The sequence below is a fragment of the Protomyctophum parallelum genome (assembly GCF_964188405.1).
Source record: "Protomyctophum parallelum genome assembly, chromosome: 7".
NCBI classification, from domain to species: domain Eukaryota; kingdom Metazoa; phylum Chordata; class Actinopteri; order Myctophiformes; family Myctophidae; genus Protomyctophum; species Protomyctophum parallelum.
Genome location: NC_139705.1, coordinates 21,169,217 through 21,313,395, shown reverse-complemented (window position 1 = coordinate 21,313,395; position 144,179 = coordinate 21,169,217). Strand labels below are relative to the sequence as shown.

The 144,179-nt window shown below is 39.7% G+C and overlaps 4 protein-coding genes across 13 annotated transcripts; 1 reads left to right on the top strand and 3 right to left on the bottom strand.

Moving 5' to 3' along the window:
* Positions 1–49,624: 49,624 nt before the first annotated feature.
* Positions 49,625–66,426, bottom strand: LOC310861098 (inner centromere protein-like). 3 transcript variants are annotated; one of them, XM_083768402.1, is made up of 22 exons: positions 66,312–66,426; positions 65,055–65,196; positions 64,437–64,547; positions 63,609–63,844; positions 62,273–62,635; positions 61,400–61,445; positions 60,651–60,699; positions 60,313–60,394; positions 60,081–60,105; positions 59,803–59,863; positions 59,250–59,384; positions 58,138–58,155; positions 57,317–57,426; positions 56,783–56,906; positions 55,795–55,917; positions 54,613–54,743; positions 54,083–54,206; positions 52,934–53,008; positions 52,606–52,656; positions 51,934–52,002; positions 50,821–50,974; positions 49,625–50,019 (listed from the first exon to the last, which is right to left on the bottom strand). In XM_083768402.1, exons 2-22 carry the CDS (start codon positions 65,186–65,188, stop codon positions 49,847–49,849), a joined length of 2,394 nt encoding a protein of 797 aa, XP_083624528.1. In that variant the 5' UTR covers positions 65,189–65,196; positions 66,312–66,426; the 3' UTR covers positions 49,625–49,846. The 3 variants fall into 3 exon arrangements, with proteins under 3 accessions (XP_083624528.1, XP_083624529.1, XP_083624530.1); XM_083768403.1 differs by having other exon boundaries at positions 59,803–59,854; XM_083768404.1 differs by lacking the exon at positions 58,138–58,155.
* A 1,387-nt stretch (positions 66,427–67,813) lies between these two features.
* On the bottom strand, positions 67,814–88,577 carry smc1a (structural maintenance of chromosomes 1A). The gene is made up of 26 exons (XM_083768803.1): positions 88,212–88,577; positions 87,392–87,580; positions 86,618–86,730; positions 85,653–85,856; positions 84,808–85,046; positions 78,714–78,972; positions 78,264–78,404; positions 77,619–77,701; positions 77,176–77,275; positions 76,926–77,033; positions 76,525–76,710; positions 76,203–76,382; positions 75,787–75,933; positions 75,521–75,658; positions 75,311–75,427; positions 74,668–74,774; positions 74,374–74,515; positions 73,968–74,113; positions 73,510–73,663; positions 73,018–73,146; positions 72,478–72,634; positions 70,404–70,558; positions 70,008–70,159; positions 69,717–69,786; positions 69,158–69,268; positions 67,814–68,592 (listed from the first exon to the last, which is right to left on the bottom strand). The coding sequence occupies exons 1-26, from the start codon at positions 88,318–88,320 to the stop codon at positions 68,512–68,514; spliced, it is 3,717 nt and encodes a 1,238-aa protein (XP_083624929.1). The 5' UTR covers positions 88,321–88,577; the 3' UTR covers positions 67,814–68,511.
* Positions 88,578–91,866: 3,289 nt separating this feature from the next.
* On the top strand, positions 91,867–95,889 carry ribc1 (RIB43A domain with coiled-coils 1; the record flags this gene model as incomplete). The annotated part of the gene is made up of 7 exons (XM_083769717.1): positions 91,867–92,065; positions 92,168–92,385; positions 93,188–93,316; positions 93,836–93,952; positions 94,763–95,002; positions 95,398–95,564; positions 95,808–95,889. The coding sequence occupies 7 exons, from the start codon at positions 91,867–91,869 to the stop codon at positions 95,887–95,889; spliced, it is 1,152 nt and encodes a 383-aa protein (XP_083625843.1).
* Positions 95,890–96,008: 119 nt separating this feature from the next.
* On the bottom strand, positions 96,009–142,686 carry l1cama (L1 cell adhesion molecule, paralog a). Of its 8 annotated transcripts, none has more exons than XM_083769145.1 (29): positions 142,462–142,686; positions 124,643–125,057; positions 122,987–123,001; positions 119,582–119,684; positions 118,248–118,456; positions 116,214–116,339; positions 115,644–115,814; positions 113,445–113,559; positions 112,854–113,038; positions 112,535–112,666; positions 112,169–112,315; positions 111,569–111,680; positions 111,060–111,220; positions 110,728–110,887; positions 109,617–109,741; positions 108,357–108,458; positions 107,401–107,598; positions 107,071–107,141; positions 106,733–106,958; positions 106,085–106,200; positions 104,905–105,121; positions 104,395–104,514; positions 103,904–104,080; positions 103,676–103,789; positions 103,133–103,282; positions 102,566–102,694; positions 100,154–100,226; positions 99,425–99,490; positions 96,009–99,176 (listed from the first exon to the last, which is right to left on the bottom strand). In XM_083769145.1, the coding sequence occupies exons 2-29, from the start codon at positions 124,782–124,784 to the stop codon at positions 98,933–98,935; spliced, it is 3,906 nt and encodes a 1,301-aa protein (XP_083625271.1). In that variant the 5' UTR covers positions 124,785–125,057; positions 142,462–142,686; the 3' UTR covers positions 96,009–98,932. The 8 variants fall into 8 exon arrangements, with proteins under 8 accessions (XP_083625271.1, XP_083625273.1, XP_083625274.1 ...); XM_083769147.1 differs by having other exon boundaries at positions 99,479–99,490; XM_083769148.1 differs by lacking the exon at positions 99,425–99,490.
* Positions 142,687–144,179: the final 1,493 nt, after the last annotated feature.

The window sequence follows — 144,179 nt, the reverse complement described above, 5'->3', positions numbered from 1 at the left end:
TAGTTATTGAGCTTAATTTACTGCTATTCTAGCAGTGGCTCACAGCCTCAGCCTCAGCCTCAGCCTGATTACCTCAAAACTCTAATTGTCGTAGTGGTTAAGATGTTGGCTTTCCACGTGGGAGACCAGGGTTCGATTCCCGGCTGTTACACTATCATATAAAAGAAGACCTCAACAGCGCTAAGAAACATCTGATTAATATGATTCTGTGTTATTTAAACTTTACTAACTGAAGGCTAACGAACAAAAGATCACTTCAAAATGACCAGGAGACTTTGCCTGAGAGTGTCTGACTGATGGTGCAATGGTCTAATCATCAGGCTTTCAGTACAGACATTCCATGTTCAAGTCCTGTTCCTCCTACAGCTCAATGCTGCAGTAATTTGAACTTTTCAAGGCTTGAATGAAAAAGAAAAACTCAAAAGCACCAGGAGACATCTGCTGAATGCCCAAAGGTGCCTTGGCGTAATGGTGTGGAGCGCTTGACCCGTTGCCTCTGCTACAGGCAGTTGGCAGGTTCAAGTCCCATGTCATGACATCAAGGTGCTGGAGGACCATCGGGAGAGGGTGCTCTCTCCCCCTGTTTCCTGAGATGTAACGTTTGGGGCTTATGTCTGAAAGAACCCTGTCCAGCTAACCTTTTACCATGAAAATGTCCAATTTAACATACTCTTACCACCTCTCAGTTTGCCCTTTTCCAACTGGCCTGGAAGCCAGACATAAAAGAGGGACTTTCCAACCAAGTTTTGGCCCAGTATGCAAATACACAGACTATTCTTTCTGTCAGATGATGGGCCAAATTGCTATTTTATTTTTAAATGTTTGACCTAATTCTTATCTGTAAAATTTTAGGTGGACAGGGTTCTTTCAAACATAACCCCCAACTGCTACTTTTCAGGAAACAGGGGGAGAGAGCACCGTCTCCCGATGGTCCTCACTAGTACCTTGCATGGGACTTGAACCTGCAGGCAGGTGGTAGCAGAGGCTACCGATCAAGCACACCACACCATTGAGCTAAGGCACCTTGGGGCAATCAGCAGATGTCTCCTGGTGCTTATGAGTTTTTATTTTTTATTCTAGCCTTGAAAAGTTCAAATTACTGCAGCATTGGTTGAGTATTAGTTTTGAACCAGTAACCTTTGGATTATGAACCTCAGATTTATCTTTTGAGCCACATCGGCATGTAAGGTACAATCGGGAACTTATATTTAACCAGCCGTTTAGAATTTAGATGGACAGTGAAAATGTTCTTCAGGAGAATTGAACCCGGAATGTTCTGCTTATAAACCCCAGGTTTATCTACGGTGCCACACTGGCATGTGAGGTACAATCGGGAACTTATATTTAACCATCCGTTTAGAATTTAGATGGACAGTTCTGTTTATAAACGTCTAAAACAAGTCTAAAAATAGACGTGTTTTAGACGTCTGTTTTGAGGATATGAAAAAAAAAAAAAAAAAAACATGGGTTATAGCCCATCGTTTTTTGAAACTTTGAAAAAAGAAAAAAAAACTCGTTTTTCATCATTTTTGAACATGGGCTATAGCCCATACGGTACGGCATACTATAGCGCGCCGTTTTTCATCATTTTTGAGGATTTGAAAAAAATGAAAAAAAATGAAAAAAACATGGGTTATAGCCCATCGTTTTTTGAAACTTTGAAAAAAAAATTAACCTTGTTTTTCATCATTTTTGAACATGGGCTATAGCCCATATCGTACGGCATACTATAGCACGCCGTTTTTCATCGTTTTTGAGGATTTGAAAAAAAACAAAAAAACAAAAAACATGGGTTATAGCCCATCGTTTTTTGAAATTTTGAAAAAAAAAAAAAACTCGTTTTTCATCATTTTTGAACATGGGCTATAGCCCATACCATACGGCATACTATAGCACGCCGTTTTTCATCGTTTTTGAGGATTTGAAAAAAAACAAAAAAAAAACAAACATGGGTTATAGCCCATCGTTTTTTGAAATTTTGAAAAAAAAATTAACCTTGTTTTTCTTCATTTTTGAACATGGGCTATAGCCCATACCGTATGGCATACTATAGCACGCCGTTTTTCATCATTTTTGAGGATTTGAAAAAAATGAAAAAAAAAAAAAAACATGGGTTATAGCCCATCGTTTTTTGAAACTTTGAAAAAAAAAATTAACCTTGTTTTTCTTCATTTTTGAACATGGGCTATAGCCCATACCGTATGGCATACTATAGCATGCCGTTTTTCATCATTTTTGAGGATTTGAAAAAAATTGAAAAAAAAACAAAACATGGGTTATAGCCCATCGTTTTTTGAAATTTTGAAAAAAAAAAAAAAAATCGTTTTTCATCATTTTTGAACATGGGCTATAGCCCATACCATACGGCATACTATAGCACGCCGTTTTTCATCGTTTTTGAGGATTTGAAAAAAAACAAAAAAAAAACAAACATGGGTTATAGCCCATCGTTTTTTGAAATTTTGAAAAATAAAAAAAACTCGTTTTTCATCATTTTTGAACATGGGCTATAGCCCATACCGTACGGCATACTATAGCACGCCGTTTTTCATCATTTTTGAGGATTTGAAAAAAATGAAAAAAAAAAAAAAACATGGGTTATAGCCCATCGTTTTTTGAAACTTTGAAAAAAAAATTAACCTTGTTTTTCTTCATTTTTGAACATGGGCTATAGCCCATACCGTATGGCATACTATAGCACGCCGTTTTTCATCATTTTTGAGGATTTGAAAAAAATGAAAAAAAAAAAAAACATGGGTTATAGCCCATCGTTTTTTTTAATTTTGAAAAAAAAAAATAACCTTGTTTTTCATCATTTTTGAACATGGGCTATAGCCCATATCGTACGGCATACTATAGCACGCCGTTTTTCATAATTTTTGAGGATTTGAAAAAAATGAAAAAAAAAAAAACATGGGTTATAGCCCATCGTTTTTTGAAATTTTGAAAAAAAAAATTAACCTTGTTTTTCTTCATTTTTGAACATGGGCTATAGCCCATACCGTATGGCATACTATAGCACGCCGTTTTTCATCGTTTTTGAGGATTTGAAAAAAAACAAAAAAAAAACAAACATGGGTTATAGCCCATCGTTTTTTGAAATTTTGAAAAAAAAAAAAAACTCGTTTTTCATCATTTTTGAACATGGGCTATAGCCCATACCATACGGCATACTATAGCACGCCGTTTTTCATCGTTTTTGAGGATTTGAAAAAAACAAAACAAAAAACAAACATGGGTTATAGCCCATCGTTTTTTGAAATTTTGAAAAAAAAAAAAAACTCGTTTTTCATCATTTTTGAACATGGGCTATAGCCCATACCGTACGGCATACTATAGCACGCCGTTTTTCATCATTTTTGAGGATTTGAAAAAAATGAAAAAAAAAAAAAAAACATGGGTTATAGCCCATCGTTTTTTGAAATTTTGAAAAAAAAAAAAAATCGTTTTTCATCATTTTTGAACATGGGCTATAGCCCATACCATACGGCATACTATAGCACGCCGTTTTTCATCGTTTTTGAGGATTTGAAAAAAACAAAACAAAAAACAAACATGGGTTATAGCCCATCGTTTTTTGAAATTTTGAAAACAAAAATAACCTTGTTTTTCATCATTTTTGAACATGGGCTATAGCCCATACCGTATGGCATACTATAGCACGCCGTTTTTCATCATTTTTGAGGATTTGAAAAAAATGAAAAAAAAAAAAAAACATGGGTTATAGCCCATCGTTTTTTGAAATTTTGAAAAAAAAAATAACCTTGTTTTTCATCATTTTTGAACATGGGCTATAGCCCATATCGTACGGCATACTATAGCACGCCGTTTTTCATAATTTTTGAGGATTTGAAAAAAACGAAAAAAAAAAAAACATGGGTTATAGCCCATCGTTTTTTGAAATTTTGAAAAAAAAATTAACCTTGTTTTTCTTCATTTTTGAACATGGGCTATAGCCCATACCGTATGGCATACTATAGCACGCCGTTTTTCATCATTTTTGAGGATTTGAAAAAAATGAAAAAAAAAAAAAAACATGGGTTATAGCCCATCGTTTTTTGAAACTTTGAAAAAAAAAATTAACCTTGTTTTTCTTCATTTTTGAACATGGGCTATAGCCCATACAGTATGGCATACTATAGCATGCCGTTTTTCATCATTTTTGAGGATTTGAAAAAAATTGAAAAAAAAAAAAAAAACATGGGTTATAGCCCATCGTTTTTTGAAATTTTGAAAAAAAAAAGAAAAACGTTTTTCATCATTTTTGAACATGGGCTATAGCCCATACCATACGGCATACTATAGCACGCCGTTTTTCATCGTTTTTGAGGATTTGAAAGAAAAAAAAACAAAAAACAAACATGGGTTATAGCCCATCGTTTTTTGAAACTTTGAAAAAAAAATTAACCTTGTTTTTCATCATTTTTGAACATGGGCTATAGCCCATATCGTACGGCATACTATAGCACGCCGTTTTTCATCGTTTTTGAGGATTTGAAAAAAAACAAAAAAACAAAAAACATGGGTTATAGCCCATCGTTTTTTGAAATTTTGAAAAAAAAAAAAAACTCGTTTTTCATCATTTTTGAACATGGGCTATAGCCCATACCATACGGCATACTATAGCACGCCGTTTTTCATCGTTTTTGAGGATTTGAAAAAAAACAAAAAAAAAACAAACATGGGTTATAGCCCATCGTTTTTTGAAATTTTGAAAAAAAAATTAACCTTGTTTTTCTTCATTTTTGAACATGGGCTATAGCCCATACCGTATGGCATACTATAGCACGCCGTTTTTCATCATTTTTGAGGATTTGAAAAAAATGAAAAAAAAAAAAAAACATGGGTTATAGCCCATCGTTTTTTGAAACTTTGAAAAAAAAAATTAACCTTGTTTTTCTTCATTTTTGAACATGGGCTATAGCCCATACCGTATGGCATACTATAGCATGCCGTTTTTCATCATTTTTGAGGATTTGAAAAAAATTGAAAAAAAAACAAAACATGGGTTATAGCCCATCGTTTTTTGAAATTTTGAAAAAAAAAAAAAAAATCGTTTTTCATCATTTTTGAACATGGGCTATAGCCCATACCATACGGCATACTATAGCACGCCGTTTTTCATCGTTTTTGAGGATTTGAAAAAAAACAAAAAAAAAACAAACATGGGTTATAGCCCATCGTTTTTTGAAATTTTGAAAAATAAAAAAAACTCGTTTTTCATCATTTTTGAACATGGGCTATAGCCCATACCGTACGGCATACTATAGCACGCCGTTTTTCATCATTTTTGAGGATTTGAAAAAAATGAAAAAAAAAAAAAAACATGGGTTATAGCCCATCGTTTTTTGAAACTTTGAAAAAAAAATTAACCTTGTTTTTCTTCATTTTTGAACATGGGCTATAGCCCATACCGTATGGCATACTATAGCACGCCGTTTTTCATCATTTTTGAGGATTTGAAAAAAATGAAAAAAAAAAAAAACATGGGTTATAGCCCATCGTTTTTTTTAATTTTGAAAAAAAAAAATAACCTTGTTTTTCATCATTTTTGAACATGGGCTATAGCCCATATCGTACGGCATACTATAGCACGCCGTTTTTCATAATTTTTGAGGATTTGAAAAAAATGAAAAAAAAAAAAACATGGGTTATAGCCCATCGTTTTTTGAAATTTTGAAAAAAAAAATTAACCTTGTTTTTCTTCATTTTTGAACATGGGCTATAGCCCATACCGTATGGCATACTATAGCACGCCGTTTTTCATCGTTTTTGAGGATTTGAAAAAAAACAAAAAAAAAACAAACATGGGTTATAGCCCATCGTTTTTTGAAATTTTGAAAAAAAAAAAAAACTCGTTTTTCATCATTTTTGAACATGGGCTATAGCCCATACCATACGGCATACTATAGCACGCCGTTTTTCATCGTTTTTGAGGATTTGAAAAAAACAAAACAAAAAACAAACATGGGTTATAGCCCATCGTTTTTTGAAATTTTGAAAAAAAAAAAAAACTCGTTTTTCATCATTTTTGAACATGGGCTATAGCCCATACCGTACGGCATACTATAGCACGCCGTTTTTCATCATTTTTGAGGATTTGAAAAAAATGAAAAAAAAAAAAAAAACATGGGTTATAGCCCATCGTTTTTTGAAATTTTGAAAAAAAAAAAAAATCGTTTTTCATCATTTTTGAACATGGGCTATAGCCCATACCATACGGCATACTATAGCACGCCGTTTTTCATCGTTTTTGAGGATTTGAAAAAAACAAAACAAAAAACAAACATGGGTTATAGCCCATCGTTTTTTGAAATTTTGAAAACAAAAATAACCTTGTTTTTCATCATTTTTGAACATGGGCTATAGCCCATACCGTATGGCATACTATAGCACGCCGTTTTTCATCATTTTTGAGGATTTGAAAAAAATGAAAAAAAAAAAAAAACATGGGTTATAGCCCATCGTTTTTTGAAATTTTGAAAAAAAAAATAACCTTGTTTTTCATCATTTTTGAACATGGGCTATAGCCCATATCGTACGGCATACTATAGCACGCCGTTTTTCATAATTTTTGAGGATTTGAAAAAAACGAAAAAAAAAAAAACATGGGTTATAGCCCATCGTTTTTTGAAATTTTGAAAAAAAAATTAACCTTGTTTTTCTTCATTTTTGAACATGGGCTATAGCCCATACCGTATGGCATACTATAGCACGCCGTTTTTCATCATTTTTGAGGATTTGAAAAAAATGAAAAAAAAAAAAAAACATGGGTTATAGCCCATCGTTTTTTGAAACTTTGAAAAAAAAAATTAACCTTGTTTTTCTTCATTTTTGAACATGGGCTATAGCCCATACAGTATGGCATACTATAGCATGCCGTTTTTCATCATTTTTGAGGATTTGAAAAAAATTGAAAAAAAAAAAAAAAACATGGGTTATAGCCCATCGTTTTTTGAAATTTTGAAAAAAAAAAGAAAAACGTTTTTCATCATTTTTGAACATGGGCTATAGCCCATACCATACGGCATACTATAGCACGCCGTTTTTCATCGTTTTTGAGGATTTGAAAGAAAAAAAAACAAAAAACAAACATGGGTTATAGCCCATCGTTTTTTGAAATTTTGAAAAAAAAAAAAAACTCGTTTTTCATCATTTTTGAACATGGGCTATAGCCCATACCGTACGGCATACTATAGCACGCCGTTTTTCATCATTTTTGAGGATTTGAAAAAAATGAAAAAAAAAAAAAAACATGGGTTATAGCCCATCGTTTTTTGAAATTTTGAAAAAAAAAAGAAAAACGTTTTTCATCATTTTTGAACATGGGCTATAGCCCATACCATACGGCATACTATAGCACGCCGTTTTTCATCGTTTTTGAGGATTTGAAAGAAAAAAAAACAAAAAACAAACATGGGTTATAGCCCATCGTTTTTTGAAATTTTGAAAAAAGAAAAAAACTCGTTTTTCATCATTTTTGAACATGGGCTATAGCCCATACCGTACGGCATACTATAGCACGCCGTTTTTCATCATTTTTGAGGATTTGAAAAAAATAAAAAAAAAAAAAAAACATGGGTTATAGCCCATCGTTTTTTGAAACTTTGAAAAAAAAATTAACCTTGTTTTTCTTCATTTTTGAACATGGGCTATAGCCCATACCGTATGGCATACTATAGCACGCCGTTTTTCATCATTTTTGAGGATTTGAAAAAAATGAAAAAAAAAAAAAAACATGGGTTATAGCCCATCGTTTTTTGAAATTTTGAAAAAAAAAATAACCTTGTTTTTCATCATTTTTGAACATGGGCTATAGCCCATATCGTACGGCATACTATAGCACGCCGTTTTTCATAATTTTTGAGGATTTGAAAAAAACGAAAAAAAAAAAAACATGGGTTATAGCCCATCGTTTTTTGAAATTTTGAAAAAAAAAATTAACCTTGTTTTTCTTCATTTTTGAACATGGGCTATAGCCCATACCGTATGGCATACTATAGCACGCCGTTTTTCATCATTTTTGAGGATTTGAAAAAAATGAAAAAAAAAAAAAAACATGGGTTATAGCCCATCGTTTTTTGAAACTTTGAAAAAATAAATTAACCTTGTTTTTCTTCATTTTTGAACATGGGCTATAGCCCATACCGTATGGCATACTATAGCACACCGTTTTTCATCATTTTTGAGGATTTGAAAAAAATGGAAAAAAAAAAAAAAACATCGTTTTTTGAAATTTTGAAAAAAAAGAAAAATCGTTTTTCATCATTTTTGAACATGGGCTATAGCCCATACCATACGGCATACTATAGCACGCCGTTTTTCATCGTTTTTGAGGATTTGAAAAAAACAAAACAAAAAACAAACATGGGTTATAGCCCATCGTTTTTTGAAATTTTGAAAAAAAAAAAAAACTCGTTTTTCATCATTTTTGAACATGGGCTATAGCCCATACCGTACGGCATACTATAGCACGCCGTTTTTCATCATTTTTGAGGATTTGAAAAAAATGAAAAAAAAAAAAAAAACATGGGTTATAGCCCATCGTTTTTTAAAATTTTGAAAAAAAAAAAAAAACGTTTTTCATCATTTTTGAACATGGGCTATAGCCCATACCATACGGCATACTATAGCACGCCGTTTTTCATCGTTTTTGAGGATTTGAAAAAAACAAAACAAAAAACAAACATGGGTTATAGCCCATCGTTTTTTGAAATTTTGAAAAAAGAAAAAAACTCGTTTTTCATCATTTTTGAACATGGGCTATAGCCCATACCGTACGGCATACTATAGCACGCCGTTTTTCATCATTTTTGAGGATTTGAAAAAAATGAAAAAAAAAAAAAACATGGGTTATAGCCCATCGTTTTTTGAAACTTTGAAAAAAAAATTAACCTTGTTTTTCTTCATTTTTGAACATGGGCTATAGCCCATACCGTATGGCATACTATAGCACGCCGTTTTTCATCATTTTTGAGGATTTGAAAAAAATGAAAAAAAAAAAAAAACATGGGTTATAGCCCATCGTTTTTTGAAATTTTGAAAAAAAAAAAAAACTCGTTTTTCATCATTTTTGAACATGGGCTATAGCCCATATCGTACGGCATACTATAGCACGCCGTTTTTCATCATTTTTGAGGATTTGAAAAAAATGAAAAAAAAAAAAAAAACATGGGTTATAGCCCATCGTTTTTTAAAATTTTGAAAAAAAAAAAAAAACGTTTTTCATCATTTTTGAACATGGGCTATAGCCCATACCATACGGCATACTATAGCACGCCGTTTTTCATCGTTTTTGAGGATTTGAAAAAAACAAAACAAAAAACAAACATGGGTTATAGCCCATCGTTTTTTGAAATTTTGAAAAAAAAAAGAAAAACGTTTTTCATCATTTTTGAACATGGGCTATAGCCCATACCATACGGCATACTATAGCACGCCGTTTTTCATCGTTTTTGAGGATTTGAAAGAAAAAAAAACAAAAAACAAACATGGGTTATAGCCCATCGTTTTTTGAAATTTTGAAAAAAGAAAAAAACTCGTTTTTCATCATTTTTGAACATGGGCTATAGCCCATACCGTACGGCATACTATAGCACGCCGTTTTTCATCATTTTTGAGGATTTGAAAAAAATGAAAAAAAAAAAAAACATGGGTTATAGCCCATCGTTTTTTGAAACTTTGAAAAAAAAATTAACCTTGTTTTTCTTCATTTTTGAACATGGGCTATAGCCCATACCGTATGGCATACTATAGCACGCCGTTTTTCATCATTTTTGAGGATTTGAAAAAAATGAAAAAAAAAAAAAAACATGGGTTATAGCCCATCGTTTTTTGAAATTTTGAAAAAAAAAATAACCTTGTTTTTCATCATTTTTGAACATGGGCTATAGCCCATATCGTACGGCATACTATAGCACGCCGTTTTTCATAATTTTTGAGGATTTGAAAAAAACGAAAAAAAAAAAAACATGGGTTATAGCCCATCGTTTTTTGAAATTTTGAAAAAAAAAATTAACCTTGTTTTTCTTCATTTTTGAACATGGGCTATAGCCCATACAGTATGGCATACTATAGCACGCCGTTTTTCATCATTTTTGAGGATTTGAAAAAAATGAAAAAAAAAAAAAAACATGGGTTATAGCCCATCGTTTTTTGAAACTTTGAAAAAATAAATTAACCTTGTTTTTCTTCATTTTTGAACATGGGCTATAGCCCATACCGTATGGCATACTATAGCACACCGTTTTTCATCATTTTTGAGGATTTGAAAAAAATGGAAAAAAAAAAAAAAACATCGTTTTTTGAAATTTTGAAAAAAAAAAAAATCGTTTTTCATCATTTTTGAACATGGGCTATAGCCCATACCATACGGCATACTATAGCACGCCGTTTTTCATCGTTTTTGAGGATTTGAAAAAAACAAAACAAAAAACAAACATGGGTTATAGCCCATCGTTTTTTGAAATTTTGAAAAAAAAAAAACTCGTTTTTCATCATTTTTGAACATGGGCTATAGCCCATACCGTACGGCATACTATAGCACGCCGTTTTTCATCATTTTTGAGGATTTGAAAAAAATGAAAAAAAAAAAAAAAACATGGGTTATAGCCCATCGTTTTTTTAAATTTTGAAAAAAAAAAAAAATCGTTTTTCATCATTTTTGAACATGGGCTATAGCCCATACCATACGGCATACTATAGCACGCCGTTTTTCATCGTTTTTGAGGATTTGAAAAAAACAAAACAAAAAACAAACATGGGTTATAGCCCATCGTTTTTTGAAATTTTGAAAACAAAAATAACCTTGTTTTTCATCATTTTTGAACATGGGCTATAGCCCATATCGTACGGCATACTATAGCACGCCGTTTTTCATAATTTTTGAGGATTTGAAAAAAACGAAAAAAAAAAAAAACATGGGTTATAGCCCATCGTTTTTTGAAATTTTGAAAAAAAAATTAACCTTGTTTTTCTTCATTTTTGAACATGGGCTATAGCCCATACCGTATGGCATACTATAGCACGCCGTTTTTCATCATTTTTGAGGATTTGAAAAAAATGAAAAAAAAAACAAAACATGGGTTATAGCCCATCGTTTTTTGAAACTTTGAAAAAAAAAATTAACCTTGTTTTTCTTCATTTTTGAACATGGGCTATAGCCCATACCGTATGGCATACTATAGCATGCCGTTTTTCATCATTTTTGAGGATTTGAAAAAAATGAAAAAAAAAAAAAAAACATGGGTTATAGCCCATCGTTTTTTGAAATTTTGAAAAAGAAAAAAAAATAGTTTTTCATCATTTTTGAACATGGGCTATAGCCCATACCATACGGCATACTATAGCACGCCGTTTTTCATCGTTTTTGAGGATTTGAAAAAAACAAAACAAAAAACAAACATGGGTTATAGCCCATCGTTTTTTGAAATTTTGAAAACAAAAATAACCTTGTTTTTCATCATTTTTGAACATGGGCTATAGCCCATATCGTACGGCATACTATAGCACGCCGTTTTTCATAATTTTTGAGGATTTGAAAAAAATGAAAAAAAAAAAAAAAAACATGGGTTATAGCCCATCGTTTTTTGAAATTTTGAAAAAAAAATTAACCTTGTTTTTCTTCATTTTTGAACATGGGCTATAGCCCATACCGTATGGCATACTATAGCACGCCGTTTTTCATCATTTTTGAGGATTTGAAAAAAATGAAAAAAAAAAAAAAACATGGGTTATAGCCCATCGTTTTTTGAAACTTTGAAAAAAAAAATTAACCTTGTTTTTCTTCATTTTTGAACATGGGCTATAGCCCATACCGTATGGCATACTATAGCATGCCGTTTTTCATCATTTTTGAGGATTTGAAAAAAATTAAAAAAAAAAAAAAAAAAACATGGGTTATAGCCCATCGTTTTTTGAAATTTTGAAAAAAAAAAAAAAATCGTTTTTCATCATTTTTGAACATGGGCTATAGCCCATACCTTACGGCATACTATAGCACGCCGTTTTTCATCGTTTTTGAGGATTTGAAAAAAAACAAAAAAAAAACAAACATGGGTTATAGCCCATCGTTTTTTGAAATTTTGAAAAAAAAAAAAAACTCGTTTTTCATCATTTTTGAACATGGGCTATAGCCCATACCGTACGGCATACTATAGCACGCCGTTTTTCATCATTTTTGAGGATTTGAAAAAAATGAAAAAAAAAAAAAAACATGGGTTATAGCCCATCGTTTTTTGAAACTTTGAAAAAAAAATTAACCTTGTTTTTCTTCATTTTTGAACATGGGCTATAGCCCATATCGTACGGCATACTATAGCACGCCGTTTTTCATAATTTTTGAGGATTTGAAAAAAACGAAAAAAAAAAAAACATGGGTTATAGCCCATCGTTTTTTGAAATTTTGAAAAAAAAAATTAACCTTGTTTTTCTTCATTTTTGAACATGGGCTATAGCCCATACCGTATGGCATACTATAGCACGCCGTTTTTCATCATTTTTGAGGATTTGAAAAAAATGAAAAAAAAAACAAAACATGGGTTATAGCCCATCGTTTTTTGAAACTTTGAAAAAAAAAATTAACCTTGTTTTTCTTCATTTTTTAACATGGGCTATAGCCCATACCGTATGGCATACTATAGCATGCCGTTTTTCATCATTTTTGAGGATTTGAAAAAAATTAAAAAAAAAAAAAAAAAAACATGGGTTATAGCCCATCGTTTTTTGAAATTTTTAAAAAAAAAAAAAAATCGTTTTTCATCATTTTTGAACATGGGCTATAGCCCATACCATACGGCATACTATAGCACGCCGTTTTTCATCGTTTTTGAGGATTTGAAAAAAAACAAAAAAAAAACAAACATGGGTTATAGCCCATCGTTTTTTGAAATTTTGAAAAAAAAAAAAAACTCGTTTTTCATCATTTTTGAACATGGGCTATAGCCCATACCGTACGGCATACTATAGCACGCCGTTTTTCATCATTTTTGAGGATTTGAAAAAAATGAAAAAAAAAAAAAAACATGGGTTATAGCCCATCGTTTTTTGAAACTTTGAAAAAAAAATTAACCTTGTTTTTCTTCATTTTTGAACATGGGCTATAGCCCATATCGTACGGCATACTATAGCACGCCGTTTTTCATAATTTTTGAGGATTTGAAAAAAACGAAAAAAAAAAAAACATGGGTTATAGCCCATCGTTTTTTGAAATTTTGAAAAAAAAAATTAACCTTGTTTTTCTTCATTTTTGAACATGGGCTATAGCCCATACCGTATGGCATACTATAGCACGCCGTTTTTCATCATTTTTGAGGATTTGAAAAAAATGAAAAAAAAAAAAAAACATGGGTTATAGCCCATCGTTTTTTGAAACTTTGAAAAAATAAATTAACCTTGTTTTTCTTCATTTTTGAACATGGGCTATAGCCCATACCGTATGGCATACTATAGCACGCCGTTTTTCATCATTTTTGAGGATTTGAAAAAAATGAAAAAAAAAAAAAAAAACATGGGTTATAGCCCATCGTTTTTTGAAATTTTGAAAAAAAAAAAAAAATCGTTTTTCATCATTTTTGAACATGGGCTATAGCCCATACCGTACGGCATACTATAGCACGCCGTTTTTCATCATTTTTGAGGATTTGAAAAAAATGAAAAAAAAAAAAAAACATGGGTTATAGCCCATCGTTTTTTGAAACTTTGAAAAAAAAATTAACCTTGTTTTTCTTCATTTTTGAACATGGGCTATAGCCCATATCGTACGGCATACTATAGCACGCCGTTTTTCATAATTTTTGAGGATTTGAAAAAAACGAAAAAAAAAAAACATGGGTTATAGCCCATCGTTTTTTGAAATTTTGAAAAAAAAAATTAACCTTGTTTTTCTTCATTTTTGAACATGGGCTATAGCCCATATCGTACGGCATACTATAGCACGCCGTTTTTCATCGTTTTTGAGGATTTGAAAAAAAACAAAAAAAACAAACATGGGTTATAGCCCATCGTTTTTTGAAATTTTGAAAAAGAAAAAAAAACTCGTTTTTCATCATTTTTGAACATGGGCTATAGCCCATACCGTACGGCATACTATAGCACGCCGTTTTTCATCATTTTTGAGGATTTGAAAAAAATGAAAAAAAAAAAAAAACATGGGTTATAGCCCATCGTTTTTTGAAACTTTGAAAAAATAAATTAACCTTGTTTTTCTTCATTTTTGAACATGGGCTATAGCCCATACCATACGGCATACTATAGCACGCCGTTTTTCATCGTTTTTGAGGATTTGAAAAAAAAACAAAAAAAAACAAACATGGGTTATAGCCCATCGTTTTTTGAAATTTTGAAAAAAAAAAAAAACTCGCTTTTCATCATTTTTGAACATGGGCTATAGCCCATACCGTACGGCATACTATAGCACGCCGTTTTTCATAATTTTTGAGGATTTGAAAAAAATGAAAAAAAAAAAAAAACATGGGTTATAGCCCATCGTTTTTTGAAACTTTGAAAAAAAAAATTAACCTTGTTTTTCTTCATTTTTGAACATGGGCTATAGCCCATACCGTATGGCATACTATAGCACGCCGTTTTTCATCATTTTTGAGGATTTGAAAAAAATGAAAAAAAAAAAAAAACATGGGTTATAGCCCATCGTTTTTTGAAATTTTGAAAAAAAAAAAAAACTCGCTTTTCATCATTTTTGAACATGGGCTATAGCCCATACCGTACGGCATACTATAGCACGCCGTTTTTCATAATTTTTGAGGATTTGAAAAAAATGAAAAAAAAAAAAAAACATGGGTTATAGCCCATCGTTTTTTGAAACTTTGAAAAAAAAATTAACCTTGTTTTTCTTCATTTTTGAACATGGGCTATAGCCCATACCGTATGGCATACTATAGCACGCCGTTTTTCATCATTTTTGAGGATTTGAAAAAAATGAAAAAAAAAAAAAAACATGGGTTATAGCCCATCGTTTTTTGAAATTTTGAAAAAAAGAATAACCTTGTTTTTCATCATTTTTGAACATGGGCTATAGCCCATATCGTACGGCATACTATAGCACGCCGTTTTTCATAATTTTTGAGGATTTGAAAAAAACGAAAAAAAAAAAAACATGGGTTATAGCCCATCGTTTTTTGAAATTTTGGAAAAAAAAATTAACCTTGTTTTTCTTCATTTTTGAACATGGGCTATAGCCCATACCGTATGGCATACTATAGCACGCCGTTTTTCATCATTTTTGAGGATTTGAAAAAAAAAAAAAAAAAAAAACATGGGTTATAGCCCATCGTTTTTTGAAATTTTGAAAAAAAAAATTACCTTGTTTTTCATCATTTTTGAACATGGGCTATAGCCCATATCGTACGGCATACTATAGCACGCCGTTTTTCATCGTTTTTGAGGATTTGAAAAAAAACAAAAAAAACAAACATGGGTTATAGCCCATCGTTTTTTGAAATTTTGAAAAAAAAAAAAAACTCGTTTTTCATCATTTTTGAACATGGGCTATAGCCCATACCGTACGGCATACTATAGCACGCCGTTTTTCATCATTTTTGAGGATTTGAAAAAAATGAAAAAAAAACAAAAACATGGGTTATAGCCCATCGTTTTTTGAAATGTTGAAAAAAAAAAAAAACTCGTTTTTCATCATTTTTGAACATGGGCTATAGCCCATACCATACGGCATACTATAGCACGCCGTTTTTCATCGTTTTTGAGGATTTGAAAAAAAAGAAAAAAAAACAAACATGGGTTATAGCCCATCGTTTTTTGAAATTTTGAAAAAAAAAATAACCTCGTTTTTCATCATTTTTGAACATGGGCTATAGCCCATACCGTACGGCATACTATAGCACGCCGTTTTTCATCATTTTTGAGGATTTGAAAAAAAAAAAAAAAAAAAAACCATGGGTTATAGCCCATCGTTTTTTGAAATTTTGAAAAAAAAAATAACCTTGTTTTTCATCATTTTTGAACATGGGCTATAGCCCATATCGTACGGCATACTATAGCACGCCGTTTTTCATCATTTTTGAGGATTTGAAAAAAAAAAGAAAAAAAAAACCATGGGTTATAGCCCATCGTTTTTTGAAATTTTGAAAAAAAAAATAACCTTGTTTTTCATCATTTTTGAACATGGGCTATAGCCCATATCGTACGGCATACTATAGCACGCCGTTTTTCATCGTTTTTGAGGATTTGAAAAAAAACAAAAAAAACAAACATGGGTTATAGCCCATCGTTTTTTGAAATTTTGAAAAAGAAAAAAAAACTCGTTTTTCATCATTTTTGAACATGGGCTATAGCCCATACCGTACGGCATACTATAGCACGCCGTTTTTCATCATTTTTGAGGATTTGAAAAAAATGAAAAAAAAAAAAAAACATGGGTTATAGCCCATCGTTTTTTGAAAATTTGAAAAAAAAAATAACCTCGTTTTTCATCATTTTTGAACATGGGCTATAGCCCATACCGTACGGCATACTATAGCACGCCGTTTTTCATCATTTTTGAGGATTTGAAAAAAAAACAAAAAAAAAAAAACATGGGTTATAGCCCATCGTTTTTTGAAATTTTGAAAAAAAAAATCCTCCGCAACACTCCGCAATTCCTCCGCATCCTCCGCAACACTCCGCAATTCCTCCGCAACACTGCTTTGAATGCCAGCATCAGAGTTTTGTATTCTGTGACTACCGGCCGTTAGCAAATTGCGGAGTGTTGCGGAGGAATTGCAATTAACCTCGTTTTTCATCATTTTTGAACATGGGCTATATAGCCCATACCGTATGGCATACTATAGCACGCCGTTTTTCATCCTTTTTGAGGATTTGAAAAAAATGAAGAAAAAAAAACAAAACATGGGTTATAGCCCATCGTTTTTAGATTTTTTTTATTGTATAGCAGTGGCTCACAGCCTCAGCCTGATGACCTCAAAAGTCTCATATCTCCCCTGAGCCATAGGCAGTTGCTTTGGCTTAGTGGTTAAGATGTTGTCCTTCAGTGCAGGTGACCTGTGTTCGATTCCTGGGTGTTACACTCTGAAGAACGTGATTCTATGTTCAACTCTTGATTCTTTCAACTTTACTATCTGAAGGCTAACATACAAAAGATCGCTTCAACAGTACAAAGAGGCAGATGTTACTGAGTGATGGTGTAGTAGGGGTTATTCCGCACAGAGAGTTCATTTTCAAATCCCACTCTTCCTAAAGTTTAATGCTAGTTATTGAGCTTAATTTACTGCTATTCTAGCAGTGGCTCACAGCCTCAGCCTCAGCCTCAGCCTGATTACCTCAAAACTCTAATTGTCGTAGTGGTTAAGATGTTGGCTTTCCACGTGGGAGACCAGGGTTCGATTCCCGGCTGTTACACTATCATATAAAAGAAGACCTCAACAGCGCTAAGAAACATCTGATTAATATGATTCTGTGTTATTTAAACTTTACTAACTGAAGGCTAACGAACAAAAGATCACTTCAAAATGACCAGGAGACTTTGCCTGAGAGTGTCTGACTGATGGTGCAATGGTCTAATCATCAGGCTTTCAGTACAGACATTCCATGTTCAAGTCCTGTTCCTCCTACAGCTCAATGCTGCAGTAATTTGAACTTTTCAAGGCTTGAATGAAAAAGAAAAACTCAAAAGCACCAGGAGACATCTGCTGAATGCCCAAAGGTGCCTTGGCGTAATGGTGTGGAGCGCTTGACCCGTTGCCTCTGCTACAGGCAGTTGGCAGGTTCAAGTCCCATGTCATGACATCAAGGTGCTGGAGGACCATCGGGAGAGGGTGCTCTCTCCCCCTGTTTCCTGAGATGTAACGTTTGGGGCTTATGTCTGAAAGAACCCTGTCCAGCTAACCTTTTACCATGAAAATGTCCAATTTAACATACTCTTACCACCTCTCAGTTTGCCCTTTTCCAACTGGCCTGGAAGCCAGACATAAAAGAGGGACTTTCCAACCAAGTTTTGGCCCAGTATGCAAATACACAGACTATTCTTTCTGTCAGATGATGGGCCAAATTGCTATTTTATTTTTAAATGTTTGACCTAATTCTTATCTGTAAAATTTTAGGTGGACAGGGTTCTTTCAAACATAACCCCCAACTGCTACTTTTCAGGAAACAGGGGGAGAGAGCACCGTCTCCCGATGGTCCTCACTAGTACCTTGCATGGGACTTGAACCTGCAGGCAGGTGGTAGCAGAGGCTACCGATCAAGCACACCACACCATTGAGCTAAGGCACCTTGGGGCAATCAGCAGATGTCTCCTGGTGCTTATGAGTTTTTATTTTTTATTCTAGCCTTGAAAAGTTCAAATTACTGCAGCATTGGTTGAGTATTAGTTTTGAACCAGTAACCTTTGGATTATGAACCTCAGATTTATCTTTTGAGCCACATCGGCATGTAAGGTACAATCGGGAACTTATATTTAACCAGCCGTTTAGAATTTAGATGGACAGTGAAAATGTTCTTCAGGAGAATTGAACCCGGAATGTTCTGCTTATAAACCCCAGGTTTATCTACGGTGCCACACTGGCATGTGAGGTACAATCGGGAACTTATATTTAACCATCCGTTTAGAATTTAGATGGACAGTTCTGTTTATAAACGTCTAAAACAAGTCTAAAAATAGACGTGTTTTAGACGTCTGTTTTGAGGATATGAAAAAAAAAAAAAAAAAAACATGGGTTATAGCCCATCGTTTTTTGAAACTTTGAAAAAAGAAAAAAAAACTCGTTTTTCATCATTTTTGAACATGGGCTATAGCCCATACGGTACGGCATACTATAGCGCGCCGTTTTTCATCATTTTTGAGGATTTGAAAAAAATGAAAAAAAATGAAAAAAACATGGGTTATAGCCCATCGTTTTTTGAAACTTTGAAAAAAAAATTAACCTTGTTTTTCATCATTTTTTAACATGGGCTATAGCCCATATCGTACGGCATACTATAGCACGCCGTTTTTCATCGTTTTTGAGGATTTGAAAAAAAACAAAAAAACAAAAAACATGGGTTATAGCCCATCGTTTTTTGAAATTTTGAAAAAAAAAAAAAACTCGTTTTTCATCATTTTTGAACATGGGCTATAGCCCATACCATACGGCATACTATAGCACGCCGTTTTTCATCGTTTTTGAGGATTTGAAAAAAAACAAAAAAAAAACAAACATGGGTTATAGCCCATCGTTTTTTGAAATTTTGAAAAAAAAATTAACCTTGTTTTTCTTCATTTTTGAACATGGGCTATAGCCCATACCGTATGGCATACTATAGCACGCCGTTTTTCATCATTTTTGAGGATTTGAAAAAAATGAAAAAAAAAAAAAAACATGGGTTATAGCCCATCGTTTTTTGAAACTTTGAAAAAAAAAATTAACCTTGTTTTTCTTCATTTTTGAACATGGGCTATAGCCCATACCGTATGGCATACTATAGCATGCCGTTTTTCATCATTTTTGAGGATTTGAAAAAAATTGAAAAAAAAACAAAACATGGGTTATAGCCCATCGTTTTTTGAAATTTTGAAAAAAAAAAAAAAACTCGTTTTTCATCATTTTTGAACATGGGCTATAGCCCATACCATACGGCATACTATAGCACGCCGTTTTTCATCGTTTTTGAGGATTTGAAAAAAAACAAAAAAAAAACAAACATGGGTTATAGCCCATCGTTTTTTGAAATTTTGAAAAAAAAAAAAAACTCGTTTTTCATCATTTTTGAACATGGGCTATAGCCCATACCGTACGGCATACTATAGCACGCCGTTTTTCATCATTTTTGAGGATTTGAAAAAAATGAAAAAAAAAAAAAAACATGGGTTATAGCCCATCGTTTTTTGAAACTTTGAAAAAAAAATTAACCTTGTTTTTCTTCATTTTTGAACATGGGCTATAGCCCATACCGTATGGCATACTATAGCACGCCGTTTTTCATCATTTTTGAGGATTTGAAAAAAATGAAAAAAAAAAAAAACATGGGTTATAGCCCATCGTTTTTTTTAATTTTGAAAAAAAAAAATAACCTTGTTTTTCATCATTTTTGAACATGGGCTATAGCCCATATCGTACGGCATACTATAGCACGCCGTTTTTCATAATTTTTGAGGATTTGAAAAAAATGAAAAAAAAAAAAACATGGGTTATAGCCCATCGTTTTTTGAAATTTTGAAAAAAAAAATTAACCTTGTTTTTCTTCATTTTTGAACATGGGCTATAGCCCATACCGTATGGCATACTATAGCACGCCGTTTTTCATCATTTTTGAGGATTTGAAAAAAAAAAAAAAAAAAAAAAACATGGGTTATAGCCCATCGTTTTTTGAAACTTTGAAAAAATAAATTAACCTTGTTTTTCTTCATTTTTGAACATGGGCTATAGCCCATACCGTACGGCATACTATAGCACGCCGTTTTTCATCATTTTTGAGGATTTGAAAAAAATGAAAAAAAAAAAAAAAACATGGGTTATAGCCCATCGTTTTTTGAAATTTTGAAAAAAAAAAAAAAAAACGTTTTTCATCATTTTTGAACATGGGCTATAGCCCATACCATACGGCATACTATAGCACGCCGTTTTTCATCGTTTTTGAGGATTTGAAAAAAAAAACAAAAAAAACAAACATGGGTTATAGCCCATCGTTTTTTGAAATTTTGAAAAAAAAAAAAAACTCGCTTTGCATCATTTTTGAACATGGGCTATAGCCCATACCGTATGGCATACTATAGCACGCCGTTTTTCATCATTTTTGAGGATTTGAAAAAAATGAAAAAAAAAAAAAAAACATGGGTTATAGCCCATCGTTTTTTGAAATTTTGAAAAAAAAAAAAACGTTTTTCATCATTTTTGAACATTGGCTATAGCCCATACCGTACGGCATACTATAGCACGCCGTTTTTCATCATTTTTGAGGATTTGAAAAAAAAAAAAAAAAAAAAAAACATGGGTTATAGCCCATCGTTTTTTGAAACTTTGAGAAAAAAAAATTAACCTTGTTTTTCTTCATTTTTGAACATGGGCTATAGCCCATACCGTATGGCATACTATAGCACGCCGTTTTTCATCATTTTTGAGGATTTGAAAAAAATGAAAAAAAAAAAAAAACATGGGTTATAGCCCATAGTTTTTTGAAACTTTGAAAAAAAAAATTAACCTTGTTTTTCTTCATTTTTGAACATGGGCTATAGCCCATACCGTATGGCATACTATAGCACGCCGTTTTTCATCATTTTTGAGGATTTGAAAAAAATGAAAAAAAAAAAAAAACATGGGTTATAGCCCATCGTTTTTTGAAATTTTGAAAAAAAAATAACCTTGTTTTTCATCATTTTTGAACATGGGCTATAGCCCATATCGTACGGCATACTATAGCACGCCGTTTTTCATAATTTTTGAGGATTTGAAAAAAACGAAAAAAAAAAAAACATGGGTTATAGCCCATCGTTTTTTGAAATTTTGAAAAAAAAAATTAACCTTGTTTTTCTTCATTTTTGAACATGGGCTATAGCCCATACCGTATGGCATACTATAGCACGCCGTTTTTCATCATTTTTGAGGATTTGAAAAAAAAACAAAAAAAAAAACATGGGTTATAGCCCATCGTTTTTTGAAATTTTGAAAAAAAAAATAACCTTGTTTTTCATAATTTTTGAACATGGGCTATAGCCCATATCGTACGGCATACTATAGCACGCCGTTTTTCATCGTTTTTGAGGATTTGAAAAAAAAAAAAAAAAAAAACATGGGTTATAGCCCATCGTTTTTTGAAATTTTGAAAAAAAAAAAACCCTCGTTTTTCATCATTTTTGAACATGGGCTATAGCCCATACCGTACGGCATACTATAGCACGCCGTTTTTCATCATTTTTGAGGATTTGAAAAAAATGAAAAAAAAAAAAAACATGGGTTATAGCCCATCGTTTTTTGAAATGTTGAAAAAAAAAGAAAAACTCGTTTTTCATCATTTTTGAACATGGGCTATAGCCCATACCATACGGCATACTATAGCACGCCGTTTTTCATCGTTTTTGAGGATTTGAAAAAAAACAAAAAAAAACAAACATGGGTTATAGCCCATCGTTTTTTGAAATTTTGAAAAAAAAAATAACCTCGTTTTTCATCATTTTTGAACATGGGCTATAGCCCATACCGTACGGCATACTATAGCACGCCGTTTTTCATCATTTTTGAGGATTTGAAAAAAAAAAAACAAAAAAAAACATGGGTTATAGCCCATCGTTTTTTGAAATTTTGAAAAAAAAAATAACCATGTTTTTCATCATTTTTGAACATGGGCTATAGCCCATATCGTACGGCATACTATAGCACGCCGTTTTTCATCGTTTTTGAGGATTTGAAAAAAAACAAAAAAAACAAACATGGGTTATAGCCCATCGTTTTTTGAAATTTTGAAAAAAAAAAAAAACTCGTTTTTCATCATTTTTGAACATGGGCTATAGCCCATACCGTACGGCATACTATAGCACGCCGTTTTTCATCATTTTTGAGGATTTGAAAAAAATGAAAAAAAAAAAAAAACATGGGTTATAGCCCATCGTTTTTTGAAATGTTGAAAAAAAAAAAAAAATCGTTTTTCATCATTTTTGAACATGGGCTATAGCCCATACCATACGGCATACTATAGCACGCCGTTTTTCATCGTTTTTGAGGATTTGAAAAAACAAAAAAAAAACAAACATGGGTTATAGCCCATCGTTTTTTGAAATTTTGAAAAAAAAAATAACCTCGTTTTTCATCATTTTTGAACATGGGCTATAGCCCATACCGTACGGCATACTATAGCACGCCGTTTTTCATCGTTTTTGAGGATTTGAAAAAAAACAAAAAAAACAAACATGGGTTATAGCCCATCGTTTTTTGAAATTTTGAAAAAAAAAAAAAACTCGTTTTTCATCATTTTTGAACATGGGCTATAGCCCATACCGTACGGCATACTATAGCACGCCGTTTTTCATCATTTTTGAGGATTTGAAAAAAATGAAAAAAAAAAAAAAACATGGGTTATAGCCCATCGTTTTTTGAAATGTTGAAAAAAAAAAAAAAATCGTTTTTCATCATTTTTGAACATGGGCTATAGCCCATACCATACGGCATACTATAGCACGCCGTTTTTCATCGTTTTTGAGGATTTGAAAAAAAACAAAAAAAAACAAACATGGGTTATAGCCCATCGTTTTTTGAAATTTTGAAAAAAAAAATAACCTCGTTTTTCATCATTTTTGAACATGGGCTATAGCCCATACCGTACGGCATACTATAGCACGCCGTTTTTCATCATTTTTGAGGATTTGAAAAAAAAAAACAAAAAACAAACATGGGTTATAGCCCATCGTTTTTTGAAAATTTGAAAAAAAAAATAACCTCGTTTTTCATCATTTTTGAACATGGGCTATAGCCCATACCGTACGGCATACTATAGCACGCCGTTTTTCATCATTTTTGAGGATTTGAAAAAAAAAAAAAAAAAAAAAACATGGGTTATAGCCCATCGTTTTTTGAAATTTTGAAAAAAAAAAATCCTCCGCAACACTCCGCAATTCCTCCGCATCCTCCGCAACACTCCGCAATTCCTCCGCAACACTGCTTTGAATGCCAGCATCAGAGTTTTGTATTCTGTGACTACCGGCCGTTAGCAAATTGCGGAGTGTTGCGGAGGAATTGCAATTAACCTCGTTTTTCATCATTTTTGAACATGGGCTATATAGCCCATACCGTATGGCATACTATAGCACGCCGTTTTTCATCCTTTTTGAGGATTTGAAAAAAATGAAGAAAAAAAAAAAAACATGGGTTATAGCCCATCGTTTTTAGATTTTTTTTATTGTATAGCAGTGGCTCACAGCCTCAGCCTGATGACCTCAAAAGTCTCATATCTCCCCTGAGCCATAGGCAGTTGCTTTGGCTTAGTGGTTAAGATGTTGTCCTTCAGTGCAGGTGACCTGTGTTCGATTCCTGGGTGTTACACTCTGAAGAACGTGATTCTATGTTCAACTCTTGATTCTTTCAACTTTACTATCTGAAGGCTAACATACAAAAGATCGCTTCAACAGTACAAAGAGGCAGATGTTACTGAGTGATGGTGTAGTAGGGGTTATTCCGCACAGAGAGTTCATTTTCAAATCCCACTCTTCCTAAAGTTTAATGCTAGTTATTGAGCTTAATTTACTGCTATTCTAGCAGTGGCTCACAGCCTCAGCCTCAGCCTCAGCCTGATTACCTCAAAACTCTAATTGTCGTAGTGGTTAAGATGTTGGCTTTCCACGTGGGAGACCAGGGTTCGATTCCCGGCTGTTACACTATCATATAAAAGAAGACCTCAACAGCGCTAAGAAACATCTGATTAATATGATTCTGTGTTATTTAAACTTTACTAACTGAAGGCTAACGAACAAAAGATCACTTCAAAATGACCAGGAGACTTTGCCTGAGAGTGTCTGACTGATGGTGCAATGGTCTAATCATCAGGCTTTCAGTACAGACATTCCATGTTCAAGTCCTGTTCCTCCTACAGCTCAATGCTGCAGTAATTTGAACTTTTCAAGGCTTGAATGAAAAAGAAAAACTCAAAAGCACCAGGAGACATCTGCTGAATGCCCAAAGGTGCCTTGGCGTAATGGTGTGGAGCGCTTGACCCGTTGCCTCTGCTACAGGCAGTTGGCAGGTTCAAGTCCCATGTCATGACATCAAGGTGCTGGAGGACCATCGGGAGAGGGTGCTCTCTCCCCCTGTTTCCTGAGATGTAACGTTTGGGGCTTATGTCTGAAAGAACCCTGTCCAGCTAACCTTTTACCATGAAAATGTCCAATTTAACATACTCTTACCACCTCTCAGTTTGCCCTTTTCCAACTGGCCTGGAAGCCAGACATAAAAGAGGGACTTTCCAACCAAGTTTTGGCCCAGTATGCAAATACACAGACTATTCTTTCTGTCAGATGATGGGCCAAATTGCTATTTTATTTTTAAACGTTTGACCTAATTCTTATCTGTAAAATTTTAGGTGGACAGGGTTCTTTCAAACATAACCCCCAACTGCTACTTTTCAGGAAACAGGGGGAGAGAGCACCGTCTCCCGATGGTCCTCACTAGTACCTTGCATGGGACTTGAACCTGCAGGCAGGTGGTAGCAGAGGCTACCGATCAAGCACACCACACCATTGAGCTAAGGCACCTTGGGGCAATCAGCAGATGTCTCCTGGTGCTTATGAGTTTTTATTTTTTATTCTAGCCTTGAAAAGTTCAAATTACTGCAGCATTGGTTGAGTATTAGTTTTGAACCAGTAACCTTTGGATTATGAACCTCAGATTTATCTTTTGAGCCACATCGGCATGTAAGGTACAATCGGGAACTTATATTTAACCAGCCGTTTAGAATTTAGATGGACAGTGAAAATGTTCTTCAGGAGAATTGAACCCGGAATGTTCTGCTTATAAACCCCAGGTTTATCTACGGTGCCACACTGGCATGTGAGGTACAATCGGGAACTTATATTTAACCATCCGTTTAGAATTTAGATGGACAGTTCTGTTTATAAACGTCTAAAACAAGTCTAAAAATAGACGTGTTTTAGACGTCTGTTTTGAGGATATGAAAAAAAAAAAAAAAAACATGGGTTATAGCCCATCGTTTTTTGAAACTTTGAAAAAAGAAAAAAAAACTCGTTTTTCATCATTTTTGAACATGGGCTATAGCCCATACGGTACGGCATACTATAGCGCGCCGTTTTTCATCATTTTTGAGGATTTGAAAAAAATGAAAAAAAACAAAAAAAACATGGGTTATAGCCCATCGTTTTTTGAAACTTTGGAAAAAAAAATTAACCTTGTTTTTCATCATTTTTGAACATGGGCTATAGCCCATATCGTACGGCATACTATAGCACGCCGTTTTTCATCGTTTTTGAGGATTTGAAAAAAAACAAAAAACATGGGTTATAGCCCATCGTTTTTTGAAATTTTGAAAACAAAAATAACCTTGTTTTTCATCATTTTTGAACATGGGCTATAGCCCATATCGTACGGCATACTATAGCACGCCGTTTTTCATAATTTTTGAGGATTTGAAAAAAAAAAAAAAAAAAAAACATGGGTTATAGCCCATCGTTTTTTGAAATTTTGAAAAAAAAATTAACCTTGTTTTTCTTCATTTTTGAACATGGGCTATAGCCCATACCGTATGGCATACTATAGCACGCCGTTTTTCATCATTTTTGAGGATTTGAAAAAAATGAAAAAAAAAAAAAAACATGGGTTATAGCCCATCGTTTTTTGAAACTTTGAAAAAAAAAATTAACCTTGTTTTTCTTCATTTTTGAACATGGGCTATAGCCCATACCGTATGGCATACTATAGCATGCCGTTTTTCATAATTTTTGAGGATTTGAAAAAAATTGAAAAAAAAACAAAACATGGGTTATAGCCCATCGTTTTTTGAAATTTTGAAAAAAAAAAAAAACTCGTTTTTCATCATTTTTGAACATGGGCTATAGCCCATACCGTACGGCATACTATAGCACGCCGTTTTTCATCATTTTTGAGGATTTAAAAAAAATGAAAAAAAAAAAAAAACATGGGTTATAGCCCATCGTTTTTTGAAACTTTGAAAAAAAAATTAACCTTGTTTTTCTTCATTTTTGAACATGGGCTATAGCCCATACCGTATGGCATACTATAGCACGCCGTTTTTCATCATTTTTGAGGATTTGAAAAAAATGAAAAAAAAAAAAAACATGGGTTATAGCCCATCGTTTTTTGAAATTTTGAAAAAAAAAAATAACCTTGTTTTTCATCATTTTTGAACATGGGCTATAGCCCATATCGTACGGCATACTATAGCACGCCGTTTTTCATAATTTGTGAGGATTTGAAAAAAACGAAAAAAAAAAAAACATAGGTTATAGCCCATCGTTTTTTGAAATTTTGAAAAAAAAAAATTACCTTGTTTTTCTTCATTTTTGAACATGGGCTATAGCCCATACCGTATGGCATACTATAGCACGCCGTTTTTCATCATTTTTGAGGATTTGAAAAAAATGAAAAAAAAAAAAAAACATGGGTTATAGCCCATCGTTTTTTGAAACTTTGAAAAAATAAATTAACCTTGTTTTTCTTCATTTTTGAACATGGGCTATAGCCCATATCGTACGGCATACTATAGCACGCCGTTTTTCATCGTTTTTGAGGATTTGAAAAAAAACAAAAAAAACAAACATGGGTTATAGCCCATCGTTTTTTGAAATTTTGAAAAAAAAGAAAAACTCGTTTTTCATCATTTTTGAACATGGGCTATAGCCCATACCGTACGGCATACTATAGCACGCCGTTTTTCATCATTTTTGAGGATTTGAAAAAAATGAAAAAAAAAAAAAAAACATGGGTTATAGCCCATCGTTTTTTGAAATTTTGAAAAAAAATAAATCGTTTTTCATCATTTTTGAACATGGCTATAGCCCATACCGTACGGCATACTATAGCACGCCGTTTTTCATCGTTTTTGAGGATTTGAAAAAAAACAAAAAAAAAACAAACATGGGTTATAGCCCATCGTTTTTTGAAATTTTGAAAAGAAAAAAAAAACTCGTTTTTCATCATTTTTGAACATGGGCTATAGCCCATACCGTACGGCATACTATAGCACGCCGTTTTTCATCATTTTTGAGGATTTAAAAAAAATGAAAAAAAAAAAAAAACATGGGTTATAGCCCATCGTTTTTTGAAACTTTGAAAACAAAATTAACCTTGTTTTTCTTCATTTTTGAACATGGGCTATAGCCCATACCGTATGGCATACTATAGCACGCCGTTTTTCATCATTTTTGAGGATTTGAAAAAAATGAAAAAAAAAAAAAACATGGGTTATAGCCCATCGTTTTTTGAAATTTTGAAAAAAAAAAATAACCTTGTTTTTCATCATTTTTGAACATGGGCTATAGCCCATATCGTACGGCATACTATAGCACGCCGTTTTTCATAATTTGTGAGGATTTGAAAAAAACGAAAAAAAAAAAAACATAGGTTATAGCCCATCGTTTTTTGAAATTTTGAAAAAAAAAATTTACCTTGTTTTTCTTCATTTTTGAACATGGGCTATAGCCCATACCGTATGGCATACTATAGCACGCCGTTTTTCATCATTTTTGAGGATTTGAAAAAAATGAAAAAAAAAAAAAAACATGGGTTATAGCCCATCGTTTTTTGAAACTTTGAAAAAATAAATTAACCTTGTTTTTCTTCATTTTTGAACATGGGCTATAGCCCATACCGTATGGCATACTATAGCACGCCGTTTTTCATCATTTTTGAGGATTTGAAAAAAATGAAAAAAAAAAAAAAAACATGGGTTATAGCCCATCGTTTTTTGAAATTTTGAAAAAAAATAAATCGTTTTTCATCATTTTTGAACATGGGCTATAGCCCATACCGTACGGCATACTATAGCACGCCGTTTTTCATCATTTTTGAGGATTTGAAAAAAATGAAAAAAAAAAAAAAACATGGGTTATAGCCCATCGTTTTTTGAAACTTTGAAAAAAAAAATTAACCTTGTTTTTCTTCATTTTTGAACATGGGCTATAGCCCATACCGCATGGCATACTATAGCACGCCGTTTTTCATCATTTTTGAGGATTTGAAAAAAAAAAAAAAAAAAAAAAACATGGGTTATAGCCCATCGTTTTTTGAAACTTTGAGAAAAAAAAAAAAAACTCGTTTTTCATCATTTTTGAACATGGGCTATAGCCCATACCGTACGGCATACTATAGCGCGCCGTTTTTCATCATTTTTGAGGATTTGAAAAAAATGAAAAAAAAAAAAAAACATGGGTTATAGCCCATCGTTTTTTGAAACTTTGAAAAAAAAATTAACCTTGTTTTTCTTCATTTTTGAACATGGGCTATAGCCCATACCGTATGGCATACTATAGCACGCCGTTTTTCATCATTTTTGAGGATTTGAAAAAAATGAAAAAAAAAAAAAACATGGGTTATAGCCCATCGTTTTTTGAAATTTTGAAAAAAAAAAAAAACCTTGTTTTTCATCATTTTTGAACATGGGCTATAGCCCATATCGTACGGCATACTATAGCACGCCGTTTTTCATAATTTGTGAGGATTTGAAAAAAACGAAAAAAAAAAAAACATAGGTTATAGCCCATCGTTTTTTGAAATTTTGAAAAAAAAAATTTACCTTGTTTTTCTTCATTTTTGAACATGGGCTATAGCCCATACCGTATGGCATACTATAGCACGCCGTTTTTCATCATTTTTGAGGATTTGAAAAAAATGAAAAAAAAAAAAAAACATGGGTTATAGCCCATCGTTTTTTGAAACTTTGAAAAAATAAATTAACCTTGTTTTTCTTCATTTTTGAACATGGGCTATAGCCCATACCGTATGGCATACTATAGCACGCCGTTTTTCATCATTTTTGAGGATTTGAAAAAAATGAAAAAAAAAAAAAAAACATGGGTTATAGCCCATCGTTTTTTGAAATTTTGAAAAAAAATAAATCGTTTTTCATCATTTTTGAACATGGGCTATAGCCCATACCGTACGGCATACTATAGCACGCCGTTTTTCATCATTTTTGAGGATTTGAAAAAAATGAAAAAAAAAACAAAACATGGGTTATAGCCCATCGTTTTTTGAAACTTTGAAAAAAAAAATTAACCTTGTTTTTCTTCATTTTTGAACATGGGCTATAGCCCATACCGCATGGCATACTATAGCACGCCGTTTTTCATCGTTTTTGAGGATTTGAAAAAAAACAAAAAACATGGGTTATAGCCCATCGTTTTTTGAAATTTTGAAAACAAAAATAACCTTGTTTTTCATCATTTTTGAACATGGGCTATAGCCCATATCGTACGGCATACTATAGCACGCCGTTTTTCATAATTTTTGAGGATTTGAAAAAAAAAAAAAAAAAAAAACATGGGTTATAGCCCATCGTTTTTTGAAATTTTGAAAAAAAAATTAACCTTGTTTTTCTTCATTTTTGAACATGGGCTATAGCCCATACCGTATGGCATACTATAGCACGCCGTTTTTCATCATTTTTGAGGATTTGAAAAAAATGAAAAAAAAAAAAAAACATGGGTTATAGCCCATCGTTTTTTGAAACTTTGAAAAAAAAAATTAACCTTGTTTTTCTTCATTTTTGAACATGGGCTATAGCCCATACCGTATGGCATACTATAGCATGCCGTTTTTCATAATTTTTGAGGATTTGAAAAAAATTGAAAAAAAAACAAAACATGGGTTATAGCCCATCGTTTTTTGAAATTTTGAAAAAAAAAAAAAAACTCGTTTTTCATCATTTTTGAACATGGGCTATAGCCCATACCATACGGCATACTATAGCACGCCGTTTTTCATCGTTTTTGAGGATTTGAAAAAAAACAAAAAAAAAACAAACATGGGTTATAGCCCATCGTTTTTTGAAATTTTGAAAAAAAAAAAAAACTCGTTTTTCATCATTTTTGAACATGGGCTATAGCCCATACCGTACGGCATACTATAGCACGCCGTTTTTCATCATTTTTGAGGATTTAAAAAAAATGAAAAAAAAAAAAAAACATGGGTTATAGCCCATCGTTTTTTGAAACTTTGAAAAAAAAATTAACCTTGTTTTTCTTCATTTTTGAACATGGGCTATAGCCCATACCGTATGGCATACTATAGCACGCCGTTTTTCATCATTTTTGAGGATTTGAAAAAAATGAAAAAAAAAAAAAACATGGGTTATAGCCCATCGTTTTTTGAAATTTTGAAAAAAAAAAATAACCTTGTTTTTCATCATTTTTGAACATGGGCTATAGCCCATGTCGTACGGCATACTATAGCACGCCGTTTTTCATAATTTGTGAGGATTTGAAAAAAACGAAAAAAAAAAAAACATAGGTTATAGCCCATCGTTTTTTGAAATTTTGAAAAAAAAAATTTACCTTGTTTTTCTTCATTTTTGAACATGGGCTATAGCCCATACCGTATGGCATACTATAGCACGCCGTTTTTCATCATTTTTGAGGATTTGAAAAAAATGAAAAAAAAAAAAAAACATGGGTTATAGCCCATCGTTTTTTGAAACTTTGAAAAAATAAATTAACCTTGTTTTTCTTCATTTTTGAACATGGGCTATAGCCCATATCGTACGGCATACTATAGCACGCCGTTTTTCATCGTTTTTGAGGATTTGAAAAAAAACAAAAAAAACAAACATGGGTTATAGCCCATCGTTTTTTGAAATTTTGAAAAAAAAGAAAAACTCGTTTTTCATCATTTTTGAACATGGGCTATAGCCCATACCGTACGGCATACTATAGCACGCCGTTTTTCATCATTTTTGAGGATTTGAAAAAAATGAAAAAAAAAAAAAAAACATGGGTTATAGCCCATCGTTTTTTGAAATTTTGAAAAAAAATAAATCGTTTTTCATCATTTTTGAACATGGCTATAGCCCATACCGTACGGCATACTATAGCACGCCGTTTTTCATCGTTTTTGAGGATTTGAAAAAAAACAAAAAAAAAACAAACATGGGTTATAGCCCATCGTTTTTTGAAATTTTGAAAAAAAAAAAAAACTCGTTTTTCATCATTTTTGAACATGGGCTATAGCCCATACCGTACGGCATACTATAGCACGCCGTTTTTCATCATTTTTGAGGATTTAAAAAAAATGAAAAAAAAAAAAAAACATGGGTTATAGCCCATCGTTTTTTGAAACTTTGAAAACAAAATTAACCTTGTTTTTCTTCATTTTTGAACATGGGCTATAGCCCATACCGTATGGCATACTATAGCACGCCGTTTTTCATCATTTTTGAGGATTTGAAAAAAATGAAAAAAAAAAAAAACATGGGTTATAGCCCATCGTTTTTTGAAATTTTGAAAAAAAAAAATAACCTTGTTTTTCATCATTTTTGAACATGGGCTATAGCCCATATCGTACGGCATACTATAGCACGCCGTTTTTCATAATTTGTGAGGATTTGAAAAAAACGAAAAAAAAAAAAACATAGGTTATAGCCCATCGTTTTTTGAAATTTTGAAAAAAAAAATTTACCTTGTTTTTCTTCATTTTTGAACATGGGCTATAGCCCATACCGTATGGCATACTATAGCACGCCGTTTTTCATCATTTTTGAGGATTTGAAAAAAATGAAAAAAAAAAAAAAACATGGGTTATAGCCCATCGTTTTTTGAAACTTTGAAAAAATAAATTAACCTTGTTTTTCTTCATTTTTGAACATGGGCTATAGCCCATACCGTATGGCATACTATAGCACGCCGTTTTTCATCATTTTTGAGGATTTGAAAAAAATGAAAAAAAAAAAAAAAACATGGGTTATAGCCCATCGTTTTTTGAAATTTTGAAAAAAAATAAATCGTTTTTCATCATTTTTGAACATGGGCTATAGCCCATACCGTACGGCATACTATAGCACGCCGTTTTTCATCATTTTTGAGGATTTGAAAAAAATGAAAAAAAAAAAAAAACATGGGTTATAGCCCATCGTTTTTTGAAACTTTGAAAAAAAAAATTAACCTTGTTTTTCTTCATTTTTGAACATGGGCTATAGCCCATACCGCATGGCATACTATAGCACGCCGTTTTTCATCATTTTTGAGGATTTGAAAAAAAAAAAAAAAAAAAAAAACATGGGTTATAGCCCATCGTTTTTTGAAACTTTGAGAAAAAAAAAAAAAACTCGTTTTTCATCATTTTTGAACATGGGCTATAGCCCATACCGTACGGCATACTATAGCGCGCCGTTTTTCATCATTTTTGAGGATTTGAAAAAAATGAAAAAAAAAAAAAAACATGGGTTATAGCCCATCGTTTTTTGAAACTTTGAAAAAAAAATTAACCTTGTTTTTCTTCATTTTTGAACATGGGCTATAGCCCATACCGTATGGCATACTATAGCACGCCGTTTTTCATCATTTTTGAGGATTTGAAAAAAATGAAAAAAAAAAAAAACATGGGTTATAGCCCATCGTTTTTTGAAATTTTGAAAAAAAAAAAAAAACTTGTTTTTCATCATTTTTGAACATGGGCTATAGCCCATATCGTACGGCATACTATAGCACGCCGTTTTTCATAATTTGTGAGGATTTGAAAAAAACGAAAAAAAAAAAAACATAGGTTATAGCCCATCGTTTTTTGAAATTTTGAAAAAAAAAATTTACCTTGTTTTTCTTCATTTTTGAACATGGGCTATAGCCCATACCGTATGGCATACTATAGCACGCCGTTTTTCATCATTTTTGAGGATTTGAAAAAAATGAAAAAAAAAAAAAAACATGGGTTATAGCCCATCGTTTTTTGAAACTTTGAAAAAATAAATTAACCTTGTTTTTCTTCATTTTTGAACATGGGCTATAGCCCATACCGTATGGCATACTATAGCACGCCGTTTTTCATCATTTTTGAGGATTTGAAAAAAATGAAAAAAAAAAAAAAAACATGGGTTATAGCCCATCGTTTTTTGAAATTTTGAAAAAAAATAAATCGTTTTTCATCATTTTTGAACATGGGCTATAGCCCATACCGTACGGCATACTATAGCACGCCGTTTTTCATCATTTTTGAGGATTTGAAAAAAATGAAAAAAAAAAAAAAACATGGGTTATAGCCCATCGTTTTTTGAAACTTTGAAAAAAAAAATTAACCTTGTTTTTCTTCATTTTTGAACATGGGCTATAGCCCATACCGCATGGCATACTATAGCACGCCGTTTTTCATCATTTTTGAGGATTTGAAAAAAAAAAAAAAAAAAAAAAACATGGGTTATAGCCCATCGTTTTTTGAAATTTTGAAAAAAAAAAATAACCTTGTTTTTCATCATTTTTGAACATGGGCTATAGCCCATATCGTACGGCATACTATAGCACGCCGTTTTTCATAATTTGTGAGGATTTGAAAAAAACGAAAAAAAAAAAAACATAGGTTATAGCCCATCGTTTTTTGAAATTTTGAAAAAAAAATTTTACCTTGTTTTTCTTCATTTTTGAACATGGGCTATAGCCCATACCGTATGGCATACTATAGCACGCCGTTTTTCATCATTTTTGAGGATTTGAAAAAAATGAAAAAAAAAAAAAAACATGGGTTATAGCCCATCGTTTTTTGAAACTTTGAAAAAATAAATTAACCTTGTTTTTCTTCATTTTTGAACATGGGCTATAGCCCATACCGTATGGCATACTATAGCACGCCGTTTTTCATCATTTTTGAGGATTTGAAAAAAATGAAAAAAAAAAAAAAAACATGGGTTATAGCCCATCGTTTTTTGAAATTTTGAAAAAAAATAAATCGTTTTTCATCATTTTTGAACATGGGCTATAGCCCATACCGTACGGCATACTATAGCACGCCGTTTTTCATCATTTTTGAGGATTTGAAAAAAATGAAAAAAAAAAAAAAACATGGGTTATAGCCCATCGTTTTTTGAAACTTTGAAAAAAAAAATTAACCTTGTTTTTCTTCATTTTTGAACATGGGCTATAGCCCATACCGCATGGCATACTATAGCACGCCGTTTTTCATCATTTTTGAGGATTTGAAAAAAAAAAAAAAAAAAAAAAACATGGGTTATAGCCCATCGTTTTTTGAAACTTTGAGAAAAAAAAAAAAAACTCGTTTTTCATCATTTTTGAACATGGGCTATAGCCCATACCGTACGGCATACTATAGCGCGCCGTTTTTCATCATTTTTGAGGATTTGAAAAAAATGAAAAAAAAAAAAAAACATGGGTTATAGCCCATCGTTTTTTGAAATTTTGAAAAAAAAAATTAACCTTGTTTTTCTTCATTTTTGAACATGGGCTATAGCCCATACCGTATGGCATACTATAGCACGCCGTTTTTCATCATTTTTGAGGATTTGGAAAAAAAAAAAAAAACATGGGTTATAGCCCATCGTTTTTTGAAACTTTGAAAAAATAAATTAACCTTGTTTTTCTTCATTTTTGAACATGGGCTATAGCCCATACCGTACGGCATACTATAGCACGCCGTTTTTCATCATTTTTGAGGATTTGAAAAAAATGAAAAAAAAAACAAACATGGGTTATAGCCCATCGTTTTTTGAAATTTTGAAAAAAAAAAAAAACTCGCTTTTCATCATTTTTGAACATGGGCTATAGCCCATACCGCATGGCATACTATAGCACGCCGTTTTTCATCATTTTTGAGGATTTGAAAAAAAAAAAAAAAAAAAAAAACATGGGTTATAGCCCATCGTTTTTTGAAACTTTGAGAAAAAAAAAAAAAACTCGTTTTTCATCATTTTTGAACATGGGCTATAGCCCATACCGTACGGCATACTATAGCGCGCCGTTTTTCATCATTTTTGAGGATTTGAAAAAAATGAAAAAAAAAAAAAAACATGGGTTATAGCCCATCGTTTTTTGAAATTTTGAAAAAAAAAATTAACCTTGTTTTTCTTCATTTTTGAACATGGGCTATAGCCCATACCGTATGGCATACTATAGCACGCCGTTTTTCATCATTTTTGAGGATTTGAAAAAAAAAAAAAAAAAAAAAAACATGGGTTATAGCCCATCGTTTTTTGAAACTTTGAAAAAATAAATTAACCTTGTTTTTCTTCATTTTTGAACATGGGCTATAGCCCATACCGTACGGCATACTATAGCACGCCGTTTTTCATCATTTTTGAGGATTTGAAAAAAATGAAAAAAAAAACAAACATGGGTTATAGCCCATCGTTTTTTGAAATTTTGAAAAAAAAAAAAAAAAACGTTTTTCATCATTTTTGAACATGGGCTATAGCCCATACCATACGGCATACTATAGCACGCCGTTTTTCATCGTTTTTGAGGATTTGAAAAAAAAAACAAAAAAAACATGGGTTATAGCCCATCGTTTTTTGAAACTTTGAGAAATTAACCTTGTTTTTCTTCATTTTTGAACATGGGCTATAGCCCATACCGTATGGCATACTATAGCACGCCGTTTTTCATCATTTTTGAGGATTTGAAAAAAATGAAAAAAAAAAAAAAACATGGGTTATAGCCCATAGTTTTTTGAAACTTTGAAAAAAAAAATTAACCTTGTTTTTCTTCATTTTTGAACATGGGCTATAGCCCATACCGTATGGCATACTATAGCACGCCGTTTTTCATCATTTTTGAGGATTTGAAAAAAATGAAAAAAAAAAAAAAACATGGGTTATAGCCCATCGTTTTTTGAAATTTTGAAAAAAAAATAACCTTGTTTTTCATCATTTTTGAACATGGGCTATAGCCCATATCGTACGGCATACTATAGCACGCCGTTTTTCATAATTTTTGAGGATTTGAAAAAAACGAAAAAAAAAAAAACATGGGTTATAGCCCATCGTTTTTTGAAATTTTGAAAAAAAAAATTAACCTTGTTTTTCTTCATTTTTGAACATGGGCTATAGCCCATACCGTATGGCATACTATAGCACGCCGTTTTTCATCATTTTTGAGGATTTGAAAAAAAAACAAAAAAAAAAACATGGGTTATAGCCCATCGTTTTTTGAAATTTTGAAAAAAAAAATAACCTTGTTTTTCATAATTTTTGAACATGGGCTATAGCCCATATCGTACGGCATACTATAGCACGCCGTTTTTCATCGTTTTTGAGGATTTGAAAAAAAAAAAAAAAAAAAACATGGGTTATAGCCCATCGTTTTTTGAAATTTTGAAAAAAAAAAAACCCTCGTTTTTCATCATTTTTGAACATGGGCTATAGCCCATACCGTACGGCATACTATAGCACGCCGTTTTTCATCATTTTTGAGGATTTGAAAAAAATGAAAAAAAAAAAAAACATGGGTTATAGCCCATCGTTTTTTGAAATGTTGAAAAAAAAAGAAAAACTCGTTTTTCATCATTTTTGAACATGGGCTATAGCCCATACCATACGGCATACTATAGCACGCCGTTTTTCATCGTTTTTGAGGATTTGAAAAAAAACAAAAAAAAACAAACATGGGTTATAGCCCATCGTTTTTTGAAATTTTGAAAAAAAAAATAACCTCGTTTTTCATCATTTTTGAACATGGGCTATAGCCCATACCGTACGGCATACTATAGCACGCCGTTTTTCATCATTTTTGAGGATTTGAAAAAAAAAAAAAAAAAAAAAACATGGGTTATAGCCCATCGTTTTTTGAAATTTTGAAAAAAAAAATAACCATGTTTTTCATCATTTTTGAACATGGGCTATAGCCCATATCGTACGGCATACTATAGCACGCCGTTTTTCATCGTTTTTGAGGATTTGAAAAAAAACAAAAAAAACAAACATGGGTTATAGCCCATCGTTTTTTGAAATTTTGAAAAAAAAAAAAAACTCGTTTTTCATCATTTTTGAACATGGGCTATAGCCCATACCGTACGGCATACTATAGCACGCCGTTTTTCATCATTTTTGAGGATTTGAAAAAAATGAAAAAAAAAAAAAAACATGGGTTATAGCCCATCGTTTTTTGAAATGTTGAAAAAAAAAAAAAAATCGTTTTTCATCATTTTTGAACATGGGCTATAGCCCATACCATACGGCATACTATAGCACGCCGTTTTTCATCGTTTTTGAGGATTTGAAAAAAAACAAAAAAAAACAAACATGGGTTATAGCCCATCGTTTTTTGAAATTTTGAAAAAAAAAATAACCTCGTTTTTCATCATTTTTGAACATGGGCTATAGCCCATACCGTACGGCATACTATAGCACGCCGTTTTTCATCATTTTTGAGGATTTGAAAAAAAAAAAAAAAAAACAAACATGGGTTATAGCCCATCGTTTTTTGAAAATTTGAAAAAAAAAATAACCTCGTTTTTCATCATTTTTGAACATGGGCTATAGCCCATACCGTACGGCATACTATAGCACGCCGTTTTTCATCATTTTTGAGGATTTGGAAAAAAAAAAAAAAAAAAAAACATGGGTTATAGCCCATCGTTTTTTGAAATTTTGAAAAAAAAAAATCCTCCGCAACACTCCGCAATTCCTCCGCATCCTCCGCAACACTCCGCAATTCCTCCGCAACACTGCTTTGAATGCCAGCATCAGAGTTTTGTATTCTGTGACTACCGGCCGTTAGCAAATTGCGGAGTGTTGCGGAGGAATTGCAATTAACCTCGTTTTTCATCATTTTTGAACATGGGCTATATAGCCCATACCGTATGGCATACTATAGCACGCCGTTTTTCATCCTTTTTGAGGATTTGAAAAAAATGAAGAAAAAAAAAAAAAACATGGGTTATAGCCCATCGTTTTTAGATTTTTTTTATTGTATAGCAGTGGCTCACAGCCTCAGCCTGATGACCTCAAAAGTCTCATATCTCCCCTGAGCCATAGGCAGTTGCTTTGGCTTAGTGGTTAAGATGTTGTCCTTCAGTGCAGGTGACCTGTGTTCGATTCCTGGGTGTTACACTCTGAAGAACGTGATTCTATGTTCAACTCTTGATTCTTTCAACTTTACTATCTGAAGGCTAACATACAAAAGATCGCTTCAACAGTACAAAGAGGCAGATGTTACTGAGTGATGGTGTAGTAGGGGTTATTCCGCACAGAGAGTTCATTTTCAAATCCCACTCTTCCTAAAGTTTAATGCTAGTTATTGAGCTTAATTTACTGCTATTCTAGCAGTGGCTCACAGCCTCAGCCTCAGCCTCAGCCTGATTACCTCAAAACTCTAATTGTCGTAGTGGTTAAGATGTTGGCTTTCCACGTGGGAGACCAGGGTTCGATTCCCGGCTGTTACACTATCATATAAAAGAAGACCTCAACAGCGCTAAGAAACATCTGATTAATATGATTCTGTGTTATTTAAACTTTACTAACTGAAGGCTAACGAACAAAAGATCACTTCAAAATGACCAGGAGACTTTGCCTGAGAGTGTCTGACTGATGGTGCAATGGTCTAATCATCAGGCTTTCAGTACAGACATTCCATGTTCAAGTCCTGTTCCTCCTACAGCTCAATGCTGCAGTAATTTGAACTTTTCAAGGCTTGAATGAAAAAGAAAAACTCAAAAGCACCAGGAGACATCTGCTGAATGCCCAAAGGTGCCTTGGCGTAATGGTGTGGAGCGCTTGACCCGTTGCCTCTGCTACAGGCAGTTGGCAGGTTCAAGTCCCATGTCATGACATCAAGGTGCTGGAGGACCATCGGGAGAGGGTGCTCTCTCCCCCTGTTTCCTGAGATGTAACGTTTGGGGCTTATGTCTGAAAGAACCCTGTCCAGCTAACCTTTTACCATGAAAATGTCCAATTTAACATACTCTTACCACCTCTCAGTTTGCCCTTTTCCAACTGGCCTGGAAGCCAGACATAAAAGAGGGACTTTCCAACCAAGTTTTGGCCCAGTATGCAAATACACAGACTATTCTTTCTGTCAGATGATGGGCCAAATTGCTATTTTATTTTTAAACGTTTGACCTAATTCTTATCTGTAAAATTTTAGGTGGACAGGGTTCTTTCAAACATAACCCCCAACTGCTACTTTTCAGGAAACAGGGGGAGAGAGCACCGTCTCCCGATGGTCCTCACTAGTACCTTGCATGGGACTTGAACCTGCAGGCAGGTGGTAGCAGAGGCTACCGATCAAGCACACCACACCATTGAGCTAAGGCACCTTGGGGCAATCAGCAGATGTCTCCTGGTGCTTATGAGTTTTTATTTTTTATTCTAGCCTTGAAAAGTTCAAATTACTGCAGCATTGGTTGAGTATTAGTTTTGAACCAGTAACCTTTGGATTATGAACCTCAGATTTATCTTTTGAGCCACATCGGCATGTAAGGTACAATCGGGAACTTATATTTAACCAGCCGTTTAGAATTTAGATGGACAGTGAAAATGTTCTTCAGGAGAATTGAACCCGGAATGTTCTGCTTATAAACCCCAGGTTTATCTACGGTGCCACACTGGCATGTGAGGTACAATCGGGAACTTATATTTAACCATCCGTTTAGAATTTAGATGGACAGTTCTGTTTATAAACGTCTAAAACAAGTCTAAAAATAGACGTGTTTTAGACGTCTGTTTTGAGGATATGAAAAAAAAAAAAAAAAACATGGGTTATAGCCCATCGTTTTTTGAAACTTTGAAAAAAGAAAAAAAAACTCGTTTTTCATCATTTTTGAACATGGGCTATAGCCCATACGGTACGGCATACTATAGCGCGCCGTTTTTCATCATTTTTGAGGATTTGAAAAAAATGAAAAAAAACAAAAAAAACATGGGTTATAGCCCATCGTTTTTTGAAACTTTGGAAAAAAAAATTAACCTTGTTTTTCATCATTTTTGAACATGGGCTATAGCCCATATCGTACGGCATACTATAGCACGCCGTTTTTCATCGTTTTTGAGGATTTGAAAAAAAACAAAAAAACAAAAAACATGGGTTATAGCCCATCGTTTTTTGAAATTTTGAAAACAAAAATAACCTTGTTTTTCATCATTTTTGAACATGGGCTATAGCCCATATCGTACGGCATACTATAGCACGCCGTTTTTCATAATTTTTGAGGATTTGAAAAAAACGAAAAAAAAAAAAACATGGGTTATAGCCCATCGTTTTTTGAAATTTTGAAAAAAAAATTAACCTTGTTTTTCTTCATTTTTGAACATGGGCTATAGCCCATACCGTATGGCATACTATAGCACGCCGTTTTTCATCATTTTTGAGGATTTGAAAAAAATGAAAAAAAAAAAAAAACATGGGTTATAGCCCATCGTTTTTTGAAACTTTGAAAAAAAAAATTTACCTTGTTTTTCTTCATTTTTGAACATGGGCTATAGCCCATACCGTATGGCATACTATAGCATGCCGTTTTTCATAATTTTTGAGGATTTGAAAAAAATTGAAAAAAAAACAAAACATGGGTTATAGCCCATCGTTTTTTGAAATTTTGAAAAAAAAAAAAAACTCGTTTTTCATCATTTTTGAACATGGGCTATAGCCCATACCATACGGCATACTATAGCACGCCGTTTTTCATCGTTTTTGAGGATTTGAAAAAAAACAAAAAAAAAACAAACATGGGTTATAGCCCATCGTTTTTTGAAATTTTGAAAAAAAAAAAAAACTCGTTTTTCATCATTTTTGAACATGGGCTATAGCCCATACCGTACGGCATACTATAGCACGCCGTTTTTCATCATTTTTGAGGATTTAAAAAAAATGAAAAAAAAAAAAAAACATGGGTTATAGCCCATCGTTTTTTGAAACTTTGAAAAAAAAATTAACCTTGTTTTTCTTCATTTTTGAACATGGGCTATAGCCCATACCGTATGGCATACTATAGCACGCCGTTTTTCATCATTTTTGAGGATTTGAAAAAAAAGAAAAAAAAAAAAAACATGGGTTATAGCCCATCGTTTTTTGAAATTTTGAAAAAAAAAAATAACCTTGTTTTTCATCATTTTTGAACATGGGCTATAGCCCATATCGTACGGCATACTATAGCACGCCGTTTTTCATAATTTGTGAGGATTTGAAAAAAACGAAAAAAAAAAAAACATAGGTTATAGCCCATCGTTTTTTGAAATTTTGAAAAAAAAAATTTACCTTGTTTTTCTTCATTTTTGAACATGGGCTATAGCCCATACCGTATGGCATACTATAGCACGCCGTTTTTCATCATTTTTGAGGATTTGAAAAAAATGAAAAAAAAAAAAAACATGGGTTATAGCCCATCGTTTTTTGAAACTTTGAAAAAATAAATTAACCTTGTTTTTCTTCATTTTTGAACATGGGCTATAGCCCATATCGTACGGCATACTATAGCACGCCGTTTTTCATCGTTTTTGAGGATTTGAAAAAAAACAAAAAAAACAAACATGGGTTATAGCCCATCGTTTTTTGAAATTTTGAAAAAAAAGAAAAACTCGTTTTTCATCATTTTTGAACATGGGCTATAGCCCATACCGTACGGCATACTATAGCACGCCGTTTTTCATCATTTTTGAGGATTTGAAAAAAATGAAAAAAAAAAAAAAAACATGGGTTATAGCCCATCGTTTTTTGAAATTTTGAAAAAAAATAAATCGTTTTTCATCATTTTTGAACATGGGCTATAGCCCATACCGTACGGCATACTATAGCACGCCGTTTTTCATCGTTTTTGAGGATTTGAAAAAAAACAAAAAAAAAACAAACATGGGTTATAGCCCATCGTTTTTTGAAATTTTGAAAAAAAAAAAAAACTCGTTTTTCATCATTTTTGAACATGGGCTATAGCCCATACCGTACGGCATACTATAGCACGCCGTTTTTCATCATTTTTGAGGATTTGAAAAAAATGAAAAAAAAAAAAAAACATGGGTTATAGCCCATCGTTTTTTGAAACTTTGAAAAAAAAAATTTACCTTGTTTTTCTTCATTTTTGAACATGGGCTATAGCCCATACCGTATGGCATACTATAGCATGCCGTTTTTCATAATTTTTGAGGATTTGAAAAAAATTGAAAAAAAAACAAAACATGGGTTATAGCCCATCGTTTTTTGAAATTTTGAAAAAAAAAAAAAACTCGTTTTTCATCATTTTTGAACATGGGCTATAGCCCATACCATACGGCATACTATAGCACGCCGTTTTTCATCGTTTTTGAGGATTTGAAAAAAAACAAAAAAAAAACAAACATGGGTTATAGCCCATCGTTTTTTGAAATTTTGAAAAAAAAAAAAAACTCGTTTTTCATCATTTTTGAACATGGGCTATAGCCCATACCGTACGGCATACTATAGCACGCCGTTTTTCATCGTTTTTGAGGATTTGAAAAAAAACAAAAAAAAAACAAACATGGGTTATAGCCCATCGTTTTTTGAAATTTTGAAAAAAAAAAAAAACTCGTTTTTCATCATTTTTGAACATGGGCTATAGCCCATACCGTACGGCATACTATAGCACGCCGTTTTTCATCATTTTTGAGGATTTGAAAAAAATGAAAAAAAAAAAAAAACATGGGTTATAGCCCATCGTTTTTTGAAACTTTGAAAAAAAAAATTTACCTTGTTTTTCTTCATTTTTGAACATGGGCTATAGCCCATACCGTATGGCATACTATAGCATGCCGTTTTTCATAATTTTTGAGGATTTGAAAAAAATTGAAAAAAAAACAAAACATGGGTTATAGCCCATCGTTTTTTGAAATTTTGAAAAAAAAAAAAAACTCGTTTTTCATCATTTTTGAACATGGGCTATAGCCCATACCATACGGCATACTATAGCACGCCGTTTTTCATCGTTTTTGAGGATTTGAAAAAAAACAAAAAAAAAACAAACATGGGTTATAGCCCATCGTTTTTTGAAATTTTGAAAAAAAAAAAAAACTCGTTTTTCATCATTTTTGAACATGGGCTATAGCCCATACCGTACGGCATACTATAGCACGCCGTTTTTCATCATTTTTGAGGATTTAAAAAAAATGAAAAAAAAAACAAAACATGGGTTATAGCCCATCGTTTTTTGAAACTTTGAAAAAAAAATTAACCTTGTTTTTCTTCATTTTTGAACATGGGCTATAGCCCATACCGTATGGCATACTATAGCACGCCGTTTTTCATCATTTTTGAGGATTTGAAAAAAATGAAAAAAAAAAAAAACATGGGTTATAGCCCATCGTTTTTTGAAATTTTGAAAAAAAAAAATAACCTTGTTTTTCATCATTTTTGAACATGGGCTATAGCCCATATCGTACGGCATACTATAGCACGCCGTTTTTCATAATTTGTGAGGATTTGAAAAAAACGAAAAAAAAAAAAACATAGGTTATAGCCCATCGTTTTTTGAAATTTTGAAAAAAAAAATTTACCTTGTTTTTCTTCATTTTTGAACATGGGCTATAGCCCATACCGTATGGCATACTATAGCACGCCGTTTTTCATCATTTTTGAGGATTTGAAAAAAATGAAAAAAAAAAAAAAACATGGGTTATAGCCCATCGTTTTTTGAAACTTTGAAAAAATAAATTAACCTTGTTTTTCTTCATTTTTGAACATGGGCTATAGCCCATATCGTACGGCATACTATAGCACGCCGTTTTTCATCGTTTTTGAGGATTTGAAAAAAAACAAAAAAAACAAACATGGGTTATAGCCCATCGTTTTTTGAAATTTTGAAAAAAAAGAAAAACTCGTTTTTCATCATTTTTGAACATGGGCTATAGCCCATACCGTACGGCATACTATAGCACGCCGTTTTTCATCATTTTTGAGGATTTGAAAAAAATGAAAAAAAAAAAAAAAACATGGGTTATAGCCCATCGTTTTTTGAAATTTTGAAAAAAAATAAATCGTTTTTCATCATTTTTGAACATGGGCTATAGCCCATACCGTACGGCATACTATAGCACGCCGTTTTTCATCGTTTTTGAGGATTTGAAAAAAAACAAAAAAAAAACAAACATGGGTTATAGCCCATCGTTTTTTGAAATTTTGAAAAAAAAAAAAAACTCGTTTTTCATCATTTTTGAACATGGGCTATAGCCCATACCGTACGGCATACTATAGCACGCCGTTTTTCATCATTTTTGAGGATTTAAAAAAAATGAAAAAAAAAAAAAAACATGGGTTATAGCCCATCGTTTTTTGAAACTTTGAAAAAAAAATTAACCTTGTTTTTCTTCATTTTTGAACATGGGCTATAGCCCATACCGTATGGCATACTATAGCACGCCGTTTTTCATCATTTTTGAGGATTTGAAAAAAATGAAAAAAAAAAAAAACATGGGTTATAGCCCATCGTTTTTTGAAATTTTGAAAAAAAAAAATAACCTTGTTTTTCATCATTTTTGAACATGGGCTATAGCCCATATCGTACGGCATACTATAGCACGCCGTTTTTCATAATTTGTGAGGATTTGAAAAAAACGAAAAAAAAAAAAACATAGGTTATAGCCCATCGTTTTTTGAAATTTTGAAAAAAAAAAATTTACCTTGTTTTTCTTCATTTTTGAACATGGGCTATAGCCCATACCGTATGGCATACTATAGCACGCCGTTTTTCATCATTTTTGAGGATTTGAAAAAAATGAAAAAAAAAAAAAAACATGGGTTATAGCCCATCGTTTTTTGAAACTTTGAAAAAATAAATTAACCTTGTTTTTCTTCATTTTTGAACATGGGCTATAGCCCATACCGTATGGCATACTATAGCACGCCGTTTTTCATCATTTTTGAGGATTTGAAAAAAATGAAAAAAAAAAAAAAAACATGGGTTATAGCCCATCGTTTTTTGAAATTTTGAAAAAAAATAAATCGTTTTTCATCATTTTTGAACATGGGCTATAGCCCATACCGTACGGCATACTATAGCACGCCGTTTTTCATCATTTTTGAGGATTTGAAAAAAATGAAAAAAAAAAAAAAACATGGGTTATAGCCCATCGTTTTTTGAAACTTTGAAAAAAAAAATGAACCTTGTTTTTCTTCATTTTTGAACATGGGCTATAGCCCATACCGCATGGCATACTATAGCACGCCGTTTTTCATCATTTTTGAGGATTTGAAAAAAAAAAAAAAAAAAAAAAACATGGGTTATAGCCCATCGTTTTTTGAAATTTTGAAAAAAAAAAATAACCTTGTTTTTCATCATTTTTGAACATGGGCTATAGCCCATATCGTACGGCATACTATAGCACGCCGTTTTTCATAATTTGTGAGGATTTGAAAAAAACGAAAAAAAAAAAAACATAGGTTATAGCCCATCGTTTTTTGAAATTTTGAAAAAAAAATTTTACCTTGTTTTTCTTCATTTTTGAACATGGGCTATAGCCCATACCGTATGGCATACTATAGCACGCCGTTTTTCATCATTTTTGAGGATTTGAAAAAAATGAAAAAAAAAAAAAAACATGGGTTATAGCCCATCGTTTTTTGAAATTTTGAAAAAAAAAAATAACCTTGTTTTTCATCATTTTTGAACATGGGCTATAGCCCATATCGTACGGCATACTATAGCACGCCGTTTTTCATAATTTGTGAGGATTTGAAAAAAACGAAAAAAAAAAAAACATAGGTTATAGCCCATCGTTTTTTGAAATTTTGAAAAAAAAAATTTACCTTGTTTTTCTTCATTTTTGAACATGGGCTATAGCCCATACCGTATGGCATACTATAGCACGCCGTTTTTCATCATTTTTGAGGATTTGAAAAAAATGAAAAAAAAAAAAAAACATGGGTTATAGCCCATCGTTTTTTGAAACTTTGAAAAAATAAATTAACCTTGTTTTTCTTCATTTTTGAACATGGGCTATAGCCCATACCGTATGGCATACTATAGCACGCCGTTTTTCATCATTTTTGAGGATTTGAAAAAAATGAAAAAAAAAAAAAAAACATGGGTTATAGCCCATCGTTTTTTGAAATTTTGAAAAAAAATAAATCGTTTTTCATCATTTTTGAACATGGGCTATAGCCCATACCGTACGGCATACTATAGCACGCCGTTTTTCATCATTTTTGAGGATTTGAAAAAAATGAAAAAAAAAAAAAAACATGGGTTATAGCCCATCGTTTTTTGAAACTTTGAAAAAAAAAATTAACCTTGTTTTTCTTCATTTTTGAACATGGGCTATAGCCCATACCGCATGGCATACTATAGCACGCCGTTTTTCATCATTTTTGAGGATTTGAAAAAAAAAAAAAAAAAAAAAAACATGGGTTATAGCCCATCGTTTTTTGAAACTTTGAGAAAAAAAAAAAAAACTCGTTTTTCATCATTTTTGAACATGGGCTATAGCCCATACCGTACGGCATACTATAGCGCGCCGTTTTTCATCATTTTTGAGGATTTGAAAAAAATGAAAAAAAAAAAAAAACATGGGTTATAGCCCATCGTTTTTTGAAACTTTGAAAAAAAAAATTAACCTTGTTTTTCTTCATTTTTGAACATGGGCTATAGCCCATACCGCATGGCATACTATAGCACGCCGTTTTTCATCATTTTTGAGGATTTGAAAAAAAAAAAAAAAAAAAAAAACATGGGTTATAGCCCATCGTTTTTTGAAACTTTGAGAAAAAAAAAAAAAACTCGTTTTTCATCATTTTTGAACATGGGCTATAGCCCATACCGTACGGCATACTATAGCGCGCCGTTTTTCATCATTTTTGAGGATTTGAAAAAAATGAAAAAAAAATGAAAAAAACATGGGTTATAGCCCATCGTTTTTTGAAATTTTGAAGAAAAAAAAAAGAAAAACTCGTTTTTCATCATTTTTGAACATGGGCTATAGCCCATACCGTACGGCATACTATAGCACGCCGTTTTTCATCATTTTTGAGGATTAAAAAAAAAAAAAAAAAAAAAAACATGGGTTATAGCCCATCGTTTCTTGAAATTTTGAAAAAAAAAAAAACCTTGTTTTTCATCATTTTTGAACATGGGCTATAGCCCATACCGTACGGCATACTATAGCACGCCGTTTTTCATCATTTTTGAGGATTTGAAAAAAATGAAAAAAAAAAAAAACATGGGTTATAGCCCATCGTTTTTTGAAATTTTGAAAAAAAAATTAACCTCGTTTTTCATCATTTTTGAACATGGGCTATATCCCCTACCGTACGGCATACTATAGCACGCAGTTTTTCATCATTTTTGAGGATTTGAAAAAATAAATAAATAAATAAAAACATGGGTTATAGCCCATCGTTTTTTGAATTTCTTTTTTAACCTCGTTTTTCATCATTTTTGAACATGGGCTATATCCCCTACCGTACGGCATACTATAGCACGCCGTTTTCAACATTTTTGAGGATTTAAAAAAAATAAAAAAACATGGGTTATAGCCCATTGTTTTTTGAATTTTTGAATTTCTTTTTAAACCTCGTTTTTCATCATTTTTGAACATGGGCTATATCCCCTACCGTACGGCATACTATAGCACGCCGTTTTTCAACATTTTTGAGGATTTGAAAAAAATTCAAAATTCAAAAAACATGGGTTATAGCCCATCGTTTTTTGAAGTTTTTGAAAAAAATTATTAACCTACGTAGTTTTTCATCATTTTTGAACATGGGCTATAGCCCATACCGTACGGCATACTATAGCACGCCGTTTTTCATCATTTTTGAGGATTTGAAAAAAACGATGGGTTATAGCTAGTGCTGGGACTCGATTAAAAAAATTAATCTAATTAATCAGAGGCTTTGTAGTTAATTAATCTAGATTAATCGCATTTTAATCGCATATCAATATTCAACCCGAGAACAGCGAGAAACCTTTTTTTTATGTTTTTTGTTATCCCAGTGAATCAATGAATAGTGACTACAGGATACCACTCATTTTCAACATTTTACTGTCATTAATATACCTGTTGTGGAAATAATAATAAAAAGTCACCCCATTCTGTGTTGCCTAGAACTGGAGGTCTGAAAAAAAAATTGTAACAGTAACAAGTACATCTCAGTGACATCACAAAGCTGTACTTACTTCATATTGTTACTGTTTTTTGTCAGACCTGCAGTTCTAGGCAACACAAAATGGGGTGACTTTTTATTATTTCCAGTTTTCAGTACTATAGAAAAGCGCCCAGTGAGAAACGTTCCGCGGTGAAAAAAAAGGTGCGATTAATTTATCTGTAGTTAATCGCGATTAATTTTTCTGTAGTTAATCTAAATTAATCGCAATTAGTCCCGACCCTAGTTATAGCCCATCGTTTTTTGAATTTTTGAAAAAAAAATTATCGTTTTTCATCATTTTGGACCATGGGCGCAGATATCGTATTGCATACTATAGCATGTTTTCTTTGGAGGATTTGAAAAAAATGCATACTACATTTCATGGTTTCGGACGGCATACTATAGTATGTCATATTTTCATGATTTTGGGACACTATGTCAGAGCCAGGACTTGAACCTGCGGCCTCCTGATTCCCAGGCAGGCTCTGCACCCAGTGATCCACTTTGCATGCTGTCAGCAAAAGGCAGAATATATAATGACATTAGAGCCAGACTAGTTTCCATTATGGTTCATAAACATTCAAACGTCTAGAGATAAACAGCAAAAGAAACAATAGACAAATCTCCTGTTATTTTAGTATCAATGGTGTTACTCAAAGGGAACAGCAGACTGAATTGTGGCAGGTAGCAAGTAGATCAGTGACTTTACTGACTTAGCACAGGCTGCATGATCTGGAGGTTGTGGGTTCAAACCCCACTCAAATCTTTACTTGCCAAAATCTGCCATTGACCCATTCTGAATTTCTCAAATTTAAAAGCACTATATTTCTAAAACTATGAAACATTTCAAAGATTCCTTTTCAGGCAAACAGGTCCACTGTAAAATGAATAGGTTTAAATGGAGTTTCTAGGTGTAAGTATGTAGGACTAGTAGCATACTAGCATTAGCATGTATGTATGGAAATGAAGCCAAGCAAATTTGACAATAACATTTGTTGGAATCTACGTGTTAAGTAGGACTGATTAGGACTTCCATCAATTCACTGAAAGAAAAATTTGGGATCAGCACCTCAAAATTCACAAAACTGAACACGAATAACACTTTAAGTCATTTTAACAAAATAAGAATTTATTAACAAATATGAAAAGAGAAATCCCCCCCCCCCACAAATCATTTTAAAACAATGCAAAAGACTCTTTATAAAACTAGTTTCCCATAGGTTTGGGATATGGTCTCCATCACATTTGGAACCGTATGTGGACTTAGTCTTCTCAAAACGTACATTTCAAGGAAAAGACCACAATACATTTAATGGACCACCATAACAGTGTGTACTGTGTACAATTTGAACCAAATGGACCCGCAAAGGTACATTTGAACACTCAAGTTACAGACCTGTTATAATAATAATAATGTTATAATAAAAAGCATCCCTATTTTGCCATTGGTGGAGAGTGCCAGACAGCAGAGCTGGTCCTCTTGTTGAAGCGAGGTTTCTTTGTGTAGAAGATCTCCTCCAGGTTGGGAGGAGAGATGGTTCCAAAGAGAGCATGGAGGTCTGGAGGGTTGAAGTACTCTCTAAGGAGAGTCTGCTGCAGCGCTTGACCTTTTGGAGAACAAAAACAAAACAAAAACATTAAACTAACTGTACTGTAGCTGCCAGTGTGAACACAGCATAAAAGCCAAGATACAGGCATATCATCATTCATTTCCAATGGAAGCCAGAGACACAATATAGTACAAAGCTACCCTTCTTTTCCAATGGAAGAGCCACATGAAGATACAGACATTTGTAGCACAGCATAAAAGCAAAGCTACTTGCCATCATTCATTTCAAATGGAAGACAGCGACATGAAGGTGCAGTACAAAGCTACCATTAATTTCCAATGGAAGGCAGACACATTCAGACATTGGTCAACTACAAACTAAGCCACAAATAAGTTAAGCTGGTTTAAACTTAAGATACAAAGCCGTTATATGGGGTGTGTAGCAGCGCATCTTTAATATCTGCCAGTGCGAACGCAGAATTAGGGCATATAATCAAATCAATTTTAATTATCTAAAACCCCAGCCTAGAGTGGGAGTGAATCTCAGGCAAGATTATCCTCTAGTGTGAGGGGTTCATCTTTTTTTTTTTTACCCATTTTGGGTGGGAACCCCATTGTGTTTTAAACAGTTATAATTTAGCCATTGAAAAATAGCAGATCTACAAGCTCATAGCGCGCCACCGATTGCCGTGCTACGAGCTTGTAGGTCTGCCATTTTTGAAAAATCATGAAAATTATTTCAGAAAACTGGAGGATTTAGAAAACATTTGGTTTTAATTTCGACGTCAGGCCTGAACGTGTGCAGGTTTAAGATATGAGAGAATGTTAAAGATAATTTTGTAGTGTGGTGCCAGCTCACCTTCCGCCCAGGATGGAATGGGTTTTCGTGGTGCCGACTCATCATCCGTCGAGTCGTCACTTTTCTGGTCCATCCCATAATCGTCAGAGTTGCCCGTCAACTTGACGGTCTTGTTTGCACCTTTAGGCGTAATGACGTAGGTCTGTGGAGACTGCTGTAGAAACGCAACAAAATTATGATCAGCATGGACATCAACACCCGAGGAACGCTTGTGTCAGCATCACTAGATCTTGTTACAATGTCAGTCTACCATTCAGGAATTTCATATGACAAGGTAAGGGGACAATGTAGGCATTTAGCAGATGCTCTTATCCAGAGTGACTTAAAGACATACTGTGGGACAGCCCGAGTAAACCAAGACTCAGTCTGAATATACCATGTATAATGTGTATAATCTGTACAAGGTAAAGGATGAACCCAGCATCGGTCAAGATAACTTGCCAGCTAAATTTGGTCAAGAAAAACAAGCCCAATTAACAAAAACAAGAGAACAAACGACCACGGAATGTCGGCAGGGCATGTTAAGGTTCAGACCGCTTCCCTAAATTAGTTGATCGATTACTTTAGAACAAGTCGGATAACGCGACGCACAGCACAGCCTCCACTTTGAAGTTGTGCAAATAATGGAAGGTATTCACTTTCATCATTTGCACAACATCCTGGTTTGGCGGATTGTGTTGGCCACAGCAGGGATTGTAGAAATTCTAGTAAATTTGCCATATTTGGTAGAAGTTTTAGAAAAGCAATAAGCTACAAGAGTGGTGGTTTGAGTTTACAACAGTTAACATCCCAATCGCCAAGGACGAAGTTCACCCTGTGTTAGATGGCCCACCTCTGTCCAGTCGTGTTAGATTTAATTGAATCATGCCTCCCGTTGTTGTCGATCGCCTTTAGTGTTTTGGCTACATTTAGCTGCTCCAGCCACATCCGGTATAACTTCCGGTCCTTCTGTAAAAGTGTTCCGTTGCTATAAATCGATTGGGCGCTATGATTTAATGGATTAAATAACCCTGGGCAAGGGGAGTGTTGAGTACAGGAAGCATTCTGTTCCCATTGCTTTCCCTACTCTTACTTAGCCACAAGACATAGTCTGCGAGTGTGTGTGTGTTTTACCGGAACATCCATGGTAACGTTCATTCCAGCAGGTCCTCCCTTCCCCGCTGGACTCTTCATCAATGAACTCTGAACACACACACACACACAGAGAGAATGTTTAACGCTTTACATCAGAGCAGCTCGTTACAGTCAAACCAATTAGATTAAAGACATTGTGATAATTATTTGTCCATGAAAGATTGAACTAAACTGACCCAAATACAATGGATGAAAGTTGTTAAATATAAATAAGTTAAATATAGCAGGATCAGTTGTTGCTAAGACAGTCTAGGTTCGTTTCCGACCCGAGGCCCATTGCTTTCTTCCTGCCTCTCTACCACCATTTCCTGTAAGGACTCCCTCTTTCATTGGTGTGTTTCCCAGGTTGTGCCTAAACCCTAAGATTTAACTTGAGAAAGACCATGATTGAACCCAACCTTAACCACACAGAAACCCAACCTCAAACATTATGCCTCACTCCAACCTTAATCCCAACCTCAGAAATGATGCTTAAACCCAATCTCAAAATCCTGTCCACCTGGGTAAAACACTACTCAACTGTCTCCCATGAAATAAAGGCTTGGAAATGCCCCTGTCAAATTCAATACATCTAAAAGTAGGTTTCATGTGGTCAGTCATCTCCACATCAACTGTAAAAATAACTTTACTTAAATAGTGTTTTGATTTTACCTCCACATCCATAGTGACATTGATGCCTGCTGCAGACAGTCCTAAAGGCTGCTGGAGGAACCACAAATATGAAGTCATTGCTCAGGTCACATCAACAACATTTAATGACCTAGCAGTTACATTTTATGCAGGAAAAGACAGTCATCCACAGCCCATTAAGTCTTTCATCAACCCTAGTCAAACAAGTCAGAACAATGGCATACAAGTTTAAAAACAGCTAGAAAGTGGCTTCTGTCATTTCAACTTGGTCCATATGTAAATCTAAACAAGTCTACATTACATTATGATATAATACATGGTTGATAAATGTGATTCTTTGCAAACTAACCTGCATCTTAGCTGCTGCTTCAGCCAAGCGCTGTTTAGCAGCCCTCTCTTCTTCAGCCAATCTCTGCTGCTCTTCCTACAGCAGTAGATAGTGTTAATATCGTCATTGTCAGACAGAAACCTTGCATCTTTTCCATAAATATCCCATTTTATACTTGACAGTGTGACTCAAATGTTGCAAAAATAGCAGATCTACAAGTTCTTCACATCAGTGCGTTGCAAGACATGCCCAAATGCCCAATGGGGATGGCAGGTTGAAAGTCGTTTAAAGGACAACCGTTTTTCAACCAAGGTTTAGGTTTTAGGTAAAAGGTGTTATTTTTTCTCCATTTGCTGCTTTTTGTTTTAGGGATTTTATCCGTTTTTGACAGCTGGCGGGGGCATTCGAGCATGGGGCTAAATGTGTATTTTTTACAAAATGTTAGCAATTTATTTTATTATTATTAACTATAGTACTAGACCAAGAAATTACATCTGGCCACAAAAGATCACGGGATCTACCGATTGTGTCAAACTGACATATTGAGCCTATGACAAAGTGTGGCTTCCCACCAGGAGGCTACCTTCACATTCAGTAGATCCTGGGATCTTGTGGCCAGATGTAATTTCTTGGGACTATAGTAAATGATTAAAAAAAAAAAAAAAAAAAAAGCTATAAAATGTAAAGAAAATACACATTTAGCCCCATGCCCCCGCCCACAACAGCTAAAATCCGTAAAACAAAAGAAAGCAGCAAATTAAAAAAATATTAACACTCATCTTTTACCCTCTAATAACCTAAAACCTGAACCTTTGTTGAAAAAAAAAAAAAAGTTGTCCTTTAAGTCACACGTGAGCTTTTAGATCAGCTAGTCTCACAGAACATTGGCCTGTTACAACATGCCCAGAATAGGGATGCTAGGGTACATGTGGTCAACGGTTTCTGGTGTTAAGTTTTACATTGAGCTCCAGAAGCAGTTTGGTTTTTCGGGTGCATGCGTTTGGTCCAACATACTAACAGTCCTACAGTCATGAGACCAAAACCCAACCCCAACCGGAAGCCACAGGTTAGTTTTAACCCGCAGCACGGCTTAGTTTTAACTCGCAGCGCATGTCGGGGGCCACAGGTTAGTTTTGACCCGTCACGGGTTAGTTGTAACCGGCAGTTTACCTTCTTCATCTTGTCTTCCAGCGCCTTTCTTTTCTCAGCCTCTTTCCGCTCCTTCTCCTCAGCCTCTTTCCTCTCCTCTCTGGCAGCTTTCTCTACTCCCCTCTGAAGAGCCTCTGCTCGCTCCCTGAAGACAAACAATACAACTTAGTAACACAACTGCTATAATGTGTAGTAGTGTTACTAGTACTACTACTAGACCATAGTGTTCAGTAAAGTAACTGTTGCGTTAAAGTGTCACAGTACATTGTTGGTGTCAGGCAGATAACTATTCTACACTCGTTGTTTGTTGTAAATAATGCTCTAGTCTAGTTGATCATACTACAGCTTCACACAAAAGCATCAAAAGGTAGCAGATCCACAATGGAAGTTCCCAGGACTTATCCTTTTAGCCTTAATGTCTGAATCCACAGGTGCAACATTTGATTAATAATGTCCGACTGTACCACGTGTTTAAATCTTTGACATTATTCAATAAAGATTAGCCAGGATCATCAAGTATGTTCAGGGTTCAGTGAAGGTTCAGTTTGTACCGTTCAGCCCTCTCCTGTTCCTTCTTCAACTCCTGAGCTCTGCGTGCCTCGGCCAGCTTGTGAGCTCTGTGCGCCTCCTCCTCCGCTCTCCGCTTGGCCTGCAGGGCCTGCTGACGCTTCTCCTCCTCCTCCTGAAGAGAGAACGTACCAAACCTTAAGTTAAATGGTAAGTTTATATGGGATCTTCATCCAAAGCACTTTGCAATGTGCGTCACACTGATAGCAGAGGATAGCTGGCTTGTCAAGAGCAGACAGGGTTAAATTGGGCTACCGGGTTTAAAATGTCAAGTGGTTAAAATATGAAAATAATTAAAGTTAAATAAATATTATTTCTATCTATTACTCGTCATTTATCTCTTTAAGGTCTGAGTCTTGAGTGGTGGCTCAAAATGTTACCTGAAACAAATGTGCAAAACAAGACACTTTGGTGCAAGGATTTTCTTTAATTTACTGTGAGGGAGACACTGCTGTAAACTAGCAATTATTTTATTGTGACTTTGATTTGTGTGACTGAATTTAGAATGAAATGAATTTAGAATGAAATGTTCCAACAGAGTCATTTTAATGACTGAATCAGTCAACAGTAAGTAGGTCGGGGAGGCCTATTGTCGGTAACAGCCAGCAATAAGCAGTGATCTGCAAATCATTGGACTGTGTGTACCGTTAATAGAAATGCCATGATATATTTTTTTACTTTAATATTTATTTTGCAAGTCCTTGTAACTGATTAAAACATTAAAAAATAAAGTGAATACTGTTAATAGAAATTAAAGTGTACTGTCAATTTAATTGAAATATAATATATAAATCAGGTATGCTCCGATCAGGCTTTTTGGGACCAATCCAGATTGTTGCTCATGATCGGCCGATACAGACACCATTCTTGTGCGTAAGGGGAACATTTTAATATTTCCAAAATGACATGTCAAAACCCACGTCCAAACTGTTCCTGTGTGTGAGGAGGAAGGGGAGAATGTTTAGGCCTGTCAAAGATGCAAAATGATATACTATATGATTGACTTTTACACCACTTAAAGGTATAAGATGGGGTAAATTGACGATCACCGATCGACTCATTTGGAGTGAACATCGGACGCCGATTGTTCGGAGCATCTCTATTAGAAATGAAAGAATGTCTCATGTCGGTTAACATAAATGTCAGGTGACCTGCAGTCTACTTACAGCCTGTTGAATCTTCTTCAGTCGCGTCTCCTCCTCTAGCTTCCTCCTGCTGTCAATCTCCTCCTGATGTTTTAACGCCAGCTGCTTCTTCAGCTTCTCCTCCGCCAAGCGCTCAGCACGAAGCTGGAAACAAACGTCGAGTCAATGAATTAGCCCGTTGCAAAGTCCCTCCCCAACCAGTCCTTGTGCAACAGGCAAGTTAGCAACGGTTACTAAGAGGGGAGAAATGGCAAGCTTTCCTTCTCATCGGTTACTAAGAGGGGAGAAATGGCAAGCTTTCCTTCTCACCCATTGAGCTGCATGTTAAATGACGGGATTTCTTCATATAAATAAGCAATAATTTTCAGTAGCAAGAGGTTCAAAACATCTTCTAAATCTAGTCAACCAAGACTGCAGTAGGCTAGGCACTGGACAAATGTGCACAACATTATTTAAATAAACTAGAAATACAAGGACATGTTAGAGGGAGAAACAGTATCCAACTCAATCAACTTACGACCACAGAGTTCTATAATCATAATATAAATGCACTGTAAGACTACTGTGATTAGTATTACTGCCATCACCTGGGTGGCAGTCGTGTAACTTTCCCAACATTAAGCTTTGTATGTGTTAAACACCACAAGAACCATGCAAAATAACATTGAAAGCTATGAGGTGATGAAAGCTTGCCATCCTTAGCAATGGTTGCTAAACTATTTGGATTGGCCAATGGCTTTTGGCTAATTGAGTAGTCGAGGTGGATTTTCACTTAAACACAGTTACAGATAAAAGTAAGGTGAATATACAAGCTATGTTTGCAATTACAAGAAGCACACAAAGCCTGAAAATGGCATTGTTAAAATCAGTATTGTGTCATTTAAAGAAGTTGTAAATCACATGTAGTGTGATTTACAACTATCATGTAGCTTAGAAGCCCTAAAACACAACGTTACAAAACAAAAGAGGGTAAACGTCACCAGGAAGGAAATTAAGGAGAGTTTGTTACCTTGTCGTTCTTCTCCTCCATCTGAACTCTTTTCTGTTCCATCTTTGTCTTCTTTTTTTCTTCTGCCTTTTGTTCTTCTTTGGCTCTGGCTTCAGCCGCTTTCTTCAGCCTCTCCTCCCTCTTCCTACAAACATCAAGGGCAGACAATGAGGAAAATCGGTGCTGGTACACATTACATCATTTAAGTTTTAATATGGCAATAACTTTTACAGTTGGAAAGCCCATTTCACGCCCATTTCATGTAGGTCGCACTCTTGGGAGAAAGATATATACAAATCTAAATAACATTTATTCTGCAGTTGCCATTGACAGTTTGGTGGATTGGATGATTTAAGTCGGTCATAAACAAGACAATTCTTCATGAGTGCAACACACATACTTGGTGTTCAGGTGGGTTGCGTTTCGTACATAATTGTCTGTTGTAACAGTCAAGTTATAAAGTTAAACCATCTGAACATGGTTATGAAGTTAAAGCACCTGAACGCAGTTCTACAGTAAAACCAGACTAAAATAATTCATGGTCATATTCTGTACCTTTTCAGTTCCTCCTGTTTCCTCTTCTTCTCTTCCTCCATCTTATTCATTCTCTCTTCTTCCTGCTCCTGCTTCTTCTTGAGCACTTCCAGCTTCTGGCGTTCTTTTGCCTGACGGGAAACAAAATGCACTCAAGTTCAATCCACCCTGAAGCCGTTAAGCCCAGTCCTTTACCAAACAGTTGTCATCACCATACAAACACACCGTTTCTTGCGTTACAAAGATAAATTAGTGAATTGTAGTTTTTGGGGGAAATTGTGTTTTAAGTGGTTGCATTGTGCATAATTGGTGAGGACTGGGTTTTAGCAATACTGTAGAAAATCCCAGCTTCCCAGGTGAAAAACCCCCAAATATACCAATATGAAAACACTGAACTTTGTGGTAGTTATAGTTTAACTTTCCATGTTAACATGCAGCTAAATGTAGTTATGGGTGTTAAACAAACATGTATCACTGTATAGTAGATGTTCTGGAGAGTGATTTTTTCTCATTAATTTTATCCCCTCAAATTTAAATACAGAATCAAGCAACGTAAAAACTAAATAAAAAACCTGTCCGGGATGCACACAAAAGCCAGAATGAATGTTAAAATGACCCCAAGTGAAGGTGAAATAATCCCTTTAAACAGAATTCAGTTAAATGGCATGAACAGTGTCCTAAAATGAGTTTGACAGCCTGTAACAGATTCCCAATAAAGTACAATTATTAGTTTTACAACCGTGGTGTAAAGAGTTGTTATAACACAAACATAACTAGGAAGTGGTGAACCAATGAGTTGTCCAATGTGTTATGGAAACAATGTTGTGAATCAAATCACTTACCACAACACCCACCGTCTGCTGGAGAGGAGACACATATGACTACATTACCCAACAATCATATTTCTACATCTGACTACAACACACTACATTACCCAATATCCGACTACCCAACATTCATATTTCTACATCTGACTACAACACACTACATTACCCAACATTCATATTTATACATCTGACTACAACACTACATTACAAAACTTTTTCTACATCCGACTACATTACCCAACATTCATATTTCTACATCCGACTACAACACACTACATTACCCAACAGTCATATTTCTACATCCGACTACAACACACTACCCAACATTCATATTTCTACAACACACTACATTACCCAACATTCATATTTCTACATCCGACTACAACACACTACCCAACATTCATATTTCTACAATACACTACATTACCCAACAGTCATATTTCTACATCCGACTACATTAACCAACATTCTGAGTTCTACATCTGGACTAGAGCTCTTCACGCGCCCTGAAAATACTAGACAGGACCCGAGACCCATGCGGGCAGGATCTGTATTTTATCTAAATCACTTGGGCCGGGATCAGTTCCATTACCTCAGAACTCCGGTCCGTCTATCAATATGTGTAACACCTGAGTGGGTCCGAGAAGTCCCGTAGGCTACTACGGTGTGTGAGCGGTAGCGGTGCACTGCAGTCGAGGAAAAACTCAAAGAAACTCGCTAGATGTTTTAGGCTGGTTTGGGATCAGATTAATGCAGTGCAGTGTTAATCATAAAATGCTCATTGGTCAATTTACACAGTCTCCTCCCCATAGACTTTATATTTCGTCAAATAAGAACTGTGATCCAAAAATAATTGGTGAGTAAAACCCAGTGGTTTTACTCATGGCTATGAAGAATCAACAGATGGTGAGGAACGCTAATGTTACAGCCACGGAATTAGTTGCATTCGCCAGAAACAGACTATAAAACTGCTTTCACACTAGGGGCTGAGCCGAGGCGACTGATCAGATTCTGCTCATCACGTCCAGTTCTTGGCACACACAGTTACCAACAGTGACAGTACGTTGTGTTGACTACTACCACTATGTCCACCTTCAGAGGTGCGACAGTAAGGTGTGTTGACGTACCACCATGTCCACCTTCAGAGGAGTGTTGTGTTTAATGAAGGACTTCATGACAGCTGTGCGACCCAGAGAGTTTGGAGTCATCAACATCTGGTTCCGGTGGACAGTCTGGAGGAAAGTCTTCATGTTGGGCCTCACCTGGGGAAAAGAAAACAACAACTTTATTTGTCTGTATTCATCACCCGACCATCGTGTTGGATCAGGCAACTTGGCAATTCTCTAATCAACTGAGTGCCATTGGTTGTCCGAACCCAGATTTGATAGATATCTAATCCGGTAAAACATTCTGGACGGGAACCCCCCCCCCCCCCCCCCCCCCCCCCCCCCTTTAACTCAAAGCTTTGCTTCTGGGGGTCCTTGGAACAACATTTTGAGATGGAGTCCGCAGTCAAATACAGATAATTTTGGGGATCCTTTACATGAAAAATGTTGAGCACCACAGACAAATCAAACTTTTAGGATTTAGAAGACCTTTTTTTTTTTAAAGAATCGGCATCAGGTTTAAATGGGTTAACACATTCACGTCCCAACCCCAGATAAAGCACTTTTATCTTACCACTTTCTTCTGGCTGCTATCTGCATGTTCTTCAGGCTTTCGTTTGGTACTCCTGGAAGCTCTAAAGAGCATGATGAAATGAACACACTTCATGATTCAGCGGCTCATAAATTGTATGTCGTTTGACTTGTATATTGACACATGTTTTTTAGACACCATGTAAACCAACCGTTTGACTGACGATTAAAATAACATTTACAACACTAAATACAGTTTATCAAACACAAATTGACTAAACAGCCATCACAGTTTGAACACAAATCAAAAGCAGTACTAACCTCACAGGTGCCTCAACAGCTGCATCTACAAACGGAAAGGTAATTTATTTGGATTAATCATTGCAAATCATTTATTTAATTTAATCATGTGTACAATGATCACAGCTGCTTTATCACGCTCTAAAAGTCGGATTTGTGGGGATCTGATGCCCCCCTCTGGTCAATAGTTTTATATACGTGCTTCTGATCACTGAATTAAAACATGCATCTTTTAGGGTACAAGATGTCTTACCAACTGTGTGTGATCTCGAGTTTGCAACAGCAGAGCGACTACTGGCCCGAGTCACACTGTTACTGCTGCCACTGGCAAACTCCTGCAGTCACAAGAGAGAAAACGCTGTTAACCTACTAGTACTGCTGCCACAAGAACTATTATGTAAGGACTATATAGATAATGAGAAAGAACTCAGTTGCTGCTGCCACAAGAAAGCAAACATCTTTTGTAAACGCAATGCCACTCTTCCAGTCAGAAGACAAGGTCATTAATATTATTATATTTATGTAATGTCTATAAACAATAAAATGTATGTAATGTCAATAGATTTTAAAATGTAATGTTCATAGACAGACCTCTGGTTCCTCAGTCTCAGCGAAAACCTCAGCAGCCTCCGACAGCTCCCTGAAAGACAAAATGTTTGCAAAATACTTATAAACAGTAATATATAGTCGAGATAATTTGAGACAGCTCCCTCTTGCTGAAAGAATATTAGGATTACGCTGGATAATTAATGTCTTAACACATTAGATGAAGAGGGAAGTAATATTAAGGGGTGGGGGGGGAACGCAACAGTGTCGTTTTTGGCAGCAAATTTTGATTTTAGTCATAGTCTCTTCAATAGTGTGTCACATTTTAGTCAACTTGAATGTTTTAGTGTTAGTCTCGTTTTAGTAGACTAAATATCATAAGATTTTAGTCTACTAAATGTACAGTTGATTTAGTCGACTAAAAAGTATTTTGGTTGGCCTTGATGCCATCGTAATGACCGTTTACACAAAAATAGCCGATCCACATTCTCAAGCAAGTGTAAAATGACTTCTACTGGATCTCCTGTCCCATCCTAACATTTTAGTCTAGTTTTTATTTGTTGACGAAATTGTCAGTATATTTAGTTTGTCATCATAGCTTAGTTCATTTAGTTTCCATTTATTTTTTGTCAGTGAAAAAGAAAAAAAAAAAGGGTAGTCATTAGTCAACGAAATAAACACTAGAACGCAAGTGATACATCCTTCAGAGTGGGTGAAGCAGGAGTCTTTACTGTCAAATGTGTCTGACGACTCTGACCCTACTCAACATCACACCTTTTAGAATAAAGACTCACTCTGGTTGGGTTTCATCCTCATCTTCTGTCTCTGCAGGGGTGTCTTCTACAAAGAAAGACGACAATTCACCATAACTTCACCATACAACCTAAAGGATCCAATGTGCCAAACTGATGTCGGTGTTGATCAGTGCTGAAAATGACTACTAGTACTCAAATCAAATTTGTATAGCATCTTTAAAAACAACTCATTGTACCAAAGTGCTTCACAGGTCAGAGAAAATACAATATAAAAATAAACGCACAGTTATGGAAAGTACTGGCATCATGTTGTAATGTATTGTAGAGTATACAACTGCTGCTATGTTTCTCACACACCTTTACATCCTACCTCTCAGGTACCAAGTGTAAATATGTAGAATAGATAGATAATTTGTTTGCCCTTCTGCAGTTCCCCAATTGTGTTCGTAGCGCCTACCTTATGGAATGAACTACCCCTTTCCCTAAGGAGGGCAGAATCTGTCGATACCTTCAAAAAGCTGCTAAAGACCCATTTGTTTTGTAAGCACTTTGGTTTGTAATTCTGTCTATATCCATGTACTGTACGTTTATATATTTTATTACTATTCTACTGCATTGCATTGTGGTGTAGTTTTATTGTTGATCTATGAGATGCTCTCGTTTTTTCATTTTACAGCACCTTGTGACATTTGTTTTGAAAGGTTCTTTATAAATAAAATGTACCTTCCCCCTAAGCCCCCACCATCCCCTATGGAAATAACATGGCATAAAAACAAATTTCACACACTTTTGTAGACCTGTGATGTGATAATAAAAGCAACACTTACCACTAGATTCGAGTCACTGAACATAACATGTGAACACTTGCCACTAGAGTTGAGTTACTGAATATTACATGTTGTGGACACTTACCACTGCAGGTTGAGCTGGAGGCGTGAGCCTTAAACTTCTTCAGCAGTGACCTCCTGGAGGCTCTGCGGACAGACTCCCGGGTCAGGCTGTGACGCAGGCCTGCTGCAGAGTGACGCAGCGTCAGCGAGACCCTCGGCCTGGTAGGCGTGTCCGCTGTGGCCATACGGCCGGGGGAGGCCACGCTGGCAGCCGTGCGGTCAGGGGAGGCCACGCTGGTGGCCGTGCGGTCAGGAGAGGGCGGCTCTGGCTCTACAACAGCCACCAGCTGTGGAGGCCTGGCTGCCTCGGCAGAGCGCCGGTCGCCGACTGAGATCCTCACCACGGCTTTGGGCAGCGCGGTGGACACCCGACAAGGACGATACTCTGAGGACAGACAAGGACATGGAGAGGAAGCGTTCACTAGGAGCTATTTATTTTAATTTAACAGTCAGACAGGCACACATTCAGTTTGGCACCAGGAAGGTGCACAAGTTTTTAGCAGGGTGACCGGGTCAAAGCGAAGCAGTTATTCCCATAATGTTTGCCGAATTAGTCTGTAAAATAAATGGAATAAAAAAAATACCAAACCTGCAAGAGCTGCTTGGACATTGGACTCATTTATCCCTGCATAAGATTCACGATACCTGGTGCCTCAGAGCCCTTTTGTCGTCGACAAATGGCCAGTACACTACGGTTGTTATAGAAAGTCTATAAAACGTTGCATAAAGTTGTCAATTTTTATTTTATTTTTAAGATGTAGATGTATTCAGGTCATTTTGTACTTAGATCATCAGGTGTGCATAACACTGTTGTTTCCTACTACTCTGCCACAAAAAGAAAATTGGAATTCCACCTACACGATCCATTAAACTATGCAGGCCTTGGCCCAGGCCGTAGCGTAACGGTCTGGGCACCGGACTGGTGATCCAGTCGCAGTGTGCCGCGGGTTCGACTCCCGGACCCGACACGGCCTTTACTGCATGTCATCCCCCCATCTCTCTCCCGTTTCCTGTCAGCCTACTGTCTGTCCCTTCAAAAATCAATAAAAGGCGTAAGCCGCAAAAAAATATCTTAAAAAAAAAAAAAAAAAAAAAACTATGCAGGCCTGAAATACTTCAGGAGATCACAAGGAGAGAAATGCAAACTCCCATAGAAAGGTGGCGTCACTCACTTCCGCCGTTTTTCCTTTGTACATAGTGTTTTCCATTTATTGCTATTCTGTACACCATGTTGATGAATACATAGGACCACAATCGAAACGAGACCCCAGTACTTTTGGCGTTAACGTCTGACTGTACCACGAGCTGTTCACATTTGACCATTAAGTTTACAATCAATAAGGGGATTGTGACGGTACCGTTCATATCTGTGGAGTGCTCCACAGGCTCCGCTTTGACCATGGTGCTCAGTGGCTGCTCCTCGTCTGCCACCTCCAGAGAGACCGAGACCATGCCCTCAGAGGAGGTGGAAGGCTGGGGCTCCAGGACAGCCACAGAGGCGGTGGAGGAAGGCCGAGGCGCCATCACCTCCTCCAAGACCAGGTCCAGTTTCTTCACAGAGGCAGCCAAATTGCTGCGTCTCCCCGTGGAAAACCTACCAAAAAATTAAGTAGTTTTTTAAACTTTCATAGTTTTTTCCAGAACCCCTCACACACACACACACACAATGTCAAGTTAATAAGGCAGACACATGGATCGAAATCCTGATTTACAATTTGTGAAACAGTATGAATGGAGCACTCCAGACCACCCTCCAAGAATTAACAATATGTAAACTTTGCTTTTATATGAAATATCCAAGACTAGGCTTTTACAGAAGATGCTTCTGAACATACTATGTTACCAGTTTGACCTAGCCCGACACATTTTTTCCTTTCACTTCATTATTCAAGAACACATTTTTATAATGGGCATGGTTACTGGTTAGCGAATCAGGGGCTGAAGCCAGGCTATGTTTGACCACTGCATAAAATGCTCCAATCATAAAATACATTTTAAATAAACCAAATATAGCACATCTACAAGCTCTCATACAAAAGACAAAACGCATTGAGAGCTTGTAGATCGGCCATTTTCATACAGCAATGCAGGATGCAGCATTACTTTTATGAGTCAGCATGACTTCTATGGAATGAAAATGACTGGTGACTGACAAGTTTAATCCCATGCCAATGTAAGCAACTAACCTCCTCCTGGTTCGAGCCTCCTCTTGAAGTGCCATAGAAATCCGCTTCTTGCGAGGGCGTCTTTTCTGCGACGGTGTTTTTGGCATAAGCTCTGGCTCAGTGTTGGATTCACTGTAATAAAGACAAGTAGCATCATCTGTAGCTCAGTCAGTGCTGCTGGATTCCCTCACTCCATTCAAAACAAGTAGCTTGCAGACAACATTAGACATTGACTTCAGCCCTATATACTTCCCTCAGGGTTCTATACTTGGCTTCCTTTCCATCTTGTAAAGCACCAAAATGGCTGATTGACAAGTTCACAGCATGGCATGTTGGGAGCTTGTAGATCAGCCATTACGATTTCAACATTGTTTCCCATATTGGGCATACAGGTTCTGCAGGCCAACTGATATTTTTGGTATGATCTCTATATTCTGATATCATTCATAATTTTAATAATCTTCTGATCAGTCCCACGTTGCCAGACTGTTGCCTCCTGCAATTTTCAAATTACTTCTGTCATACAGTCTGGAAGTGAAGCCTCCTCCACACGAGTTACAACAGCACCTTTAAAAACACTCAACTTTATATCTTGTTGCATTACATTTAATAAAAAGGGAAACAAGTTTTAAAACCTACCCAGAGAACATGAGGTACGCCGCCTGCTCGATCTCCTTCAGCCATACCATGTGGACCTGGTCGATCTCAGCCACAAATTCGTCCAGTTCCTGCAGCATCCTCCTGGAGAGGTTTTGAGTGGCTTCGATGGCCATGATGGATGCTAGAGCCAAACACAATGGAAAAATAACCAATCAAAACTGGGAAAGCATCCATGTCTTTTTAACCATTCAAAATAGCATGTTGCTCGCCTAGCGGTGCCTCCCGTGGCTCAAGTCACCTTCAGCCTCTGTCGGTGAAACCGAGTGCACCTTCTTGCAGACTGCTTTTTCAGGCATACTGTGACATTATATACACATTTTTAATGCTTTCTTTCTGGACTGGAGGAACAACCTGGACCGGCCCAGGTAGGGCCGGGGCCATATATGGAGCGTGTCACGAGGTGTGATGGACTGACAACCATATATGGAGGTGTGACGAATTGGCAGAGGGACGGAATGACAGGTTCTCATAGTAATCTTTGTCATATTGATTATTGCGACCACAGGTTCTCATAGTAACCTGTGGTGGCAATAATCATACATTTACATGCACCGGACCTGGGTTCCAACTCATTGGGTTCACAGTGCCTGCTCACAACATAGGCTATACTGTGTGTGAAAATGGGCTACTTGATGCAACGCAATGCACACATTGTGGCCCTGGGCTTGCCTTTAACATCTAGTACCGACCACAACATGGGTCAAAAAAGGTGAATGCTACCCCTTAAGACTGGGCAGTGTGCACATCATGTTAAATTGGCAGTTTGGGATTACTTAACTTGTACAAACACACGATTTGAGTTGATCAAGGTTGCCTAATGCCTACACATCATAATCAGACCTGAATGTGATAATTAATAGGCGTGTCATCAACACAAAAAGGTTCGCCCCTTCCAATCATTTGGCAGTAGTGCCGGTTAGACTCTCGTAGAGATTCGTCAGAATTGGAGGAAAAAAAAGTCTATTTTGGGCTACACGCACGCACACACAGTCAAGCTATATAATAATGTGACCGTGACTGAACAGTAAAGTATTTAGTTTTTACCACGAACGTTCGTGACGACCGTGAACCATTTGCAACCACAAAGTATTTAAAAAAAACGTAGATATGCTCAAATGTTCTCGCCAAAATGTTAATTTATAACACTGTTAGCTTAGCAGCGTTTACTTTAGCTAACTACTAAACTCATTCATAACGATATACATTAACGTAACGGTGAACAAAAAACGACGTTACCTGTTCGGGAATTGGAAATGAAACCTTAAAAATAGATAATAAAATAAAAAATGTTTGTCTGTCTGTTCTACTCCGCTACTCGCTTCCTCCACTCCCCAGACACTCAGACACTGTGCCACAGTGGTCGGAATTCAAAAAGAGAGCGCCGTATTCGTTATGAATCACATCCACCCAATCACAGCGCTCCGTGGAATGAGGTCTCGCAGGAACCTCGCCCCTCATTGACTGATGTGCATGACCAATGGGGAGGAGATTTCCTCCCTGTGGACCAATGGGAAACCGCAGGATTCCAAGGCTGATGATTGATTGATTCATTGATTTATTTATTTTATTCACAGTTAGTAGAATGGGTACAGTTCAAACGAAAGTAAACGAAAGGTAAAAAGGATAAAACCAGAAAAAACACTTGTTTACATCTAGGGTCATTTTAAATCCATCATAACATTTAAAGATGTACAAATATACTTTTAATTGTATGTATGGATAAAAAGGAAATAAAATAAAAATTATAATAACAAAATTGAAAATATGTACAATATGAAAAAATCACACCCATGTGAAGTGAGGGGCACTAATATATGATTAGGTGATGTTGATGTAATGGCGATGTAAAACAAACGGTGCCAACACAAACATAAATGCCATTAACAACTAAGAGACAATATGACGTAATGAGTTACATTATGACGTAAGTTTTCCCTTCATTGTCATTGGCGTTTATTAAACAAACAATGAACTAAAGACAAACATTAAACCTGTATATAGGCCCCTCAAAAATAGGGGGGGCTTTCGTTTTTTTACAGGGGTACTTTGTTGCACTAGTCCGAATTTGTGAATTTGTTTCAGATGCTGTGAACTGTGAATCCATACCGCCCCTGGCAGTTTGCAATATTGTATTAACAATATCAGGAGGCTACAGTCCCGCCTCAAATGGTTTCAACAGAGAATTGCTGAGAAAATGAATCCTAGTAGGCTACAGTCAATCTAATTTAATCTACAAACATAATTGTTAGTAAGTGCCACTGGCTGATCACCTCCATGCCACCCCATTGATGAAATTATTTGTTCAAAAGTAGGCTAAGTAGCCCAGATCAAGTATTAACTGCATACATTAATATACTTTTCAGATGGTCGACATTTCTTGTTTAAAAAAAAAAAATTCTAGTGGTCTTAAATCGTTAAATATTCTAATTCATTGGGATAGGAATTTTTGATTTTCATGAGCTGTACGCCATAAATACTTTATGCACAATGAATTGAGAATATATGAAAGTTTCACTTTTTGAATTATATTACGGAAGAAAATTTACTTTAACAAAATATTCTAATTACATGGGATGGACCTGTATGGGTACTATGTAAACTCTTAAATGTCCATATCTGGGGCCACTCCAAAATAATTTGGCGACCCCCTGAGGTGGTTAATTAATGTCTCACACACATGCACAGAAAGGTAATCAGATATTCCAATGGCTGAGAAAAGACAATCAAATTCAAAGAGGTAAAATAATTCATTTATTTACTGAAATCAATACAAATGAATAGACATGTAACACAGACCATTCGGACCCATATATCGAGAAGTTTTGGACCATATCTGATGACTTCTCACAGTAAGGACATAATTCATATTGCTTTGTCACCTTAATTTAATTTTTATTTAATTTCCACCGTCTTACAATGGTGTTTGTCTAATGCCTTTTCCAGAAGTCTACGGTTTAAGTTGACTTGGGGTTTGACGTGATCAACAATGGGAATGTGTCCACCTTACTGCTAAGACATTCTTCTTGATATAGCTTTAAAAAAGAAAAGGGTAAAAAGTAACGCAAGTGAAAAATGTCCAATAGATCCTTTACAACACACAACAGAGGACAGTCTGAAGGCTTTAGAAGTTACAGCTAAAAAGAACATAAGTACAAACGTTTTCAAAAAGAATGTTTTTCCTTTCATGGACAAATTTAGAAATGAACTGAATCCTTAAATGAAAATGTACATGTGGCAGTCTAAAAAGAACATTATGAAGTCGCCCCCTTCTGAAAAATCACTCAAAATTCACTAAACTAACATAGCCAGAACATTAAAAACCATGATCGCAAACATCTAGGAGGAGCTAAAAGATAATACATACATAAAACTGTGACTACATAATAAGCAACTTGACAGTCCACTTGACAGTGTTGTGGGGGTGGGGGTGGCTGTCCTATTCGTTGGGGTTTGGGTTAGCGTCAGGATACTGGGAGAGGTCGAAGGTGAGAACTTTGCTGATGACACAGTCCCCTTGCTGTGAATAGAGGAGAAGGAAACTTTACAACTTTAAAAAAACAAAACAGGAATGTTTGGAAATCAGCATTGTTCATAAAAACATTGCAAAGGTCAGTCAGTTTGTTGTGAGTTTGTTAGGTCCCACATGACATCATACATACTAGTTGTTTTTAATGATGTTGGGCCATACATCAAAACTAACTGATCTTCGTTTCCAGACCTTACTCCGAACATTACTTGGGGTATAACAATTATTTTATGTATTGTCGTTGTCAGGTGGAGAATCTGGACATGATCCAATGTAGTTATTTAGTCACACGCTCGTCTTATTACTTTTTATTGGTAATAGTTTGATAAAATCCACAGGCAGACTTCACTTATGAAATCTTTCAAAAATGTGTTATGAGCTTGTAGGTTAGCCATTTTTAGTACTTTTGTGTGACACATTAATGCCATATAAAGTAGGGCATAATTAAAAATATATGAAAATAATTTGAAAGATGGAGATACAACGTTTCTGCCCGACAGCAATGAAATATTACATATTTGACTATTATATAGCACAAATGACAAGCAAGACACACCTCCGGGTAGACTCCAATGAGTGAATCTGCCTTGGTGTAGAACTCCTCCTTCAGAGAGATGACAATGGCCTGGAAGTTCTGTACAGACTGGTCCTTGATGTAATTGGCAACCTAGAAAGGATAGAGCATATATGTCAAACTCAAGGCCCGGGGTCCAAATCAGGCCCGTGAATGAATTATCTTTGGCCCGCGGGTAGATATTGAATTAGTATTAGAACTGGCCCTCTGGTATATTGCACGGACCACCATAATACTACAAGTCCCACAATGCACTGCGAGTGCATTGGCACGTATCGAGGGCCCGCAAGCGCAAGCATGCGTCTTCTCACTTGTGGTCAACTTTCAGCTATACCCCTCTCCCCAAAAAATGGCCCGTGTGTTGAAACACAGTCCGGCCCTCGACTTGTACCAATTTCTTTATTTTGGCCCACGGTGTATTTGAGTTTGACATCCCTGGGATAGAGAGTGAAATATTCAGTCACATTTCTAAGTGTGATTGCAGGAGCATTTAGAAACGGTCAAGTCTCAACAGAATGAGAATCTCTACTCGTACACTAACCTTGCCAATGTTGGTGTTGTCCAGAGCCGCATCAATCTCATCCAGAACAAAGAAGGGAGCTGGTTTGTAACTAAACACAAGATGAATAAATGACAGCAAAACTTAACACAGTGATCATTGTAAGTGTCTCACAATTCAAGTAAATAATAAATATCCATGACTTCAGTAAATGAAGTCTAGGGCTGCAAAATATAGGACTTAAAATCAATATGACGCTTTAAAACTACCTCAATTACGATGAATGAATAATAAGAATAAATGTAAATATGTATTAACACTTCCTTCCTCTACCTGTGGATAGCAAACAGCAGGGCCAGAGCGGCTACTGTCTTCTCTCCTCCAGACAGGTTGTCCATGGGTCTGAATCGTTTCCCTGGAGCCACACAGTTGTAGTTGATGCCATCCAGGTAAGGCTCCTCAGGGTTCTCTGGGCCCAGGAAAGCCTATGGGATGTGGACAGACACGTCTAAAAAGTTCCACTACAAGCAACTAGTGGAAATAATTGGGGAATTAACTGTTGATATAGGGATCATCAGGTTACATTTAAAAATGGAATCCCTCTTTCCTTGGTCAATGTAAGAAATGTAAAGTATTTTTCTTCTCTTAATTTGCTTGGTTGCAACCTCAAGTCTATGCCATGCATATTAGCATTGTGTAACTGAAGTACTACTTTATCGGGGTGCCTACCTGAGCACTGCTATTGCGTGAGAGGGCCTTGTAGATCTCATCAATGTTGGTGGCTACGGATTCGAAGCAGGCGTTGAAACGGTCAAACCTCTCCTTCTTGATCTGCTCAAAGGCCTGTTTGGCTTTCTTGGCTCTCTTACGGGCGGCCTCGAACTCTGAGAGACAGAGAGGATCAGACTTCATGAGGAAAACAAGGCACTAACTTCAGTTAGGCACTGTATATAACTATATATAAAAGAGACCTGGTCTCTCTTCAGAATGAGAACTCGAGTCTCTGTGAGATTACCCATTAAAACAAAAAAAGAAAAAGTACCCTTTACAGGTCTGAAACTGTACAAACTGTTGTATTTGTACAGTCTCAGAGTTTCATTTGTAGACTCTGTCTGAGTTATGATGATCCTTGAAATTAAAAAAAAGAGAGTATTGCAATTAGCCCTTAGCTAAACCCCACCCCAAAAAGCGATTGTCCAATGCCAATTCAAATAGTTTAGCAACTGTTGCTAACTATGCAGGTCAAGCTTTCGCCACCTCATAGCTGTCAATGTTATTTTTCATGGCTGTTGTTGAACATAAACACGGCTTAACGCGTTGTGAGCTTGTAGGCTGTGGCTGTGAGCTTGCAGGCTGTAAGAAAGGAGACCCTTCACAATAAAAGCATGCAGCTTTCACAAGTTGGCCCATAATAAAGACAAGGAAAAGGATTAAGAATTCTGTGGCAAAGAGCTATTTTTTCCCCAAAATGTAAAGAAATATATATAATAAGGAATTAATTTGGATAATGGTAATGGAGATATTGTAAAAGTTGTCACTTTATTAATCCCCAAGGGTTTTTTTATTCAATAAAGTCTGCGGTTCTATATGGCTATGGGCTGTGGCAATAAATAAATAAAAAACTAAAATTGTTAAATTTTTTGGAACCATGAACTTTTATTTAGTTCAAAATGTTGAATTAGGAACTATGAACTGAACTAGTTCCTTTTTTAATTTCTGAACTGTGAACTGAACTAGTTCATAAAATGAATGAACGTTCCCAACACTGGAGAAATCCTGTCATTTAACATGCATCTCTATGGGGGAGAAGGACAGCTTGCCCCATCTCCTCGCTGCTAACGTGCCTATTGGACAAGGGTTGGGGAGGGATTGTATAGACCGATTCCGTAGCTGGTCTCATGGTCCCAGCCTACGTATTTCCTGTAGGCGGACTCGACGTAGCTGCGGGGATAAAAGCCTCACCAGGCGCACCTCTTCCACTACAGTGAACGGCAGAGTGACTGATGTTAGTTTGCCTCAAACTTTACTCCTTTACGTGCTTTTTTACTAACACTAACATTACAAAGATGCCCAGAACATCGAGATGAACCTGTGTAGTTTATGGCTGCTCCAACAGTAGTGGCAACATAAAAAATAAAATAAAACGGAATGTCTAATATCCACCGCAGTGGCTGAGACCAGAGCCATTGAGTAATGGTTGAGACGAAGCAGGGAAAGATACATAACGCCAGTGTACTTTATACCTCATACTTTAAATGCTTAGTATGAGGTATAAAATACAGGAGCCTTGTGTTCATAAAACAGAAAGATTTGGTATTGGGTAAGACTGGCGATATGTATCTTTCCCTGCTTCGTCTCAACCATTACTCAATGGCTCTGGTCTCAGCCACCGCGGTGGATATTAGACATTCCGTTTTCTTTTATTTTTTATGTTGCCACTACTGTTGGAGCAGCCATAAACTACACAGGTTCATCTCGATGTTCTGGGCATCTTTGTAACGTTAGCGTTAGTAAAAAAAGCAGGTAAAGGAGTAAAGTTTGAGGCAAACTAACATCAGTCACTCTGCCGTTCACTGTAGTGGAAGAGGTGCGCCTGGTGAGGGTTTTATCCCCGCAGCTACGTCGAGTCCGCCTACAGGAAATACGTAGGCTGCGACCATGAAACCGCTACGGAATCGGTCTATAGCAGACATGAAGTCCACACACCAACTATGACCAACAGTGCGTTAAACTGGTTCCGGATCCCAACCCCTACCACCCTCTATCCCATCATTAATCTGTTATCTAGCTCCCATGGTCTCACCATCACTGGTCTCTTGGAACTTGTCCCTGACGCTCTCCAGTTTCTCCATTGCTTTCATGTTGGGTGCACTGATCCTCTGCAGGATGCTCTGTTGCTCATTCAGACGCTGCTGCAGCGTGTTCATCTCGGCTTTGATCTCGTCCTCTGCCAGTGCATCCTGTCCAGAGAGAGACAGGGGGGGGGGGGCAATAACACTGGGAAGTGTCTCTAGAAACAAGACGCCTGTTGTATGGTACAATCCTCTCTTGTGGCACACTTTACATTTGTGTCAGTTTTGCATAAAGGTTCAAACACATTCAACTTTTGGTCTCAGTTTCACATTTTGGGCCATCAGGCATTCATGTCGAGCAAACGGTTTTAGCACTCCTTCACCACTTATAAGTTAACCATAAACATATGGCCTTTATCCTAGTGGTAACTTGAATAAAGTGGTAACTAAACAACAATCATAATATCCGACAAGGATTAGTGATTATTTCGATATTGGTGAACAAGGACACGGATGTTTAGGTGGAGCATGTGTTGTGTGGCCTTGCTTACCTTGAGGTCCTCAGACAGGTTGCTGTAGTCGATCTCTATGAGGGCCTCTTTAGCCAGCACAGTGCTGGATGCCCTCTCACTCTTATCACTCTTACTGTGACTGCTGCTGGACTCTTCCGCCTGGGAGCCCTGGAAGGACACAACAACGTGACTGTCAGGTGGAAACCTCATTATGTCCAATAATTTCAGGAAATGGGATTTTTTTGGGGGGTTGAAATACTGAAAATAGCAGATCTACAAGCTCAAAACCCATCGAGATGCGTCGTGACGTGAGCTTGTAGATCTGCAATTTTCACTACTATAGCTTGACATAATGGAGATTGTCGCCGGACAGCGACGATAAATAACGACTCATCATGTAGGGATGTGTGTGTTTGCGTGTGCATATACACTAACTCTATATATCCATGGTGTTTGCGTGTGCATATACATACAGTATAGACTAACTATATATCCATGGGTACTATAAATATAAAAGTCTGTCGTCTGTACCTCTCCCTGGCTGATGTCATCCATGGTTCCAGAGCGGAGAGGCAACTTGATGTCCTGCATCTTACAGGCCTGCAGTAAGTTGTGACGATCGCTGCGTTTCTGCTCCAGTTTGGTCTCAATGGCCGTAACCTCCTTCTGGAGCTGGGTCAGTTCTCTGGAATACACACACACAAATAAATGATCAAATGAGACTGGATGTCAAGAAACTTTTACTGAACCTCAATTCAAACTGACATGTAAAATATGTTTTACCCTACCGCCAAAAGCATACATTTTAAAATGTAGAATGAAGGTTATAATTTACAAATATACCGTAAATGTTTATACATGAGTCATCACTAAACAGATTATATACAAAAATATTATTTAATACTTTCTGTCTTATTAACATGAATTGATCATTCATTTCACCACCAGTCAGATTATAAGTATGCAGGCAGCTGCATGTGTTTACTGACTTGTTGGCCCCGCCCAGTTTCTTGCGGATCTCTTCCATTTCATGGTTCTTGTCGTTGACCTCAGACTTCTTGGTCAGATGTGTGTTCTTCAGGTCCTGAAGCTGGGCCATGGTCTCATCGATGATCTTCATGTGTCTGTGCTCCTCCTACAGGAAGAGAGGAAGGATGACAGGAGCCAGACAAAATATAACATGCCTTGGCGTCCAAACCAAGGCACTGGGCATTTACGAATACTCCAGTATGAAGTAAGAGCAACATTTTATACACTCAAGGTTGATTATAAGTCTCCATGCTCCACACGTCTGTGTTTGTCAAAGAGTAGCTTGAATGTCAAGAACATAACTGGTATTGTGATGTCATCATGAGCATAAAGCCGGAATGAGTGCGTCACATCCAGGTTATTTACCTTTTTGAGTCTTTCAATCTCTGCCTCATCCTTCTTGACGGTCTGCTCCCACATCATGACTTTCTCCTGGTCCTCCTTCAACTGGTTCTTCTCATAGTCCACCTGGATGCCCAGACGGGTCTTCTGGGTCTCAAACTCCAGACTGGCATTTTTTAACAGGAAATATGCTTTGCGTTACAATGCATACATGATGATACAAGTAATTTGGTCTTTGTCATTTAGCTGATGGTTCACATAGCCTGCAACCTGGTGGGAGAGTCTAAGACTGAACAGCCACAGTGTGGATGGACTCACCGCTTCTTGGCAATCTCATTCTGCCTCTTCACCTTCTCCTCTTCAAACTCTCTGATGTTCCTCACGCCAATCTCCACACAAAACTCCAAAAACACCTCATCTTCTACCTGGAGAACAACACAAAGGCACAGCTTGTGTTAAGTGCTATTCAATCTGTAGATTCTGCACATAACTATATTTAATCATATTTAAGGGTTTATGTCAAAGCTGAGCGTTTAGATTCTCAATCCGGTTGATGATTTGACATTTCAAATGCAGACCAAGTGTACTACCTGACTGTGGGCAGGGAACTGTTGTAAGGACAACCCAGTTTCAGGTAAGAAGGGACAAAGAGTGAATCACACAGGGATACTGTGCACTTGGACAAAATTAGGGACCCTTTTAGCCCTAAATACTTTAGTAATACTTTAGTTTATCATCTAAATGTCCAAGTCCAAACTGAGGACTCAATCAGAGGCAGCCACGGCAGCTAAGGGTCACAAACTAGAGACCAGAGATGTCCAGGCCATTGAGCCTGACCAGGAACATGTGTGGGAACAAGAGTGCTATATGCATCCTTGCGATATATCTGCAGTTATTGAACATTAATACAAGTCATTAGTAAGATGTCTAGTGGTTCCTGGACAGGGACAGGTTCACTCACCACATTCATGCGGTCCCTGAGGTCATTGACCTCCTTCTCACGGGACTGGACGATCCTCTTGATGTCGTTGATGCGAGGGCCAAAGTTGGCGAGCTCACTCTCCAGCTTGGACTTCTCCTACACGATGCAAACAAAATGTTGTTTATTTTAAAGTTCCACATTAAGCCAATCAGCCAAAAGTGACCAATAATACTCTGCAAGGTGGCCCACCTGCATGTTGAGGGACAGGTGGCGGGTCTTGGTCTGCTCCAGATCACTCTGGGAGTATTTCAGTCTCATCTGCAGGCCATGGGCCTGAGACTGCACCTGACGCAACTCAGCCTCTTTCCTCTTGGCCTTCATTTGCTCCTAGAGAGAGAAAGGCAAGGCAACAGCTGGGAATTAGAAGAATTCTATAACTTACAACGACATATATACACATTCTATATAAACCCAAGCTTCCACAAACATGCCTAAAGCTAAGAGTGAAAGGTTACCTTGAGTTCCTCAGTGAGTTTCTCCTTCTTATCCTTGAGCTTGTCCACTGCCTTCTCGTCCCAGCGCCTGGCCTTGGCTTTCAGGTCACTGGCTCCTCCAGAGATCACACCAGACTTCTGGAAGAGTGTACCGTCCAGGGCGACAGTCTGGTCACAGGGAAGGAAAGAATGTAAGACGAAAACAAGGAGCATCTTCCATAATATTATTTCAGACAGCCATTAGATTTAAAAACTAGTAGGTTGCGCACATCCAGTCCCTCGCTGGTGCTGGAGAAACGGTAGATACAATGTTAAAAAGAGGGAAGTCCGCACAAAGGCTCAGTTCCACTGTGTTTCATTTATTTTAAAATTCTTGTCACCTGATGATGTGTTATGGGCTTGTAGATTGACCAGTCAGAATGTGTGCGTGTGTTTACCTTGTGTCTGTATGGCCCTCCAAAGGCAATCCTACGAGCATCTTCTACATTATCACAGACCAGTGCGTTGCCACAGGCATACTGCAGGGCCTTCTTGATATGGGGAGGCTCATAGCGGATGACATCGATCACAAGCTTGGCTCCGCGCAGTTCTCTCAGTTTCTCATCTGTAGGTTTTACCTGGAATAACAAAGAAGACATTTGATTAAAAATAAAATCTGTACATTTTCTCAGATGCCATTTGTGGGATTAAAATTACATGCTGTCTAAAAAGGTCCCACCACTGCATTGTGAACAGCAAACCAAGTCCCTTCGAACATACCTCCAGATAGTCAAGAGGCAGGAAGGTCTCAGGCTCTCCCCTCTGTTCCTTGATGTACTGGATACAGTCTCTGCCTGTCTTCTCAGAGTCAACAATGATGGCGTCCATGTTCTTCCCCAGCACCTTGGTCACAGCGATCTGGTACTTCTTCTGAGTGGGCTGGCACAGATCAATCAGACGGCCGTACTGCAGGGAGGAAGAGGTGGTTAGAGGAGGGGCAGAGTGAATTGACCATGTTTCATTTATATCAAGCTCATATGAAACTAAATCATATTAGCCAAGCAGGGAAGCAAACCCAGTTCTTACAATATTATATACCTGTGGATAAGGGCTTTCTGTTAGCATAGGAAAACAAGGCCAAACTACTAAGGGTCAACGATGACTGGAGTTGGCTGTCTTACCACAGAGCCAGGGTAAAGCCTCTTGATGCTTTCCATGATCTCTGCCTTGCGCTGCTGGCGGCTGTTCTCCTGCCTGTCAATCCTGGCATCACCCAGTTGCTCCATCACCTACAGACAACACACACACATAAAAATAAAGTACCGTTTTGTCCATCACATTTATATGAAATTTGCCATGGAAAACGTATCTCATTGTTAATTGAACTTGAACTCTGTTATTATGTGTGGGTGATTAGGGTGAGTTCAGTACCTGGTTGAGCTCCGTGTTGATCTCGTCAATCCTCCTCTTAGCCTGCTCCACCTCCTCCGTCAACTCTTCCTCCATGCGCTTCTGCTCGTCCAGAGATTGTCTGAGGAGAAAAATTAAGAGTGAGGAATGAGACGCTAATCACATTGGATCCAAACATCTAGTAACATGGTTAACCGCATAATTGATATATAGCCCCAGTGAAAAAAGCAGCTAAACGTTTCAGTACGGTATGTTAAATGATACTGTGAAGAAGTAGTTACAGTGTTACTATTCACATTTATGAAACTTCCTGGACTACATTGCAGTCCAATGTGTCCTTTTAGGAATTATAAAATATGTTTCATAGTTATTTTTGTACTTTTCCTTGTTTTGACAATGATGGATTATGTTTATGGTACAAAGTGTGATAAACACCAGCGGTGTCCTTTTAGTGTCACACACACCTGCTGGTTGTGATGTAATCTTCAAGCTTCTCAATACGTTTCTGGTTTTCTTCAATTTCACGGATCTTCTGTTTGATCTTGGCCTAGAGGGTGAAACACACAAGAGAACATCTATTTCGGGGGTTTTCAAAGTCTAAGCCTCCCTTCAGAAGAAGCTCAGATTAGTGGTCCTCGTTTCATTTTCCCCCCTGCTAAATTCAATCAAACATATTTGCACAGTATGTTCATTGTTCACATGCTGTATGAGGAATTGGACAATAACCAAAATCCCAGATATCTAGTCTCATAGTCATATCACAATATTGATATATATATATATTATATAGCAATATACTGCCCAGCTCTATACGCAGCCATTGTTACAGAAACGTCCTGTTTATCAGTTTACCTCCCCTACAGTTCTCTGGTACCTCACAGTTATAAAATCATACTTGCATAGGCAATTAAGCATACATATTCAAACATAGTAAAAGCCTGAACCAACCATCATTAGGATGGTCAACAGATAAAGATACATTTTTAAACCAGTCAGTCAGTCAGTCAGTCAGTCAGTCAGTCAGACACACAGACACACAGACACACACACACACACACTTCAGCAGCATTTGGAAAATTATTTCCAACCGTTATCATGATGAAGTATACCTCTGTCTCCACTTTCTTCCTCTCCTCCAGGTCCAGGCGGTCCTGATCGGCTTTCTGGTCGCGGTTAAACTTCTCCAGCTCCTGGGCCAGGGTTGCTGCACGTTTACTGGCCTCCTCCTTCAGACGATGGTACTGCTTCACCTGTAGGACAGATAGAGGGGGGGGGGGGGGGGGGTGAGAGTGGTGAGAGATAGATTTAAACTAGCTATTCTGATGGTGCCATTACACCATTTCACGAGAGCATTCACACCGAACAATCTAGCCAACCTGAGACCACCTACAAAAGTGAAAGTCTTCCTTACTGAAGCAGAAGTACTGAGAGATGGAAAGATCTGTTGACACCAGCCACCCATATATATTTGTGTACTTTTGTAGCAGTAATAACGGTTTTTGCGTGGATAAAAAAAGAAAAAAAGGATAATAATTGGTCAAGCAGGCCAAACATCAGACCTGGTTCTCCTCTAGCGTGAGGTCCTGGCCCTGACTCTGGGCCTCCTCCTCCATGCGCTCCTCAAACTCCTGCTTGGTCAGCTCCACTGCCTTCATCTCCTTGTCCAGCTCATCCATGTCCGCCTTGCGCTTCTTGTACAGCTTCTGGGCGTTCTGCTGGGACTTTTTCGCTGCCTCCAGCTTCTTGATCTTGTGCGAGGTGTTTTCTTTGGCCTTGATGTACTGGGGCCGCTTCTGGTTCAGCTCGGAATCTTTCTCTCTGGAAGGGGATAAGAGTGGCTTTAAAATAATTGCATTTTTTAAAGGGTTTTAGGCAACGGTTACACGGCAACGGTCACTACAGAAAACGGCTAAATACATAGGCGAGAACGGGAACGAACTCACATGTCTTGTTTACGTCACAGCTGTGATAGGAAGTAGAACAGAAGTAGTACTACGCATGTGTGACTGGTATATCTGGCAGTGTACCTAGCCACCTGGCATGCACACTACAGCGTTTTTAACTTTTGAATCATGTTATGCCTCTGATTAAACACAGAATAAACGCAAAAGGTGAGAGCCTTAACTGCTCATGAATAGCAGACAGGTGACTGGTATATACAGCAGCTGTCTCTAGTTTGTGTACAAGGGTTAATAAGATAAGGTGTACATTGTAAAACACTTTGAATGGTCAATGTATGTATGTGTGTGCATGCGTCTGTGAACTTTGCAACAGGTCTGTCAAAGCTCCACCTCTTGCCTGACTCATCTGAGACGGTAAGATTGACCTTCGGATCAAACACACAACATCCAGTGAGGAGGAGAGACTGTCTTTGCACAGCTACAGGAGGGAACACGGACCCGGACCACTGGAACCTGCTGCTGACTTGGACTTTAACAAGAGCCACGATTCACAGCAAAAATAAACTTCAGGGAACATTCTAGAAGACAGAGTGTTACCACCACTGGCTGGCTGTTTCCGGTCTTGAGAAGATTGTTTGAATAGCTTCACTCAGAGACAAAATGTCTTCCAAGGTCTCTCTCTCAGAAGAGGATGTTTCCTGTCCTGTGTGTCATGACGTCTTTAAAGAGCCTGTTCTCCTCTCATGTAGCCACAGCTTCTGCAAAGCCTGTCTGCAGGACTGGTGGAAGGAAGGAAATAAAGGAATGTCCGGTTTGCAAGAAGAGACAATCAAGGGATGGACTTATAGACCTGTCTCTGAAGAACCTGTGTGAGGCCTTCATACAGGAGAGACAGCAGAGAACATCAACAGGGCCTGAGGTTGAGGATCTCTGCAGTCTGCACGCTGAGAAACTCAAAGTCTTTTGTCAAGAATGTCAATAGCCAGTGTGTGTCGTGTGTCTTCATTCACAAAAACACGCCAAGCACCATTTCAGACCCATTGATGAAGCCGCAGAAGATCACAAGGAGGAAGTCCAGAAATTACTGAAGCCTTTACAGGAGAAGCTAGAGGTCTTCAATACTGTAAAAATAAACTGTGATCTAACTGCAGAACACATAAAGCTCCAGACCAGAGAGACAGAGATGCAGATGAAGGAACAGTTTAAGAAGCTTCATCAGTTTCTACAGGATGAAGAGGAGGCCAGGATTGCTGAACTGAGAGATGAAGAGCAGCAGAAGAGTCAGATGACGAAGGAGAAGATTGAGGGTCTAAACAGAGACATATTAACCCTTTCACACACAATCAGAGCCTCAGAGGAGGAGCTGAAAGCAGAACACATCTCATTCCTGCAGAACTACAAGACCACAATGGAAAGAGTCCAGTTCACACTGCAAGACCAACAGCCAGGATCAGGAGCACTGATAGACGTGACCAAACACCTGGGGAACCTGACCTACAGAGTCTGGAACAAGATGAAGGACATTATCAGAGTCTTTTCAGAGGAAGGGATCCACAGGGGGTCAATACAAACTCCAGTTTTCTGAAGGTAAATACTCAGCACTCTCCTCACTGAGGAGTGGTGACTGACGTCTCACTGACGTCTCACTGACGTCTCAGTGGAGCAGAAACCGCAAAAGATCAGAGTCAAGCTGGACTGGAACAGAGGGAAGCTGTCCTTCTCTGATCCTGATACTAACGCACACCTACACACCTTCACACACACTTTCACTGACACACTCTTTCCATTCATTTGGACTGATCAGTCCAACATCCCTCTTAGGATGTTACCATGGAAGGTCAGTGTAACTGTAACTATGCATGACATAGTTAGACATGATGATGATGATGATCATGATCATGATTATGACGATTATCTTGATTATCTGGACCATCATGATGATCATGATTATGATGATTATCTGGACCATCATGATGATGATGATGGTGGTGATGATTATCATGATTATGATGAATGATTATCATGATTATCTTAATGATCTTTTTCTGGAGCATCATGATGATAACTTATAAAACAGTATAAAAGGTAATATCAATTGATGGCTATTATTTCTAATAATAAAGTTACTTAACATAATGTACAATGATGCTTTTACTGCTAAACATTTTCATCATAAAATATAGAATCACCAGTTTGGTTCACCAATTTCCTTATGTTTGTAATCGTTTTATTTAGTGTATTTTTACCTTTGATTGTATGTACGGTATGTATGTATGGAAATTATTTGAAAATCAAATAAACATCTACCACATAACGTTGGTATTATTTGTGTTCAGTTGCATCAATGGTCCCACGTTTACGACGCTAAAAGTTATGACATTTTATATGATGTTGACTACAGGCCAGTATGTTAAATATTCCAAGTTGTATTTTCTGCCTGAGGTTTCTTCCAGTTAAAGCTGCACCATGTACCTTCCTCTTCTACCCCGAATTCCTGCCATTGAGCTAATAGAGCCTGCCTGCTTTCTCAAGGGATAAACTGAATCTTGACCATCACATCCAAATTCATGTCAGATCCTGTCTCTAGGTGAGACATGACCTTTGACACAATCTAATGTCTCAATTCTGCATTTTGTAGTCCTACGTTACGTCCGGGTCCAAGTGGCACCAGCTCCCGTCCACATCTCATTGTAAATAGAATATCTAAACGCATGAATCTTTTCACAATGATGTTATTTTTCAGAAAGGAAGCCATTGAGGGTTAAATGCGTCTTAATGCTTCCAACTCGAGTAGAATTATTAATGTTCTGTACAAGTGTCCATGACAAAGAAAATATATGTGGAGACAATAAAGACTATTATTATCAATATTATTGAAGGTGGTAAGTTTCGGTAACAGTCCATTTGCTCAGTACAATATTTTGTTATATTATAGTTGAGTATGTTGAATCTAGTTTGCATTAATGAGGATTTAGTTGACACAATGAAATAAAATGGCGATAGTATTCAGTGTGGGGCAGACGGCCTGTCAGATTAGGGACTCGGGAGACCAGTAGCTTTGTTGTTGCAAGGAAAGCGGTAAAATGAGACTTTCGTGGTTCTTTTCGTCTCAGATTTAGTCCGACGGAGGGACACAGTAAAACTCTATGGGGACACAAAAGTGACACAAAAGTGGGACCCGGAAGTATCTCTGGAGGGGGAGCTCACGCCACGGCGAGAATACTGAATACTGAAATTAATTTACATAAATGGAAATTTGTCTTTGGCACACCGGCAGTCAGTTTACAACAATAAAACATTACAGCCCAGGCCGTAGCGTAACGGTCTGGGCACCGGACTGGTAATCCAGTCGCAGTGTGCCGCGGGTTCGACTCCCGGACCCGACACGGCCTTTACTGCATGTCATCCCCCCATCTCTCTCCCGTTTCCTGTCAGCCTACTGTCTGTCCCTTCAAAAATCAATAAAAGGCGTAAGCCGCAAAAAAAAAAAATCTTAAAAAAAATAAAACATTACATAAACTACACAGATGCATTAAAATACTATATAAAATGCATTCACATAAACACAGCAGCCGTGATCATGAACAGTGGGGATTAGGTGAACTATTTAATTAAACATTTTATTTAAAATGTCCACACCAGTTGGCACAAACAAAGTCTTGTAACCCTTCTTTTTAGCTAATTTTGCCCTAAGCCTCCTGCCCGATGGCAACAAGTCAAATGCAGAGCAAAGAGGGTGGGTAGAATCGTTGTAAATCTGAAATGCTTTTTTGGTTATGGAGCAGTTGTATATGTCCTGAAGTTGCAATTGTTTGTCTCCAATGATCTTACATGCCTGGTTGACTACCTGGGTGAGCTTGTTTTTATCTCTAACTGAGAGATTCCCAAACCAGGACACGATGTTAAAAGTGAGAACACTCTGTGTTTGCTAGCATTAAAACTTAAAAAAGATAAAGCCGCTGCCTTGCCTTTTTGTAGATGTTATCTGCATTGGTCTGAAAGGTGAGTTTATTGTCTATGGTTGTTCCCAGATATATAAGTCACTGATCTGCTCCACTTCCTCCCCACTCATAGTAACAGGCCTAAAGATGGACCCTGAGCCCTCTGCTCTTGACCCCCCTCCCAAGCACAGCTCCTTGGTCTTAGTGACATTAAGGTCAAGGAAGCTGTCAAACCAGGTGGCAATACGGTCAATGTGCTGGGAGTAAGAGGGTCTGGAAAGTGGAAACGTCCTGCAGGCAGGCAACCAAGGCCATGTCATCAGCGTACTTTATCAGAGAGAACTCTTTGTTGTTGTATTTTAACTAATTTGTGTATAGGGAAAACAACAGAGGAGATAAAAACGCACCCCTGTGGAACGCCAGTATTCAGGACAAGGCAGTCAGACAGAGTGTTATTAATACAGACTCGTTGGGGTTTCTCTCTCAGAAACTCCCTAATCCACAAAATGAGGTTACTACTGACGTTCAAGTCACACAGGCGTCTTAGGAGAAGATGGGGTTGGACCGTATTAAAAGCAGAGGAGAAGTCCATAAAAAGGACACGGACTTATGTTTTAGCCTTGTCTAAGTGACTATGTATTTTATCCAATAAAGTTAGAGTGGCATCCTCTACCTCGACTGGCTCTATAAGTAAACTACATAGGGTCCATGCACTTTCGCCACCATTAGGCTGAACACAGTCCGTCGAGTTTTCACTGCACAACAGCACACAAAGTTAACACAGGAAAGTATTCTCTGAAATACTACTTAACTGATTGTCCGTTGCTTGCTGTTTGTATCGTTTCCCCTTTCAAAAGCTTTTATGCAAAATCAAACCGCACGCACGCACGCTGCTAAATAACTTCCACTGCCCGCCTCCTCAGCCTGCTCGCTCTGTCCGACTGACGAGGCTGCTCTAACCCCAAAGCACTGCACTGTGACCCCCTCTGTCAGAAGTGACAAAAGCGAACATAATACGCTTACTGAAACGGCACAAACTAATAACTACTACTAATAAGGACTATGTTGGTGCATGCGAACAAGAAGGCACTCAGCAGCTCAGACAATTTAGGCCCTTAGTTTAATAACAGGGTGCAAGTAAAAAGTGACAACGTTTCGATGTTTAAGTTACATTTTCGTCAGGTCATGATTGGTGCAATCAGGCGATTCGATAGCGAATCTATATTTTAAATGCAAAAATGAACAAGTAAAAAGACAGAACAATTGGCTGCGATGTTTCATGGTCTAGTGTCTCAAGTCCTCCCCGCTCATGGGTTTCTACTTTCTAATCCTGGGGCACGGGAGGTGGTGCTAAGAGCCTGGCGACGCCGCTTTTATAACTCCCCTCCGGGCAGGGGATCACGTTACTGAGCGTTCACGAGTGGCGGATGGTGTTACTGCTACCGTCTCCGAGGCTACGGCTACCTCTCCCCTCCGCCTAATATCCCCCACCGGTCCGCTGCCCAGCCCTGAGCCCCGTTTCCTTTTCCCCCGGGAGAGGGTTGGGGAGCAGACTGTCCGGTGCTCCGGTGAGAACCGACTGTGGAAGTCTGCACTCCGCAGTGTCCGCTGACTGCGGTCTGTGAGCGAGCAACAATGGCGGACATTGCAAACAAAATCGAAACCTAGATCGAAACTGAAGAGGGGGAGGGATTATACAAAGTAGAACACCAGATGCGAACATCTGCTCATGCTTCTGTGTATCCTGTTCGCTGGGGTAATCCTGATCCCAGCCTGACCGAGACAAATACATCATCATCATCTCCACTCACTTGATCTCTTTCTCCACCGTCTGCTGTTCCCTCATCAGCCTGCCCAGCTCCTTCTTCTTCTCCTTCAGCTCCTCCTCCACGTGGTCCATCTTCCTGCGGTCCTTGTCGATGTCCTTGTTGCGGTGAGCCAGGTCTTTGTTCAGCTTCTCGATCTCCGCCTCGTTGTGGTAGAGCTTGAAGAGCTGCATCTGGACGTGGGCCTTTTGCACGTCGTCCTTCAGACGCTGGTAGCGCTCCGCCTGACAGACCAGAGAAAACCAGAGTTGAGAGATATGGCATGTTAAGTCAAGGGGAAAGGTACAATGGATATTTGTGAGAGTCACCCATTGAATTAAAAATCGCACCCATGCTAACTGAGCAGTGCAAGTATACTTTTATTGTTATAGTTACTGTGCGTGTGTGTGCCTTGGAGTCAAGCAGTTGTTGACTTAAGCACAAGGATTGTAATGACCCTTCCTGACCCCAATCAGTATGCTGCTGGGGTCAGTAGGTCCTACTCTAAACAAACAGACGTAGGCACAGACAGATGGACACAGGGACACACAGCCATTTAAAAGAGCGGTTTGCACCGCTCAAAAAACAACAACCAGTAAGTAAAACGTTTAAATAAAACCCAAATAAGTAAATAATAAACCTCAGACCTGTGTCAATGTCAGTGACGGACAGACAGAAACTTGAAAGATAGAAAAAGGGGATGTTGAATGTTTGTTGTGATAACATAATGAAGTGACAAAAGGTTAAGTGTGGTATCGCAATAGCAATACTAAACCAATATGCAATGAATTGAAGTAGAGGAAGTTTCAATGAACTCCAGAGAGGCAAATGCTTAAAAAAAATCAACCCACCTCTTCTTTCTCTTGTTTGGCCTCCTTTCGCTCAGCAGCAATGTTCTTTTTGCGGTGGTAATTGAACTGGGTGTCCTCCTCAGCTTTCACCATTTCCTTCTTCCTTCGGTCGTACTCCTGGGCCAGCTCCCCGGAACGGGAGATCTCCTCAAACAGAGCCGTTCGCTCTTTGGGGTTCTTCATGGCAATGGACTCCACAGCTCCCTAGAGTGGAAGAGAGGTTAAACGTGGGGCTTACAAATCACACAAGATGCTATGTCCAATTTCAGTTCTGTCGGACATTCAATATGTCACACGTCAATCCAAGGACGTGCATAGACCTCATTGTCGTACTTCTTTTAGACAGTTCTCAATAAGGTATAGAGAGGGTCTACTGGGGCTCATAAATTGTCACAATCTCATTGTTGGTGACAGGTATAGATATAGACAGCTCGATGGGTTTTAATGATCACGCCATTCACATTGGGGTCACATGGTGTTGGGTGCTACGTCAGTCAGGTAGTAAAGTCAGTGGAAGGAATGGAAAGAGAGGGGGTAAACGGGGAGAAGTCGAACTTTGTTGACCGAATTGCTTTACGAATTGCAAAATACCACGCCATGCTACCTGTATGCTATTTGCACTTTGCACTTTGTTATGATGCTGCTAAATGGATTGTTTTTTAATTTAAATAAATGAACAAAACGCTGGATCTTGGAGAAGTGATTTCTAGACAAGCAGCGAGTCTGACAGGTAAACATTTCCCACCAATTCAGCCTCTCGTGACTAAACAAGTTTATGCCGATAGTCGCCATACACTCATGATCAACAATTTTATCAGCAATGCCACGTTTTTGGTGCTTAGACGTCGTCTACACCTGTCCCACATTTGCTACTCAACTGGTTGCCTTTTCATGCCCATCCCTAATGAATGGTTGTGGTTTTGTTTTGGTGTGTTGCGTGTTACATGTTGTGCACAATGTTTTACCTGAAAGACCAGGAAGTTCCTCGCTTTGATGAGGATGCCAAGCTTCTCCAGCTCTTCACTGTACTCAGAGAGTCCCACCACTTTACTGTTGATACGGTACTCCGAGGACGAACCTGATGGAAAAAAACCAGACGCACATTAAAGATGCATGAAAGATGCTTGAAAATTTGCTTTTGCACGATGCCTCCACCTTATCCCAGGTTCAGCTGCCTCGCTGCATTTTTCAAGACGGTGCCGTCACCGGTTCACATGCAGAATTTAGAATATCTAGACAAGCTATGAAACCCAGCCAAGTTTTGTTTACAAATAAAATCTCTCCTTTGAGCAAATTAAATAAAGTCTGACTACATTATTTAATTGTTGCAGACGAGCATTTATGTCACACCCAGATGAGTCCATTGAGCTGCTAGCGCAGTGGTTCTCAAACATTTTTGGCTCAGGTCACAAATAACGTTTTAATCCACAGCACCCCTGAATTACATTGTTACTATATAGCACCTTATGTCTTATTAATGGTTATGTAAATATGTAAACGTGAGCTGAACAAGCTCATGTGTCACGCTATGACACTTTGCGAGCTTGTAGATCGGCTATTTTTGGTGAAGAGACTTGATGTACTTTGGACTGAACAGAAAGACCCACATTGCAAGTGACATGGATATACATTCCAAATACTATCAAAGTATTCTGAGGCTTGCATCAACTCAAGGCACCCACTGTGAGAAACCCTGTGCTGCTAAGCGTCACCAGATTCCCCGCCATGTGTCCACCTACCAATGATGACCCTGGTGAAGGTGCGTTCCTCGCCGTCGTCCTCCTGGTACACCATGCTGACGAAGGCTCTGTTGGCGGCCGGCTTGCCCACGGGCGCTCCGTGGATAAGGTCCTTCAGGGTCTTCACACGCAGGTTACTGGTCTTCTCCGCCAGCACGAAGCTGATGGCGTCCATAAGGTTGGACTTGCCTAAAACACAACATACAGCACACATAATATAACCCACGAATAATAAATGACTAGTGTTTGCACACAAAGATAAATCTATGTCAAAAATATCTCCATGACCCCCGGGACAAGGGGTTGACATACTTTGACAATGCTTAAAGAAAGAGTGGAATAATATAACCTAGCATTATTTTGTTGTTGATTAACAGTATTAAAGTACATAGATACTTAAATTATAACTGTTAAATGTCCACTATAAAGGATTCAATAGTACATATGTCTATGTTCCCTAAACATAGGGGTATAATTGATATAATTGACTTAACAGGAAAGTGAAGTTCAATACAAGGTCTGCTAAGAGGATTTATAAGAAAGCACCATGGCTTGTTTCCATTGGGGACCTTCATGTTTAATTAATCTGAAAATGATGTACAAATATACATAAGGGTCTAAATGGTGACATGAATTAATTCAAGAGTTGGATCATGCACACCTTTGCAGACGAGTCGAACCGTACAAACACATAATACAACGCGTGTACATTCCACACTCAGATTCGATGTCAACAATACATGCATGCATTACGTTAGCCATAGCTTCAGCTTGCGAACTTCTACGTTGGCTGAGCCATAACATAGCTAGCATAACATACCGGATCCATTGGGTCCAATGATCGCAGTGAACTTGTGAAATGGTCCTATGATTTGTCGTCCCTTATACGACTTGAAGTTTTCAATCTCTATCAACTTCAAATATCCCATTTTGCACGATTTGTTCTGCTTAACAATAGGGAAATAGAATGTTAGCTATCTGTTAGCCACAATGCTAGCATGTGATATTTTCGGCAGGCTATCTCAAACGAAAAGCAGTTACAGTCACAGATGCATGAACCTCTCGACGTATGCATTACATTATAAATTGCACTTTTCGCGAACTGCCTCTAAAATGCTTCGTTACTGAAATATAGTTCTAGTAGTGTAAACAACAATGCGCCATTTTACAATCCTGCAGGACGACACCAGAGCGCGCGATTTCGTGAAGACAGAAATGCTCGCGATATCGGACGTCTCCCCTCCCCCTATGAATACTATTCAGGAATCAGTATTCACATCCTCTTCCATCATCGAAATAGAATCACGGACAGATGGATAGATGATCAATATAGGCCTACTCCTGTATGCAGATACATTTATTTTTGAAGGGCATGAATTCAAAATGAGAAATTCTGTAAAATTCCTGTTCTGCATAGGATGGGAAAAAACACAAGTCTAAACTGTGCTTATAGAAGTAGGGATTGGGAATAGGTGCTTTTCTGACCAAACTACTTTTAACTAGCATGGGTGTAGCTCCACAAATTGACCCCTATATGTCAGATAACTAAAGTACAGTAAAATAAACAGATTTATTTTGATATCATCCCTGGGAGAGGACACTAGTCACAAATTGAAATACATTTTATAGACATGGTCTGGTCATATGGAAAAAAGGGCTTCCTTTTAATCAATTTCACCTATGGCCACCTTCAGGTGGATGACAGTTGACCTGCATACCAAAAAACATAATCAGATTTCAAAAGTTCACAAGTCCACATTATTTATTTATTGAGGAACATGATGCAATTAATATTTCATATCTGTGAGAGGCAAAACGCAAGTATGTGCACAACTTGCCAACTATAGGCTGCGGCAGCATGGGGTCACAATAGGGTTCTTCATCGTATCTGTAAGATGAATACAAATTGTAGATCAGAACAACAATTTGGTCAGGATCGTCATGCATTTTGTAGTCCAGAAGTATCACGTATGGCAATAGGGTGTATACTACCAGATGAAAAGCCTCTGTAAAAAATAATATTTGTGCCTTTGTCAAGGTCACAGTGGCCACTCTGTTGATCCTGACACGTTGCAGCAGGTCCAGCAGAGCTTGGCAAACATCTGGCAGCCGTTCTGCAGCAAAGAACAGCTTCTCCAGTTTTTCCTTCTCATGCTCTTGGAGACTTGGAAATGTGAAGATTTTTTTTAGTAAATGTCCCAACATTTCCCAATTCCCTTTGAAGCTGTCCAGTAGATATCATCCACAAATTTATATTCAGAACAAACTTTTAAATATGCATATTCAACAGCTTGGTCTGCTTATAGCATTACAAAAAGGAGCTACATCTGACTGCAGGTGCATAACACAGAAATAGCACATTTCTGGACCAAGCTCTCAAACTCGCAGATTCTAAACTTTTAAATATCATGAACATAAGAGAAGAGGGGGTGAGGATTTATCTTAACTCTCTCACCTTTGGATGATGTCCTTTTGATCCTGGAAGATAGACAACATCTCCATAATTATATTTTATGCTATGTACTCCATGCTTTGGATGCGTGCCAGCCCTGCAATGGCACAGAGATAATCAGTATCAATGAATGAATGAATGAATGAATCTTCTCTGGATCAGAATCAAATTCGGCCCTGTACTGGGGAGTTTTCTTGTGGCCCTGGAACACTATCTATACCCCCCCCCCCCCCCCCCCCCCCCCCAAAAAGTAAAAGATAAATAAAAACGGGTCCCTCGTCCCTGGCACGGAAGTGTGAAGGCTGATATGGTGAAGTGATTGTGGACTTGATTGTAGACTTGATTGTTTTTTAAGTAGTTATTGGGTATCAATGAGCTGTAGTGTATGTTGCAGACCAGGCCCATTGCAAGTTGCTGTATACTCTAGTCTTCTACCCTGAGCGATCCCACCCTAGTAAAATGAGCATTGTTTCTAGAATGGAATTAAGGCCAAGCAGAGTAGCCTGACCACTGACCAGTTTGTTTTGGGATGTCTGAAGTCTTGTTTGTAAGGCCTTTGTGGTGCTATTGTACCGTGAGGTGCATGCAGCCATGCATATACTTGACATTGGATGAGTGCTCCTCCTCAATGAGGAGATCCTGTACAAACCATAGGGGTACAAACTTCTTGTTCTTTGACTTTTTTGTATTACTTTATTTTATTTTACACTGGAAAAATTATAGCCTCTAAAATGCAATCCAGGTAGGTAATTTCCTCTTTTCTTTCACATTTGTCAGAAATTGTCACCCACTTTTAGTACTGTGAAGCTGTTTAGAGAGAATGGATTCAGTTTTACCTACTAGGTGTAATGTTTGTTGTATCAGCAAGCCAGGAGCAGATTCTACCGAGTTCAGAGTTGAGGGCTTTTTCAACCTGCAATTTGTCCCTGTATGAGACCAGCAGAGCCGAGTCATCCGCAAACAGGAACAAATCGCAGTCACAAGCTGACTCCACAAGCTGACTCAAGCCACTCATATTCATATCTGTGAAAAATAGCCTATAATACATGTTGTTATCGCTCGTAAAACTCAAATAAAAATAGTAACCACTTAACCCTTTCACACTTACACTCATACAGTACTTGCACAAATGTTTTTATGTATTGTATTTGTATTTATTTCATTTGTTCTTTTCTTTTTTCCCCCGATTTTTTGTATTGGGAAATGAGTGGTAGTAGTTGGTGCACAAAATATTAAAATAGTATAGGCCTAGTTATCCTTTAACTTTAGAATTTAGCTATAATATAGTTATACACAGTTTGTCATTCATAATTTAATTTGACACTAGTCTGACTGGGGAAACTTATTATCGAGTAGCCTGCACCAGGTGGTGCTAGTTACATTCAGCTCAGACCCAGACCAACCAACCAAGCATGCGCACGCAGCGCACCTTTGGTTGCCATGGCTACAAGTCACCAAACACAGAAAAATGTCACTTGCATGCATTTCTCCATCAACTGCAGGGCTAATGTATTGATCTAAAAGGGCTGTCGGCAGCGGTAAGTATGCCCTATTGGTCGAAACCTCAACTTACTTGAGTTAATAGAGATTGTATAGTGTTTACAAAATCAGCATAGCCTTGGATCAAGACTATCATACAAGTCATAGATGTATTTGATCGAATCTGACAGCCTGACTTTTACTTTCTATGCCTTTGCAGCAGCCTTTGAATAGTTATAATAATAATAATAATAATAATAATAATAATAATAATAATAATAATAATAATAATAATAATAATAATAATAATAATAATACATTTATTTTATAAGGCGCCTTTCAGGGTACTCAAGGTCGCCGTACAGTTATGTTATGTTTATGTATGTCAATGTGTGTGTGTGTGTGTGTGTGTGTGTGTGTGTGTGTGTGTGTGTGTGTGTGTGTGTGTGTGTGTGTGTGTGTGTGTGTGTGTGTGTGTGTGTGTGTGTGTGTGTGTGTGTGTGGTGATGTTTTCATATTAAAGCTCACAGTAGAAACGGTGAAAATGTATAAAGTGGATTTACCAGTGAACCACACAGCAGAGGAGGCTGTTGCGCGCCGACGCGCTGCAGAGGTCGCACGCAAGGCTCGAATCTTCAACACACGGAGCCGCGTGTTGGGCGTGGATCTCAGTGCTCTGGATCAGCAGGTGGAAGAGAAGAAACTACGTCAAAAAGTGGAAAGACAGCGAGAGGAGGCTTTTGGTAACATAGAGGGGCTGCAGGGGACATCAATTAATTGAATTGGATTTATAATTCAATCACCACTGTGTGTTACATGTTGTTTTACTTGTCCAAATGCTGCAGATGAGTTGAGAAGGAGCCACGAGGAAGCGCTGTTGCAGCAAGCAAGAGCTGAGGAGGAGAGGCGAGCGGCGTTGAATAGAGACCTCATTCAGTATCGCACCGTTCATCAGCGCGTGGAGGACTCCCGGGATGCCGATCTCATATGTGACCTGAAGGGGGCGCTCGGACCCACCATTCCAGAGGCAGAGCTGGGACCGGCCAGTATGCAAGTCTTTCAGGTTGGGCCTTATGACAGTGATGGGATTTTTTAAGTGGTGCAACCACTTCTACATCCAGCAATGTCCGCATGTATCATGTATCATGTATCATGAGTGTGTGCGCATGCGTGAAATTGGAACGAGAGAAGTATGTGACATGGCTGCCACCTGCTGGACGCAAACGATACAGAGAAGAAATTGGAACGATACAGAGAAGAAATTGGAACGATACAAATTGGAACGATACAGAGAACCAATAGACGGGAGTTGCACCACTTGGTTCACACTGGTGTGATTTCTTTTTTTACATATCAGAGTAGCAGTGGAAATTCACCCAGTGTCCATCAGCGAATGGTTGAATAGATCAGTGGTTCCCAAAGTGGGGTCGGGGGACCCCTATAGGGGTCCTTGAAGGAGTTCAGGGGGTCCCCAGCTAAATGATACTTATAGGAACCAAATGGACCCTTATGGGTCTGTAACTCAGAAAGTGTACAAATGGAACCAAATGGACCGTTACGGGTCCATTTGGTTCCATTTGTACACTCTCAGAGTTAAATTAACTTTGATTTTACAATATACATTGGGGTCCTAGAGATAGAAATGGGGGACCTTAGCCTAATTCACGTCAAACCGGGGGTCCTTCAAATTAAAATGGTTGAAAATCACTGTCCTTACTCCTTGGCATATATTTTCTAATGGGGGTCTGCAGGCTAATGAGTGTCAATTTAGACGTCCTTGACATGAAAACGTTTGAGAATCACTGGAATAGATGATACTTCAGCATCAGTCCTATACTTTATTTCTCAGTTTATTTTATTTAAAGGGTGATGACATTGGAGAGAAAGAGAGGAAGAGAATGCAGATGGAGAACACAGAAAGAGAGCTACGTGGGCAGAAGGAAGTCGACGAGAAAAGGCGTGTGGAGGACAAATACAAAGGTGAAGGCACACATGCACGCGCGCACACACACACACACACACACACACACACACACACACAGTACACAAGGAGTGATCACCGATGCTCTGACGTACAGTGTAGGCCCTTTAAATCATGCACATGCTTCATGCACTCGTGCACAAACAATCGCACACTCCCACACGCATGCCCTTATCCCGAGGTGACGTTGATGGATGCTCATCTTAAAGGGCCGTTATGTGTGAGAGTATGTTGTTGGAGGGTGATGTGATGGATGTGGGTGTGTGCAAACAAAGTATATGCAGTGTGTGTGTGTGTGTGTGTGTGTGTGTGTGTGTGTGTGTGTGTGTGTGTGTGTGTGTGTGTGTGTGTGTGTGTGTGTGTGTGTGTGTGTGTGTGTGTGTGTGTGTGTGTGTGTGACTGTGTGTGTGTGTGTGTGTGTGTGTGTGTGTGTGTGTGTGTGTGTGTGTGTGTGTGTGTGTGTGTGTGTGACTGTGTGTGTGTGTGTGTGTGTGTGTGTGTGTGTGTGTGTGTGTGTGTGTGCATTTCAGAGGTGCTTAGAGGAAAAGAGATGGTACATCAGGATCTGAGGATGGTTCAGCTGGATGCTTTGGAGGCGGAGTGTAATAAAGCTGCTCGCATCGCACTCAACAACTACAATCATGCTCTGGTGGGTAGGCTATTATCATCATGCACACGTGCGCGCATGTGTGCACACCACCTGCCAAGTGTCCTCAAGGCAAAAACCCAGCGAGGTGTTGAGTTGTGGGATTTTTGGTTGAATTGAAATAACTAATTGAAGATGCTAAACGATGCGTGCACGGTCACTGGGGGGGATCGGTGCATTGCCATTAGTGATGGTGAAGTGCTTTAATGTATGCATACATGGGCCCAGTCTGTGTTTTAAAAGCCCCCGTTTAGCTATTCCCACTTCCCTCACACACGCATGCCTGAATGCACTCTAGCTGAAATCTCCAGTGGGAGGTGTCATTATAAATCCTTAAGGTCACATCATTCTTTCATGTCAATTATGCGGTTCCTCTAATAACCACTCACATGCACGATGCACAAGAAAACACCACTGACTGACTGAGGGGAACGCTGGTGTCTCAGGAGGATGTTCAACATGTGGTTGACCCCCCCAGGGCTGAACTAACCACAGATCAGAGCTCAGGTGACCCAAATGTTTTCCAAGTTCCTAATCATCAAGGGAACTATCGGACTGACCGTGGATCAGTGGTCAGTTTTTTTACACTATGCACATAGTGTTTTATATTTTGTGATGACATAGAATTTTGTTGTTATTTTTCATGTCATATGAATTGAATACCCAAATGGAAACAAGACCTCAAGGACTTTTCAGTGCTATCCTTTTTAGACCAAGTGTTTAACTGCACTAGCTCTGCTGCTGTTTTACATTTCTGTCTAATAAAGTATTCAATCAATCAATCAAGCCTAATCTGCTCTCGCCACCATGCAGGCTGCAGGGCGAGCAGAGAAGCTGAGAGAGCGTCGTACGAGGGAGGAAGGGGAGGGTCTGGCGGAGATGTGGCACATGGTGACGTCGGACATGCTGACCGAGTGTGCCGAGGCGGCAGAGAGGGAGTCTGGGGGCGAGCCGGGGCGGCCCAGAGTTCTGACGGACAGGTGGAGAGGAATGAGCGCAGAGCAGCTCAGAGAAATCCTCAGGGAAAGAGAGGATCAACGTCTTGAGAGACACGTAAGTCACACTGGAGCACACAATAGGACGCAGGTTTCTATAAGCTTCTATATTCAATGTTCCAAGATAGATGTCAACACAAGGTGGTTAATTCTTTTTATATATAAACAAAGAAATAAACAAACAAACAACAAATCTAAGAAATACCATGAATAAAAACATAATTCAGAAGTAGTGAAAATAGCAGATCTACAAGTACACAAAGTGTCGTTTTGCAAGCCCGTTTGGATCCCGAGCAAACGTTTAATTTCTCTTTGGGGTGATTTGGGGATCACTGCTCAGTGTGAAGGTCAGCACAACACAGGTTGCCACAAAAGAAAAGTACGGAGCATGTCCTTTTCAAAAGTCTGTCAAATGTTTTTTTTTCTTCTTCTGTTGCATGTTGTATTTTTCAGAAGCAGCTTGAAGCTGAGAAGCTTCTCGATGCTGCATGGGACTTCCAGCGAATGAAGCTCACTAGAGAGGCAGAGGAGGAGGAGATGAGAACAGAAGAAGTCCAGAGGGAGACGAGGACACAGATGGACCAGTACAACCAGCAGCTAGCTAAAGAACAGCAGACATAGTAAGCTCATGCATACTCAATACATGCGCATGTATACTACTCATACAAGCATGCATATAGCCTATGAAAAATAAATGCCTTATTGAGTATTCAGTAGTGTGGGATAGCAAACTTTGGTATGAGGCCTTGAGATGTATAGAATTCAGAATAAGCATACATACATTATTATATGCAGTATATAATTTATACATTTGTTTTAGACAGTAAATGACTATGTACTGTATTCTTCTGTATCTTCCCCAGTCAAGAGTACCTGAACAAGAAACTCTACACCAACAAACCCACTGCAAACTTCTTCAATCAGTTCAATACCAGCTCTCGCTGACCAGTCCAGCACCTCACACTCACACAAGTAAATAAATAAATGAAGTAGTCTATTGATTGTTTTACTCAGTATTTATTCCCATCTGCCATCCATACAAAAGGGGTATTCAATTCCTCCAGAGTATTCTTAGGTTGCACACAGCATCGATGTTTGTAAGCGATACGGATAGGGGTGATACTGACGACAGAAAGGGACTCCTATTTTGGTACAGATTGTTCCAGTTACTTTATTTTGGATCATATATTCAGTTACAGTAGTTGACTCATCAATGCAGATACAATAATATTGGCCCCATATGCAGTACAAGTCCACTCAGAAGCTGACCAACCAAAAGCCCAACCCCACCCCACTCCTGTCTTTCTCCATGGCACAAACTTCCCTGGTCCTAATGGTGTTCCCCACACAGCCTACACAGAGGCACATCTCCCTCCGGCAGTGACATACTGTATATATATAACCCTCCGCCCCTACTTCCCCGTTCCCCGTCTCCATCAACGATCCCCTCCCACCTCACTATTAGACATCCATCAGTACTGAAGAAGCGTTACTTGCCGTGGTTCTCTATATATGCGGTTTTTTCTTTTCATTTTTTTTAAACGTTTTAACTGTATTTAAAAAAAGGAGGAAACACAACGTAGGTGGAAAAAAAGGCTAGCGGCCTCAGCTTTCCCCTCAATGCATGAAAAGCAAAAGAGCGAGTGGCAGTAGAGTGAGTATCTGCGCGCGTACACTCAATCCTTCATTCAAGGTGAACATTTGCTCTGACACTGACAAAACACAGATGTTTAGCAGCAGATAGTCGAGATAGAATATTGACATGTTTCATGTCGTTCATCATTACTGTATGAAAAATAGAATTCTAACTTTTCTTTTTTCCCTTTTTGTCCTGAGTGCGTCTGTACAATCAACAGGGACTCCACTCAAAGTACAGTTCCTTCAGTGTGCCACTAGCCCATATAAACACAATTTACTCTATTTGCAATCTCTAGGATTGTCAATACAGTAGGTGGCATTTTAGTCTAGTGGCAGACTATTGTTTTGAGTATAGGGAGTGCAGAAACAGCAACATTGCATACGTATAGCTTCTCCCTGTGGTAAGCACAAACTGGCTCACTGCATCCCCATCTCTAATAAATGCACCAGACAAAGACTCCACAGATACTCACTGCACTGCAAAGGTTTACTAGATGGTTACAGACATGAATGCGATCTTAGCTCTCTTTCCAATGCTTCTACTATACTATACTAAAAGACGATAGGAATGAATTGGCAAACGTCTAAGGAAAGATGGGGATTTTTTTTTTCTTTTTTAATATTTATGTTTTTAACTAGGAACTAGCTTTATCTAAAACAGCCAAATCTCACTTTAATTATTTGTCAAATAAGGAAAGTGTGAATAGCGTCAATACAAGGAAGGGAAAGACTACTTGAAACGTTTCAAAATGAACGTAATACAAAGTTAAAACCTGCACATTTTTCACATTAACCTTTTTTATCATACAAACGTTCGGTTAATCAAAACAATCTTTAAGGGCTGTATATTTACATTCAATGAAATGCTGAAAGCTCTCACTCCAGGATTTGTCATATCCATACCAAAACCATTATCTCTCCAGTATATCTCCAGAATTTCTTTTTCCTTTCCAAAAAAGGTTTTTGGCATGTCAATAATACTTCTAACCAGCTCTAACAAATAATACATTCTGCGTTTGATGTAAATATCAACTGCTTGCCTTCGGTGTACAATGGCTGCTGTCACATCTTGCATTGATGAGGACCTGAAAATAATATGTTGAGTGTCACCCACAAATCACCACTGCTCCATTTTGTGACGGGTGAGATGGACAGATATGGGAAGATTGTTCATTAGAGACATTTGTTTAATACACTGTAGAAAGAGACACTGACAAATACAGAAAGCTACACAAAGGTCTCTACACAAAAGAATTACAGAGTTTCATACCAATAATGACATTACACTTCTGGTGAAAAGGCGACAGAGTAATGACATCAGTCTGTTGCTCTATGCAGACCCGGCAGGCACAGGGACTTATAAGGAGCATGTACATATCCATAATACTGTCTTATGGCTAATAGATAAATGTAGATGCAGTTATATACACCACGTGCTATTCAGCAAATTCCTTTTATGCATCCAATGTTATTTATAATAAGAAACCTGGCTTCAGTTAGTTGTAGTGATATCTTGATTCATTATGAAACGTGTCAGTAAACCTATAGGGCATGAAGTACTGAATTACATAAGGGATGTAAAAAAAATCATAAGAAACGGTTGAAAACATAAATAAAACACTGACATAACCAAAAGTATGATTTGTATTAAAAAAGTTTCATAGAAAAAAATTACATTTAAAAAAAATGGCAATTACTGTCTTGAGACATCAAAATGGCTTTAGACACGTACAATGCAAAATAATATAAAATGCATGATCATGAATATTTAAGATTGACGACTTCCCACATCAGCTTGTGCCTCTCTTGTTTGCCTCATAAGACTCTCCTAATGCCCCCCTCCACCAATACACCTCTCCGCAGCACCACAACCTAAAATCTCTCTGATATGTCGATCTCTATGGCATTCTAGCTTCTTTTTTTTTTCCTTTTTTTTATAGTTGTGTTTATCATAACATCTCTCCCAATCCAATGTCACCATGATAAGGGATAGAGAGAAAAGAGGCAAATAGACGAAAGCCATAATCAGGTATGCTGTAAACTACGAAGAGTAGAGGGGGGTGGAGGTCTAAGGACATCATAAGGTCAGGGAACGGGTCTCTATCTATTGTCTTTCGTCAGTCAGACTTGTGTCTCACCGTCCACTACTCTGGACACTCCTTTGGTCAGAAAATAGTCGGGTCAATCAGATGGCTGCCAGGGGGCATCTGAATAGTCAATGTATCGATCGCTTAGTTAGTAGTCACACTATGGATCACAAAGTCAGCGGGGAGCAGGAGCGTATGGGCACGTACGTGTTGACATGTTTTGGTCTGACAGTTCCCAGGGGACGTGGGTGGGTGTGTGGAGGTTAATCCAGGATGGCCACCGAGTTGGGCAGGCCATTGTTGGTGGGAGAGACGGTGGTGGGGTTGAGGGGGGAGCTGTCCGGTAAACCCTCACTGGGACGGCTGTACTGGCTGACCAGGGACTCGTCTATGTTCAGCTCGGTGGTGATGGCACTGCTGCCCAGGAACTCCAGGGTGTCCTCGCTGCACAGCTTGCTCCCGTCACACAGGGATGCCTGGCTGGCGGTGTTCTTCTCCTCGTTGTCACTGCAAAGGGACAACAACGTGGGGGAGAGAGGGAGGAGGAAGAGCAAGGTGGAAAGAGAATACAACAGAAAAAGGTCAAAATATCTTATTAATAGGCTTCATGAAAAGACAAGTGTCATTCAATGATTTATAGTGAGGCTTTTCGCAGATAACTGAATATATACTGCATACAATCTGAAAAGTTGAAAACAAAATGAAAGCATGGTAAATTAGCTTTTTCTAAACACAAGACAAATGTGTATAACTACTAGTATAAGGTGGTAGCAGGGGAAGCATGCACCAGTAAGCACATCCCAGCATACCTTTCTAGAGATCTGTTAAGCAGGGCGAGGCATTGGTCAGAAGAGGGAAGAGTGTAAGGAACACAAAAGGTTAGAAAAAAACAATGTCAAGGGAACCAGGGTTGATTTATGAAGTTAAATGATCAATACAAGAAATCATAGGCTGATGTTGAGATTAGTGATTCTCAATTATTTCAAGGACCCCCAGTATGATATGCATTAGGTCAAGTAACCTTTGGTATGTTTTTTTTATCTCTGGGACCCCAATCTACAGTACAATGTAAACTCTGAAGTCTTTAGTTAACGTACACATGGAACCAAGTGGTTTTGTAAGGGTCCATTTGGTTCCATTTGTCTCCGTCTCTCAGAATTACAGATCAGCAAGGGTCACTTTGGTTCCTAACAATTTGTCTCGTGTATAGCCAGATGGTTAGATATCTATCTGTGTTCTACGTCCGCTCTAGATATCTATCTGTGACATCTAAATTCAGTGAATGGGAAAACTGGGTGGAAAAAAATTCCAAAGAATTCCCCAGACCTATCAGTATAAGCTGATCTCTCTGCTTATCTGGCTTTACGTGAGAGAGATTACCAAACTATCAATCACTTAGGCTGGAACCCCCCTCAAATACCCTTGGGGGTCCCTGGACCACACGTCAAAAGCCAGACGTCTCTAGAAGACTTGACTGGACAAACCTGTACTCTCCAAAGGTCTCATCCTTCATAGGCCGTGCTTCTGAATCCGTTGGACCCTCTTCTTTATCTTTGACTGAAAGGGACAATTGGATTGGATTTCATTATCAGTCCTTTAATCGCCAAGATCATCTCGGATTTGCTCTCTGAGCCACTTCTGGGAAGTTGACAAATGACAGTCTGCCGATATATGGTACATGATAGCACGATGGTGACGAACAACCATTGGACAATGCTTCGGTAACATATATGGTAGACAAAGGATTTAGTGGCTATCTGTAGCCACTATATGTAAACTGACAGCGTGTATATATTATGTGGCTCAGACGTTTGTGTTTGAGATTCTTCTTATCAAATTATGCTGAATATGCATCTTTGTAAAGACATTTTAAAATAGGCTTGTTAAAATGTTGAAATTATGTAATTTATTCATCGCTATGGAAAGTCTATTACCGATTGTTATTATGGTGGCATATCATCACGGATTCAACAGGATTGTTTTGCCATGTCCTTTCTTCCTTGATAAAGATATATTTTGGACTGCTTACTGTTTCTATCCTCATCTCATTAATAGCACATAAAATATATACAGAATATTCCCCCAGAAAGCCAGGGCAAGTGTTTAGCATCTGTCCCTACAGGGACGTACCACCTTGGCATTAAGCAGAGCATACAGTATCCTCTCTTAATTCCACTTACAGTATTTCCATTAAAAGCCTGGTTGCTTGCTGAAGCATATTCTTCTGACGTCTCAGATCCTGTTCCCACTTAGATCTAATTTTCAATAATAGTTATGTATATAGCTCTAGAGTCTAGACAATTCAATGCCCTCAGCATAATGGCTTCTATTCGTTTCCTGGAACGGAACTGTCTGAGTAAACTTTGTCAGCACGAACATTTGAGTTGAAACAAGTCATCAGTGAGAGATCCCTTAAGTAACATCCTATGCTGCACAGTGCACATGCCATTTGCCACACATCTTTTAACTGCATTCCCAGGTGACCAAAAAATCACACCCGTGTGAACTGAGTGGTGCAACTCCCCTCTCCCCCCCCTCTCTCATTAGCAGGCAACAGTGCAGCACTATCTCTCTCTCTCTGATTCTGGCACAACAGTGCCCCTACTGGTACTCATAGTCATACTGGTGCTCATTAACACACACATTAACGTCAGTTACGTCACATAGGTGAACACGGACATTGCTGTTCCTTGGAGTGGTTGCACCACTCAATAATACTAAATAAAAGTGTATGGCTGATCGTGTAGAAGCGGTAACACTCATAACTCAGCTTTAGCATTGCTTAATCCTGTAATTTCAAAAGTCATGTTCAGGTTTTCATGAAATCCCTGTAGAGGTTTGGTTGTACCAGTTCAAGAGATCATCCAGGCTGCCTGGAGTGGTGGAACCAACAGTCTAAGTTATGTACTCAACAGGACCAACAATAAGGCCAATGAATAAACGCAAACTCCTTCATTTTAGGGGCGCCGTAGGGTAGAGAGGCCGTCACACTCTCTACTTGTCTTAAACCGTCTGGTTGTAATCAGAAGGTTTGCCTCCAGGCCCCAGTCTATACATCAAGTGTCCCTGAGCAAGTGCCCCCCCCCCCCCCCCCCCCCCTCGATCTGAGCAGCCATCACCTGGGTGATACTGAAAACTGAATTTCCCCTGCGAAGCTATACAGTAATTTTAAAATAGACTATGAACAAGTAGCACCATGCATCAAATGAAAAGGAGATTGGAAGCACAATTGCTAGTCAAACCAGTCTAAAAATTACCATATCCATCACAACCAAATGTATTTTGCAACCTGCCGTCACAGGCCACAAGTTAAGTAGGACAAGTTGGAACCCTCATTGTTTCTGCCAACAGCCCCAACAATAAGGCCAAATATAACCATTAATAACTGTAATATTAAGTGGAAGACTGTCTGTCTCTCTTCCTTGTTATAGGGTGTGTCTCTATTACATTAAATAGGACTACTAGGTCATTACAGTAGTAAACACCAAAACAGTTCACCAGAAATAAGCAGAAAAATATAAAATAGACACATTGCATGAATGTGACTTAGAACTCTACTGTGGCCGAGTATAATGACTGACATGACGTGTGAAATACAAGCACATACAGTGAGTGAACGTTTCCAGTAGACAGACAAATGAGTTGTATCGCTATAAATCAATACGACGATCAGCATGAGAAGCAGCTCTCAATAACTCAAACATACAGTATAAGTCCAATGTACAGGTCTTAGTTTGCCATGTTTCTGGTATATATTTGAAGATAATTTCCAGGGCCAAGTATAGTGGCTTATTGCAGTTGTTCATGGCCCACTATGACTATATGGCCTTTGATACATACTATGGTTGGCTGTTGAGAACGATGTTGTATTCCCACCGCAGGTGGGCGGGACTTACCTGAATACTTTCCACCTTTGCTTCTCTTGATAAAGCAGAGGATGAGCAATATCAGCAGTAGCAGCACGATGGCGCTCACAAGCCCAATAAACCAGCCCTCTGTGGCAAAGCTTGTGCTCTCCATTACTCCTTCAGACAGGGAGAATGGGAGATTGAGGGCAGGATGAAGAAGGAGAAGAAGTGAGAACATTGGAAACGGAGGCATGGGAGAGGGATGAAAGCACAGGAGGGGATGATGGGATGAAAGAGGATGAAAGGAAGAGAAAGGAGATTAAAAAGAGAGCAAAAGAAAGAGTGAGAGCGCAGGGTGTCCGTAAACCACAGAGACATTCTGTCAGAGAGTGTTACACAAGGGAACCAGGGAAACACGGTGCGACGTCCCAAACAAACAGTACTAATAGATCATTTCATACGGCTCGCCAAGCCCTCTTTTCATCTGGGTTCTTTGAAAGCACTTCAGAAGCATCACAGGCCACCGTGAGACGCTTTGTAGCATCCAAGTCTTTATGTTATAGACGCCCAGAGGAGAGGGAGAAAAAAGGGATGAACTGGGGCATGGGGTCCTACCTGTCCCATTGGTTGTGATGTCAGTCTCCCAGAAGCGGTTGCCGCTGTGGGTGAAGCGTAGGTGGTAATTAGAGCCTGGAGACAGGCCCTTCAGCTCGTAGAAAGCCTGCGAGGAGTTCACAATCTCTGACAGCTTCCATTTATCATTACCTGCGTGAAGGAGAAGTGACATTTTGTTTTTCTTTGTGTTTCAGCACCACAATGTATGTATCCAAAACATGTACAGTTTACTACAGGCTGCAGGGTGAATGAAACGAGGTTTTCCATATACAGTATATCGTCGCTACAAACCTTGTTTCTCCTTGCTACTAATATATAATTTATATTATATATATTATAAGATTTCGAAAAAAATAAATGTATAATGACTGGTCAAAATAGGGACACCACATTTAAAGTGTTTAGATCTGCATGTGGGTTTTATAAATATTTATTAACAAGAACTTAATTATGACAAAAAAATAATAACCATGGATCCACAGGTTTGGCTTATATGTTTTGGACAGACAGCGATAACATGCACATTTTGGGCTCCTTATGTACCCTTCTTGTTGAGGTAGTGGATCTGGAAGACAAGGTTCTTGTGCCTCTCGTTGGTCACCCAGCTGAAATTGACAGACTTCTCTCCAACAGATAGGCCAAAGTTGTCAGGGGGAGCTGAAATGGGTTCCAGACACGCAAACTCACATTCTAGTACTCGCATGAAACAATGGTCACATATTCTTTTCATACACTATGATGCTAATAAACACGCCAGCCTGCTAGTTGTACCTCCTTCCAGAGCGGTGGCGCCCTCCCTCATAATGGGCTCTCCGTCCCCAGCGGCAGTGCGCCCGCTCAGGTAGAAGCGGTATCGGCTGTGTGGGTCCAGGCCCGTCAGGGTGTGGTGTGTGGACATGGGGTCACTGATGTTCACCACCTGCATTATGTTGTCGTCGCTGTCCACGACTGACGACCACCACACAATCACAGAACGCATCACTCAATCACTGCCTGCTCTCTAACACAACCTCCTGGATGTGTGACATGCAACTGACTGATAATGACCATTAGCAAGCTCTGGTATTGACTTTCTTCAGTGCTATCGATCATGTTGAGAATGCATTGTCTTATGCCCTCTATACTGACATCTACTTTTCTATTGTCCTTCATAATGCATGGAAACAAGCACTTAACAAACAGCGAGATAAATTGATGCATGCTGTGGGTGTGGGCCTATGTTACATGTATTTGTAATTGATGGAAGGTGTCAGGTGTAATACCCATGGATTTCAGCTGATATCCTATGAGAATTCCATTGGGTTCGGCAGGTGGAGACCAGCGGACAGTTATCTCTTCCTCTCCTGGACTCTCCAGTTCCAGGGATATGGGAGGACCAGGAGCTAGCAACAAGACAGTCAAGGTTTGATTGAAAATAATGCACTTTTTCATACATTCTTCGGTCTATGAATGGTTTCTTCACCTCAATTTCCCCATAATATTTATCCCTACCATCCGTTCACCTTTTCCCTGTTCAGTTATATGCTCCCTTTGTGTATAATATCAGTGTCACTTCCTATATTGATACTCCTCTGTATAAATAAGGAAGCTAACTAATCCCGGCAACTACCGCCCTGTTTCCATCCTTTGTTCCATTTCAAAGGTTATAGAGAGGTGAATATAATGAGCAGATTGATAGTTATCTGGCTAAACGCAAATGTCTATTAGAATTCCTATCCGTCTTCAGAAGATCTCATTCCACTGACACAAACTCCACCAACACTGTTTCTCACCTCCCTCCCCAGTGTTGAAGGGCAGAGGCTCGGAGGGTGGTCCCTCTCCCTTGCTGTTAAACACGGTGACGGACAGAGCGTAGTGGGAGTATGGCTTCAGACCACTGATCAGCCGCCCACCGTCGTTGGGCCCCGTCTCAATCACTACGGTGGTTTCTGGCTCCCTGGACCTCCGGCCTCGGTGATGGCCCCTGGAGCCCAACCTGGTCAAGTGGATCTGGAACGGGAAATAAGACCAGAGCCAGGACAAGTTGTTAAGGAGGAAAACGTTTGGCTCACCCCTCATTATGTTTCAAGGAAAGAAATCCAGCTTCATATTGGTTTTCTAGATTACGCATTACGTATTCTTTGTTAAAGCTTCATAGATCTTAACTCGCCATTAAAATTGTGTGGTTTTAAAATAGTTACAAAAGGGTATACTGTAGCTCATTTGAGGGTGTTAAAGATGGAGTGTTTTGTATGTGTCTATATGGAGTTACATAGATGTGGTTAAAATATTCAAAATGTCTTCCCTATGTATTTTTGGTTTCTTCCTGAAATCCTTTGAGTCAAAAGGCCCAATCAAAATCACACCACTTTTGTGTGATTTTAGCCATAACCCCACAACAATAATAATATTATTATTATATTTAAAGATGGAGTGCCACAAATTTTTTTCTCCAGTTTTTCATGTGTCTATGAGGTGACAGTACTTCATTAGACACCCTGGAGTTGTTTTTATGTGCAATGGTGTATTAACTTTGTATTTAGGGTTTCTTCCTGGAGGCTGAACCCTTGACAGTCAAACGGGCCAATGAAGTAAACAGTAATATAGTGACATCACACTATCAGCCCCTCCCCAAACCCCTCCCCCCTTTATCATACTACTACAGCTGTGGGTGCGGCTTCAGTTCAGGTGGATCACCACCCATCACCACCCACCAGGCAGACCAGGCATACTTAATGAACTGGTGGGCGTGTCCACATAAAAGCATGATTTTAACAAATACTGTACACTTTTTGGAAAAAGTTCTTCCCCCTTATATTGTAATAATACCTGATGATCATGTTTTAGGGTGGAAAAAAATGGTGGCACTTAATAATAATTGTTTTTTTAACTTGGACCTAGAGAATATCACATTTTAGCAGCAAGCAGCAACAGAAATTAGGCCAAAGAATAGAATAGATACAAGACAATGACCTTGTATCCCAGCAGGAGTCCTCTGACTGTCTCCTTGTCCACTGGGGCCCAGGTCACTCTGACGGCTGTGGCGTTCAGCACCGCCATTCCCACATTCATGGGAGCCTCTTGGGGGTCTGAGAGACAGAGAGTGGATGACAATAGAGACACAGTGACTGTTGAGAAGGGATCCAGAGAGAAAGCTCCAAAAGTTTCTTCGCTGATTAAAAAAAAGACAACTTTAGCGACTGTTAGATCAAGATATTTCCAGACCTTTTCCATAAGGCATTCTTTTCTTTTCAATTTGGCAAATATTGTCCATTTTCTCTAAATTAAGTCGAGTTAAGTCGCCATTCAGACTGGATGGTCCTATACATAGGGTGGTATTGACACACCATGCCTCCTCCGACCGATACACATGGAATGGCCTGCCTCCTCTTTTCACCTGGAAGAGCCATGTCAAGAAACATCCTATTCATATTCCTCAAAGTTGAACACCTATGCTGACAGGTGCTCTTCACCAACCTTTATGTACTGGTGCTGTGACAAAGATTGCCCTCCCCCGTCCAGCTTCCCTCCTACGAACGTGGCCAATTGTGCTCCTTTAACTTTACCCCTGCACCACCCAAGTGTCCCAAGAGGTATATTGTGGTGGTAGATTTTCTTTACCATCCTCCCCAGAGTAGCCAATGACGGGGTCTGGCTCCGGTCCCTCTCCTTTCTCATTGATAGCCTGAACTTTGATCTCAAAGGCAGAATAGTTGCCAACGTCAGTGACAATGAAAGGAGGCACAGTGGTGTAGTTCACATGCCAGGTCGGTCCGCTGCCCATCACTCGCCTCCACAGCACCCTGTACCGGAAGTCCGGTCCGTTGAAGTTACGCCTGTTCATTCCCTGGAGTGACGGGGATGAGAACCAATCACAAACAAGAACACTTCCAGAAGAAATGTGTCGTTTGAAAACTTCTAAATGTCTGTAAAAAGGTGCAATGAAGAGGCGTAAGTACCTCCCAGGTGATGACCAGAGAGTCAGGGTCAGTGGACTCACTCCTTACATCCTCTGGGTTGTTGTCTGGTGCTGGGGAGGTTAACACATTATGTATTAGCTATAAGTATAAGCCATCATAATTATGTATGGTTAATTATTATAATAATTATTATAATTACAAGGTTGTAACAACTTGCAACATGATGTCCCATGCAATACCAACTACAATTCCATACAACTTACATTCTACTGGCACAAGAGTTATACAAGATATTAGAGTTTTTTTATTAAACGCATACAAAGCTAGATGAATCATAACAGTCAATAAATAGAAAGCTGTGACCCTAACCTTCAGCGGGTGTGTTGTGGAGGTCAGAGGTCTTGCTGGGGTCACTCGCACCCACGTCGTTGGCAGCGATCACCCGGAAACGATAGGACATGTAGGGCAGCAGCGGGAGGTTGGTGCTCGCCTTGTTTCCACCTACCCTCTTCACCTCCTCCCATCCCCTGTGCTTGGTACCCTGGTCTTCAAACTCTACCACATACTCTGGAGAGAGAGAGAGAGAGAGAGAGAGAGAGAGAGAGAGAGAGATAGAGAGATAGAGAGAGAGAGAGAGAGAGAGAGAGAGAGAGAGAGAGAGAGAGAGAGAGAGATTCGAACAGAAGAGGTTTTATTGAATACTTTATTAGACAGAAATGTAAACAGTACATAACGTAGTACAGTCAGATACTTGGTCTAAAACTAAAGGATAGCACCAAAATATGTTCTTGCAGTCTTGTTTCCATTCGGGTCCCATTTCAGACATGAAAAATAACAAAATTCAATATCATCAGGTAAATATCAATGGAATGGAATGGAAACGTGAATAAATGCTCAGCAGAGATAAAGCCATATTGAGAGCATTTCAGATGTGTAGGAATCTGTCAGAGTAATGAAGACAGAGCGGCCTTTCATCTTCCCAGAGGGTGATAGATGATATAGGCTAGTACTGGAGTATTAGAGCTAGCCAGAAGCCACGATGGAATGCTGTGTTAATGTTTGTTTCCGTGTGTGTGTGTGTGTGTGTGTGCATGTAACTGTGTGTTTGTGTGTTTGTGTGCGTGCGTGCGTGCGTGCGTGCATTGCGTATATTGCTCCAAAATGATTACAAAAAAATAATAACAATAATAACAGAAGAAAGAAAACAAATCTAATATCACCACCAAACCAATACTGCTATGATGCATAGTTGAAATGTTCAGATGCGACATCACGTTGTAAGTTTGTGTATGTGGTGAGTGTGTGCATGCGTGCGTGTGCAATACCTATTACAGGGCTGTTGTGGTCATCTCCAGGGGTCCAGCTAAGTGTCACAGCACGGTGTTTATGATCAGAGATGTGCAGGAGGCCTGGGGGGTCTGGACGATCTGAGGAGCCAAACACACATTATGTAGACCTTATCAACGGCAAGGAGCGCCGCAACCTGATCCTCACCAGAAGAACAATATTAACCTAGACTGGGCACCATTTCATTTAGGGTATATGATCTGGTCGGGAGCGGATGATATCGTTACGTCATGTTGTAGTATTGTTTTGTAGTCGACAGGCAGGAACAATCAAACAGAACTTCCTTTTCCCTCAAACCGATTGTTCTCAATAAAAGCTACAGACTACTTGTTATTCTTCCGGTTTGAGGGAAAAGGAAGTTCCGTTTGATTGTTCCTGCCTGATGACTACAAAACAATACTACAACATGAGTAACGATATCATCCTGATGACTACAAAACAATACTACAACATGAGTAACGATATCATCCTGATGACTACAAAACAATACTACAACATGAGTAACGATATCATCCTGATGACTACAAAACAATACTACAACATGAGTAACGATATCATCCTGATGACTACAAAACAATACTACAACATGAGTAACGATATCATCCTGATGACTACAAAACAATACTACAACATGAGTAACGATATCATCCTGATGACTACAAAACAATACTACAACATGAGTAACGATATCATCCTGATGACTACAAAACAATACTACAACATGAGTAACGATATCATCCTGATGACTACAAAACAATACTACAACATGAGTAACGATATCATCCGCTCCCGACCAGCAAACAGTTTTTCTGAAAAACAAATGTTTCTATGCCAAGGACCCCCAGAATTATACAGTATGTATTTGGTCGCCCAACTCCCATCTAAAAATATCTTGTTCCAGGGACCTCCAGAATCTTAAAAAAAAAGCATTATTCAAAGATTCGCACAAATGTTCACAATTTATGAATAGTTTCAACCAATGTAATGGTTAAAGTGGTTCAAATATAAAGTGACATAGATGCTTTCCCTGTCTGAATGGGTTATAATCAAATTTGCGGACGGACGCACGGACGGACATACAGACAGACAGACAGAGTTCCCACATACTTAATCTATTAAAGATTTTAGGTTGGCTCATGGTTTTAAAACTATGTTCACGTTCACATTGTCAGTTTCAGACACTAATTTGGTAATTAATTTGCTAAATAATGGACAGTTCAGATGGTCCACGTTCTTACCGACTAAAGTGAGGGAGCCACTGGCTGAAGCCTCGTCCAGCTCTGTGATGACCTCACAGGTGTATATGCCTTCGTCCTCAGGCTCCGCATTGGTCACGATTAGATCTGGACCTTTCATTGTATACCTGGAATAGCATTGCAATGGTCATCATCCTCACCACCAGCATCATTACAGTATAGTTCTTGTCATTATCATCATCACCATAGGTCATGTCATTATTATCATCATCATCATATTGTCACATCATAGGTTTACAGGTGCAAAACTCAGCGGTAGAAAAAGTACTCAAATGTTTTTAACAAATGTATTGGCATTAAAATGTACTTAAAGTACCTAAAGTAAAAGTCATACTCATTATGCAGAATGTGCAAGGCACAAATCTGCACATCAGGAGCAATTAGGGGTTCAGAGTCTTGCTCGAGGACACTTCAACACTGACTCTGGGGGAGCCCGGGATTGAACTGGGAACATCACTCTACCCCTGAGCCACTGCCGCCGCCCCAAAGTAACTTGTAACTAAAGTTTTTGTTACTTTACACCACTGGGTGGATGGATGGATGGATGGATGGATGGAAGAAAGACAGTGCCCGTTCAGACCGTGGTCAATCACCATTCAGAACACATGCCTGTAGGAGAACCACTCATCTGCTCGACTTCACACAACTTGACACTGCACTCCTTGTGTGTCTTCAGCAATACAACCCGTCAAATGTGAAGTGAAGTCAATCGGATGAATGCTTCTCAAAGCATGAGACATTCAAACATGCATACAGAGATTCCTGCATGGAATTTATGGATATACAGTAGAAAACGTTTTCGTCTCGCACTGACAGCACACTAACCTCGGCAACTTACTTTACTTAATTTACAAGAACTCTCCACAATTGTTAAATAAAATTGTTATTTTGCCTGCAATCTCTCCTATGGAACCACATCAATACAGCATGGAATTGTGGACATAACCTTATCCAATGACAACAAAATATTCAAAGTTTTGGATCTGCGAGGCTAAATCTCATCAAATGGCCGTCCGTGGCTCAAATGCCGAATAAACAATGGACCTTGATTTGAAAAGCACTGCGCTAAAGCCTCTGTAGAATCAGGCCTTACTTGTCATCCTCGTGTGACTGGAAGATCTTCTGCAGGTTCTTCCTCCACACCATGAGCGGAGCGGGCAGCTTAGGGTCCACCACGGCCAGGCACGTGAAGATGGCCGTCTCCCCAGGAAGCACGTTCAGAGCCTGAGGAGGAGAGATGATCACTGTCCTGTCTGTGGGAGAGAGACAGAGAGACACACAGAGAGAGAGAGAGAGAGAGAGAGAGAGATAGAGAGTCAGGGAGCAAATAACGGTCATGGCAAAAATAAGATCAGCTGTTCAGATTAATCGTGTGCATGTGTGTGTGTGTGTGTGTGTGTGTGTGTGTGTGCGCGCGCTACTCACTGAGCACCTCCAGTACTGCGCTGATTGACAGGTTGCTTTTCGGTATGGAGCAGGTGTACAGCCCCGAGTCGTCATGGGAGACGTTACTGATCTGGAGTGCGCCGTTAGCAAGTGGGTTTACTCTGGGATCCGCCATCAGCAACGAGTCACTGTCACTTAGCCTGGGACACACACACACACACACACACACACACAAGTATGCGCACACACACACTATATTATGACCAGGCCGCTGTTAGAATAGTTACCAACCACAGCTATTTACAGTATCTGACTATAGGGTTTATTTACACAGTGTAACGTCGGTGTGTGAAATCAACAAATTATGTTGAAATAATTGATAAATATTTGTCTAAATGTTCACGGGAAAATGAATGGCCAATTTTTCAGTGGAACCAGAAAACCACGTCCACTGCTATGCCCTATATGTTCATTAAGCATCCCTATGTTGGGCATGTCATTTTAAATGAAATAGGCGAGCTTAGCTTGCAGCTGTGTTGATGACTCACCATGTGACCTTGGGTTTGGGTGAACCAAAGGTCTGGCAGTTTAATACAGCCTTCTGCCCCTCTGCCGCTTTGTACAGTTGACCATCGTGGCTCAGGATCTGGGGTTCGAGCTCTGGACAGGCAGACGCAGACGCAGACGCAGGCGCAGGCGCAGACGCAGACGCAGACACAGACACAATTAGATAAATTATGTCCACCCACGGGCACCAATCGACCAGTTGAGACAAGTGAGTCGTACACAAAATATCCAATGTTATTAATGTGGTGGTCATTGAGCAATCAAATTGCAAATGAATCACTATGGTACAATCAGAAGAGCTAAAATAATTTTTACTGCTAAAAATGTACACTCAGAATTCTCTCTCTCCCCCTCCCCCTCCAAATCCCCCTCCCCCCCCCCCCCCCTCTCTCTCTCTCTTTCTCTCTCTCTCTCTCTCTCTCTCTCTCTCTCTCTCATAGTAATAGCTGGCCAGCCACAAGTGTATTAATAATAATTAAAATGGCCGTAATCCTAGAGAATAAGCGACGGGGGCCAAAAGTCAATGCCAATGTGTCCACCCCCTCACAGATGCACATTTGCACACACACACCCAAACCCACCGATGACATAGACGTTGGTGTTGGCGAGGATGGTCCCATGCTTGTTGGAGGCCTTACACTGGTAGATGGCCGTGTCCGTGAAGAGCACGTCTCTGAGGATCAGCGCGCCCACTGCCGTCACACTGCGCCTGCGGTCCTCGTCGATTTCTGATAAGAAACACACAGGCACACAGTCAGCACATTCAAATGAATCAATTAAAGTTCATCAAAAAGGTGAAAGTTAAGCATTTTTTGCGGTGATGTACAAGGTTAGGGTTGGCGGTCAGGGAATGAATGGAGTCAATTCACTCGAAAGTCCTGAAGTTCCAGAAGTACAGTTTGTGTGTGTGTGTGTGTGTGTGTGTGTGTGTGTGTGTGTGTGTAGACCTGGGAGGGGGGTTCCATTCATGCTCCAGCTGATGCTAGGAGAGGGTGTGCCGTCGGCCTGACAGTCCAGTTTGACAGTCTCTCCTGGGGCATAGAGCTCGCTCTCTGGCTTCTTGGTCCAGTATGGAGCCGCTATAGTAGCAGGCACACAGTAGTACAGTACATACAGTAAGTAGCACAAATAAAAATGCAATACATTTTGATGTCACACAAATTTGACCATTAGAACTGTAGACAAAGGACTATGTGTGTGCGGTTTGTCTGAGGGCACACACGAGCGTGTGTGTGTGTGTGTGTGTGCGCGTGTGGCCGTACGTACCTTCGACAAGCACAGTGTAAGTGTGGGTGACCTTGCCCTGGGTGTTGATGGCTGTGCATTGGTACTCCCCGCCGTCGCTCTCGGAGATGTTGCTGAAGTGCAGTCGGCGGTCGTGCATCTCCCTGGTGATCCGGGACTCGCTCATCTGGTCGTCCTTCCTCAGCCAGGTCACAGTGGGAGTAGGACTGGGGACAGGAGGCAGAAGAGAGTAGTTGGGGGTGACCAGATGAGATGGGGGGGGGGGGGGGGGGGGGGGGGGGGGTTTGGACGCGAGGGAGCGTTTGGCGGTGAGAATGGAGTCAAGGAGGAGAAATAAAAGGAAATAAGGAAGAGGTGGAGGGAGAGGAGGAGGAGAAATAAGGAAGAGTGGAGGGGTGGAGGGAGAGGTGGAGATAACGGAGGGGGTACATGCGGAAGGCAACGGGGAAGGAGAACGACGGCAGAATGAACACAAGGAGGGAGAGGTAGGATGAACGAGAGGGTGAGAGTGAAGTAGGGGTGGAAAGGTGACAGAGGGATATTTTGTTAGAGAACTTTACGTGTGCGCCGCACACACAAGTGCTCACACTCACTCACACAGACCATACTCACAGGCCTTGGACGATGCACTCCAGCTCCAGGCTTTGGCCCCTCAGGGCGGAGTAAGTGGAGTGAGGACCAGTAGGTCTCATCATCTGAGGCCTCCTGTTACGCACCGCTGCGTTGGCTGGAGACACAGAGAGAGAGAGAGAGAGAGAGAGAGAGAGGCGGGGGGCAGACAGAGAGAGAGAGAGAGAGAGGCAGAGAGAGAGAGTGTTCATACATATGTATTGGAAATTTGCGAGGCTGCCTGGAGACGGCATCTATGGCGTTGCTGACAAAGCAAGTCTCTATATGAACTCTGGACACAGACACATAGAGGGCGGAGGGTGTTGGGGGTTTGAAGATGAGCTCCTTCTCATCTATTGTAGCACCACATCATATGCATTTCCAATGCAGACACACACGCTCAGACAGCAAGGTCCCGTGTTAACATGTGTTCATTTCTCTGACCTCTAGTTGGGTCACAGATGTTGCTGGCCGTGTGTCAGTGGGACTTGAATCTCATTATAACAGCAGTGATGTGATTTGAGAGCCCCCGTGCTGTGCTGGGACTGGACTCTACTCTGGTCAGCAAAAAAAGGCTAGCCGACCTACAAGCTCACAACATGTGTGTTTTTGCACCGCGACACCACCATGCGACGGAGAATAAATTAGGCATAACTCGTCTGGAGTTCAACTAATTAACTAACCTATTATTAGTGGAAATGGAAGCATGCATAGAACACAGTCATGTTTGTTTCTTGTGTACTTTTGTTGTTGAAATTAATCAGCATGTGCCTAAGTTTGTGTGGGTTAGCAGTGTTTTGGTCAGTTCTTAGTTGGATAGAGCAAATGATGTATCAGGGTTTGCCTTCACGGTAGTCATGTTACTGTACTGTCAATAACAACAACACTGTTGTTAAATCTATATGCATTACTACTGAATAGTTTATGTATAGGAGAGTGTAGTGTTCCAACTTCCAAAAGACCCTCAGTCATCACAAACAGCTAATATAAATTTTTGCTTACAATGTAACACATTATAGTAGTGTATACATTTAAAAAACCTAGGTAGCTCAGCTTAGTTCAGAGCACATCACACAATAGGCCTACTGTAAGATCCCTTAGTGGTCATTTAACTCTGGATCCAAATGGAATCTTAGGTCAAGGACTAAATGAAGACTGAGGATCATACTGTAATATGGTTCTGGCTCATCACTCCAGTTCAGAAAAGTCTAGCTCAGCTTACCGTAGTTCAAATGAGTTCATAACCAAGCAGCTGATTATTGATTTCAGACATAACAGAGAACGAGCCAAGGAGGGCATATCATGCATAGTGAACGTGTAAATAGATATTGGCACATCACTGATGTGGACTCTGAGACTAGTGGGGGCAAAGGAGGATTCTCCCTCTCCTTCCCTTTCTGTCAGGCACAAATCATCAGTCATCGATCATCAATCAGTCATTTTTATCAATCTTGAGCTTTTCTTTGATCTGTTCGTTTCATAGCCTCACAATAAATGTCAGAAATAGCCCAGACAGCAGGTTATAAGATTGTCAGAGTGACGCAAAGATACCAGAATTATTTCTGAAATGAACAAATACAACAGTATTTATAGGCATTGTATTCCAAATGTGTTGCTCCTCTGTCTATTCGATTGTTTGTTTGTTTGTTTGTTTGTTTGTTTGTTTGTAAGTTGATGTACTTTATGTTACTGTGTTTCTTGGCATACAAGCTGCTCATAACTGTATAGACCAGTTCAGTTTAGTTCACCTCAATTCAGACCACTTTATTGGCTTAATTGCGACCTTAGGTTACAGTTTATTATGAAAACCTGCATCTCGGGTCAGTCAGTCAGTCAGTCAGTCAGTCAGTCCGTCACAGCTCGTGCCGCGGCTCCATATATGGCCAGCACAGAATTCATTCCATAATTATGTTGATCTGACCTCATCAAACCCTGTACACTCAAGACACGCTCCATATATGGCCAATGCATAATTCATTCCATATGTTGATCTGACCTCATCAAACCCCTTGATCTCTATATATGGAGCTGGCCTGTGAGTTTAAGAAGTTCTGTTTCAGCACGACCTCGCACTTTACAGGGCCATTTAGGGCGAGGTCGCTTCTCGCCCTCAGGGCGTCTTACTGGTTCAGATCAGAGTCTAATTCACTTCACTTCACCTTAGCTCAGCTAATCTCAGATCAGTTCAGTGTAAAAACTCACAGGCAGTGACACTGAGTGAGATGGGCTGCTTGGGCAGAACCTGGCGCGTCAGCAGGTACTGGATGTTGCAGGTGTAGTCACTCCTGCTGTCCGCGATTGTTAAGTGGGCAAAGTACAAGTTGCCGTCCTTTCCCAACATCACACGGTCACTCAGCTGGATGTGGTGAAGCCCTGCAGACAGACAGACAGAACGTTCATACACATGTATTGGCAATTGTAAGGAGAAATAAAACTCGCATCAGAGGAAAGCATGGTATTCCGTGTGATTCATATTCATGTATGCATATACATGTATGAATAATGTATATTATTAGAAATATTATATATTTACAGTAGGCTATATACGATTAGATTGACACAGGACAAGGAGAAGATGGAAGTAATGGAACCAGCTCTCTAATAATAACCACACATCCACACATGTGCCAACGGCATGATAAAATTATCAATAAAAAGGCAGGATGGATGGATGGATGGATGGACTGTCTAGGTTGCAGTAGATATTATGCATGACTAGGGAGGAGGAGAGATGGAATTGAAGGTGAAATAAAAGGACAAGCAGGGACTCACTCCAGTCCATCCAGTGTATGATGGGGTCCATGGAGCTTGCCGGGGGGTTGCACTTCAGTACCATGCTCTCCCCTTCCTCTGCCTTCTTTTTCACGTTCTTCTCGTTCTTCGGCAATAACGGGGGGCCTATGAGAAGGAAGCAAGCAAGGACAATCACACCCACAGGTTTATGTGCACACAAAGACAAACGCACACATCCACGCAAGCATGCACAGCATTGCACGCACACGCATGCACGAATGACAAAACATCCTGGTCAAACTCTTTTGCTCACAACAGAAAGCACGCAGGCGCGGGAGTGGCTCAGGGGTAGAGTGGCTAGTAGAGCAGCCGGATGGGAACTATGAGTTCCCAGTTCAATCCCGGGTTTCCCCAGAGTTAGTGTCGAAGTCACGAAGTGTCCTTGAGCAAGACTCTGAACCCCAAATTGCTCCCGATGTGCAGGTTGGTGCCTTGCATGGTTTCCTCCGCCATCGGTGTATGAATGGGTGAATGTAATGCACAATCTATGTAAAGCGCTTTGGATAAAAGCACAATATAAATGTACCCTTTACCACCCATTTTTGGGTGTTAAATCTACAACACACCTTGCATTATACTCGCAGCATGCATGTATATTATGTATATACAAGCTGCTAAATTGTCCTTTATCATATTTTGCATATCTTTCTATATTGCTGTTACAACTTGTTTTTCCCCTTTCTACTTGTATTATATCTTGTTTTATATGTGGTGCTATATTATGTACTCGTATGTGAGTGACGACTAAAACATCTTAGATGTATTACTGTGCACATATCCACCTGCATGTTGATTTATAGATCATTTGACACACACACACACACACACACACACACACACACACACACACACACACACACACACAGACACACACACAAGTCAACATAGAAACACGCTGCCTGCCTGCCGCACAAGGTGGCAAAAGAATGGGAGCCCAGGCATTATTTATGGCTTCCCGACCGTGTATCTGATGAGAAGCTTCTTCAAACGAAGGAGTCAAGTTGCCAGAGTCTTCCAGAAGTGGGATGATGTGATGCGCTTTGTGAGTCGTGAGTGTGTGCAGCTCTGTGTGTGTGTGGTTGCTCTCTCGCCACACCCTACCACCCTAGTAGCCCACCCCCCCTCTCCTCCTCCCGTTGTCTGTAAGTAACCCCCACCGGAGACGCTGTCTTGTCGCTACAGAAGAGTGCTTCGCATGACATCAACTCAAGAGCGTTTCTGGGGAAACCGTTGTCAGGGAAACTGTGTGAAGGTAAGGGGGTCCTGGGAGAGGAGCCATGCAGCCATACAGGTGGAAGGGTATTATCCATAGGAGGTCTGTACATACTCTGTAGCCTGAGGGGGGCTTCCGTGTGCACAAACAGACATGGGGAGTGTGTATACTGTAGCTTATGAAATGTTGATTAACACATTATAGCGTGGAAGGCAGAGTGTTAATTGTGTTCTGGGGGATGGTGCTGTGAGCGCTGCATACAAGTTTCCGTCTGCATTGTAAAGCAGAACTAGGAAAAGGTTTATGCCGGCCATTGACGGGGATGTGGTCATACAGCCTAATAAACAGCCCGGTTATATAGCCAATAAAAGTACCAGCAGCCCAGCTTACAGCATGCCCTCCTAGACCGAACCAAAGAGACATTACTCAGAAGCGCTGGTGACACCTTCACTGGAAAACATGCAGAGAAATGTGATTCCTTTGATGTGATGTTGTTACCACACTCTGCTACATCAAAGCATGTTTGATTTGTTCACACCAAAGGGTATATTTCCTCTTACTGTAGCAAGATTAATTAAGCAACATTAATATGAATAAATCATCTCTAATATTCTACTTACCAAAACCTTTTATTTATTTAAATTCAGTCAATCAGTCAATTCAGTAACTCAGTCGTTTAAATGAACGAATCAATTAATTAGTCAGGCAGTCTGTTTCAAATTCAATTCAATGTGATGTGATGCATTGGCATGACAGTGTTGTTCGTCCGGCCAAGTAGCGGATGATAATTGGTTGCTTACTGTCAGTGTTGAGGATGACCTCGTTGGAGATGGCTGTGCCCAGTTCATTGGAGGCATAGCAGATGTATTTGCCTTGGTACTTCTTCAGGGGACCGGTGCCAATGCCTGATGCCCCCAGATCCGAAGAGAAGGAGCCCGTGCCCTCGAAGACCTTCAGCTCTGGGTCAAGGGATGGGTCGAACTCTTCTCCATCCTTTGTCCACCGGAAACTTGATCAGACGGAGAAAAGTCAGACGTGACAATTGACTTTATATCAGTCATTTTACATATAGCCCACATTTGTACCCATATATTATAGAGCTGACTGATTTGTTTGCAGCTGATGCCATGACGACACATTGAAGTTTGACAACACACTTGTTCCCCGGAGCAAACAAGCAGGCTCTAGAAACTCATTGGTATTTTTTTTTTTTTAATAAATACCCGCACTTTCACAGGAAACCGGGTTCAAAAAAGGTAGAAAAGGAAAGTTACATGCAGCTTTAATAAGACTGTAGCAGCCCTAATTGAAATGTCATATCAGAATGACATAATTCAACTCTTTCTTGAAAGGGGTTCAAAGACATAACAGTGGACTATAATTTCAGTTTATTTAAGATGAGGAAACAAATTAGTGTATCCCCAAATTTGGATGAAGTTGCCCTTTAAATATGGGAGCCACAGGCTTACAGAATGCTGTGTGATTGTGATATTAATCCTATTCCTCTGCAAATGGAACAGTTTTCCACTTCGGAGCACTCTCAAAAGATTGCCTGAGGGCTTAATGACATTTATCCGGTGTTGAAATTGTCTGGGGGAAGCTGTGCTCTCATGTAATACTAATATCAAATATGTAGATGTCGGCTACACAAGGAGAGGGAAGGTCATCTTTAAGAGTGCTGGTGGTTAGGCCATTCCACTGCATGGCAATATGGGTGTGATATCTCTGCTCTCTGATATGTTAAAGCAGTGGTTTTCAACCATTTTGATGCCAGGGCCACCTATTTATTCTGCATTTGAGCCACAGACCACCATTCGATGAGGTTTAGTCTCTCAGACCCAAAACGAAAGATTTTCTTTAGTTTTCTTTGTCCACAATTCAATGCTGTATTGATGTTGGTCTTGAGAGCAAAAACAGGTCCATTTGGTTTCATTTTGCTCTCAAGAGTTAAATATCTATAAGGGTCAGTTTGGTTACCAACTCTCCATCATTTAAGAGGGGCTAACGAGTGCAGTACTTTCATCCGACAAATGCTAAAATGCTAAGGAACCAAAACGAATCTGAAATTGAGAGAAAAGAAGAGAAAAAGTCAAAACAAGAAAAAGAAAAATGATAAAATAATTGGAATAGTAACCTTGGTGGAGGGTTTCCGGTGGCTTCGCAGCTCAAGCCCACGTCTTCCAGATGGAACAAGGTGACAGAAACAGGGTGGTTGGTGATAACTGGGGGCTCCTTTACTGCAAGGAACAATCCAACACTGAGATTAGTGATCAATCAATCAATCGATAACATCATGACATTGTCGCTGTCGGGCAGAAAGCTTGTATCTCCTTATTTAATGTTTTGATGTGTTGTGTTCATAAACGAATGCACAAAAAGTGTTTATTTCGTATTTTAAAGAAATATATATATATTTTTCTGCCATTAATGACATGCCCAAAATAGGTCGCCAGGTCGAAAGTGATTATGCCTGTCTATGCTTTCTTTTTTATATATAAATATTGAACCAATGAATCGTGACGAATTGGAACACAGATACTTTTTTCCATTTCCTGAAATGTTAACAGGTTTTGCCATACAAGGTTTCCACCTGATAGCATCGATATAAGCACTACTTGCTGCACACACTGCAGTGCACCCTCCATGTCCATGACCTGCTGATACAGTGCATCTTTAATAACTCCAGATGACACGCACGCACACACACACACACACACACACACACACACACACACACACACACACACACACACACACACACACACACACACACACACACACACACACACACACACACACACACACACACACACACACACACACACACACACACACACACACACACACACACACACACACACACACACACACACATCTAGTGGGGAAACCATTCATTTCCATAGTTAAAAAGCTGCCAAAAAAATAATAATCAGTAATTCAGTCAATATCACTTAAAAGACTCCCCTGGGAATGATATGAAATGAAAACTGAACAAAAGAGGCGGGGAGAGAGAGAGAGTTGAGGGAGAAAATGGGTTGAGATGAGAGAAAATTGATACAGCATAATGTAAGAGGGAGAGTTCATGTAGATGATACTGTATATAGAACAGAGTGAGGTGGTGGTGGTGGTGGTGGTGGTGGTGGTGAGGGGCAGAGTGTGATGGTCTCAAAGCCCTGGGGAAATGAAGCGGAGATTCTGAAGGAGAAACGTAATGACCAGCAGAAGAGATTTCTCTTTCTGTGTCACCAAGGGTCCATGTGGACCATAAACCATAGACGGAATCCCAGTGCCAAGCACATAAAAACGTGGCGGGATGGGTGTGTGAGCACAACTAGATACATCCCAACCCCTTTTATTTTTACGACCTGCTTTTTTTTACGGTCCCTGTCAGTTTTTTATATTCAGGCTTTTCCAGCATTCGGGGTCAGAAATGTACGGAGTATAATAAAGTTCCCAATAAGCTTTGGCAATGTAAAACGTACTCCTTTGTAGGGCTGTGCAACATGATCATCATATATAGTATATTCTAGGCTAGTAATATGATCATCATATAGTAGCAATATGATGACGTCCATAATATCATTAACACACATGTAGGCACACAATCGTTTGTGCCGTTAGCTATGAAGATGTATAATGATGCAAAAGACGATGGTGGCTTAATAGACTCTTTATTTCGGAGGCAACAATAATTAATTTAAGGATACTATCTGACATGGTTACTGTGTGTATTCTTATTTATTCTGTCCTGTTGAGGGTGTATACTATACACCCTCAACAGTGCAGGGATAATGCAGGACAGAATACTATAACTGTATAGTATTCTGTTTCTGTAACTGTAGAAACTGTATCTTAAGCTGCTGCGCTGCCTTTGGCGACTGCATTTCCCTCACGGGTTCAATAAAGGTTGTATCTTATCTTATCTGCTTCTGCTATCAATAACAGAAATACCCGATATACAAGCTCACAACGCAGCGACACGATGTGAAATACCCGATATACAAGCTCACAACGCAGCGACACGATGTGAAATACCCGATATACAAGCTCACAACGCAGCGACACGATGTCAGCTTATTAGATCTGTTTGTTTTGCTATTTTTGAAAATAGTTAGAAATTTCAAAATAAAATGTATATAAAATGTCACATTGCAAATACCTTCAGATAACTGACAATCCACATCAAGGTATTTGGTGAAAAATGTGTTTGATTTTGTCCATACTGCACAGCTCTATTCCTTTCTATCAAGGCAGAATGGAGGTCATGGCTGTGGTACTTGTTGGCAGAGTTCTTAATTTGACTCTAAGGGGAGTAGACAGAGTCTGTGTCTGAGACAAATTAAATGTTATGTAGGTAACTGGGAAAAGGAGGACAGCTGATGGAGGATGAGAGAGAGAGAGAGAGACAGAGACAGAGACAGAGAGAGAGAGATGGATTTGCAGAATGGAAATGAGATGAGAGTTGAGCAGACATAAGAGAGCGCAGAGAGAGAGAGAGATGAAAAACTGGAGTGACACGCAAATAGAAGAAAAAAAAAAGCAAGAGACGAGGACAGAAATATACTGTTGAGAAAGAGAGAGAAGGAGGGGCGAGCTAGTGAGCATATCATGGAGTAGACGCGTTTCTGTGTAGCTCTGTCAATTCCTCACTAAACTAAGAGAAAGAGAGAGAAGCAGTCAGGAATAACAGGGTGGGAACAAAGCGACTTTAATGAAAGAAATCCCAGCGATAAGACATAATAGGCCAGTTCTCTCATCTGATCCAATTGAAGTCGGGGCTGTGGCGCCCTGCTCCCATATTGTCAGAGGAGACGAGCCCCCTTTTATTTCCCCTTCATCTTTGATCTGACAGTGCTGCTGTGTGTGTGTGTGTGTGCACACTGCACAGACACACTGCACAGACACACTGCACAGACACACTGCACAGACACACTGCACAGACACAACATGAGCTCCTCACACTTCCTCCAGTGGGGATCTCACCTATTAGGAGCCCAGACTAAAACGCACTGCCACACACTCTCAAAAACGTAGACTTGTAAGCAGGCACCACACAAAGCACACAGAAAAACCCAGTGTTAAATTATCTCATTATGCGTCCATTTCTTGCACTCAAGTTAACACCTGCACACAAAACCACATGAATTATTGTATGCACACGCACACGCACACGCACACACACACACACACACACACACACACACACACACACACACACACACACACACACACACACACACACACACACACACACACACACACACACACACACACACACACACACACACACCTCCAAGGTTCATGAAGACACACACAGCACATGTTATACAACAAACATCACACTCACACGTTCACTTGAGAGCACACAGAACCCAGGTTTATTAATCTGAAGCACAGGGCAATGAGGTTTTTATTGTGCACTAGAAGCCTTGGTGCAATGAAAGTGTTTGCAATAGGCTTTGCCAACCACTGCATTATAAGACGGACGGACGGATGGACGGACAGACAGACAGACAGACAGGAAGTTGAAAGCACTTACGATCGCTTATATTGTCTGTGAGTGCACAGCAGCAGCCAGAGAGAAAAGCACAGTGAGAGAAAATATGTTAGTTACATCAAACAATAAGGAGACATAGATAGATAGATAGATAGATAGATAGATAGATAGATAGATAGATAGATAGATAGATAGATAGATAGATAGATAGATAGATAGATCTTGTATAATTGAACAATGATTATGACCTGTGGACCACAGACTCAGTGTAATGTGTTTTTAACCCCCTGCCCCCCTGACACATTTTGGATGCCCCTCCCATATTGATCCAGCATGCTATCCCAGTGACTCTCATTGACATGACAGAGGAGCACTAATTGCAAGGCAGAAGACACCTTGACCTTTACATCTATGACCTGTTCCTCTTGACCCCCCCCCCCCCCCCCAAATCACCCCCACCTCCCCACTCGCCCCACTGTCACCTCATCCCTGCGGGAATTACGATTGGCTATTTTACTGCAACTCATCAGCATTTAGAGAATGTGTGCCTCTGTGCACGTGTGCTGCGTACATACTGTACATGCGTGCATGTGTGCGTGTGTGTGTGTGTGTGCGTGCGTGCGTGCGTATGTGTGTGTTCATGAGTGTGTGCGTGCTTAAGCACTGCTTGCTGTATGTGCCTGCTGTGAGTATAACACCCTTTCTTGTGTGGGCGGTGTAGGTCTTGACTCACAGCTACTTGGTGCTACAGCTACTAGGTGGTGGTGGTGGTGATAGAAAACAATATTATCTTAGTATCTGAACTCTGTGGGCGGAGACTACTGGCAGCAGAAGGGATGCAGAATCAATTTCCCTCGGTTGTATTTCTAATACGCGTGTAGTAGCCTACGTGTTGCTGGAAGGGGTGAGGGAGAAGTGAGCTGAGAAACAGGGAAAAGAAAATAGCCTCCTCGCTTGATTTTCCTCATCTAGCTAAGCCGTGTTGTTGATTGAATTACTCCACAATGCGATGCTGGTTTGCGCCAAGGAAACCAGATCAATAATGTAACTAATCAATGCAAGGCATGAGGAGGGACGGACGGGGGATCAATCAGAAAGTAATTAGAAACACAGCGAATAACCACAGACTTTTAGCCAGGGGTAACCCAAGAAACCTCAGCTACTGTGGTCATCATCTGGTGAACACAGAGACTGACATTGAACAGGAAAACGTTAAGCCTGCTCGATTACATCTGTGAAAATGAATAACTCAGATCATTGTTATATGGCTTGGATGACTCGCTAAAGTAAGTAAGACAGCAAAACTGATGCTACAGCATAGGCCACAATGGACGATATGAGCTCATCATGATTAGTTCAAGCTTTTGCCTCGATTAAAATTAATGAGCAATTTGTTTTATAGTGACAATAGCAGATTTTAAATAGCAAAAATAGCAAGAAAACTGCAAACTTGCATTGTGAGCTAATGAGCCAAGCTTTTCACATTGATTTGCTGATTTATAAGAAATTTAAAAGTATACAGTATATCACAAAAAACGCTGCTTCTGGATTAGTCAGATTACTGTATGTCGACGGTCAAGAGGTTCACAATTTCTCTATCCATATGTTTCAGTTAATCACCCACTTCACCTCACAAAGGCAGTCAGCTTCAATGACTGTCACATGGTAATGAATGACATGAAGTCTCACAGTACTCACAGTTAGAAGGAATGTGTATGGCTGCCTGGCAGGGCTGTGGAGCAAGGGATAACACTGAGAGGAGGAGGAGGAGGAGGAGGAGGAGGAGGGGAGGGGTGCACTGCCCCCTACTGCCCACCTGCTGTCGCTGCGTGTGAGGCATTGCTCACTGTCCCATCAAAGTCCCACCTGCTCACACACGTACACACACACAGAGGGAAACCTCAGGTGTGTTTGCGCGCACACACACACACACACACACACACACACACACACACACACACACGAGCGAGCTGTGTGCTGACTTGTGTCCCCCACTTGTGCTGAGCTGAATGTGTCTCGTCCTCTTTTCCGTCACGCCTTGTCTTTGCCTAGTCTCTCCTGGGTCCTTCACTTTCTTTTGCTCGAGTTCGACGCCACCCTGCTGATCTCCTCTCTACAAGATAAAAAAGAGGGAGGGGGAGGTAGCAGAGGAGAGGAGAGGAAGGGGGGGGGGGGGGGCAGAGGGGCCATGTGTCAGAATGGAAGATAAATGATCCTGTACCATGTGGTCAAATATAGAGACAGATAGACAGACAGAGAGACGGTCTTAACACAGCCAGGACAAATTAACCATATTATAATATAGACCAATCCAAAGAACCACAGACGATGTCTATCACTGGACCACTCCCCATTTGGTTGATAACGTGACCGGTGGACCATATGGAAGGGCCTTTCAGGCAGACAGATGGACTGGATGCCACAACAAGAGACTGAACAGAGACACACTCTCCCAGGTCCCATATGGACGGCAGATCAGCACAAACGCAGATTGATGCAGTGTCAGATCAGATAATAAGCATGGCAGACGTACAAATAGTCCGTAATTAGCCTAGCGGTGGTCAGGGATGAACTGAAACTAATCGGAACAGCTCTTTGCTGTTCCTGGGCAAACGCGTGGTGGTGATAAGTGTGTGATAAAGATGCTATCAGTCATGTTGAGCGAGGCTAGCCACCCCTGCGAGGAAGGCTACCCGTTCCCCATCTGCACCCTTGGAGCCGGTACTTGCCACAACACATGGCCTATCCTCTTCCCCCGCGGCGCCATGTGGCGTTGCCCTGCTGACTGTTTACAGTACTCAGTATCTCACATGACAAGCTGAAGCACACCGCCATTGAGACAAAGTACAACATGCTAAAGGATATCTTGAACATGTTCTAGATTTATTTCTACAGAGAAAAAATAATTTTGTCTCAGTTTGGAGACAAGGTTATCAATGTGAAATTTATTGTGGGGTATGAGAGAAACGAGTATGAGAGAAACGATTTGAGTTGTGTAATTGTTTAGATCTTGTCTATCACCACCTTTGTGAAGTGTGGGAAGACATAGGCAAGTTTCCAGACACGAGGGAAACAATTTATCCTCACCTACATCTTATGGTTTTGCTAAGTAAAGCTTCCAGAACAACAAGGTAGCTGAGTAGTTGAGCTATACCATGGCAACCCCAGCCTGCCATTGGATTACTCAGTCAGCCCACTTTTCACAGTCAGTTTGCACTCTTCAGACATTCTCCACACATTCTCCACAGGTTTACCACTGCACAAGGACTTACACAGACAGACAGACAGACAGACAGACAGACAGACAGACAAAACTATAAAGCTATGACGGATATAACAGGTATTGCATATAGGGTGGAGAAGGGCTATGTATTTTCATTGTTCCCAACTTGCATCGTTAACAACTAAAAACATCACTGTGATTACACAAATGAAGTTATCCCGACAAAGTAATATAGGGCACAATTTAACAGAATATATTCTTCCTCAAATAACACAAAAGAAAAGGAAACAGGCCCAGGCCGTAGCGTAACGGTCTGGGCACCGGACTGGTAATCCAGTCGCAGTGTGCCGCGGGTTCGACTCCCGGACCCGACACGGCCTTTACTGCATGTCATCCCCCCATCTCTCTCCCGTTTCCTGTCAGCCTACTGTCTGTCCCTTCAAAAATCAATAAAAGGCGTAAGCCGCAAAAAAATATCTTTAAAAAAAAAGAAAAAAAAGAAAAGGAAACAAGGAGGACAGAGGGAGGACAATTGTTCGTCAGCGCAGTTGGTTGATTGAGAATGAATGGATGCCACGTTTGAAAGATGTTGGCTCGGCATACCACACCACTGATAGCTGGCAGAACCAAACTGGACTGAGGAGTGACCTTGGAGAGTGGGGCAAGGTTAGAGGGAGGGGAGAGAGAGAGAGAGAGACCCCGACTGAGAGCACTGAGAGCAGTGATTATTCTCTTTTATCTCTCAGGTAATGGCCGGCCCGATAATTGGCATGGATATCTGCCCGCCAGTCAGTGGAGAGCTCTACTGAACGACACGTTAGATTAGGAGGAGGAGTATTAAAGGAAAAAACAAAGGGGGGGGGGGGGGGGGGGGGTTACGCTCTCACGCTGAATAAACAAGCCGCCTAATTTAACAGAGCGGAAAAAGACACGCAATTGGAAGACCAAGCGAGAATTAGACCCTTAATAAAGCAGTTTAGACTAAACATTAGGTGTTAGGATTAAATGAGCCATATACAATCAACAGCTTCCCCTGTCAGAACAATGAAACAACAAGGAGGAGAGGAGGAGGGAGGAGAGGAGAGGAGAGGAGAGGAGAGGAGAGGAGAGGAGAGGAGAGGAGAGGAGAGGAGAGGAGAGGAGAGGAGAGGAGAGGAGAGGAGAGGAGAGAATGGATTGATGTGCAAAGGGGAGAGGAGGGGAGCAGAAGAGAGAGGGTGAGGCCAAGGGAAGAAAAGAAGGACGGAGAGAGGAAGAGAAAGGACAGAGAGAGAGAGAGGTTATGGGAAGAATGGGAAGGAGGATAAGAGAGGGAAGGGGTGGGGGTTGGGGGCGATGCGGGCTGACAGCTGTGACGCTAATCCAGACTATCCACACTCACGCACACGCACACACACACACCAGCTTTACACAATCAATGTGGCATCCTTCACCCCTTTGCTCTCCCATCTCTCTCTCTCTCTGACCACTGCTCCCAGTGGCAGATCTCAGGAGAGGAGGCGGGGGGGGCGGGGGTGGGGATGGTGTGGCAGCTAGAGGTGGGGGTTCCCAATTACGGTGATCCGGCCGTTCCCAAATACCATTAGAAGTGGATGAACGGAGCGGGAGCCTATCGGCTTACTGGTGCATGGTGAACCGTGTGAGGCAGGTCCCGGTGTTAATGTGACCCGGGGCGATGGGCCGATGGCGTGCCTGTCATCAGCACCATGTCCTCTGAGGTAAAGCAGGGCGGTGGCATGTGCCCGTCACCAGCACCTTATCCTTTGAGGTGGAGGAGACCCAAAGGACAAGAGCGGAGCGCCGCGCTCATTTAACCACGGGGCGCCCTCACAGCGTGTCACACTGCATGCCAATCACAATTCACAAAGGCAGCATTGTTGTTTGCCGTGTTTGTGTCTGCTCAGGCAGGCAGGCAGACAAACAAAACATACTTGGAATGCGTCGCACACACGTGCACCCTTTGCAGAAAAAGCACAGGAACACCTGTGTACAGACAATATGTCACACACAGTCATTTCCAGATTACTGTGTGTAGAAAGAAAGATAGTGCACTAGGTGAAGTCCAGAGTGTTCATTTAACTCATTGAAAGTTCACAAATGAAATTGTAGATGCTTTATGTAGATGACCTTTTGGGCATGAGACAGTCATAAACTATATGTATGTGCCTATACAGTCCACATTAGTCTATTGTTAGAAACCAATGGATAAAATGGTTGAATACGATGTAATTCATGTAATGAACTGTACAGTTCCGGCTTTACCGTACTTACCATATCATGAGCAGCTACATGTGTTTGTGAGCATCATGTTTTTTTTTGACCCCCCAAGGGTTTATCTGGGTTGGATATCCTGAGACAGGCATTATGAATTGTCTGTCAATATCAGGGAACATGCAGCTGAATGGAGTCTTCAGCGTATGAGAAATGCCAGGTCGTTTGTAACTTACTTAGTTGGCTACAGACCTTGGCAATGCTATAAGAACAGTGGTGTATTATTATACTAGTCAAGCATGATTCCTAATGCTTAATGACTGAGGGGTAAGCCCCAAAGGGTTAGCCAAGATTGCAATGAATGGAGCCATGCAGTCAGCCAGATGGTCATGACCTGAGTTGGGACGGGAGAACATAATCCCAAACTTGGAGGAGCATGTCAAATATGATAGATTGGTTATTATGGCCTCTGGGGGTGCCGCCCAATCCTTTGCATAGCAGGATGTTGGTCCGTTTGCTCCGCGTCCGTCCGCCCTCCGGTGTGCCACCCGGCCCGCCAATCTGAATGGTGTTCTGGGAGTTGGTTGGAGATATGCAGTGCGGTGCATAAAAACAGAACACTGCTTCTCAGGTTTAGTTGTGACGCTGGGTTCAGAAAGCACTGCAGACCTGTCCCAGACGATGTCAGACAGACGTCTGGATGGCTCATGCTGCAGCTCAAGATCACATTATGTATGTAGCCAGACAGACAGAAACACAGGTACAGTAGTCTGACGAGGTGATCAGACAGATAAAGTGGCATATGCTCCAGTAGGTCCCTTGTCAGATGGCAGACCTTAACAGGGAATATTCCGGTGATTTGAGCAGGGGCAGTAAAGGGGAACACTATAATAGGTTGGGTGAGTGAGTGTTGGTGTGTGTGTGGGAAAGAGAGAGAGAGATAGGAGGACAGAGGTAGCCTGGCTAATAAGCCAGACCGAATCAGCCGGTGGCAAAAACGGGAGGGAGAGGAGTGTCATGCAAGGCTGCCATGTACTCAGTGCCTTCTGAGCCTAACCACCTAAACATGGTGATGTGAGACTGATGTGAGACTCTCTCTCTCCCTCGCGCTCTCTCTCTCTCACACACACACACACACACACACACACACACACACACACACACGCACGCGTGCCTCCATGTGGTGAGCGCGGCATGGGGCCAGCGAGGCCCCCGCCGCTATCACTGAGGTGAGTGACACCGACACGGCAGCAGATGCCTGACTTCACAACCTCAATGCCTCCGCTGTGCAGCTGTCAGAGATCCAATCCCGTCCCTGTTACCTGCCTCATTGGACCAGGTCAAAGGTCACACCCCGAGAAGACAACTGCTGCAGCTGGGCGGCGCTGGACTGGCCCCACCCACGTCGTTTCTGAGTGCCTTTAAAAACTATTACCAGGAGTTCATCAAAGGGCACCATCTGAAGTCGCTCAATCCCCGAGCTAAAAGAGACATTGTGGACTGGGCCAATGGTTCGCAAAGCCCCTGGGACCCCCTGAAGGGACCCCCCCAGGGGGAGGAGCACACGCCAGGCATTGGCGGGGCTAGCACCCGTCAAAAGACGAAACTGCAGATTGGTGTCCCATATTAAACGGGGGTCCTTGGCCTATCAAACTGGGCAAACTCGACATTAAAAAGAATCACTGGTCAGGGTGACTTGACCAGTTATGTTCTTCTGTTCATTTCTATTCTCCATGGGAACACACGAGCGCAGGCAGGACATCAGCCACGGCCAGTTTGGCCACGTATCAAGCTTGCAAGCCAAATCGACCAGATCTATTCTGCAAGTGGATCCATTATTCATGTTCCTCCAGCTTTGGGGCGTTTTGCTTACATGAAAAGGTTTTAGTTGTGGTTGAGGTTTTATATTAATGTTATTCAGTTTGCCATCAATGGTAGAGTTTAATTGCAGCTCTGGCAGTGTGCTGTGAACACTGAACACCTCCTGTCAGCCATTAGCTGTCAAATTGTGTCCATTCAGTCGTAGTAATGAGTATTAAGTAGACACAGTGGGTGACGTCGCGGTCCTTCAATCAGAGCCAGACCGATTTTAGGGTCCAAAATGCAACACCTAGACCACCAACCTAGACCACCAAAATGCAACACCTAGACCACCAAAATGCAATGTCCTAGACCACCAAAATGCAATGTCCTAGACCACCAAAATGCAATGTCCTAGACCACCAAAATGCAATGTCCTAGACCACCAAAATGCAACACCTAGACCACCAAAATGCAACACCTAGACCACCAAAATGCAACACCTAGACCACCAAAATGCAATGTCCTAGACCACCAAAATGCAATGTCCTAGACCACCGATTACCAATGTTTTGACCGATATTTGATGAACAAGTAAAAAGTAAATGTAAAATACACAAACTGACCTTTATTTTATTTAGCTCTATCCAAAATTTCTTTAAAAAAAACGAAAAAAAAACTAGGGGTTATCCATGATTCTGAATCAATTGCAAGCATTAGTTTTGCATGAAAAACACTGGTACCGCAACTTTCAACCCCTGAATTTACCATGATCCACAATTTATATAATAATCTATTTTAATGTTATGTTATTTGGATGACCCTAAGGATCATTAAAAACCTTGAACGATTACTATTGCAATTTATTTATTTATTCTTAGCTTAGATGAATTGACTGGCCTCTAGGCACTCTCTCTGTGAAGGCAGAGCGTGGCAACACCTCCATGCCTTCCTACTGTGGGGAAGAGGAATAAATACATAAGATCAAACCATAGGAGTCAAATCAGGATCAAGGTTTCACACAAACCGTGACTCCTCCATTGTAAAAATAGCCCATATTGATATATATCAGGGTTACCTTTTTGTAGCCTCACATGCATGGTCACATGAGGAGTCGATATACTGTATTGGTATCAAAGGGGCCTGTTGGATTTGTTCCATGTAAACAGTCCAAGTTATATAATCTAGTCTGAAAGTATATTGCCTCATTTGTCTGTATTTGGATCAATTGAGCAGCACTATTGTATTTTGCTTCATTGTATTGTGTGTGTAGTGTGCGCGTGTGTGTGTGTGTGCGCTTGTGCGTGTGTGTAAACATGTGCGCAGCCCTGTGTCCTGTCATGGCTTGTCTTTAAATATTAACCACCTCCAGCTGTGAAGATGTGTAGGGGGAGGAGGTGAGGCGGAAGGGGGGGCGAAAAATAAATGAATACATGCGCACCCCCCCCCTTTACACCCCCACTCCCCTCATCCCTTCAGCCTTCAGGGGTCGTCTGTCTGGAAAAACACCAGACCAAAAAGAGAAGGAGAGAAGGATGAAGAAAGAGAGCCGTTTAAATGGAGGAGGGGAGTGGTGTGTGAGAGATGGACAGACAGACGTCGGGCCCCAGCAGAGGAGATGAGAGCGAGAGATTGCAAGGGTCAACGAGCAGGAAACGTGAGTAAGTGAGGTCTTGGTGACCAAGGTGGTGCTGGCGGGGGGCTGGGGGATCGGGCCCCCAGCAAAGTAAATTATTTATAGGCCTCCCTTTCCTGTCGACACAATTTGCCCTAAATTCACGCAAATTCATAATTCATAATGCAGGCCTTAGCCATAGATTTGGCACAGGCCCAGACTGACAGTGCCCTTCCATACCTTGATTTCCTGCTGTCTCCTTCCCTATCTTTCCAATCCCCCGCTCCCTCTCTCTGGCAGGGCCATACTTAATGCATGAGCCTGTTGCAGTGAGACAAACTCTCTGGCCCACTTTGTCGGTACAGCAGAAAGAATACCACAAATCATGTGAAATAACACCAGTTACCTGTTTCTGTTGCTATATTGCATCTGCCCACTCTCTGCAATTCCCCATGCGATACAGGAGATGCATCTTTCCTCATTCAGGGAGCCTATCGCTACAGGCCCCACTCAGGCTTTCCCTGAGTGTTCCTCCTCAGGACTGGAGACAGACAAAAGACTGACGAGTGCCTATTTTCTTGTCACCTGTTTTATTATCAATCTTTCTCCTACGTTCTCTCAAGCCCCTTGGCACCTGACACTTGGCTAAAAGCTTTCCCTCACTTTTCACAATGCATTTCATATTCCCCTATCCTCCCGTCTTCTCTCCTTTCTCTTGCCTTCTATATTCAGTGCCTTCCTTCCTTCCTCTGTCAATTTAATAAACCGCAGCACTCTGCCCTAGACAATAGGCAATATGGCAGATTAATTCAATATCTCCGTCTTTATTGGAACGGGGCTTTACTGCATGACGAGAGGGCGTGACCAGAAGGCCGAACAAACACAATATTTTGTGCCGATCAAATAATTTGAAAGAAGAAAATAAAGGCAGGATACAACACTATTTGTTTTGTTTTTCTTCTTACTAATTATTTGATCGGCCCAAAACATTGTAATTATTGTCATGATTTGTCACGATCCGAGTTGGCTTTGTCCGCGGCGTAACCGTCTTTAAATAAATACTTTTTGAAAAGCCTATGGAGAAAATGAATGGAGAATCATTTCCTAGGCCACTCGTAGTTCTGAAAGGGGGCGGAACTGCGACGCTCTATGGGCTTCAGTTAAAAGACCATGTAACATGTGGTTCAAGACCGATGAGCTATGGTCAACTCCAAATGGAAAATGACTGCACCAGCATGGGGAATAAAACAACCATCCAGTGCCTATAGCATATCAGGAAGCAGGGTGTATGGACAGCACATATATCAATACCATTATTAGCATAAGCTCCACCATTTACCGCAACACGATTCCCAACCACCACGGTGATAGCATTCAGGCTCTTTCCCTCAATTTCCAAATCCCCCACCCCCCTCGGCTCAGGGTTAGAGGTCACAATTTGGAGTGACAAAAAGCTAGAGAAATTAAAGGTTGTTGGGGGGTCATGGCAAACGCCCACTCTCACCACCCAGGTTGCCATGACAACAGGGTCTCCACACAGCATCCCCTCCGTGCACATACAAATTCAGTTATTCATACGCATGGACACTAACATGGTTTATATGCGCATGCACGTGCTCTATGCACACTTACTCTTAGGAAGAAACACACACACACACACACACACACACACACACACACTCACACACACTCCAAATTGTACGGGAATCACTCCAGTTACAGTAGAAATTTCTCTGAGGATTTCATTGTTTGTAAAGCTAACTCTTCTTCAAGCCTGTAGACTTAAGTGTCAAAGGTTGTAAAGACAGAGCTGAGATACAGATTCCCATGTCTCTCTTCAATCCCCCTTTCATTCTCTCTCTCTCTCTCTCTCTCTCATGCAGGTACACGTGTGCACTCGTGCCTCCTATGGCCTGGACTGCAAAGGAAGCTAACCGCCGGCTTGATTTATTTATTGATGTTGTTCCCCCTTAAGACACGGTGGGAAGGGTAGAATAAAAAAAGTGGTGAATAATTAAAGGAGGAGGGAGTGGACTCATTAAGACATCCGTAGGCAGGAGAGGAGACGCGAGGATGGAGGGACTGAGCGGGGAAAAGGGGGGTGGAGAGACAACAGAGGACAGACAGAAAGATGCAGATCAAAGGGCAGACAAGAACATTCAGAAAAATTCAAAAGAAAGAAAGAAAGGTGTTCCTCGGAGCACAGGCCTCCACTAGGCCAGGCAATAGAAGTCAATCTTAGCCAATCAGGTGAAATATGAAACATTGGACAGTTCCATCTACAGAGATAATGTGTACCGATTTGCGTCATGTTTGGACAAAATCTGTGGAGTAATGGTTCTCTGCTCTACATGTGTACAAGTGTCATGAGACAACTTGTTGATTTGATTTTAATTGTAACATTTCTTTAGCAAAAATTGGCCTCCTGGTGGTGCTATAACAGGTCAACGTAAAGTTTAACGGCGATCGGATGCTGTGTTCATGATTTGAGGCATTTTGCCCTCAACAAGCCACTATTGGCATCTAAACTTTAGATGCCAATCTTAGCTGATCAGGATGGAATATGAAAAAGGGACAGATCCATCTTGAGCACATGACTATAGAGATAATGTGTACCGGTTTGGACAATTCTGTCGGAGTGTTTTGTTGCTAAAACCGGCCTCCTACTGGTGCTACACACTGATTTATTTGAGGCCTCCATGTGTGTGCATGCAGTTTCACGCTGATAGTCCAACAGTGCCAGAGATTAGTCGTACACTGTCACAGACGGACGAACAAGCACACACACACACACACACAGACAGTCTTGGCCACACCTTCGACCTGGCGGAGACATAAATAAGAAAAAAAAGGAAAGAAAGAAAGAAAGAAAGAAAGAAAGAAAGAGATAAGAGCGTATGTGGGGATTACTGCCCAGTCAACCGATGTATAAGGATCGCAAAGCAGGGATGTTGCCTTGATGTAATTGAGTATATCAGGTTCCCTTTATGGATGTGTGCACACACATACGTGTGTGTGTGTGTGTGTGTGTGTGTGTGTGCACGCGTGCATGTGCATATCAGTAGATCAGACTGTGTGTCAGCAGGTCAGTTAATCCCTTGTCAGTTAATGGAGGCAGCGGTGCAGATGGAGTGCTGCCCCATGCTGTAGTCTGGCCCGCTCAGCTTCCAGTAGTCTGGCCCCCTCAGCTTCCAGCATGTTTGCTCCATCTCACTTAGGCCACTACTGATAAGATTAACTGCTTTAGGCTCGCCTGTCAGTCAATTTGACACAGGAAATTAGTGTAACTTCTGTAGAAAGAAAAAGCCAGAATAAAAATAAATAAAAATAGGTTTGAGTTCCTAAGATGCACACCAAATAATAATAATAATAATGGATTGCATTTTATAGCGCTTTTCTATGCACTACGTGCCTATACTCAAAGCGCCTTACAATGGTTCATTCATTCATTGGGAGGTGAAGCGGCGAACAGTCAACGCCAGCATCCTCACTTCCCACATTCACACACCAATGGTGGCAAACACTGGAAGCAATGTGGGGTTCAGTGTCTTGCCCAAGGACACTTCGACATGTAGATAGGAGGAGCCGGGATTCGAACCTCCGACCCACGGATCATTGGATATTCTGCTCTACCCCCTGAGCCACAGCCGCCCACAATGTAGTATAGCGTATATATATTTTATAAGTAAGTAATTTAATTTGTAATGAATTTGCTGACATACAAAAAGTAAATAGTCTACACACAAATAAGCTGAGAGAACAACTAGGAAAAAGAAAGACACAAAAAAACCGCTGAACTCATGAACTAAAAACACACACACACACACACACACACACACACACACACACACACACACACACACACACACACACACACAAGATTATTGAATGCACACACTCATGTGTGCACTCTCTCTCACACTCTCACAGATGCTCGCTAAATCTCCACATCCTTGCCTTTGGGTGTGATTTGCTTGTGTTAGCAGCGGCATCATCAGTCAGATTCCGAGCCTGAAGTGCAGAGCTTGCTAATTACAAACACACCCAAGGACCATGATGCAAGATGAGATGCACAGAAGCATCCGAAGCACAAACATGCAAATGCATCCACACATTGAGCTCACATCATACTCAAGTATTTGTATTTTTGGATACTTATGACTTTCACTTCACTACACTTCAAGCACAAATATTGCAGGTTTGACTTCGCCACATTTATAGGAAGGGATAAAGTACCACTTAAAATATGGTGAAAATAGCAGATCTACAAGCTCACATAGATCTAGCAAGCTCACGCAGGGTCAATTGTCTAGTGTCCAAGTCCAAGCCGGGGAGTTTCCCCGTTTGGATGTAGTGCATGGAAAGAACACGTTTTTCCAACCAGTTCCTTCCCCCTCCATTAGGCTGGCCAGGGGGAGGCAGTTTAGAGACGAGAATTACTGCATGTTTTTTGTGAGGGTACCTAGTCTACCTACCCTTTGTGCTTTAGTATTTGTTGTGACCGTAGGTCACAGTTTACTATGAAAACCTGCATCTCCAATCAGTCAGTCACTCCTCGTGACACACTCCATATATGGCCAGTTTCTCTCTTTTTTTTTCTTTTTTAACTCTTTATTTTGGAATTTTTGAATATGCAAAACAGATAAAGAGAAACAAGACATACAATAGGACAGAAACATCAACAGTAAAAATAAAAAATAAAATATGAGTAAAAACAAAAGACAAAAAACTAAACAAAACAAGAGGTCATGGGATGTACAGCAGCAATACATATTACAGATTTTTGGGTTCCTTACATTAAATGACAACCGGAAAGACACCAAACATATTCACTCCACATCCACCCCCCTAGCTAAGTACTCTGTCCATTTCTCCCATCTTCTTTCACCCAGCTCTTTTTGCAGTCTTAAAGAATAGGTCATCTGTTCTAGGTGATGAAGTTGTTTCACAATGTTGAAAAATAGGTCGGCAGTAGGACAGTTCTTTTGTAGCCAATTTCTTGTAATAGCTTTTTTGCTTTCACCAGTTTCTCTTTGAATATTCATTTCTGTTATGTTTATTTGTTTTATTATTTGTAACTTTTGAGTACAAATAGTGCAGAAAGCATGTTCCCTTGTAGTTGAGTAATATTTGTATGTATGCTACTTTGTCCCTGACTGCATGCTACTTTGTCCCTGACTGCATGCTACTTTGTCCCTGACTATGCTACTTTGTCCCTGACTGCATGCTACTTTGTCCCTGACTGCACATCGAGCCAGCAGGCTCGCCTGGAGCCAACTGCATGTATTCTCTGCTGCGATTAGGAAATTAAATGACTGCCGCTGTAGCGAAAACATCGTGAAACTGACTTACATGGCCGTTAAGACTGATATGAGGTTTGGGGACTTACGGGCCGGTTAAGACTGATATGAGGTTTGGGGACTTACGGGCCGGTTAAGACTGATATGAGGTTTTGGGACTTACGGGCCGGTTAAGACTGATATGAGGTTTGGGGACTTACGGTCCGGTTAAGACTGATATGAGGTTTGGGGACTTACAAGCCAGTTAAGACTGATATGAGGTTAGGAGACTTACGGGCCGGTTAAGACTGAGGTTAGGGTTAGATTTAGGGTTATGGGTTAGTAATAGTCAGACAACACTTCTTCACATGTATTCAGTCAAACCTGAAAATGAAGCCAATCTACAAATAGGTCAATCTACAAAGTCAAGAGGTTGTAGATTTGTTTTTTTCCCCCGGCAATGTGACACTATCGTACTAGAGTATAAATTAAGCAAAACGCGTACCCATAAAATTCTGTGATATGCTGCACTGCATGTTGGACATGGCAGTAATGGTGTACACGCCATGGTAGGAATGCTGTGCTGGTCATAACATTAGCCGGGGTAAATAGGAGCAATCATGTGGCATTATGAAATTAGGCGGAAGAGCCATTAGGAGTGACCTTCTCCCTCTGCTTCCCTTGCTGCTGTCAGAATCTTCAGCCTCCGCCTACAGCGGGTCCATCCCTTCCTCTCTCTTTATCTCTGTCAGTCAGCCTCTCCTGCTGCACTCTTTTTTCACTACCCACAGTTCTCCTTCTTGTTTAGTTTTCGTTTACTCAGACGCCCATTCTGACCTTCAGTTTTCCTTTTGCAAAGAACATAGCTGGCACGTACGTCAGCAGAGATTCTTGGGTAACTGTGTACGTGGGTGCGTGTGCAGGCACCATATCAGAAAGATCAGACAGGTGAGATGCAGACAGAGAGAGAGAGAGCGAGAGAGAGAGAGAGAGTCTGTGTGTGTGTGTGTGTGTGTGTGTGTGTGTGTGTGTGTGCATGTGTGCACAAACAGCCTTTGGGGATCAACACATGGGTCTGCCAGAGTGTCAAGCAAGTCCAGCAGAAAACAGCTGACAACAGTGGAAGTGGCCCATGCAGACACCAGAGACGGCACGCTCGAGAGGACATCACAAGGCACTCACGACAACACAAACAACATGCAACATCACTGGAAGGCAGGCATCATTATTCAAATGCATTAATAAAAATGCATGAGCATAGTCAGTGCCTTTGAGCACAAAACATATTTCGTTCCTTATATGTGTTTCTGCATGGTTACATTTGATTATAAAAAACAAAACTGATTCATTATTTTGTTTGTTTTGAATTTGCATAGGACTCACTCGTGGGTCAATTTTTGGGTGACCCTATCTGAGTTTCTTCCTTTTCTTTTCTCTCTCAACAAGGATTCATTTTTGCTTGCCTAACGGAAGTTCTAAGGACAGGACTGTTGTTTCCTTAATTTAAACATGGGCCTGTAAAACCATTAGCGACTGCTGTAAAGGTGATTTAAGGGCTATACAAAACACGTGTTTTTTCGTTTGGATTTGTTTGCCGGTGACATTTTGTTCCCTGTAGTGACTAGAGGGAAAAAGCCAAGGAGTGACGGGAGTCTGCGATTTACCTAAGATGTGACTGTGTGCATGCAGGCATTCATGTGGACGTGCACACATCACATCGCTGTGCTACCAGACTATAGTTGAAGGTGTTTGCGTGGGCTGAGTGTAGGTAGCGTGGCTTTTGAGGAGGGCTTGTGCAGTCGACTCATCGACTCAGATGGAGACAAGAGGAGAACGGAGTGGTCCCCGGGGGTCAGGTGATAAGTGGCCTATATAGCACTGGAGACCACAGCTGCTAGAGGCTCGTGTGACATGTAAGGACACGTGGTTGGCTCCAGAGGGACCACTGGCGCACACACACCACCACACCCTGAAAAGAGGGGAGGAGAGTGTGTGTGTGATGAATGAGAACGTCCTCCAACTGTCCTTCACAACACGTCGACATCGATTTGGGACAGTCGGTAGGCAAGTCAGGACAGGACAACTGAGGACAAATAACATCACTGTCAATCAAAGAGATGAAAGAAAACAGGAGGAAGAGAGCTCATGCAGACGCAAATAAAAAACAAACGGACTAATAATTGCATGGCCAGACTTCATGTGGCCAGTCCTGTGACGTACTTTATCTATTGCGAACTTTAGGCTACTGTAGGACTCCAAATTTGGGAAAGATTTCAGCCTGACCAGAAACCCACAAACCTCCATGACCCCACTCCGTAACAGCCAGATGTTATGCCCAGTTGTCTTTGCAACATCGACGTATGCACATTTCTGTCTAAATCTTTTCCAGTTCCCCTTCAACAGGTTGTGCATTTTCAAGATATTCTGCCATTTAGCAAAGCAACATCTTCCGCCCTAAGCTTCCTTGCAGACAGCTTAGAGCCAAGATGTAGAATTTGCCCGAAACATCTGCCACGGTCCCTTTAGGTTGGATGCACAGCGTAATTCCTGTCTATTCTCTATCAGTCCCTCTCTCCACCATAGGGAAATGAGCTAGGTCAGACACAGGGCTTTTCTACTTTGCTAACACTTTACATGGAGAGGCCCCAGTGGCAGGACGACTGTGGGAAAGTGTCAAAGATTGCTCTTTCCCGCCTACTGCACCAGGCTTGCTGGTGCATGCCCAGAGTGAGACATGATGCATAACGAATAATATGCATCTCGCGCGCACGCACGCACGCACGCACACACACACACACACACACACACACACACACACACACACACACACACACACACACACACACACACACACAATTGCTGAGGATGAAAGCAAATACAAATGTAATACGGTAATAGTAAATCCCTAAGATAAAACATGTACAGAATAAAAGACCATTAGTATAGTATAGCATTAGTCAATTAGTCAGGAGTTTTGTGGAGCAGTTAAAACAGAGCAGCGATCAGCATCATCGCAGTAACGATAAACCAGTTCAGGTGAGTCAGAGTGCATCACAGAGGCCCCATTTAAACAAAAGTGCAAATCAGCAATACTTTTCTTAAGTGCTCCTGATCTAATCAAAGAAACACAAGGTGGCTGGAGACTGAGGCAAGAGGGAGACGCACCGCCGCTAAAAGGCCGCTAAATGACTGTATGCTGGAAAGAGAGTGGGAGGATGTTTGTGATCAGAGAGAGAGACAGAGAGAGTAAAAGTGATCAGTAAGTGTCCATTTGCGTCCATTCTCACTCAGTTATATTAACAGAGGATTTTTCTGTGCATGCAGTATCCATCTTTGACCCACCTATGGCTGCATGTTCCTTCAGAGTATGGAAGTGCAGGTGCACGCACATGCACGCCAAGGGCGAGTGCGCGCACACACACCCACACCGACACAGGACACACCCACACACACTCACACACATCCGTGTTGACATTGAATGCTATGGTTTTCAGTAATTGTACGACCAGTGAAGTCGGTTCAAGGGGATTTGCCTGCCATTGAAATAGAGATGATTGGAGATAAGAGAGAGAGAGCATGCGGTCTGTAGGCTACTGGCCACTGATACTGCTCTCTGTCAGGGATCTCATTGGCAGGCAACACAGTGTGTGTGTGTGTGTGTGTGTGTGTCTGTGTGTGTGTGTGTGTGTGTCATGTGTGAGAGAGAGAGATAGAGAGAGAAAACATTTATATTTGCTTTAGAGGTGGGAGATGGCATCGTTAAACATGACTCATTTGTTTGTTTAAAGTGTGTGTGTGTGTGTGTGTGTGTGTGTGCGTGTGTGCATCCATGCATGTCAGCAGCATTGTGTACCAATACTAGGTGTCAATAGCCTCTCTGCCATTCCTTTTCTCACCCGCAATCGCCATGACAACGCCCTGACTCCAGCCCTGCCGCACACAGCAAATATTTCTCTCCCCTCCCCCCTCCATCCATCCATCCTCCTCCCCCCATCCCCCACTCCCTCTCTCTCCCTCCCTCGCTCGCTCATCGCTCTCTATTTTCTTCCCTCTTCCTTCATCTCTCATCTTCAACATCTCTCGTCCTCTTGCCTGCATGCTTTCCCTATCTCTCTCTCTCTCCCTCTCATTCTCACCAGCCCTTCAGTAATGTCTACATGTTCTCTTTACCTCGAAGTCTTCCTCTTTACTCACTGCAGTCACTGCCTACAGTGTATCTCTCTTATATTTGTGCCCCCCCCCCCTCTGCATCTCTCTCTCTCTTTCATTAGTGCTTCTTTCTATCTCTCTCTTTCTGCTCCCTGCTGAATGCAAAGCTTCTCGCTGCTTAGATAGCTCTCTCTCCATCTCGCTCTCTTCCTCTCATGCTTTGCTTCACTCTTCCTTCTTCCCTACAGGGAGATGCCTGTAGATCACGGTCTCCCAGCCGTGCGTCATTAGATTGTTCATTACTGCCAACCTGCTAGCATCACGTGCAGAAATGCAATTACAGGTAGTGCCCTATCGGCCCCCCATCATCATCAAGCATTAACATCCGGAATTATGCTTTCCGGCAAGAGCAGATGAGCTTTTGGATTGGCTCATCTGGTCTCGCAAACAACACAGACAACAACATTGTGTGAATTCAGCTTCATCAAACCCCCTGGAAGATAATGTGGTATGAAGGGACAGACGTGGCATGGATACAGTAACCCAGACTCATGAGGTGGCTGGCTAACGTCGCCGTCACATCTGTTATCATTATCATCAGCAAACCGCCTCGGCTCGGTAACTAAATCCAATCATTACCAATGGACTCCTCGGCGGAAACGCGTGCGAGGTGAAACGCGGCTCGTCCTCCCCGTCAAAGGAGAGCCGGCCGACATCAAAGGCTGCTGCATTATCTGAGTCGCGCAGACCCTCTGTCTCTGCGGCGGTCCGGGCAAAATCCACCCCATCCTCCCTTCCCTCCCGCCCCTCTCTCTGTGACTCTCTCCCTCCCCTCCCACCCACCCCTCTCCCTCCACATTACTCCATAGGCTCCATTCCTCCACGCTGTGCTGTGTGGCAGCGCAAAGACATCAAGGACATGACATTTTGGTGAAACTCGCCCCAATTTTCAACAACACAAGATACCAGTATCAAAGGAAGTAAACAGACAAACAGTCTGTCTATCTGTGTCCTTTCCCATCACACAGTGAACAGGAGCAACAAGCGTCTCTGTCTGTGCTTAGGTTCTAAACTGTAAAATCCTGAGTGTTAATTTAACTTTGAGAATGTAAAAATGCACCCACAGGAGTCCTAGAGGGTGGTGTGAAAAAGGAGTTCTATTCATCATCACGTCATGGGGCTTAACAATTCTTCGCTCTTCCTTCTTTCCCAGCCTCTCCTTATTCTCCTCTATCCCTACCTTCCCTCTCTTCTCTCCTTTTCCTCTCCCTTGGTCCTCAGGTATTCCTCTGTCGCAGAAGGTCCAGCTGCGACCAAAAAGCTATAGCTCCACAGTGTCTCCTCTCTCTTTCCGTCCCCCTTTTTTTGGCTTACGACGAGAGACGGCAGGAGAGGTTGGCCATCATTCCAACGGCAACAGACTCTGCACGGGGAGCAAGAGAGCGAAGGGACACAGAGCAATGGAGCTAGAGAGCGAAGGGACACAGAGCAATGGGATGCAAAAGACGCTGCGATGACCTTTCCCCGCAGCTAGAGAGTTAGGCCGACATGCTCTGACAAACCACACACACACACAGCCCACATGGACCCACAGCCAGCTGTGTACACCCTCATGCATATTCATGTACTCCCACACTCGCTTTCACAAAGACACATACAGTAGGCTACACGTGTGTGCACGCCACACACGCATGCAGAACCTATCATGGTTGAAAGGGGCATCATGGCAGGACCGAGACTGTACACTGTATAACCTCTCTCCATTATGGTTAACAGGCGTATCATCATCACATCATGATCATAGCACGGGCCCGTGCTTCTAACCATGCTGACCACATCACTTCCAATATAGGACACATAGACCAGACCACGCGCTAGGTCAGCAACTACCGTACTGTTAATTAGCCCTAGCAGCGGCCAGATCCAACCACGAATGGCTAACCAATAAGCTATTAGCATTAGATGTGCTTGTACAGTCGTTGATCATATCAGTAATGGGCCTAATGGCTGATAACGGCCTTAAAAATGCAATATCAGTCAATTCTGTACAACAAAATACTGATATATATATATATATATATATAAATATTTTAACCAATATTTTATTAACTGTGAATTAATGCTTGTTATTAGGATGTTTGTTTAAAATGGTACTTATAATATGTATGTTTGAATTTTATTAAAAATAGCCTTTTATGATGATTGAAAACAGCCAATTCAATCAGTGTTTTCTGGGATACGGTAGCTTTCAAAAGGTCCATATCTGTGGAACAAATAAAAGGGACCAGGAACAAATTATTTTGAGAACTGGGGTCGGTGGCCAAATACCAGTACATACAAACATTGAGCACCACTATAGCAACATTATGTTTTTATTTCAGAAAACTGCTTTGAATAGGTTAACTGAATAGTGGGAAGTAGTGGGTGGGACACTGCTTTAATAGGTTAACTGAATAGTGGGAAGTACTGGGTGGGACACTGCTTTAATAGGTTAACTGAATAGTGGGAAGTACTGGGTGGGACACTGCTTTTTGTTCTGATAAAGACCTCAGCGTCCTTCAGACACACCCTGGGGTCAGCAGGCAGAGGCCAGTGTGTTGGCGGAGGAGACAGGAACAGTAATGGCCCTGTCACTAATGTTTACAGTTGGCTTGTTTGTCCCCGCTGAACCCAACCGCAAGCCCGGTCGTCAAAAACACCAACCGGTCATAAATAATACCCTGACGGTCTGGTATGTCCAGCCGGCGGAGAGATGTAATGTAAAGATGGACATGGACGGAGAAAGGAGGACAGGAAGCGGTGAATTAAGAGGGAGCAGCCAAGGAGAAATGAAAGGCGCACGGGAAGGTCGGGAACATCATGTTTGTTATCAAGCCGAGCGGAAAGTACATTAAGCGTAATGAGAACTCATAAAGATGGATGATATACAGCACATACAGCCAATGAAGTCCTCTCTGT

Excerpts from the sequence above, each read along its gene's own strand:
- LOC310861098 (XM_083768402.1), bottom strand. The coding sequence starts at position 65,188 with ATGGCCATCGAAGCCACTCAAAACCTCTCCAGGAGGATGCTGCAGGAA. Across the intron at positions 53,009-54,082 it reads TGGAAGACAAGATGAAGAAG|GAAGAGCAGCAGAGATTGGC; the intron begins GTAAACTGCCGG and ends CTACTGCTGTAG. Across the intron at positions 50,975-51,933 it reads ACGTTACCATGGATGTTCCG|CAGTCTCCACAGACCTACGT; the intron begins GTAAAACACACA and ends GCGTTTCTACAG.
- smc1a (XM_083768803.1), bottom strand. The coding sequence starts at position 88,320 with ATGGGATATTTGAAGTTGATAGAGATTGAAAACTTCAAGTCGTATAAG. Across the intron at positions 77,702-78,263 it reads GGAAGAAAGTGGAGACAGAG|GCCAAGATCAAACAGAAGAT; the intron begins GTATACTTCATC and ends TTCACCCTCTAG. Across the intron at positions 68,593-69,157 it reads TCATTGGAGTCTACCCGGAG|CAAGGGGACTGTGTCATCAG; the intron begins GTGTGTCTTGCT and ends CTCTATTCACAG.
- l1cama (XM_083769145.1), bottom strand. The coding sequence starts at position 124,784 with ATGCCTCACACGCAGCGACAGCAGGTGGGCAGTAGGGGGCAGTGCACC. Across the intron at positions 111,221-111,568 it reads CCCAAACCCAAGGTCACATG|GCTAAGTGACAGTGACTCGT; the intron begins GTGAGTCATCAA and ends TGTGTGTCCCAG. Across the intron at positions 108,459-109,616 it reads TGGCTCCCTCACTTTAGTCG|ATCGTCCAGACCCCCCAGGC; the intron begins GTAAGAACGTGG and ends TTGGCTCCTCAG.